Below are 144,179 nucleotides of genomic sequence, written 5' to 3' on the forward strand. Positions count from 1 at the left end.
AAAAACACATCATTCAGTAAAAACAAGGCCCCACTGATCATCTACTCTCTGAGACGATTCCAGGGATGTCTGGCTTGAGTTTCGACCACCAGGGAAAGTGGACAAAAGTGCCCGAGATCAGCCTCTTAATTTACCCAGGGCTTAGTGCTTGGCTTTGGGCATGACAATTCAGGAAACTCCCCTGAGTATTTTATTAAATATCTGAACTTTGGAGAGGAGTTGGGGGACACACGACACATCAAATCACATCTACAGATCAAGACGAAGCTAGTGGAAGTACTCCTAGCGTGTGAAAATGTTTGTGAAAAACGTGTGCAAAGTCTCCGAAAACGGAGCAGTGGCTGTGAAGCTAGCTTTGCGGTTAGTTGTTATTGTTTGAAGTTGTTGCTATGGAAACAACATGACGGAGAAAAAAATAATATCTTCTACATATAATAACGGACAAAGTAAAGAATGGGAGTGTAGGCTATGCCTGTTTGAAGTTGTTGCTAAGGAAACAACATGACGGAGAAAAAGTATAATCTTCTACATATAATAACGTACAAAGTAAAGAATGAAGTGTCGGCTTTGTTTAAATGTTCGGAATTTGACCGTGATGGCCCTCTTGAGTTGCCGTAAAATATGACGAATATGACGGAAATACACCTGAACATATCTGGTAGCCCGAACATATCTGGTACTGACACCCATAGATATATATATAAACACTAGATGACTCACCCGCGCTGCTGGCCAATGGAGACCGACGTTGCCACTTGGCCGCCATCTTGCTACAGGCAGTTCTCTCATTCATAACATTATGGTTTACTATTTAAATAACCATAGCTTGCTCAATTTTCAACCAATTTTCAAACGGTTTGGTTTTTTATAAACATCAAAGATGTAGTTATGATACTGTATACTTATAGTCATGGACTTTCTTATGAAAATAACATTAAGCAGATAAAGCAATAGCTATACACACACACAAGGTATTTTCTATTAAATATTTGCCGGTGTATATATTTCCATTATTTTTATTATATTGTTAATATTTAAAATAAATTATAAAATAAAAATATATTTATATTTTATATATAAACATCGGTCTCATGTTACCACTCTGTAAGCCAAGAGTTATTAATTTAGCAATGCCTTAGCTTTAAGAATAGGGACACAACTAATGACAATAGCATATGGTGGTATATTATTTAGATATTCACACCTTTATCAGAAGAACCAAACCAACATAAAATGAGCTCACAGACAGGCCAGTTATGTCTCATTTATCACAATTATACGAATATATAAATAATAGTAATATGGAAATTAATAAGTTACTTTTTAACAATTCAATGTTCACTTATCAATACTGTGAGCCTGATTTTTCTTACATTCTCCAACAGAAAACACAACTCAGCGTACTTTTAAGAAATTGATCTTAATAGGCTTTTCCCCTTATAAGGCAAAAATATGTTTTGAGGCTCTGGACAAAAATGGCTATTTTGATTGTAAAGGTTGCCAATCCCTGGGTGTAGTTTCAATGTTGCACATGTTTATTCAAGTGTATGAGTGACAGAGCAAGTGAGATGGCCAGTGGTTCTCAAACCTTTTACACAGAGTACCACCTCAAATTATATTGGGCTCTCCTAGTAACACCATCATAGACCTTCCTGGGTACCACCGAGATAAAGGATTTAATATGACAAGCCATATGATGCTCTCATTTGTTAGTGACATTCCACATGCAAATAAAACAAGATAAGATGGTACTTTATTGATCCCAATTTGGGAAAACATTTTAGTTACAGCAGCCTAAGGGACAAAGCATTTTACAATGAATTAGAAATATGCAAGAAAAATAAAGAAAAGAAAGAAAGAGGAAAATATACATGTTGAGTTTGGCAGGATATTATATATATAATATACATAAATATAAGGCATATGGAATATTAATGTTAAATATTAAATAGATTATATATGTGTAAAATGTACAACGTGGTTATATTCAAGAGAAACTATGGAGCAGAGAGTTATCTTCCAGCCAGAGGTGATTTGTTGAGTTATGGCACTGCGGAGCTGCAGCAGTCTGTTGGAGAAGGAGCTCCGTTGACTGTCCAGCTGCAGGTGGAGAGGATGGGTGGGGTTATCCATGATGGACAACAGCGTGTTCAGTGTCCTCCTCTCCACCACAGCTTCAAAGGGGTCCAGCTTGATGCCGATGACAGACCCAGCTTTCCTAATTAGTTTATTGATCCTGCTGGTGTCACCGGCTCTGATGCTGCCCCCCCAGCAGACCGGAGCAAAGAAGAGTGCACTGGCCACAACAGACCGGTAGAAGATCTCCAGCATCTTACTGCACACGTGGAAGTATCTCAGCTTCCTCAGAAAATAGAGTCTGCTCATCCCCTTCTTGTGCACAGCATCAGTGTTGATCCTCCAGTTCAGTCCGTTGTCTAAGTGCACTCCCAGGTATTTGTAGTCCTCCACAACAGCCACATCCTCTCCCAGAATGCACAGGGGTAGAAGAGACGTCCTCACCCTCCTGAAATCAATGACCATCTCTCTGGTCTTGGCCACATTCAGAATACTCACAACATTAGGCTGAGGTTCATCTTCCGCTCTTCTTGAAGTGGTTGTGCTTCTTGTTGCTTCCGGCTAAAATAAACATAATTAAAGACATTTTGAGTGTTTAAAATGTGCTGTAATACACAACACATTATTTATTCCTAAACTTGCAGAAAGAAAAACTAAAGTGTGACATTTAATCACATATTTATCAATCAATCTTATACACCTTGAATTCTTGTTGGCCAATGATACACATACCCTTTGAAGATGAGCTGGGAAATTGAATACTGTTGGCACAACACCATCTTTAAGCCGGACAGTCTGCCCCGTCCTGTCAAAGTCCTCACTCCTGAAGTACTCACTGCAGAGCAGCGTCCTGCCAGAGGAAACAAAACCGTCCCTTCTTAGGGCGAGTTCCCACTGCCTCCTCCTCTCTCCGCTTTTGGGAAACCTTAAAGGGATAGTGGAAATGGAACCTCAAATAGTTTCGTTTTAACTTATATACAAGCATAATTACGTACCAAAACAATCACACCTGATTAAAAAAATATAATAATTGCCTTACGCATGTTAGAAGCACTTTATTGCAGCTTCCCCGAAGTTTTTTAGAAACGAAATGTTTCTCAGCCTAACCGGAAGTGACGAAAACTCAGGAAGACGATACGATAACAAACCATGGCGTCTATGCAGAATGAACGTGGAAGGGCAAATATACGAGACAAAGAAGAAGGATTGTACGAGGTATCCAGTGATGATAGCGAGTCAGAAACATCCTCTCGGCTTTCCTACGAAAATGTCGTTTTAGGAACTGAATCTGAATCCGGTTCAGTAAGCGACGATGGTGACAATATTGAGCCAGACGATGGACCATTACGTCCTTATTTGTTCGAGCCCGAGCCCGAGGTGATGGTTCACTGCATGGGCAATGGCGAGGATGACCAGGACCAGGCGCCAGATGATGCACCCCTACGCACAAATAATCTTGACTGGTAGGTCCCTAAGCATAGCTCACGCATCTTAAGATCACCTGTAGCCTTTACAAATATTAATCATTGTTAACCAGTTAAGGCCGAAGGTCCCCCCAGTGGACCCCTCCCACCGTTTTTTTTCTCTCACATGTCTCAGGGCTTCTTAACATTTATGAAACTATTAATGTTTCATACCCTTTTAAAAAGGTAAGAAACTCCGCTAACTGACAATAAGAACAATTGTTAGCTAGAAAAAACACAAGAGTAATACCAAGCCTTTGAATTAGCATTGAGCGAAACAATGCTAACTAATGCTAACGCTTTTTTACACACAACACACGGTGGAAATGCCCTTATTACTATCTTAACTGCACAAACAAGATATACGATTTAAAGCTGAGACTCCACAGGTGTAATGTCATCACTGTAAGACCTCGAATTCCTGGAGCTATCAGCCAGAAAAGAGAAAGTAAACAACATCCGGTTCCAAAAATATTACAATAATTACGATTACCTTTTTTGATTTGTGATCAAAAGTTGTGTTCAACGGAATAAAAACGCATCTCAAGGTTAATTCAATGTCGTTGTGTCACGTAGAATTTTTCTGTCGCACTACAGCCATACAAAACACATATATTCACCATAATAAAGGTCGGCTATTCACATGCAAATGCTATTGAATGTCCGCCATTGTTTGTGCCCGTCTTCCTGAGCTCTCGTCATCACCCGAAGATTCCCGACGATTCCCGAAGTATTTAGTTTCATTGAGAGGGCGCAGTAAAATTGAAAATAAAATGAAACTAGGCCATGAAATTAAAAAAAATTGTTTAATATGCTTCTTTTTAATAAAAATACATAAGTTAAACCCAAAATTCGCGGATTTCCACTATCCCTTTAAAAACATGAGAAAGGTAGCCAGATATATAAATTATTGTCAACATTGTCCGCCCTTCTTTCCTTTAACATTAAGGGTAAGGACAAAAATACACACCGAAATTATCATATTTTTGGGGTAATTGTATGTATGTATGTATGTAATGTATGTATGTATACTTTAAGAATAAGACAACCACACTAAGAGTAATAAAAAAGGTGTCCAAAAGAAACATTACATAATTGTGTAAAGAAATGGTAGCAACATATTCTAAAGAGGCTGGGTCAACATCAATCTTGCAATACTATTATCTCACATAGCCCCACTGATCCTGTGTAGCAGGACTTGTAATGTACATACATCCACTAAGTAATTAACGATTATCCTAATTATAGTCATAATATTGTCATATCTTAAACGTGAAAGGTGATTCCACGGGTTCATGTTTGCAGACTGCGGCGATTAGAGCAGCCGTAGGCTGCACAAAAGTCAGGCATAGTCAGGTACTTCTGTAAACACAAAGCCAGCAATTTCCTGTATCATAATGTATCTAAAAATGTAAGATGTTTTTAACAAGCCAAACCACTTGGAAGAAATCATGTGTAACTTAAGTTATGTTAAAAAGAAAGAGCAGTTCTGCCTCTCCCACTGGTGTAAAGTTGCTGGGTGAACTTCTTAATACTAGGTCTCACTCACAGCCTCTTGTTATTAGCCAGCTAATAAATACAACCACATACACAAAGAAAAGCTGCAATTTCAACATGTCCAAGCATCCTGTATCATAGCCATGCTAATAACGTTTATAATAAACAAAACCGTTTGTAAATCAGTCAAGATTTCAGCGATTTAAGAGTATTTGTGTGCAGATCACTCACCTTACAACAGCTACCATAGCGCGTACCAGAGTAACTGTTGACTGTAGCAAGATGGCGGCCGGTGAGCTACGCTGGAAAATCTCCCATGAGCCATCTAGTGTTTATATATATCTATGCTGACACCGGCCTCCCCTCTCTCCGCAGGAAACGGAAACGGACGTCATGGTGTCCAACTCACATCTCCATCTGTCGGCTGCATTGACCTGCGTTGCTATCCGTCGCCTGTTAGCGGGTGCAATGGCAAGATCCAACAGAAGGCGCAGAAGGTTGAGGCGCATTTTAGCGATGTGCCAGTGGCAGGTAAACATTTCAATATTGCTAATACAACAATTATCTTCACTTTATTTCTTATATAGTAGCCTATGAACTTTGTATGTGTAATACAAATAGATATTTAGATATATTGTGATATACATTCATTTATTCTTTCCTTATAAGCTATACGTGTATATCTGTATAGTGCAGCGACGTGCAGCGACGTGCAGTCAGGGGAGGCAGAGCCTCACCTGTCATACTCCAATGTAACGGAAAAACAACTAAAGAAAAACTAAATAGTAATAATAATAAAATGTCTCCACTGATCTGTGTTGTAAGTGTGATTTCTGTATGATTCCAATCGCTTTTTATAGTCAAAATCAGCAAATTTGCCGAGCTCCGCTACAACTACGGGTAGCGATGAGAAGTGAGGCAGGGACGAGCTCAGCCTCTCGTAAGCCCACAGTAACTGGCTGGAGCGCGGGCACTAATTTAGCGCGGGCACTTATTTTGTGAGCGCGCTCAAGCCAGTTACTGTGTGGTAAGGTGAGGCACAGATGAGATCTGCCTCACCTCAGAATGCGTCACCCCACAGAAACTGGCTGGAAAGCGGGCCCTAAGCGCATGCCTGTTACCATCTCACTGTATGTCACCAATGTAATGTTTGTAGATCCCTTTATTACATTTATCCTCGCCATCCATAGTCTCTAAATAACTTATTTCACGTATATATGATATTTAGGCTCGCTGGTCTCATCATACAACGGCAATGAAAAAAGCACCAGGGGAGGCAGCCATAGCCTCTGCCGCACTGAAGGGGGCGCAAGTGAGCCCACAGGTTCTTGTTGCTACTGTTATTCTACGCAGGGACGGTAGACCAGATGCGAACAACAAACTAGACTTTTTAAACTACAGGAAGATAAGGAGAACTTTTACAAAAAAGTAATAGAGATTGTTGTCCAGAAGGAAAGCATGGACTTCATCTTCAAGTCAAGGTAAGACCACAATTGTAATGAACATGGGATCTTACTAAGAAAGAACAATCCAATATTTAAATTGTGGGTAGGCCTATCCTTTTGTTGAACGGTCTGTTTAAAATGAATTGAAGCATCAGACTAAAAAAGCTTTTGAAAATAACCGAATATTTCGATTAAGGTCAAAATATAATATTTGCCTCACCAGCCATGAACCTCACCGCACGTCACTGGTATAGTGTATGTAGAATTCCAACACAGAGAAATGTAGTCAGTAGTTTATAGAATAAAAAAGGAAAGGTTAATTTGACTTGGTCTCAGAATTGTTTACAGAGCTGTGTGTGTGTGTGTGTGTGTGTGTGTGTGTGTGTGTGTGTGTGTGTGTGTGTGTGTGTGTGTGGTGTGTGTGTGTGTGTGTGTGGTGTGTGTGTGTGTGTGTGTGTGTGTGTGTGTGTGTGTGTGTGTGTGTGTTCAAAGCGCTGGAGGTCAGTCCAAGCTTTGCCCCTGACATCATTGCATGTTGTGCATTTCTGCACAATCTGTGCATAGACATGAACGATGTCCTTGAGGATGCTGAAGCCTTCCCCCTGAAGATGGGGACCAGAGTCCTCCCCCTGCCGCAGCATGTGGACAGGAAAGTCCTGGACACCACCTAAGGAACAGGATTGCTGCACAACTCTCTGCTCCTGTCCAAATGGCACCACACCTGAGAGAGCACGATTATATCGAATGAACTTTGTTTTTTTTTGGAAAAACGTGGTTGTCTGTTAACTTGTGTTTTTGAAATGATGTGCACACATACCTGATTAATTTTGTTTTAGTGAGCTCCACTTCTCACTTTAGAGAAAAGAGGTGAAATAAAATAAACCTGTGCACCGTTGATTTCAAACTTGGTTTTCCTGAATTGTCTTTCTGCATAATCCCAAATTGGAGACAAATGTCCTTACCTCTTGGATCATTCAATCACGAGCACAGAGCAAAGGTTCAGAAAATGAACACAGGTCTTCTAATACAATCACTTTTGTTTTTGAGTGAAACTCTGCAAATTGTTTGACATGAGCAATTAAGACCTTAAATGTCATGTATATTTTAATGCCTTATACCTATGAAGCGCACAGACATATCTTTATTTAAAATGCTGATATTCAGGGTTAATCTTCAGACTTTGGAAAAAACACTTTAGTTCCGTGCAAAACTTTTCTTTCTACATTATGAAACCCACACAGAACAATGTAGCCATCTAACAATCAAGCAAACGCAATGTCACCTTCATCACCCGTCTACCTGTATTTACTATAGAATATTGAAGACATGAAGGACAGTACGTTAAATTAGGTTTATTGTCTTCCAAATAAATAATACAAGCGAACAAAAACAAGTCTTTTAAGTAACATCAATAATCAAACATAGAAATGGCCAATGGTGGGGGGGGAAAAAATAAATCACATTTTGTCGACCATTTTTTCAAACAGGGTTAGAAATGTCTCAGTGCTGCATTATTTGTCTGTGGCGTTCGTCCTCTTTTTCTGCCTCGCGTTCTAGGCACTCCAGCACTCCCATAGAACCTTTTCTTTTTTGGGGGGGGGGCTGCTGGGTGGTTCCAGCCTCAGACAGTGATGAGGGTGGTGAGGGGTCTGGATCATCAGCCACATTTGGGGGGGGGGAAGGAAGAGGAGCAGGAAGCAGCCTCCGGATCGAAGAGGATTGTGGGGTTTGCCAAGGCTGAGGCAACAAGGACAGGAGGACTAATTGAAGGCCTTGCACCTATGGCCTCATCCATGGCCATGAAGAAGGGCCATGTTGCAGGGGTTTCTTCCCCCTGATCAGTCCCTGTTCCAGTCCTTGGCCTTTTAAGTTCCTATTGCAAACAAATGCATGTTAGAAATCTTTGTTCAGCTTTTTCAAAAACAAACGTGTTTTACAATAACAATACACCATTTACCTTGTATTTCTTTTTTAGGTTCTCCCATTTCTTGGAGGCCTGTTTGTGAGACACATGTTGCCCAAGGTCCAGTTCCTTAATGATTGACCTGTTATCATAGAATATTTAAACAATATATATTGGTGTTAAGGCAATGACCCACAGTGCACATTCATTACTTTCATTGCACAAAATATGAATTGAGTGCATAACTCACTCCCATGCTTCTTTGGCAGCATTGCGTTTTTTGCAAAACAGGTCGTCCTTGTCCATCCTTAATGCAATAAGTGCCTTGGTTTTTACCACAGTCCCTGAAATTACAAATCACACTTAAGTTTAAACCGATTTCGTAAGTGAATGGATACATGAATTGACACGTGTGTTAGTTTGATTCCGATTTAGATTTGTACATCTTCAAAATAAAAATCTAATGTAATCTTGGCAAATCAAATTAACACGTGTAGATTTATAAATACATGTTCACAAAGGCATGTTTTAGTTAAGGCAACGTATTATTTATCGTTTAAAAAAATAACCACATGGAACTCACATTTGTATGACGTTGTTTCCTCCATGCCCGAAAAACGGTTGCACACCTGTGGAGTGAGATTATCAAGCCTGCATCCATGCACTTGCTGTCGGAGGCTTTTATAACCCACTACGCCTCCGCCCTGATTGCTTTGGACCAGCCCTCAATATGGCGGACCCTTCGCGTGAACGCGCAAACGGAGGGGTAGGGGTAGGGTGTAGGGGGCGGTTTGGGAATGGGCCACAGAGTTGATACCTGTTAAGTTGTGCCTTCATAGTGGGGAGGGGCTAACTCACGTGTTTTGGGTGACGTCACACATCCGAGGGTAATGTGCGTCAGTAGTTGCAGGAAAGTTATGCCGTCTTAAGCTTCGTATTGTGTGCGTAAATGAACGAAAGACCACAGACACACACAGACAAATATCTGTATGTCTGCCTAAATAAGTAAATAAGTCAAACCTCATCGTAGCTCCTCATTTCCTCTATTCTGGACCTTTGGCCTTAAAGGTGGGGTAGGTAAGTTTCAGAAACCGGCTCGAGATACACTTTTTGTTATATTCCATGGAATGCTCTTAACATCCCGATAGCAATGAATATCTTAAGTGCTTTGACAAAAAATCCATAAAAAAATGTCATCTGTGGAAGCCGTAATACTGTAAAAAGTACAACCAATCCGTTTAGCCGGCCCGGCTAAACGGATTGGATTGCCGCCCTGTCTGTCAGCCTTCCATCTCGTGCACGCACAAATGTATCTCGTGCCCTCATTGGGCGTGCCGTCATTGGGCGTGCATTGCAGCAGTACTTCAATGACTCGCCAGCAATAGGCGGCCACTTTCACCAGTCTGCTGACGTCATGTGCGCGTTCATGTGTGTTGGAGGAGGTGCTCTGTAAGGAAGTCTGAAGGAAGGGGCGGATTCTTTTCGGCTGTGGACTTTCAAATTGTAGTGCACTCGAGCCGGTTTCTGAAACTTACCTACCCCACCTTTAAGTGGTGTTCTGGCCGACACACCTGGGTGAACCTAGTGATAGACACAAAACTAGTGCCAACACTGAGTTATCTCTAACTCTCCACTACATTGATGGTCCTTCGAGCCGGAATCACAAGGTTTACGTCAGAGATGGAACCATCACCAGGGTATGAGGCCTATGGTGCACGATATGCAGACTATGATGTGGATCATCTAGGATACATTAGTCAGAGATACCGACAGGAAGAAGAGACTTCTCATCTGGAGGGTAAGGCCAAGATGACCCCCCTCACCTCCCCCAATGACTCTCCCCCACCAAGGCACCTCAACAGGCGTGATGCTAATTTCCAGGAGATGGACTTTAGCTATGGGGCTGGCAGCCAGCAGCTGTTTCCAGAGAGAGAGAGCCGAGGGATCGGTTTCGAGAATACTATACTCACCTGCCTACATCACTGCACTACAGACCTCCGCGTGAGGATGACAGAGTAGAGCTGGAGAATATTCGTCAAGAAAGGTTTCTACTTCAGCAGACACAGCGACGTATGTCATCAGATATAGATGAGCTCAAAGCACTGCGAGCAGACATGAGACAGTTGGTGGATACTGTCCGTAACCTTCAGACCCCATCACTACATGGCAACAAGCCAGAGTTAACGGTGATGCAGCCACCGGCACCGTTTGTAGGCGAACCCAATAGTGAGGATGAGGATGATTGGCCTGCACCACCACCATGGCCTGACCCAGTAAGTGGAGAGTTACTGCCTGGCGACTATATAACGCCTCATTACCCCAACGGGAGACCAGATGAGCTTCCACCGAAGGAAGAAGTAGTTCCAGCTCCAGTGACTCAGCCGTCTGTGGGTCAGCAACATGTACAGCACTCAGCACATGGTGCCCTTCCTGCTACCTGGTCATGGGAGAACTACGCTGAGTATTCAACTCCCTGGTACCAGCCTGCTAAGCTGTCACCGCGACCACCCAGTTTGGCTCCAAATGAGCCCAAGTACCAAGTTTATGGTGGTCACAGGAGTGAGCATAGCAGTAACCCAGTTCCCCCACCGCAGCCTCATCCACATAGGTCATGGACACAGCCACTGCCCTCCAGACCTGCCCTCATATCAGAGCCAGGTTACCATGGACCACGCCCAACAATCCGCAACTTCTCAAGTCGAGACCCAAGTGAGTTTGCACGGCACAAGATCTCCTTGGAGAACCTCCTACCACCCTGTGCAACAGAGCTGTTCAAGTATCAGGTGTTGGTGAAACTAGAAGAAGCCAGGTTAATAGCAGATGCTTACCTCAACTCTCCAACGCCCTTCTCAGACACTATGGCTGCCCTGAACGATAAGTTTGGCCAACCACATCAGATAGCGCTGAAGCGTATTGCTGCTGTGATGGACTCACCGGACATTAAGCGGGGAGACGTTGCTGCCTTCGAGAAGTTTGCTCTTCAGATCCAGTCATTAGTGGGAACAGAGGTTGCGCTAGACTTTTTCGCTGCCCGTCATTTTGACGGACAGGATCGTAAAACTTCTGTCAAAATCCAGAATTACCCGTCGGCCTTTACACAACTCTGACGGGGGGGGGGGGAAGCATGCTCGTGAACTGTCAACGGGGGGGACAGTTCACATGCGCCAATATAGGCATGGCTGCTGCACCTCGCGGGAGCGTGCACAGCGTAAAGCCAAAACAGACATATCAATGATTTGTACGGCACAGTTAGGTTTGGAAACGGTATGATTTCCTTTTTGGAGGGCATGCATAACACGGCATAACACCGGAACCTCGCTGCGGGTAAACTTAGGCGCTGTTCTGAGTTTGTTCTAATCTGTCAAAATGACGGACTGCTTTCAGATTTGTCCGTCATTGTTAAAAAAAATCCGTCATAGACGGAAAATATTCGGTTAACGCGACCTCTGAGTGGGAATGCTGAGAACCATAGGGTCTGAGGGAGAAGTGGAGCTACAGTGTGGTTCACATGTTGCTCGTCTGCTGAGTAAGCTGCCGCCTGAACAGAGAGCAGATTTCCGCCGCTGCATGTTCCGTCAGGGCTCAAGAACTCACAACCTTATAGATCTCGCAGAGTGGCTGAAATATGAGTCCTGGTGCCAGGACTCCGAAGGACAGTTAGCTGTGAAGGGATCGTGGGAGTCATCATCCAGACCTGAGGGACGGCAGGGCAAGCACCACACCACTGTGCTCCATGGTGCCAAGGACACTTGGAAGAAACCAGACTCTCAAGTTCCAGGTAACTCCTTCAAAGGGAACAAGAGTAAGCCATACTGTCCGTACTGTAATAATGAGGACCACTACCTCAGTCAGTGTACAGCAGTAACCAAGCTGAACAAAGAACAGCTGACAGCATGGATAAGAACCAATAAGAGGTGTTGGCGCTGTGCACGGCCGCACCAGGCAGCGCAGTGCAACTTAAAGAAGACATGTGGCCTCTGCCAAGGGAAATATCTGGTGCTGCATGATGTGAACTTGAGGCCACCTAAGGAGACAGACTCAGCACCAACGTCGCAGAACCATGGCATGAGGGCCACGACTGAGGTACTGTACCTGGACAGACCCGCTGAAGGCAGTCAAGTCCTTCTGAAAGTCGTCAAAGTCCGCATCCATTATAAGGATCGATTCATCAACACCTATGCCATACTGGATGACGGTTCAGAGAGAACTATGCTGCTGCCAGAGGCTGTAGAGAAGTTAGGTGTGCAAGGGACCCCAGAGGACTTGCCACTACGCACAATCAGACAGGATGTGCAGACCCTTCGTGGTGCATCAGTCTCCTTCTCCATTTCCTCTCCTGCTAAGCCGAAGACCAGGTTCAAGATTGTAGGTGCTTTCACCACTGCTCACATTGGACTAGCAGATCATAACTACCCTATGGAGCTACTCCGGGATAGGTATAAGCACCTCATTGGCCTCCCCACCGGACCCTCACAAATGTGAAGCCTCTGCTTCTCATTGGAAGTGACCACCCACATCTCGTCACCCCCATTGAACGAGTCAGGTTAGGCCCAAAAGGGGGACCGGCTGCCATTCACACAAGGCTATGCTGGACACTGCAAGGCCCAGCCAGTGTTGTCTATCATCTCGCACAACCACAGCAGTGTTTTTTCACATCAGTATCACCACAAGTGAGTGAGCTGACGAAGCATGTCGAGATGTTGTGGCAGGTCGACACTCTTCCTTTCAGAAGCGAGAAACTAGTCACACGTTCGAGGGGGGACCAAGAGGCCATCGGTACCCTGGAGACCAAAACCATCAGAGTACAGGTTAACGACATACTCCGTTATGCAACCCCGCTGTTACGCCGGAAAGACATGCCACTCCTTCAAGCTACTAAAGAAGACGTCATGCACAGTCTACGGAATATAGAAAGGAGATTGGCCAAGAACCCTATGCAGGCTGAAGCCTACAAAGTGGAGATGGAAAAGCAGATCAAGGCAGGCTCTGTCATCAAGTGTGACCCTGAAGTACCAGTAGAGGAAGGTCGTGAGTCGTGGTACATTCCTCACCACATGGTAAGCCATAATGGCAAGAACAGACTGGTGTTCAACTGCTCATTTCAGTATCGAGGGCAAAATCTCAATGACTATCTGTTGCCTGGGCCGACCTTAGGAGCATCTCTCCTGGGAGTCCTGCTACGCTTCCGAGAGCATGCAGTAGCAATCAGTGGAGATATCAAGGGCATGTTCCACCAGGTTCGACTCCTACCAGGAGATCGAGACCTGCTCAGATTTGTTTGGCGAGACAGCAGTCAAGATCCTCCTGCGGTGTACGAGTGGCAAGTGTTACCTTTTGGAACGACGTGTAGCCCCTGCTGTGCTACGTTTGCCCTTCAGCGCCACGTCATCGACCATAGTCAGCCAGATGAAGAGGTGAGGAGCTCAGTCGAGAAGTGCTTTTATGTAGACAACTGCCTACAGAGCGTCCCCACCATTGCTGAGGCGAGGCACCTGGTCGACAAGTTACGAGCCATCCTAGCATCTGCAGGCTTCGAGCTGCGTCAATGGGCCAGCAATCAACCAGAGGTCATCAGTCACCTACCAGAAGAGAGTCGCTCTACCAGTGTTGAGCTAAATACTCGGCAGGCACCTATGGGATAAACATTGTGGATGGGATGACCCGCTGCTACCTCAAGAGCTGCATGGGGCGGCCAAATCCAACGACCCCTCTACTGCTGAAGACGTCCGTCAAGCTGAGTGGTTGATCCTCCAGAGGGTTCAGAGGGATAGCTTCCCACAAGAGTGCAGCCTACTGAAAGCTGGTAAGCCAGTTCTTCGAAGCAGTCGACTCCTCACTCTGTTTCCGGAGTTAGATGAGAGTGGAGAACTCATCCATGTTGGAGGAAGACCACGTCGGGCAGAAGACCTGGAACTGACAGCTCTTCACCCTATCATCCTAGACCCAGGTCATTGGATGACTAAGCTTCTGATCCTCAACAGTAAGCCCTTGGGTTATGTGTCTTCAGATGCCAGCGACCCAGATCCAGTGACTCCTAATGTTCTTCTGATGGGGCGGCCAGATGGTTCACTACCCCAGGTAGTCTATCCGGAGAGCGAGCTCATAAGTCGCCGCCGTTGGAAACACTCCCAAGTTCTTGCTGACCACTTCTGGGCTCAATTCATGAGGCTCTACTTGCCGAGTCTTCAAGCTTGTCAGAAGTGGCAAGCTACACCTGCCGACATCAAAGAGGACGCCGTGGTGATGATCGCTGATCCACATCTTCCAAGAGCCCTATGGCCCATAGGGACAGTTGTCAAGACGCATCCAAGCAGCGACGGACATATAAGGTCTGCCGACATGAAGGTCAAGGAGAGAGTCTACACCCGACCAGTTGCCAGACTGGTGATCCTCCCTGCACTTCCATCTGGAGAAGATGTAGGACAGTTCTACTCCTGCCATCACATCCAAGCCTCAGGACTTTGTTGCCTTTATTGATGAGCAAATGTATTATATACATTTGGGGGCGGCTGTAGAAAAGGCCCCAAAGTTGTGGTTATTGATATATATATATTATTTTGTTATACAGAGTTGATACCTGTTAAGTTGTGCCTTCATAGTGGGGAGGGGCTAACCCACATGTTTTGGGTGACGTCACACATCAGAGGGTAATGTGTGTCAGTAGTTATGCCGTCTTAAGCTTCGTATTGTGTGCGTAAATGAATGAAAGACCACACACACAGACAAATATCTGTATGTCTGCCTAAATAAGTAAAGAAGTCAAACCTCATCGTAGCTCCTCATTTCCTTTATTCTGGACATTTGGCCTTAAGTGGTGTTCTGGCCGACACACCTGGGTGAACCTAGTGATAGACACAAAACTAGTGCCAACACTGAGTTATCTCTAACTCTCCACTACAGCTACTGTTGTTTTGTCATAATTATTAGAAAGGGCGGCGGGTTCGTGCCCGTGATTTCATTTATGTTTTATTGCCTAAGTTTGTTATATAATTTGTTTAGTTGCTGTTTTCTTAAGCTAATTTTTTTTTCTAGTTAAAAGTGCTTTCTAACTATGTTTGAAACATGTTAGTGCAAAACATTAGAAAAATGAGTGTTATATAATGCACTTTCGGTAATCAATTCACGGTGCTAAGAAATTCCACACTTAATCACCTTCTGGTAAGAAAGGAACAAATCTACAAGTTTAAACCAAAGTTGTGTTATTTAAGAAAGAGTTAAAGCATTTAACAGAATCAATCTATTTCCAGCTGGAAGGACAGCAATGTAGATCAAGATCTGACCCAGTTCAAACTAAATAGCAAGAACAAAATATGAAAAATATAAAGGAAGCAGAGGGGAACAGTCAATCAAAAGTAATATTACATCCATTGAAAAATGGCCAGACGAGAGGGATTCAACTAGGAATAATTTACATTTGTTACGGTGTGTGAATCAGGCAGGACCCAAATGCAGATATAAACTGAAAAACTCCTTTATTTCAAGGCTAGGCGCAGATAAACAAAGACAAAACAGAACACTCACCGAAGAACTAGTCATGACACAAGACGAACCGACAAAGACAGACAGAAAAACCCAGAACTCAAATACACACAAGACTAATCACACAAACAAGACACAGGTGAGGAGGGAGGAGAAAACACAGGGACACCAGGTGAACACAATCGGGTAAATTAGACACACCAGGGAAACTAACGACAGGGAACCACAGACCAATTTAAACAAGACACAACACAGACAGAAACAGGCAAGACAGGAGGTGAAGACCTTTAAAAATAAAACATGAAACGAAAGACAGAAAAAGACAAGACAAAAATACAATACAGACAGATCGTGACAACATTGCAGTCTTAAGAAGGTGTGGCAGACCGAAGGGGAAGTATAGCATGGGAATTACAAACCTAAAAATCAAAATTATAATTTCCCACAATGGTTAAGGCAACACCATTCTGTCTGAGAACATTTAGTAGCTAGACGTGAATTTAAAACGAAAAGTAAAAATAACAGATACAGTTTGTATCAACTCAGTATTTTGCCTTTAGGGACCAACACTTTATTGAAGCCAGTTCATGTGGGAGGATACTAAGCAAAAAAGGACTAGGAGGAGCCTCTTGTTTTGATCGAGCAGTAAGATAACAGTCACTCACATGTTAAATGTTGGACATATGAGTCTTATACAAATACACTGACAGCAGCACTCGGTCTAGCCTTGAAGACTCGCTCTTTGTTGAGCATGGGCTTAACAGCAGAGAGCCACTCTGTTCCTCTGAGTGATGGAAACAGCATACCTTTGATAGGACTGGGAACTTATGGGGATCCCCGCACGGTAAGACACATTATTTAGGTTGCTTGTAGGACATATATTCATATTTTGCCTGCAAGTCATAAACACAAATTCATCTGTCACTTCTTCAAAAGTATTATTTACTCAAGAGTTTTCATTTGTTTTATAGACCCCTAAAGGAACTGGATATGAATCAGTCAAACTGGCTATTGAAACAGGGTACAGACACCTTGATGGAGCTTTAGTCTATTTCAATGAACATGAGGTGGGACAAGCTATAAGGGAGAAAATTGCAGATGGAACTGTGAAGAGAGAGGACATCTTCTACTGTGGAAAGGTTTGAAAACTTTTACCCAAAACAACCTTCATTACCACTGATACATTATCACAACATTTATTAACTGTTAATCTGTACTGATTATTAAGCTGTGGAACACATTCCATTCCCCGAATTTGGTTCGACCCGCTTTGGAGAAAACTTTGAAGACATTACAGCTGGATTATGTCGACCTCTATATTGTAGAAATGCCCACAGCCTTCAAGGTATTCATGCATCTAATAAAACATTTGTTGAGATTGTTAAAGACTGCATTAAAAAAAAAAAATGGTATTATAATATTTATTTATTTTGCAGCCAGGAGATACATTTTACCCCAAAGATGAGAACGGAAAGTGCATTTATCACGAGACAGATCTCTGTGCTACATGGGAGGTGAGAATGGTTTGTGAATCATTTATGGTAAACACGGACTTTACTTTAGCTGTGCATACTTAAAAATGTCGCCTCCAACCTTATCTGCTCAAGGACAGCAAACTTTTATGACGCTCATATCTTGTGCTGTGTGCGTCTAAAGGATTTCTGCTCAGTCTAATTGGTTTCCCATTATTTATTTTGAAAGGCTTTGGAGGCTTGCAAAGATGCAGGGCTGGTAAAATCTCTTGGAGTCTCCAATTTCAACAAGAGACAACTGGAGTTGATCCTCAACAAACCTGGGCTAAAACACAAGCCTGTGTCCAACCAGGTACAGACAGGATAATAACGCATATTTGTTCTGGGGAAAAGGCAAATCCAATAAAAAGAACATTAAACTATGGACTATCTGACAAAGCCAAGAAAATGCCCTTATGTCAGTGACCTATATGCAAAACACATAGACTACCAACATTGGGACATAAATACAGGACTAATACTCAAAGTAATTCTGTATTTTTTTTAGGTTGAATGTCATCCCTATTTTACTCAGCCCAAGTTGCTTGAGTTTTGCCGGCAGCAAAATATCGTTATTGTTGGATACAGTCCATTGGGGACATCTAGAGATGCATCATGGTATGGGACATATTTTTTTCTTTTAGTATTATGTGAATGATATTGTATGTTGCATTGCTCAAGGAGCTTGAGACTCAGTATATTCAACCAATAAAGCCTTTTTAAATCTAAGAGAAAATCAAAATAATCACATTTATTATCAAATGTTACTTTGTTCTAAGCTTTAATGCACAACTATGACCTTTGAACTATACATTTGTATTTAACCTTAAACATAACATGTGCTGTGTCATAGTATTATATAATTTATTTCAACAGGGTGAACCTAAAATGTCCACCTTTGTTGGAGGATCAACTCCTGGCATCGATTGCTAAAAAGTATAACAACACAACAGCCCAGGTGGCCTTGAGGTTCAACGTGCAGAGAGGAGTGGTGGTCATCCCCAAGAGCTTTGACCCTGTCCGCATTAAAACAAATTTTCAGGTTTGTTTCATGGCACATTCATGCGGAAAATAACCTCTGAAAATTCATCCTATCATGTTGCCATTGATCTGTTTTCTAACTCCTCCAGATATTCGACTTCTCTCTTTCCGAGGCTGAGATGAAGGCAATTGAAGGATTGAACAAGAATATTCGATTTGTAGAGCTTCTCATGTGAGTATAGAGCATACTTAACAATGCATACTGATGTTTGGTTAGTGTTATAAATAAATAATTACGGTTTTTTTTACTCAACAGGTGGTCAGATCACCCAGAGTATCCATTCCATGATGACTACTAGATGCAACAGATGTCAAGACTTCTATTAAATGTGATAAAAGTAAATTGGCTTATTAACTTGATTGCTTTTTCCAACGTGTTGTGCTTTATTTTGAACATGATTTTGATAGTAGGACTCTTATTGTACATGTTATGAAACATTTCTTTTATACAACTTCATTGATTAAAGCAACTTCAGAGAACAGATTTTCATTATTTCATGATACAGCTTCTCGTCTGAGAGAGAACGAGAGAGAAGTAGAGGAAACAATGTATGATGTAAATGTAAAACTGAAATGTTTTGCTCTAGAACAATTGCCAATTTGAATTGTATTGTTGTAACAATGTATTCATGAACAGGGCACTATGAAAGCAAATAATAAATCAAATAAATAATGCTACCTTAACGTGCCGTAGGAAATATTAGAGTCGTGCCGATAGAAAGTAACGCAACAACACATTAACGTTTGGTTGCAATTTTTTCTCCTAATTAAGGTCCTTATTGTCATTGTTTCCCTTGTGTTTTTCTGATTCAAGGCTTACCAGCAGCCATTTGCCGTTGTTAGTTGTGCGAGTGGGTGCATGTTGCCGTTTATACAACCAGCGAACTCGGAAGTAGTAAAAAGGTTTCCGAGTGTTACTGAAGGCACCATAACAGCTATTCCAGCCTGGCTAGTTTTTGCTAGCACGACGGCTAATGCGGATACACTACGTACAGACGACGGTAAATTATACGGAAAAGGACACCCAGTAAAACAAAGCAAAAGTACTAAAGCGTGTTTTCTGATTCCTGTTCAGTCGACTATCTCGGCTAACGTCAATGCTAGCTGCGCAATGAGCAGCAGTGGCTAAGTTGCTTTTAGCAAATTAGCTGTATGCTAGTTTTCATTGCTTTAATGAATGGGGGCACACCAGTCAACAATGTACGCTTGGTACTAGCCTCCTCCTTGTTGTGGTTCAGCTTGTCTGGTACATTAGCTATCAGGTTCTCAGAGACGTGGACGTAGTTTATTTAAGGAAGGAGCGTAGTTACGTTAGCGAATGAACCGAGCTATCGTCGGGACTAAGACAACAGTGGATAACTTTGTTTGAAATGAAGCATCACGAAGAAATCATGCATTATCCAGGTACATAAACGGAGCAATAGCAATGTTAGCTTGCGTGACATAATATCGCAGCCTACATTGTGACGTTAACTATCAAGACGGGTGCTTTTGTTTACAAACTTATTTTCAAATTCAGTGATCCTCCCTGGCCCTGCATAGAGGATGTATGTGGGAAGAAATGATGGTGTTTTGGAGTGACCAGGTAGGGGAGTGGTGGAGCTGAAGACTCCCCGGCTTGGCCCGGCCCGCTGTTGACGGAAGATGGGAAACATTGATCATTAGCAGCTCGGTTGTTGTATTTTTTTTTTGGCTTTCACTTTTAACCGGAATATGATCAGTGATCGGGATGCCCTGTCATTGCATTGATTCGTTTTTTGGGGAGATTTGAAGGATCATGATGGAGGAACTTCCCAAAGACGGATATTATTGGAACTTAATCATGGACTGTTGAGCTCAACCATTTTTTAATTACCCATTATTTTTAAAGACTGTTTCACTTGTACCACACCAACATGTCTGCATTTGCAGAGTTCGTCCCCCCTCCGGAATGCCCCGTTTTTGAGCCGAGTTGGGAGGATTTCTCTGATCCTTTAGGATTTATCAACAAGATCCGACCCATTGCAGAGAAAACGGGAATCTGCAAGATCCGACCCCCCGAGGTAAACTCACATATCATTTTAAAAAGAGATTGTATTCCATTATGCATGGATGTGCCTCATATGCTCCTTAGTAAGGAGTGGTGGTTTGCTTGGGCCTTAAGCAACGACGTTACTAGTTACCATTAATCTAATAGAGGTCATATAAGGCTTTATTTATTTGCACTCACCGGAACACATTTTATACTAAAGTGACAATGGGTTCCTTTATTGTCCATGAAAGTTGGCCAAAGACGAAGTAAACTCAACAGTTCCGGTTACAATGTCTTTGTTTGTTTTCCTCATGGCTAGCTAAGTTAACAGCAGAGTGATTATTACATTAGCTTTGAGGATGCGACATTGGGCCACAGACAGGCCTGTCGCTGCTGTCACACCATTAAAACCCATATGTATACCTTATTAAATACTGTGGTTACACTAGCAGACTTTTCACTGTTAGGTTGTGTGACTGTAGACAGCAATACTGCACACATGAGCAATTGCTGTTAGTAGATTAAGATGACAGGACATCTAATTCTAGCAAATCAGATGGTAGAATATCACTTTCCCCTAACATTCATCCATTATAACACTCTTAACTTCATAGAAAGGTCATCTATTTACAGATGAAAGCTGCATGGTTTGCTGCTATTATAAAAAGTGCAATATGTGTAACAAATATAGGGTTCCCTTGCTTTTTAGTTTAACAAAAACATTTATCAAAAGTTTTGAGCGTATCCCAGAAACAAATAAACACTGTCGTTTTGTAGTTTCTTCCATCCTCCTAACTAAAATCTACCATAACCGCATATATACATATATCTGTGCCTCGTTCACATTTAAAACCAAATTGACTGTCAGCAGCTGAAATATATTTGGAATCATATCGAGGAAAAGTTGTTATTCTCAAAGTATCCTAGCCAGGGCAATTGTTCTGTAGTATTTTACACATAACCTTTTACTCAAAAATGTCTTTGGCTACTGGCCATCATTCATAAATAGAGTCAGTTATTGCAAGCATTAACAAACCAGAAGAACACATAGCAGCAAGTCATGAGCATAATTCAGATGTTATAGAGGTATTTGGTCACATGCTTTGTTCACTGAAAATGTCTCATAACAACAACACCATCATTGTCAAAAACCTTACCAACATGAACACACTTCTTTAAAAAAAATTTTTTGAAAGTGCAGTATTTGTGCACAGGTCCCGTAGAAAAAGACTTGACTGCACTTTTCTGACAGTATGACGATGGGTAATATTAGTCACTAATTAGATAAGTCCTGCTCTATCAAGTGCTCTCATTTACTCATTGTTAAGGATTATTTTTTCTTGTCTATCAGGATTGGCAGCCTCCGTTTGCCTGCGATGTACGCAACTTCCGCTTCACTCCGCGAGTGCAGAGACTGAATGAACTTGAGGTGAGTCTGCCAAGAAGATGCCAGCAACCCTTCATTAAAGGCATGTCTTAGGAACTTTCAGAATGTGTTTTTACATATTTAGATATGATTTACTGACTTGTGCCGTTTTCCTTTTGAGATATGTAATTTTCGTAGTCTATTTCCCACTAACACTGATGCATATGAAGGTCATAATACAGGATTAGACAATAAAGACTCAATAAATATAGCCCAAACGGAGAAAATATGCCTTAAGAAACAATTAAGTGCACTGACAAGTGTCCTCTCTCCTCTAATTCTCCAGGCCCTCACTCGGGTTAAACTCAACTTCCTGGATCAAATCGCAAAGTTCTGGGAGCTGCAGGGATCCAAGACCAGATTCCCTCATGTGGAGAGAAAAGTGTTGGACCTCTATCAACTCAGCAAGGTGAAATACAGCAACTTTTTTTGAATGCTCCATTGTTTTTTTGTCTGATCATATGACAGTGCCAGTTTCCTTAATCTTTGCTGATTTGAACTCCTTCCCTGATGCTCGTCAAAACAGCCCTTTTGGTGTTTCAGAATCAGAAATCCTTTATAAGTGTTAGAGCAAAATGTGGCGTTAGTAGGCTCACATATTAAACAAAGAGGCGGCACACGTTAATAAAATACAATCAACTATAAATGAATGGTAAGAAATTGTAAGTGGCAGCATTTTTAAGAACGTAAGTGATCATATAAAACTGTTAAAGTAATAATAACATGAACACATTGCAGAGAAAGGGTATATTGCACCGAAGTAATTGTCTCTTTAACTAAGGTATAACAGAGGAAGTGACAGGCAGCCAGTAACAACAATTGTAAAATAGTACATGTGGCTCATAAGAAGTGTTATTTGTTTCAGACTGTGTCCTCAGAGGGCGGCTTTGAGGCGGTGTGCAAAGAGAAGAGGTGGTCCAAGGTGGCCGGCAGGATGGGCTTCCCGGCGGGGAAAGGCACCGGCTCCCTGCTGCGCTCCCACTACGAGAGGATCCTCTATCCATACGAACTCTTCCAGTCGGGGGCCACGCTCACTGTGAGTGCTGCTCGATTAACAAGCTAACACTAACTCAGTATAGGAGCTCTGACACACATTCATACGTAAAACACAGCGGTTACAATGTGGTTGATTACCTGAGGACGTTGGGGACAAACTTGGTAATGGGATTAATATGGGCTGATTTATTTGACATGTAAAGGGTTCCAGATTCATTGCAAGTGCGTTAACGTTGACAACCTTACACAAAACAAACATTTTTGAAAGTTGTTTTGTGAGTGTGTGTTGTCATCTGGTTAATAGACTTTTTGTTAACCATTGAGCTCATTTCGATTTGGCTGTTCTCAGTGTCCTTCTCAAATGTAAGTCTTGGCCTCACTTCAAACAGCTCTAGGCAAGATATCCCAACAATAAAGTACCCTGTTCTTCAAAACCCACAATAGAGACATTTGTAAATGTTTCCAGAACCCTCATTTGGTTTCACTCTTTCTCCAATTAGGGCATCCAGCGGCTATATGAGGAATGTGATGATGGGGAAGATGTGGACGAGGGAGTCGGCGAGGAGTCGGTGGAAGAAGAGGAGCTGGATGAGGAGGATGAGAAAGATGGAGACGGGGATGCGATGCAGGCCAAAGAGAGGCTCCTGCCTGAGAGACGCTCCAGGCGCCTTAAATCTGAGGTAGAGATTTTACATTTTTAAAACATAAATAAATGCATCCTTCTTGTGCTCTGTATTCTGTATGCTCTGTAGTCTTTCTTTTTGTCATACAGCCTGTGCTGCAGAGCCCAGTCTTCTCTGATTGGTTAGCTGTTTCTCACTCTGCTGCTGTTGTTTTCTTCCAGAGGGAAAACAAGGAGCCTAAAGGCCTAAAGATCTTCAGCACAAGTCCCAAGATGGTCAACTTGGGAATTCTATCAGCTGGTAAGGCTCGCTTTTCTGTTGACCTGTATTTAGCACAAACAAAGAGCAGGAAAACAACAATACTATGAACATTCCTATCCGCTAACCGGCACTTTCCTTATTTTTAGATGACGGATTCAGCAGGAAGCAGCGTCACCTCAAAGCCCAGGCCTTCGCTATTAAAATGCGACCCCGCAAGGAGACCCTGGAGGTCAACTTTGTGAGTGTGTTTGGCATTTTTCCTGACAGTTCATGTTTTTTTTATTATATATCTTTATTGTAAAATGTTACAATTCATTTCAACTAACGGCTCAAATTACAGTAAAATTAATGTTGGCAAGACTGGTTGCCAAAAATAAATGTTCTCGCGCTTTGAGGGAAAAGTGTGAAAATCTGCGCAGGTTTTAAGATCAGATGGAAGCATATTCCAATGTTTGATGGCGGTAAAAGAGAAAACAGATTGTGCAAAGGCAGTGCGTTCATTCTATCCACATGCGTGACCATCTCTTGTTTGTTTCGGGGTGCTGATCCCCCAGATCGACCTGTACCTCTGCCTGGTGTGTGGGCGGGGCGATGAGGAGGACCGCCTCCTGCTGTGTGACGGCTGTGACGACAGCTACCACACCTTCTGTCTGATCCCGCCCCTGCAGGACGTGCCCAAGGGGGACTGGCGCTGCCCTAAGTGTGTTGCTGAGGTAAAGCTTGAGGGGGCAATCCAAATTATTAAAGAAGGATTAAACATGTTTATTGATCATCCATCCATCCATTATGTATTAATATCTTATCAATTCTAATCCGCCACAGTATATATTGTAATATACATGTTTTATATTGTAGTACAATGTGCACATTTTTACTTTAACTAGTTATCATTTTAGATACACTTTTTTGATCTTGATTTGGGAAGTAAGCAGCATGTATACAAGGTATTGCACATTAATTTAAATAAAAAATAAATAGAAAATTAAATAAACAGTAACTATATACATTAAAAAAAAAAATGTGTGTATAAATATTTTATCCAGTTTTATTTTATATTTTATTTGACATTTTACCTAAATGTCAAATCTTTCAATAAATATTTGTATATTTTTTTCCTTCCAAAATAGAGCAACTGTCACAAAACCCAATTTCCCTTGGGATAAATAAGGTGTTGTCGTTCTGCTGCATGCATCATCCACACTGTTTAGTTTCCTACTGTAATGAGTGTTGTCCATCTCCCCTGACAGGAGTGCAGTAAGCCCAGGGAGGCCTTTGGCTTTGAGCAGGCGGGGAGGGAGTACTCTCTGCAGAGCTTCGGAGAAATGGCTGACCAATTCAAGTCGGACTACTTCAACATGCCTGTTCATGTATGTCAAATCCACACAGAACATGTTTGCTTCAATCATCTGGCTGTCGCACAATTGGAGGTTTCTCTCGTTTACAGGAGGAAAGATATTCTTATCATTTCTGCTTTGTCCCTCCAGATGGTCCCCACGGAGTTGGTGGAGAAAGAGTTCTGGCGCCTCGTCAGCAGCATCGAGGAGGACGTCATCGTGGAGTACGGCGCTGACATCAGCTCGAAAGACGTGGGCAGTGGGTTTCCGGTCAGGGACGGGAAGAGGAGGCTACTGGGAGATGAAGAGGTGAGAAGATTAGTATTATATATTCCCGTAAACTCCTAAAGTCTTGACTTAGTTTGTATTTTTTCACATGACTCAGAATCCAAACGGTTATTTTCGAGGGTAAATGGTAGAATCTAAGGATGCTCCAATTGGTCTGGGAAAATCTGAGCTTATTTATAATAGAAATAATCAATTCATAGTTTATATATTTGACAATAGATGGCTAAAATGTGTGAGGTATACAACTTTACTATCTTCCCTCCAGTTAGATAGACATCTAAGGTACTTATTCATTATTCATTATGTATCTGTTTGCTGTTATCCACACCCTGTAAATAATGTTTCATTAGTGTTTGTTTATCTCTCTTTAACTGCCTGTGTATCACCCTTGATAATAATAGGGGCATCTCTATTGCATATCACATTGAGCTTAAATAAAAGCCAATTTCATTACTTTATTGATTTTTTTAAATAGTTATATATCTGGTTCTTTTGGTGGGGATTCCCCTGTGTCCAAAATGCATTACCTGGGACTTGTTACTGATCAGACCCCCATAAAGATTCACCAAAAGCTTTTTCCATTAGGTAAAAACGTGACTTTTGCCCCAAAGCTAAAGAAAGCCCTCTGTTTCCTCTCCTGTTAGGATTATGCCAATTCGGGCTGGAACCTGAACAACATGCCGGTGCTGGAGCAGTCGGTGCTCACACACATCAATGTGGACATCTCGGGTATGAAGGTGCCCTGGCTCTACGTGGGCATGTGCTTCTCCTCTTTCTGCTGGCACATCGAGGACCACTGGAGTTACTCCATCAACTTCCTGCACTGGTAAGATTACAATAAGGACATACGAAAATAGACTGCAATTAAAAAAATACAGTGATATACTCTGAGAGACTCTTGTTCTTTCGTTTTTTTTTTTTACATTTGAATGATCCATTCTAACCTTATTCACAAGTGTATATCTTTCGTTTTTCCCTTTCTCCTCCAGGGGTGAGCCGAAGACTTGGTACGGCGTGCCGGCCTCTGCAGCGGAGAAGCTGGAGGCTGTAATGAAAAAGTTGGCTCCGGAGCTTTTTGACTCCCAGCCTGACCTTCTCCATCAACTGGTCACCATCATGAATCCCAACGTCCTCATGGAGCACGGTGTCCCTGTGAGTAGTCTGTTTGGTGGGGTTGATATAGAGTGGTGCAGGGATGATGTATTTTTGTAGGCTGGTCCGCAAGTTAATGTACAAAAAAAAAAAACACAATTTTAAGATACTTACACACTTTGTTCTGCACACTCTATCATATCTAATTAGATATTGGCTCCATGATGATTGTGTGCATATTCCCCCCTTCAGGTGTACAGGACCAATCAGTGTGCAGGGGAGTTTGTGGTGACCTTCCCCAGGGCCTATCACAGCGGCTTCAACCAGGGCTACAACTTCGCAGAGGCCGTCAACTTCTGCACCGCTGACTGGGTGAGAGCAAAGCAAATACTGGCCCCATTTAACTAAAAATACTTGAGAGAAGTTTTTTTTTTAAATGTTTAACTTTGCCCTTCCCTAGTTACCCATGGGTCGTCAGTGTGTATCCCATTACCGACGCCTCCACCGCTACTGCGTCTTCTCCCACGAGGAGCTGCTCTGCAAGATGGCTGCTGATCCAGAGAGTCTGGACGTGGAGCTGGCTGCCGCTGTCTGCAAGGAAATAGGAGACATGATGGAGGAGGAGACTAAACTCAGACAGGCTGTTCAGGAAATGGTAATTGTCTTTTCTTTGTTTATGCTTGATTTATGCATGTTTAAGGTGTGGCTGAATGGCTGTTATCTCACTTTGAATCTTAAATCAGGGGGAAGTAAACCTGATCGGGACATCCTTACTTTATATCATCCCAGTGATGGCATAATCTGTTCTCTTTCTACAGGGGATTTTGTCTTCGGAGCAGGAGGTGTTTGAACTTCTCCCAGACGATGAACGCCAGTGCTACAAGTGCAAGACGACGTGTTTCCTGTCTGCTCTGACCTGCCCCTGCAGCCCCGACAGACTGGTCTGTCTCACGCACGCAGCAGATCTCTGTGACTGTGCCCTCGGCAACAAGTGTCTACGGTAAGTGTTGGTTTGCTACAATGCTGCACAGTGTCTAATAAGTGAGGGAGAAGAACCCCGACAATGAGAGCAGGATCCTGAATCAACTTAAACGTTTTCTTTACTCATTAATGAAAGGCTCGCTGCACATTATCCCGGATTAACATGAGTGTCCTCACTGCTATAGAGAAATAGCAGACTGCTGAATGTTCAAATTGACCAATAAGAAACTAGTATTTAACCAAGCCGTGTAATAACACTAAATATGTTCAGCAGATAGTCAGGAAATGTTTGTTGTGGCCACCACATAAACCATATTTTGATGTTGACATGTGCTCGATGTGTTTCAGGTATCGCTATGATCTGGAGGAGTTTCCTGCCATGCTGTATGGGGTCAAGACCCGGGCTCAGTCTTACGACACCTGGGCAAAGAGGGTCAGCGATGGCTTGGCTGCCGACCAGAAAAACAAGAAAGGTTTTACACTTAAATCGCACTACAGGATATGTACATGTTGCATATTTCTATTCTGCCATTGCATGGTTGTTTTGTGTGTCTCCTAGATCTTATTGAGCTCAAGGTCTTGCTGGAGGATGCAGAGGACAGGAAGTACCCCGAGAAAGCTTTGTTCCGTCGCCTGAGGGAGATGGTCAAAGAGGCGGAGACGTGCTCCTCAGTCGCTCAGCTGCTGCTCAGCCGCAAGCAAAGGCACAGGTCAGTGGATGTTCATACACGGACCCTTAATGTAATCCAACAGAAAAGCAATTTAATGATAACCTAGAATGCACTAATACTTAGAATAATGTATTAAAGGCTAACCTATATGTCTCTTCCCATGTGTGTCTGCAGCAGCCGCCTGCGTTCTGAGAGCAGTCGTAATCGTACAAAACTGACGGTGGATGAGCTCAAGGCCTTTGTGGATCAGCTCTACAGGCTGCCCTGCATCATCAGCCAGGCCCGACAAGTCAAAGTGAGTCCCCCTTGATACCATAGAAGCTTACCCAGGCCTCATCCCCATTCTTTCACCGTCAAAACTATTGAATAACTGCTGAACCCTCCACGTCGTTTTTCCTCCAGGAGTTACTGGAGAACGTGGAGGACTTCCACGAGCGAGCCCAGGTGGCGCTGTCAGACGAGATGCCCGATTCCTCCAAGCTGCAGGCCCTGCTGGATCTAGGCAGCGGTCTGGATGTGGAGCTGCCGGAGCTGCCCCGACTCAAACAGGAGCTGCAACAGGCCCGCTGGCTGGATGAGGTGAGAGCACAAACGGCTTGTGTGCATTTACTCATAGTTGTTGTAGTTGCAGCCTCGTGTAAAACGTGTTGTCCTCCTATTTAGCTCCTATAAGGCCTAATTTCACCATCAACCTTTTTTAAACTGTGAAACTCAGCGTTTTTTATCTTAAAATTCTAATACACCACTGTATATATTGTAGGACATAATGCACATTTTCACTTTGAACTTGTCACCCTTTTTTATTTGATCTTTTATCAATTAAACTTTATCTCCATATGTTGAATATCTTTAGTTTATTTAATATGTTCCTAATGTTTATATAAAGATGTATGTTAAAAAAATTATTTGTATTTTAATTTGTTATTCTAAAATGTAGCACCTGTCACAATCGCCCGGGATAAATCAAATATTCTAATTCTGGTTCTGATTCCCAGGTGCGCATCACCCTGGCAGAGCCTCACCGCGTCACCCTGGAGCTGATGAAGAGGCTGATAGACTCGGGGGTCGGCCTGGCCCCCCACCACGCTGTGGAGAAGGCCATGGCCGAGCTGCAGGAGATCCTCACTGTCTCCGAGAGATGGGAGGACAAGGCCCGCGGCTGCCTTCAGGCCAGGTGAGCGTGCATGTGTAACACATCCGCAAAATACTTCATGGGAATGTTGGCACTTTCTCCATTTCCGTTCATCATTTAATAAAACATATTAGAGACGAATGTATATATTTTAAATTAAAACATATTTTATATATCTTTTATTAGACATTTTACTCTTACTTCTTATGTTTGGATACATCTTTATTTTTTAAATTGTATCTTTTATGGGACATTTAACTTTTCATGTTCATACCAATAAACACAAACTTCTTGTGTTCAATTCAATATATTTATGCTACATTTTTATTTATTTATCACCATTTTCTTTTATTCTTTTATGAATGGGATACATTGAAGTATTCTTATTGTAATTGGTGCTAGTTACAAAAAATAGTTAACTATACATTTACTGTAGTCATACTTGATAATCATGGCTGTCTGTCTCTAATAACCCCCCTCCCCCCCCAGGCCTCGACACAGCTTGGTGACCTTGGAGAGCATTGTGCTGGAAGCTAGGAACATCCCAGCGTACCTCCCTAACATATTGGCCCTCCGCGAGGCCCTACAGAAGGCCAAGGAGTGGACTTCTAAAGTGGATGCCATTCAGGTACAAGAACCTGTTCAATCTAAAGTCACGTGTCCTCTTGAGGGACTGGTATTTGACCTTATAGCTCTTAAAAATCTCCAATGTCTCTAACAACTCTTCTCTCCCTCTGACAGAGCGGCAGCAGCTTCGCCTACCTGGAGCAGCTGGAGAGCCTGCTGGCCCGGGGTCGCTCCATCCCCGTCCGGCTCGACCCTCTGGGCCAGGTGGAGTCTCAGGTGGCCTCAGCTCGAGCCTGGAGGGAGAGGACGGCGCGCACCTTCCTCAAGAAGAACTCCACGTACACACTGCTCCAGGTGGGCCACCGTGAAACCATGTATTTGATGCATGTCTATCAGATGTATGAATCTTACATGTTGCTAATCCGGTACGCCTTTCTTTTTCTGACAGGTCCTCAGTCCTCGCATTGACATCGGCATCTACGGCAACAGCAAGAGCAAGAGGAAACGCGTGAAGGAGCTGATGGAGAAGGAGAGAGGAGGCTTCGACCCCGATGCCCTGAGCGACCTCGAGGAGAGCCTGGAGGAGGCGCGAGAGCCTTCCACCGTCGTAGCAGCCTTCAAATCAAAGGAACATAAAGAGGTGGAGTCCATCCACTCGCTCCGCGCCGCTAACTTAGCCAAAATGGCCATGGCCGACCGCATCGAGGAGGTGAAGTTCTGCCTGTGCCGGAAGACGGCCAGTGGCTTCATGCTGCAGTGCGAGCTCTGTAAGGACTGGTTCCACGGAGCCTGCGTGCCTCTGCCCAAAACGGGAACGCAGAAGAAGACGGGTGTGGGTTGGCAGAGCAACACCAAGGACTCCAAGTTCCTGTGTCCGCTGTGTCAGAGGTCGAGGAGGCCGAGGCTAGAGACCATCCTGTCGCTACTTGTGTCGCTGCAGAAGCTGCCGGTGCGTCTTCCAGAAGGAGAAGCCCTGCAGTGTTTGACAGAGAGGGCGATGAGCTGGCAGGTATGCATGGAGTTAGAGCTTCTCAGGTTACAACATTCACATGCTTTTATTTTGAACCGTAGCCATCCTAACTCTGGTCTGACTGTCCCACCAGGACCGAGCGCGTCAATCTCTGGCCACGGACGAGCTGTCCTCAGCGCTGGCGAAGCTGTCTGTGCTGAGCCAGCGCATGGTGGAGCAGGCTGCCCGGGAGAAAACGGAGAAGATCATCAACGCAGAGCTGCAGAAAGCTGCTGCCAACCCGGATTTGCAGGTACTTTATTGGATTTCACACTGTAATGCTGCATTAGAACAGAAAATACAAGAGTCTAGGAATCCTGTATGGAATGCACCACAAGGGGGCACTAATGGGTAAACATGAAATAGACCACAAGAGGCGAAGTCCCTCCATGGGACCTTATTTTGGAAAAATTATGTATTGAAGTCAATGGAGAGAGAAAATGTATCTTTCGATCCCGTTTGAATTGTGCCACGAATTCACACATGATGTTTGTCAATCTTAAATAATAATTTCCATGTCAAAAAAAGTCACAGTTTGTCATAAAACTCTTGAAATATAAGACTATGAAAAATACGCAACTAGAAAGACTACAAATCCCAGTCCTGCATGCTGGCTCTTACGGAACCGACTAACTCCCCTTGTGTGTATGTACAGCTCTCAACGTGCCCAGACTTGGAGTGATTTTCACCTCGTTTAATACTTTCCGCCTCATTCTGAAAGAAAGAAGTGAAATGTGCAACGTGACGGCCGTCTTTGTGTGTGGTGCGAGACGGGAGATGTAGTTCATTGAGTGGTTTCACACAAAAAAAAGTGTTACTTCACATTTTTACGACACATTTTAATTTATCTTTTAAATTGACAAACATCATATGTGTAATTCGTGGCACAATTCAAACGGGATCGAAAGATAATCTTTCTCTCGCCATTGACTTCAATACATACTTTTTCCGAAATAAGGTCCCATGGAGCTCCCCCGGAAAGGGAGGGACTTCGACTCTCTATTGCCAGTGTTACATTTGAAAAATAAGAATAACCTTTATTTTTGTTGTTACACATTTTTGAATTACAACTTTGGAATGTTTCAAGCATAAGGATATTTTGTATGGTGTTTAGGATATAAAAAGATGAGGCATGTATGCTTTTTGTTCTACATGTGGCTGGAAAAATCTGATTTATTTTGTATAATTTAAAAACATTACTTTTTTATTTTAAAAGAAATATATATACATTTGCATTTGAACACATTTTACAATTGATCCCATGTTCACTACTATTATATTTATATTTTAGTGTACATATTTTTACAAATGTCTTATTTTTACTTGAAATAAAATATATATATTGTAGTTTAGCCCACAAACCTTTACATACAGATTTCTGATTTAAATGTTTCTTATAATTTCTATTATGCTTATTTTGTATTTTAATATCGGAGCAACTGTAACGTATCTAATCAAATCAGAGACATTAAATATGTGTTTCTGTCCTTCCTCAGGGCCACATCCAGACTTTTCAGCAGTCAGGCTTCAGTCGAGCCGCTTCACCTCGCCAGTCGGTGGACTACGATGATGAGGAGACGGACTCAGACGAGGACATCAGGGAGACGTACGGTTACGACATGAAGGTATGTACGGCAAGCGATGTTGCTCAAATCACCTATAAGCAAGATATTCTACTTCTAATTCTTCCCTTTGTGGTGTCTGCATCGTTCCAGGACCCCGGCGAGGTGAAGCCCTACCTGTTCTGCGATGAGGAGATTCCCGTGAAATCTGAAGAGGTGGTCAGTCACATGTGGCCGGCCGTCACGCCGTCATTCTGCGCCGAACACGCCTACTCTTCCGCCTCAAAGTCCTGTGTACAAAGTGAGGCCACATTTTAGAGCATCTCTGTTTCCCTGGATCCCTAAACACATCATCTCCTGTTGTCTTTGTGCACAAATAACCTAGAGAAAGCTACATTTTGAGCACTTTTATGATAAATGTTCAACTCTGAGAGGTTCCATTTTTGTTGATTTGCTCTGAAATAAATGCCTTCATCATTTCACACTCAAAATATTGACGTTTCAGACATGACGCCCAGGAAGCAGCCCAGGAAGACCCCCCTGGTCCCTCGCAGCCTGGAGCCGCCAGTGCTGGAGCTGTCCTCGCAGGCGAAGGCCCAGCTGGAGGAGCTCATGATGCTGGGAGACCTGCTGGAGGTGTCCCTGGATGAGACCCAGCACATCTGGAGGATCCTGCAGGCCACACACCCCCCGTCTGAGGAGAGATTCCTGCAGGTCATGGAGGTAGGCGACGTCACGCATTATGCAACCTGATTGCGCAGCTGGACCCCAGGGAAATGCTGAGTCGTGTTTGGCTTGGGGTTTAAATCTATCGGTTCTGCTTAAAGGTCACCTATTATGCAAAATGCACTTTTACATCAACATGTGTAAAGAGATTCTGAAAGTTTCAGGAAAAAAGATTCTCTCTCTTTTTGTCCTGATCCATCTGAAAATAAGCTGATCAGATTTTGGCCACTTTATGATGTCATAACGATTTTTTGGCTTGTGTAACCATTAAGGCACGGACACACCGGGCCGATTATCGGAGTCGGTGGGCGTCAGGCCGACGGGCAGTCGGCCAAAGGCAGTCGGCAAAAGAAATCACTCTGATTGGCTGTTCAGCTTAGCGAATCAGTGCATGAGAAGCGAAATGGAAGTGAGGGACCCAAACAAACTATTAAGAAGGCAAATCTGAGATTTCATTTAACTCCAGCTCTCGACTCAGGTTCGGGAAAGCCCCATGAGCTTCTCGTTGTAAAGTGAAAATGGAACGCACGCTATTTGTTGTTTGTTTATATCATGCAGTCTGTCTTCCGGTTGTTGCCTCTTTTTGAATGACGAATGCACACTACCGCCCCCTGCTGGTAAGGAGAGTTATTGCCACTCACGCATGCGCAGTTCGTACGTGCTTCTTGGCCGTCGCGACGCAACAGTCGGGGTCCGTCTGTGTCAGTTCTTTGTTGTCAGATAGGCGTGTCCGGGCCTTTAGCCAATCACCAACCAAGGTAACCCCCCCACACACCTTATCACCTGAATCTCCTCCTAGAGCACCATTGTGTTCTTTTTAACCAGATATCTCTCAGAGGGGCGTGGGGAGGGGCTCCTTGTTTTCATCTAAAGTAACAGACAGAGAATCAGCACTTTTGAAACAGGGCTGAAACAGAGGGGATTATGGGATGCTGCAATTATCTGTTTGGTGTTTGGAGCCAAACACTTCAGAGACATGTTTTGTATATATCTGAGACCTGTGATGTATTGATGAAAAACAGTATAATAGGGGACCTTTAAGGGTTTTTCTGAATAGATGCATATGGCTCAAATGAAAGAAAATCATGCAACATTTGAAATGAAAACAGTTATCTAATGTCTTCCCTTCCCACAGCCTGACGACTCTCTGATGGATAAGCCTCTGAAGCTCAAGCTGAAAGAGTCGGAGAAGAAGAGGAAGCGGAAGTTGGAGCGGGCCGAGCACCACCACATGCTGATGGCTGCCGCCGCTGCCGCAGGTGGAGGTTCAGTGATGGGCGAGATGCGGCCAGGCAAGAACAAAGAGCTGAAACGGGTGGGTCTGGAACTGGGACTTGGGATTAAACCCAAGAAAAAGAAGCTCAAGCTCAACATGGACAAGAACCGGGAGATGAAGCAGATCGCCAAGCGCTTAGTCAAGGAGGAGAAGGAGAGAAAGAGGAAGGAGAAGTTGGTGGCCAAGGCGGAGGCCATGAGGGACGTGCTGGAAAAGAGGAAGGAGAAGAAGATCCTCGACATTCCCTCCAAGTACGACTGGTCCGGGGCGGAGGACTCCAACGACGAGAACGCTGTGTGCGCCGCCAAGAACTGCCAGAGACCCTGCAAAGATAAGGTAAGGACTCCTTCAGGGACACATATTTCCCCTCATTCTGGTTCTGAGAAAGCGGCTTTTCTCACAGTCTCAGCACTAAGCATTGGGAGTGTGTTGCAGTCGAAGAGGCACAAAGGGGGAGTCGTAGATGAATGATTAACACAGTGACAGTTTGGTAATTAACAGAGGTCATAGGCCGCAATGTGACTAAGCACTTTTTTTTTAAAAAGTTCTGTATATTTTTTTATCTATTTTTCCTTGAATATTCATTTAAAGACATGTATTTACTAGGACTAGTAAATAATAATTATCTCAGGATTATCAATACAGGCACATTTTTTCTACATTATTCGGTATGACAATTTGCCGAGTCATTTCACATTTAGTCCAAAAATGCTGCAATTTATAATTTTTTACATTACACGTCACTTGTTAGACGCTTTTATCCAAAGCAACTTACATACATTCAATACTGCGGGCAATCCCCACAGGAACAATTGGGGTGAAGTGTCTTGTCCATGGACACAGCGGAATGTTTGACTGCAGCGGGATTCGAACCAGTGGCCCTGTGATCCGAAGATCAGCGCACTACCCACTGAGCCACAACCTCCCTTACATGTCTGCATAGTCTTGCACTTATTTTAATTTGGGCTATAGATTGCCGAATGCAGTTTTCCAAAGCCTAAGGTGATGTCTCCGAATTGCCTTTAAGTCTTACCAACCGTCTAAAACTCAAAGACATTTGGTTTGCAGTGCTGTAATATAGAGAGAAATGTCAAATCCTTACCCTAAAGTAGCAAAAGGGGCCAATCTTCTTTTCTTTCTAACAACTAATCACTCAATTTAGACATCTTGTTAGCTCTTATCTAAACATTTTTAGCAATTTGTATCGTCAATTTAGAATTAAGTTAACATACTCATTTCTAGTCATTCACGTTTAGACAACCACAGATTGACTTTAGAGAAACTTGTTATAACACAATGAAGGAGGCTGGGCTTTAACATTGACTTTTCACACATCCCCTTTTAATTAAAAAGCTCACTCTATATTCAAAGGTGTAATAATACTCCCTGATGCAGTGATTTTTTTACCATAATAGTATCCTTTAAGTTGCTCCCACTAGCAGTCTCTTTAATATGCATTTAATCTGCATTATGTAACCCCACCAGGTGCAGACTGACTGTCATAATGCCATATTAAAATGTGACCCTTGTAGTTACATCCCCGACTAACAAGGGAGAAAGGCAGAAAATTCTGGTTTCATCGCGTGACGTTTGCTGTAAACACCTGGAGGTGGATGACACTGGTTCCGTTTGTTTGCTGAGTTAATAACAAACACTTTTCCAAATGAACTTCATGGAACGTTATTGAATATCAACAGCTGATAACCGCACTGGAACACCTTAGAGGGAGTTACATATCACCTATTAACAGGACACACTGATGCGGACAGCACTGAGACCCTGAGACAGCACTGAGACCCTGAGACAGCACTGCTCTCCGACACAGTGTTAACCAGTGGCCAGGCTCCGTCCAATCAAAGTGGAGGAACTGGTAGGCTTGCACCTCAGTGGGTGGGGTGGAGATGGTGAAATAAGGAAGGAGGCGCTCCTAACTGGAACTGACAACACCTGATGATTAACAGTCGTGCGGTATTATTGACATGCAGAGTATTAACTCTGCGGTTTCCTTTTCACATTCCAACGTATGTGATATTTAGTCATTTTAAAGGTGCACTTTAGTTCAGTTAGTTTTGTTATTCTACACAGGTTAGTGGTGTATAACACACAAGATCATCTACATTGCATCAGTGTTTGGCCAGTTTACTCCAGTACATTAGATCAATCAAATAATGACTGACTTGCAGCTTTAACGTGTGCTGGTAAAAAATTACCCACACGTTTTCCTGAATTTTGTGCCACATGCTTTTTTTGAATAATTGTCATAATGTTTCCTTTGAGTGGGGATGAAAAAAATCATTATTAACCCTTATAGATTACATCCATGGTCATATTTTACAACAAAAAATCCTCTTTTTTGTATTTTTTTATCCCAACAATTGTTTTCCTCTCCTGTAAAACAATGCATGACATGCGATTATGTAAGCTAGTACCAACACACTTCAACCAAAACATTTGTGATATCTGTCCATCGATGAATCTGCAGCTATAAGGACGTGTGTGTGGAGCAACCAATATTTTAAGCCCGCCCACTTTTAGGCAGTCCAATCAGATGCAATGGATTTGATTTAAATCGCTCTTTTAACTATACCCCTCAAATATTCAGCGTCTCTGGAAAATAAAGTGGTGCAGGAATATGTCCATAACCCTGATATGAGTTAGCATTTTAGCTCTTTCAGGTTTACCTAGTCTCGTAGTAAGCTTTTTTTTAAATTAATTTAAGGATAGAAGCCTGAAATAAGGTCTATGGTTAACTCAAGTTTAGGAGATTTTCACGTGTTTTACGACAAAGATATGTCAGTACCCCACTGGTGAATGTCTGAAGCTTCTATGTGTCTTCTAAACGGTTACTAACAAGTGGCTAAATGAGACTACTCCCCGAACATTAGCCACCTTTACCTTATCAGTGGTGACTTGAAGACATTTGACAGTGTAGTTCTTTTATAGTCTACATGTAAGGTTAATAAACATGTTTGCCACAGAGCTTATTTTCTGTAATATTCCAAAATCCTATTAAATGACCCCATTGCCTTTTTGTAGTTCACATGTGATGCTAACTTCTGGGTCGGCCTACAAGTATACATCATCACTGCACCACTCTATATGTCACAGTATAGACGCTCCTGCTCCTGTCTCACTGGGGCTTTAATGTACTCACATGTGTTCCTGTGTGTATCCAGGTGGACTGGGTGCAGTGCGACGGCGGCTGCGACGAGTGGTTCCACCAGGTGTGCGTTGGCGTTACGTGCGAAATGGCCGAAAACGAGGACTACGTCTGCATGGACTGCATCGGCAAGGCCGGCGGGGGGGACTTAGGGGTCACGGTGGAGGAGGTGGCGGAGGAGAGCGTCGTAGTGCTGTCCACATCCATGTGCAGTGTGCAACGCCTGCCATCAGTGGTGGCCTCGTGGTCGCACACACCCACTCTACTACACCCAGCAGCCTCACATCAGCCAGAGCCTCAGCAGGGCAGTTAGCATTTACAGAACATACTAAGACTGAGATTGAATACTGTACCTCACACAATGTACGACATCTTAGGGTGTATGGAAGACTGTAACTGTCCGGATTATAGAGCACAAGAAAGAAGATGCATCTTAAAGACGGAGATAAGAACAGTGTCCCTGTGTGGCTTCAGCTAACACACAAGATGTAGTCGTCCTGCAACATTTCTAGGTGTAGAAACGCCCACCAGCTACTTCCTGATCCTCAGTGCACCTTCTTACAGTCAAACACTTCCTCCAGCTGTTGTATTCAGTGCAAATAAACAATCGTGTCCCCCCAGTCTTTGTTTTACTGGACATCCTGATCTGCCTCCCCCCCCCCACCTGGCCTGGCCCCTCAGTAACATCTCAATACGTAGGACTCCAGACTAGCCAAAACAAATGGTTGTAATGTAGTGGAATTATTTATAATGTACATACTTTTACGCGATTAAAAAAAATGGATTGTGGCTTTTTTTCTTCTTTTTTTCTCACCTTTTAATAAACTATTCCTAGTCAAATGAAAAACAATTGTGATGCTTTTTTAAATGTTGTATTGGTTTGAATTAGTCTGTTTTAGTTTTGCCCTGTTTTTTTATATTTAGGAAAAATGTAAAGAATGACCTGTTTTTGTCTTAAAGAGAAAATGAAGAGAGGATAGAATGAAACAAAGTATTGCAAATACTGCATTTTTGTTTTTCTTGATTCTGCTGAAGCGTCAGAATGATTGTTGGGTCACATTCCTAGGCCTCAAACGTGACTTGTGGCCTCTTATGTCACAGAGAGGTAAGTTGTGAGTTAATCTTCACATTTCCTGTGTTGCTCATTAAGCTCAATTAGGTGAGACATGTGTTGGCATGTTGTGGAGCTCCGGTAGGAAAAATTGCATGTTGAATATGTTTTTTCCCTTCATTATATGCGGTTAAAACATGCATTTTGTGCAAAACAATTAATTTACACATCATATTGATTTTTATCTACCCTTTTTTCAGATACTATTACTTAGATTCTTGTTGTTTCAACATGGTTCCTTCATGTTTCTAGGTGGGGGAAAAGCGCCAATTTTCTAGGATTGACACATGAATATATAAACAGTAAAAAGGAAGGAGGTGAGAAGGGTTTGTCTCTTCTAACTCTAACCAAGTGAAATCCGGTGCGAACGGACCGGAGCTACTTTTGCCTCCGTCAGGTCCCTCACCTGTCACTGTGCTGAGTTAGAAGCATGTAATCACGAGGGGCCGCAACACATCAACCGTAATGGGACATAATTGATTGCGTAACTTCATCGCCCACTGTTTGTTGTGTAGACCCCCCTGCCTGAGAGAGGAATGTACGACCGTTGGCTCTCCTAATGAGCACAAAGGCGTTAATAACCATCTCTTTATAGCATTATATGGTTGGTTTGCTTCTGTGATTTGTTTTCTGCTCACGTCTTTCTCCCCAAGCAAGATTGGTAGACATACTGCTGTGTGAAATCAGAAACGTGTGCTGTTAATTCTTTGTACCCTTCTTCCAGTGATGGAAAAATCATTCAGATTCTTTGCTTGAGTAAAAGTACTAATACTACACTGTAAAAATACTACATTTCAAGTGAAAGTACTGCATTCACAATGGTAGAGTATGATTAGGATAATACACTTAAAGTATGAGGAGTAAAAGTACTCATGGGAGAGAAAACTCAAATAATATCTAAATATTTTTGAATAAACTTCACATCTAAGAAGCTGGAACTGTGGAAACATAACACAATTGCTGCCAATTACATTTCTGTTAACCCACTCATATTGTTTAATCTATACCAACCAATCGTATTTAATTACATTAAAACATTTAATTTAAATAGCTATTAAATAAATCGGTAAATTAATTGTAGAGGAGTAAAAAGCTCAAAAATAGCTTCCAAAATGTAGTATAGTTGAGGTATAAAGTATAGAATGAAAATACTCTGGTAAAGTGCCTAAGATGTGTACTTAAGTACTATTATTGAGTAAAGGTATACTTTGCACCACTGGTTTCTTCCATCAATGCATCAAAATGCCCGAGTTGACTTTTAAAATGTTTTAATTTCAGCAGCGAAAAACTTTGACCTCTGGCAGGAAATTGAGAAGAACTATATTTCAGAAAGGCGAGAAATCCCAAATCCAAGCCTTATTATTAAGATACATTTACATTAGTTAATTGGAATACAGTGGAGGTGGTCGATTGCAGCTGTAATTCACGCAATATCATCTAATTTAATCCAATTGGGATCCTATTTTGCACTTTATTTTAAGAATGGATTCTTGACAGGAGATGTACTTTGCTCGGAAAGGGTTAGACGAAAGGCAAAGGAAAGAAAGAGGCCGGCCCTAGTTTAGCATTACAGACCACCCCCCCACCCACCCCTCACTCCACTCATTTAAATCCTAAAACTTGAGCATTTAGAGATAAACCTCCAGAGACTGCTGCAGAGATACAGAGAAGACCCGGTGACACTGCAATGAAAGGTACGTTATTTATGTCATTTTTGCAAATTGATTTTCTGGTGATTTTAACTGCACATTTTTTTATTTAAGACCATGCACATTTCCGAGCAGGTCCCTTTGATAAGCTTTATTCCTATTTTCTTTAATTAATATATAAGGACACATTGTTGATTGCATTGCAGATTACCACAGTTATCATTAAATGTTAAAAAATAAATGTTTCATGGATTGCAATTTAAAACAGAAAATTGTTTATAAAAAAGCTCATAATGTGTCACATTTGTGTGTGTTTTCAGTTAAATATCACATTTGCAAGATTAATATAATACTTTTTTTTAACCATCATTATGTTTTTCCGGCAACAGAAATTACACAAATGTATAGAATAGAAAAAAAAACTATAAATACAAAAAAAAGTACAATAAAAACTGAAAGAATTGAAAATATAAACGGAAATATACAAACATTATTAGTAAACCATAAGAAAAAGTGAGCATTTAAAACAACATCGTGAAATTGTCTAAACTTTTGACAGGGATTTACAAAGCTGGTTAACTAGAAGCTACACTATCCAATCATATCGTGCTTACTAATAGACAAGGTTTTAAGTGAAAAGGACTCCACGTGCATGCTTATACCATCCTTCTTATCGATGTTCAATAAAAACGACATTATTCTAATGTAGCCCACCCTGCAGTTGGAACTGTTTGCTGTCCTTAGTGCCTTGCTTCATGGCATATTGACTGTTGAAAACAACCCGACGTGCCTTTAAAGCTGCTGCATCCTCTTCTCTTTGTCCGGTTTGTAGGAGACGCTGCCAAAGCGGGCATCCCCAATGGCACCATGGCCAAAGTCCAGAAGGCCCCATCGGAGGAAAAGATGGAGGAGCGGGGCCAGTGGGACAACAAGATGGAGTTTATTCTGTCGGTCGCCGGCTCCATCATCGGCCTGGGCAACATGTGGCGCTTCCCTTACCTCTGCTACAAGAATGGAGGAGGTTAGTGTGAAAGGAGTGGGTGAAAGCAAGTCTGTTTCATCTGGACTTCATAAATGATTGTCAGCAATGGCAGGAGGTATGAATTAAAGACATACAGTAAATTTGCATGTAAGATTCACTGTGCGGCAAGCATGCAGTATTTTTACATGCACTTAATAAGTACATTTATGACAGCTAACATGAACTTGAAACATGTGAGAACATGTACATGCTTTGCATATTTGGGGCCCCCATGGTTCAATCTCCAACAGGTATGTTTACGTCAACCTGTACATTTTTATGCAGTTGGATGTGTATGACTGAAAGGTTACACACACATACAAACATATGCTCCATGTATTACAAAGGCAAAAAACACAACAATTCAAAAACAGGAAAGGACACAATGGGTGAAAATGGGTCAATGAATGCATTTATTTTAATTGTAATGTAAATGTCAGTGTTTGAGTATCGTGTGGTCCATTAAGTGTCCTGTTTTACGAGTGCCATGGATCAGGCTTATCTACCAATCAGAGAGTCATTGTTTTCATCCCAGCAGTCAACATGTCCAATTGCCCTTGGTGATGATACTTAACCCCAATTTCGTCAATAGTCCTGTCCACTGGTATGTGATCCTTTTTTGTAGTGTAATATATATACACTCTTCGGTTAGAACATGCACAAGCCAACATACAGCATCATCTCACCTTGAGCTCAGATGAAGGAAGTCACATATATCCAACTATCAGATTTTGGGCATGCTTGTGTAGGTGTTAAATCGGTCGACCCTCTTTCTCCCTCCATGGGGCGGGGGGGGGGGTCAGAGGTCAGAGCCGAGTGAGGTCAGGCAGCTGGTGTTGCTCCTTGCTCTCAGCAGCTGTCCCTGCAGAGAGGCGAAAATCTGAGCACGACAAATATCCCCGGACACCCAACGGGGCATCAACACAAAATGCTTGAAAGAGAGTGCAGTGTGTCAGGTCTACATGTAAATAAAATAGCATTTAAGAGGTTTTTATTTTTATTTTGTAAGTCCCCCAGTACATCTTGCATATTCTCATTGAGAATTAGAACTTCAGATACATTCAGGCATGTATTCTTTCATGTAGTAAAACATCATCTACACTAGACGTCGATCAAGACATTTCCACAGTGATCCAGTGTCAACAATAGCGGGATTTTAAGTTATAGACAGGAAAATAAACAAGCTTTTTATAGGTTTTATGTATCAGTAATAGGTAAAGGAAGAGAGGGGTGGAGGCAGAGTCTTTCTCCATGAATCATTATCATGTATCTTGTAACCAGTGGCGGTTCTAGACCAATTTGACTGGGGGGGCCAGTTATTTTCTGAGGGGGGCACAATAAATGCAGGACGAAAAAGACAGTATGAAGTAATTGCGCATAAGAAAACAATGCAATACAGTTATTGGTATTAGTTTCATTACACATTATGATATGCTTACCTTTAACCTTTGTGTGCTGTTTGGGTCTGTGGGACCCGTTTTCAGTGTTTAATAAAATAAATTGTATGCAATTAAATTATTTGAACCTGCTTTATTTGGGGGTGGACCTCACATCCTCTAGGGGGGAAGATTCTTTTTTAAATGTTGAAATTAAATGCATCAATCTGGTGCACTTTGAGCACATAATGAATTTGTGGATACAGCTCTCAACACTCATATGAAAGGGAGCTGTATACTTTTTACTAATCCAAACATCTTTAGAATATGATCACAACCAATAACAAATCATTTAAACTTGTTTATTCTTATCTTATGTTACCTAATTAGTAGGGGTGTAACGGTTCACAGAAGTCACGGTTCGGTTCGTACCTCGGTTTGGAGGTCACGGTTCGGTACGGTTCGGTACAACAAGAAAAAGCAAAAAAAAGTCCCAAATGCATAATTCCAGGTTTGTTGTTATTTATGTTTGAACAGTAGTGCAAGTTTCAGTTTAAAAATAAAGAACTCTGACATTTTGAATAATTAACTGTATTAAACAGTTAAAAACAAACCATACACAGTACACTCAGATGGCCAGATTATCTATAATGGCTGATGTCAAACAAAAAGGTTTCATCAAGCTGTAGAACTAAGAAGAATGTCTTGAAAATATGACATCATAAATAATAAGAAAGTGTTTCAAGAGCGCAAAGTCGTTGAAAAACATATGCCAAAAGCTTCCGTTATTTATTTTGGTCTCTCGGCTCTCATGTTTATTGGCTTCTTAAAAACAGCGGGGATCAGCTGTTGAACTGCTGTTGTCTTTTGCCAGGCTCCGGTGATTGGCAAATCTGGGTGATGCCTTCTGATATGATTTAGCATGTTTGGCGTGTGTTACCATTAGCATACCGCACCACTGTAGAACAACGCCGACACACCGTCCTCGTCCGATCCACCACTCGTCCGATCCACCACTCGCACACTTCATCGTTATTGTAGTCCACAGGGAACCCGAAATGTTCCCACACAGCTGATTTAAAAGAAGCAGGTGGGTTCTAGCTCCTGTGTTATCTGAAATCGCCATACTAACTTTTCTTCTTCTTGTATTTTGTTCGTTTGTTGTTGTGTTTCTTCTTGTTCTTCATTTGTTGTTTAAGGGCGGCTGGCAAACAGCTTTTAGGCGCAATACCGCCCCCTGGATTATATATAGTGTAGTGGATACTGCCCTGAATGACAGACTTTTTTCCCACTCGTAAAAAAAAAGGCGTATTCGTCGTGTGACTGCGTGTGCCGAACCGTGACGTCTGAACCGTGACGGTACGGGACGAATACGGATACCGTTACACCCCTACTAATTAGCATTATTTCTTTTTATTTATGCATATTTTCAGTGGCGTTTTTATATGTACAAAAGTGGTGGGGCACAAAAAACTTAGATGTCTATATATAAGCTTCTGAGGTTCATGGCTGGTGAGGCTCTGACTCTTCAGGTTTACAAATATTATATTTTGACCTAAATCAAAATATCATATTATTTTCAAAAGCTTTTTTTGTCTGATGCTTCAATTAATTTTAAACAGACAGTTCAACAAAAGGATACCCAAAAAATGTAATTGTATCATTTAAATATTGAATTGTTCTCTCTTAGTAAGATCCCATTTTCAATCAAATTGCAGTCTTACCTTGACATGAAGATGAAGTCCATTTGCCTATCCTTCTGGACAAAAATCTCTATTACTTTTTTGTAAAAGTCCCCCTTATGTTCTTGTAGTTTCAAAAGTCTATCATAAATCTGATCTAATCAATAGATTTATGATTCGAAAATTATAAAAGTAGGGTAGACATGTGGATATTATCCGGCTGAACAAAACGTGCATTTATCTAACAGGTTTGTTTCCCACAGATCTTATTTTGAGCTATTTTCTAAAATCCTATGGAGAAATATCATTGCTTTTTTGTGGAGGGAAGCCATGCGCAGTTTATTTCCGGGTTTTAGGACGCCTCACTGCAGCTCTCTCTCCTCCTCTTCACACACCACACTTTTCGCGGCACACGTACTTACAGCCAATCAGCTCTGAATTATGTGAGATGACGTATGGTGGGGATGGCAGCACTATGCCCCTATGGTCATTATTTTTTTGCCACACACATTAAATAGGACAATACTCTGAGCATGCGCAGTGTAGTTTTTACAGTCACCATTGACTTAAACAGGGAGAGGGAGGGGCAGGATCGGGTTTTGTCCCACATGGCTTAAAACAGCTCAATAGGCACACACTGTAGACACTAATTAGAAGAACACAGACTAAAACAGCAATGTACAGACGAATCAGATGAATAAACATGATCTTAAAATATATTTTATATATTTTTTAATTTATTTTTTGCATTTTTTTGTAATCATTACTTTTAATACTTTCTGCTGACACTAGGTGGGGCTGTGCCCTGCCCCTAATGACCAGTCGCCACTGCATATTTTACTAATCACTCCCCTTTTAAACTGTTTTTTTTTTTACTGTTCTATAGTACACATTGGAATGATTTCTTACTTCATTTTTTACAACTATATTAAATAGATAAAGGTGTGCTCGCTCACAGAGGTTGTGTGCTCCTCCGTGGCAATGACGGCGTGCGTTAAAAAAAAAAAAATAAACATATTTGTAAAGTGGGGGCTATTGAGGGCTTGCGAGCAACCGGTAGCTCGCGATCGACGTGTTGGAGACCCCTGCTCTAATGGGTCCGACTAGAATGACAAATATCGTTGGTTCCGCCTATTCCGTCAGCCAAGAAATCGTTTAATCATAAACTTTTTTTTTTTTTCATTTTCAGGGGGGCCACATGGGGGTCCAAAGTCAGTGTTAGGGGGGCACTGGTCCCGCCTGGTCCCCCCTAGAACCGCCCCTGCTTGTAACGTTTCCTTAAGATTTGCATATTTCCAAAGGATACTCCACATGCAGGGGACTTACGGAGACGCTTCCCATTCACTTTGAATGGGGTGACGTCACGCTTTGCCGAACTGTATTGTAGTTCCGTCGCGTCACTTTGTTCCGTTGCTCGCTTCGAAAGTTGAGAAAAGTTCTGTCCACATGGCAGCGTGACCTCGCTCGGCTCTGACCTCTGACCCCCCCGCCCCCATGGAGGGAGAAAGAGGGTCGACCGATTTAACACCTAGAGAGTGACTCTAACTTTTGGATCTGCTTTCATATTTGGATCCACATTTGTGCTGCTAAAAGAAGGCTCTGGGTTGTATTAAGATTGTAACTCTGCACACGTGTCCTCTGGATCAATGGTCGCAAAGCTTCATGAGGCCTTGTTGATTTTAAGGATGTTAAACTTATCTACACCTTTATTTTAGGATTGAATTCCTGCAAACAATTATTCAATTAAAGGTTGTTTCATTAAGTTTTGATATTTACATGAGATATAAACTTAAGAAAAAGTCTCAGCGGATATAAGGACCCCCAGCTAAACAACTTCAAGCTGCATTATAAAAGCACCACGTAAGAAAACTGAGAAGAAAAAATCATAAAAGAAGAAGCTTATTGAGTTTCAAGGATTGTTGAAGATTTGGCGGTGATGTTTTGGTCAGGATAATTGTAATAATTAATTGACAAAAAAAAGTGTCTGTTTTTGTAATTTTAACCACAAGAAGCAACATCAAGTTCTAAATGGGATTAAATCATTATTTGTATCCTGTTAAGCTTTAATTTAATTTACTTTAACACAAAGAACATAAATTGTTGTGTGTTAGTCAGAAAATAGGAAGGCTTTTAGTATTTTTCGTACGAGGTAGTGATGCATTTCAGCCTCTTGTGGCCTAAGCCAGTATTACAACAATTCTTATGTCACAAACACGTGACATGAGTTTTTTTTTTCTTCTCATTTAACTACAATAGATAAAAGTCATGGTGTTTGCCTGCCTTATTATCACCCAATGCACGAATGGAAAGATTACAGCCCCTCCTGGAAAGGCACAAGAGATAGATGTTACTCCACATAGTACCAACAATTAGATATGTTAATATGGACTACAAAGCATTTTTCCTATATGGCCTCGAAAGCATTCACCAACAGAACAGGCTCAAAGCCAGAATCCTTTCTTCTCTCTTCACTCAGGTGCATTCCTCATCCCTTACATGATCTTCCTGTTCACCTGTGGCGTTCCCGTTTTTTTCCTGGAAACGGCTCTTGGCCAGTACACCAGCCAGGGAGGCATCACCTGCTGGAGGAAAATCAGCCCGCTGTTTGAAGGTGGGTAGGAAAGTTTTATAACCTTTGGCCAAAGGAGGAAAAACAAGAAATGATGTCAATAAATGCTTACTGATCAGTACATGCATGCGGTTTGGTCAGTTCTCAATGAGTAAGCTATAGGGGATTTTTTTCAGCAAAGGACCACACACACACACACACACACACACACACACACACACACACACACACACACACACACACACACACACACACACACACACACACACACACACACACACACACACACACACACACACACACACACACATTATTCTTTACTTACATTGCATTCTATGTTTTCTTATTGTGCAAACAACCATAAAGCTTTCCCCTCTGTTAGTTCATTCATCTCATGCCAGCATTTAAAAAAAATACATTATAACATTTAAGTAATGAGGTCAAAATCAGTCATTTAAGAAATTGGTTTCCCCATTGTAAATTAATCCTACTGTATGGCAAAAGGGCTTCAAGACCTGTCAAAGACGGTCGTGAAACCATAACATAATAACCTGATGGCTCAATAAGGCAATAAAGATGGCATTTTGTAGTAAGGAACGAACATTTGCTATATTATTTCTTCCTCAATATCTTCTGATATACAAAGAAATCCTAGAACTAGTGTTAATGATTATTTCTTTGGGTGATTCTGCAGGTATTGGCTATGGCACTCAGGTGATAGTGGCTCTTTTGAACTTCTACTACATCATTGTTCTGGCCTGGGGATTTTCTACCTGTCTTTCTCTTTCTCCTGGGACCTGGCCTGGTCGTCGTGCAACAACACGTGGAACACAGGTACCCTAAGAACCGCAGAAACCATGAGAAGCTCCACTAATGTTGTCAATACATTCAAGAAAATGTCACTCTTTTCCCGCAGAAAACTGCGTGGAGTTTACGAGAAGGAACACCTCAATCCACGAAGTTATCGACCCTAACGCCACCTCTCCTGTCCTGGAGTTCTGGGAGTGAGTTTAGATTTGACCTCTTGGCGATTCGCTCCTACTGTGAAATTACAGCCATGCATCATCTCTGTGTTTCCGTCCTCGTCCCTGCAGGAGGAGAGCGCTGAGGATTTCCCCAGGCATTGATCAGATGGGCTCTCTGAACTGGGACCTGGCCCTGTGTCTTTTCATCGCCTGGGTCATGTGCTACTTCTGCATCTGGAAGGGGGTGAAATCCACGGGAAAGGTCGGTGACCTTTTTTTATTTAGTTTGACCAAAGACATTTCTAGGGTACTTGAAAGATGACATCTGATATTTGTTTGCATTGTTGTATGTGTGTGTCTATATAGGTGGTCTACTTCACTGCGACCTTCCCCTATTTGATGCTGATCGTGCTGTTGATCAGAGGGCTCACCCTGCCTGGTGCCTCGATCGGAATCCAGTTCTACCTTTATCCGGACCTGGGACGACTAGCAGACCCGCAGGTACCAAGAAACCACACCATTTTAGATCTATCACCATAGCACAGAATTACAAATTCCCTTTGAGGGCCTTTAGAAGATGCCTGTGTGTGCGATGGCGCAGCAGATGCAGATCTCCCATGGTTCTCTGCTGGGGAGCCCAGTGTCTGCTGGGTCCATCTGCTCTCCATGAAAGAGGCAGGCACTGCAGGGACTCAATGGAAGGTCAGGACATCACTGGGACTGTAAACACAAGCTTTTACTGACTCTGCTCAAGCTAACTCATTCAGAAGAGACCCTGGCTTTACTCAAAACTCTTCATCTGTTTTGTTGTTATCTCTGCCTAAGCCACGGGGGATCATGTCTTCGGTTATATGTGGTTATCTGTCTTTATGTCAACATGATAGCTTTTAATCCATTCGTAGCCAAATACAGTGTGCGTGTCATTTATTTATTTGTATTCAGTGATAGTACCACAATTAAAAAACAAAACAATATGATGAGTAGAAATAAATAAAAAATAATAAAAGTACAGGCAAAATAATTATTGACACCAATAATACACTACATAAAATATATGTTTAAACATAAATCAGCACATTATATCTCAATATAAATCGAATTTCTCCCTTTTTTAGATGGCCTCATTTTCGATCAGATCTTGTGCAGAAAAAATCCATGGCATATGTGTTATGATTTGCTAAAGTAAGGTTCGACACAAGGTTAATAAACCCCTTTTTTAGATGTTTTCCTTTTGTGCAATCTCATCCGGTTTTGTCTATTGTAAACAAATCTGATTATTGCTGGTTGTCCTCTCTATATGTATGGAATCTTAGTTTGTTAATTAATGATTAAACAAATAACCGACTTATATGCAACTACCCTAGTGAATGATTATGAATTTGCATGTGAATTCCTACAAGGCACCTTTGTGCATACATCATCCTAAGTACTGTGGCTAAATATATGTATACGTTTAGCAGCACTTCAGTTTCAGGGTTTTTAAATTTGAAATTGTGTCTTTTGTGTAAGGTGTGGATGGATGCTGGCACTCAGATCTTCTTCTCCTACGCCATCTGTCTGGGGTCGCTGACTGCTCTGGGAAGCTACAACAAATACAACAATAACTGTTACAAGTATGTCAACAATATCTACACATTCTTTATTATATACTCAGAAAACAGGAGTTCCTTTACACTGTCAAAACATGATCAAATATGGAAACAGGTCTACATATTCACTCTTGAAATAACCCATATACTTGTTTCATCATTATACATTATCATCAAATGTATGTATTTAAAGCTTAATAATAATGGAAAACAATGGTAAAATTAATATTCTAGGGTACATTTTAATATCATTCATGTGCTCTTTGTTGCAGGGATTGCCTGATGCTGTGTCTTCTGAACAGTGGCACCAGTTTTTTGGCGGGCTTTGCGATCTTCTCCATCCTGGGTTTCATGTCCTATGAACAGAACGTTCCCATCTCAGAGGTGGCAGAATCTGGTGAGGCTTATCCTCCGCTGCATTCAAGGCATTTACAGTAAAATAATCTGTCTATATATCCTCCTGCTCACATCTTCTCCTGTGTGTAGGTCCTGGGCTGGCCTTCATAGCGTACCCCCGTGCTGTGAGCATGATGCCCTTCTCTCCTCTGTGGGCCGCCCTCTTCTTCATCATGATCGTGTTTCTGGGGCTTGACAGCCAGGTAGGTCATCAAATACAGTCACTGAATGCAGTCAATAATAAATAATGGTAAATAATAATCAAAGCATAGTTAAAGTACCAAAAGTAAAAGCATTTGTTACGCGTAATGGCCCGTTTTAGAATCATACCAAATGACTGTATTGTATTTATTGATGCCTTTTATGTGACCTGGTAAAGGTTGATCTCATTGTCATTACTTTATATACTGCTGCTGGATATCTTTACCTATAATTATATTTGACCTTAGACTTATACTATTTACACCCAGGTGTATGTAGCTAACAATGCTATTTGCACCCGGGAAGCGATAGGTCAATGTGGTGTTTAATAATGGGGTGTATTTTATTAGTCTTGGTTTTGAATGTATGTAAGGCACATCTTATCTTCAGCACTGTAGTTATCTGACGTGAACATCAAAACACAAAATGTACTACCTGTGCTATAGTGTGAACGTTTATTAGTTGATTTATATTTTGTACTGGGTAATAATCTGAAACCGTAAAGTATCTAAAGCTTAATAAAAAAGTATAATATTGGCTTCTAAAGTATAATAAAATTAAGTTACAGTACAAGTATCACAAAATTGTTCTTGAGTACAGTTTGTTACTATCATTATTACATTCCATAATTGCATCATATAAGTACTTGAACAAACTGGGTCTTTCCGTCATTCCAGCTGAAAAACAGATTTAATAATCTCCCCCCCCCACCCCCCTCTTCTCCTCCCACCTCTGCCTTCCTCCCTTCAGTTTGTTTGTGTCGAGAGCCTCGTGACGGCCGTTGTGGACATGTACCCCGCTGTGTTCAGGCGCAAAAACCGCAGGGAGCTCTTCCTGCTCTGCGTGTCCTTCGTCTCCTTCTTCATGGGCCTCATTATGCTGATGGAGGTATGGGGGTCACACACTGGGACCACACACACACACACACACGCACGCACGCGTGCACACACACACACACACACACACACACACACATCTGCATCATAAATATATTTGTAATGATATCTATCTAAGATAGGATAAGATATACTTTGTGGATGCCAATTTATGATTTGTTTCCCCTCATAGCAGCATGGAATAATGTTAAAATGACAGATATAAACATAAAATCTAAACATCTCAAAATAGAAAATAAAAAAAGTATATACATATTGAAAGTGTCAAATATACACTATGAAGGGCAAAGAGCATTCCTAGTTGTTATAGTAAAGGTATAAATACAATGGTTGCTTGGGGATAATCCAGGAAAGGATGCCTTGTTCTGCTGTAAAAAGTGACAGATTACAACCTGGTTGACATGGTTTCACCTCTGCACAGCTGGAAACATGAATGCTCTGCAGAGGTGTCAACAAGTCATCATTTTGTAAGTACGAGCAAGTCAAAGGTTTTGTGCGACACATCTCAGGTAAGATTTAAGGCTTCAGCTTCTCAAATCTCACTCACAAACGTACAGTATACATCTCTATTCACAGTACATAGATATATCTTTATACTTTATTATGTACTCCATCCATAGTTTACATCGCCAGGTTTGGCAATCTATTAATAAAGACAACTGAAATGTTCCAGTTTTCCCTGCAATGTAGTAAACTTAATAAGCTTTTGAAGTACAAAAAAACACCTTCAAGTCGAGTTAAAACCACAACATTTTTATTTAATATCATAATTTTTGTAAAATTGTCAAAAAAACTAATTAATCTGAATTTATTTCCTCAGTAAAAAAAATTTCTTCTGTTCTAGTAATGATTTATAAGTTGTTTTGTCTTAAAAAATGAATTATGGCATGCAAGTTTTCTTATATAATGGTGACTTTATATCTCTTTTTTTCTGTAGGGAGGCATGTATGTGTTCCAGCTCTTTGATTACTATGCGGCCAGTGGCATGTGTCTTCTCTTCATGGCTATCTTCGAGACCGTCTGCATCGCATGGGTCTATGGTAAGCTGCTCCAACATGCTTTATTTCCTTATTAAAACATTGAGAGACTGGAACCGATTTTATACTTATTGACATATTGTGGAGTTTCAGCTCTGAGTTAAAAGGCGAAACACGGATAGAAATGTCTTTATTTGGTTTTTCCAGGTGCAGACCGCTTTTATGATAACATTGAAGACATGATTGGCTACCGACCAGGACCTTACATCAAGTACTGTTGGCTGTTCCTCACCCCAGCCACATGCATTGTGAGTATCAACAAACAAATGACAGCAAATGAGGCCTCTTCTCTTTTCCTCCACTTTTTTCTAACAAAAAAATCTCTGACCTCGACAATGAAGTATATTGTATATAGATTAAGTATGTATTAATATAATGGAGTAACTAAAGGTTTCTTTATTGCTGCAAGTAAGACAATTTGAGTCATATTTAGCTAAGTGGATATACTTAAAGTGGACCTATTATGCTATATTGGAAAAATATATTGTAGGGCCATACCTATACAAAATACGAAGCCCCCTAGGGGACATGGAGAAGAAAAAAGAAATTATTTAAAAAAAATTTAAAAAAATGTTTTGCGATATCTCGCAAAACCCCGTTGCTGTTTGTAGACGGTCCCTAAGCACTCCTCTCCCTCCTCAAGCTGCAGATTGTGACCAATTCTTGATGTTTAGCTCGGATGACGGGCGTATCGAACTGTTCTGATAAAAACTACTCTGTAGCTCGTTGTCTATCTTGCTATGATTGTAAAGTCATGTTGTTTGTATTTTTACAACGTTATGTTCATGAGTTATTGATCCGCGAAATTCGAATCTGTCAATAACTCAGCTCAGAGGGACGTGCATGTCCCCTCGCTCTGAGTGTTCTCTTGAGGTGTCTTCACTTATGTGAAACCCTTTATATATACAGTCTATGTGTGAAACCCGTGCCTATTGCCAAGCACTGATGTTATATCTTTATATTTAAGGCCAAGCTCAAAGTAAAATCGATGAACCGCTCCATTGTTGTGGTTTCTGTGTTGCCGTAGCAGCCGAACTGACCAGGAAGTACATTGAGCTAAATGAAAAGTATTGCGAGATCTCGCAAAAGTATTGCGAGATCTCGCAAAGGGGTTTTGCGATATCTCGCAAAACATTATTATTATATATTTTTTCAAATAATTTTTTTTCTTCTTCTCCATGTCCCCTAGGGGCCTCCGTACAAACATGTCTGTGAAGTTTTTTGCTTAAAATACCAAACAGATCACCCATTGTAGCCATGCCTCATACCCTTCTTTTGCAGCCCTGTTCCAAACAGGCTGATTCTGCTTTAAATTGAACGTCTGCTGCTAGCCACGCCCCTTTGTAGCGTCACGCAGCTTTCCTCTGCTAGAGAGAGATTTCTACCGGGAGATCTCAGCTAAACGCTGCGGTGATTAAATGCCATGTTATGCTCCTAACCACTTCAAGCTTTATTTCTGAAACAGTATGGAGCTCAAACCTTTCTCTCTCGCAGGGTTTACCACAAGGACATTACGTTACACATATTCTCTCCAGTCGCCTACAGCGTTAGCTCCATGGTTAGCATGCTTGCTAATGTAAACACACAGCATATTACTCCCAAAACACACTGCGCATTGTTTCTGATACAGCACATAGCTTGACGTGTTTACTGCTAGAACAGTGTATATGTATTATATATATAACAACTTTACTCTAAGTCTCCAGCAGACATCCTGCTGAATATACAGACACACAGCTGCGACTGTATACAGAGACGATAGGTTGGCACGTGTCACGTTGGCCGGATGTCGCCAATGACGTAATAGGAGTGACAATTCTGGATCTGCTTGTTAGCACCCCCCCCTTTTTTTAGATGTGGGTACGGAGGAAAAGAGAGAGGGTTTTGTTTTCTGACACTTTGTGAGTTCCCTGACACACTGGGGACACATATTTATATGATAATCACTTTCTCCTGATGCGCCGAAATTCTTTATAGGAGATTTTAATAACTGTCCCCTGCGTACCTACTACCAGTATGTTGACTGCCACACTAGGAAGGAGAAGACTCTGGATATGTGCTTTGGAACTGTTAAGGGCGCTTACACTGCATCCCCGCTTCCACCACTTGGGACATCTGACCACAGTGTAGTCCACCTACGCCCTGTCTATCGGAGGCTACTTGAGAGGGAGAAACCTCAAGTTAAGACTGTCAAAATGTGGAATAATGACAGCATTATGGCCCTGCAGGGATGCTTTGACTGCACACAGTGGGAAACATTCGATACTCCCGATATTAATGAACGGGTTGGGACAGTGTCTAGTTATATTGATTTTTGTGTCGATTCTGTGATACCCACTAAGTCTTTCAAAATATATTCGAATGACAAGCCCTGGGTGTCTCACAGTTTAAAGAAGCTGATTATTCTGAAGAAAAAAGCTTATAAAAACCAGGATGAGTTTGCTAGGAGAAACATACAGAGAGATATTAAAAGACAAATACAGTTAGACAAGTATAGCTATAAGGAGAAGCTGGAGGCAGCTCTGGCCTCTGGTAATCCCAGAGAAGCATGGCAGGGAATTAAAAACATGACGAATGCTCCACATAAGGGCAGGGGAAAACAGTCTCCTGTCTTGATCAGTGATGAGGGAAGGGAGACGGCAAATCATTTGAACACCTTCTTCTGCCGGTTCGAGAGTAGCAACAGTATAGAGGCTGACACTGCCATTCCCCTCCATCCTCCCCCCTCCCCTCTAGTATGACTATTGAGGAGTTAGAAGTCATCCATCTCTTCAGGAAGTGTAATATACGAAAAAGCCCCGGCCCCGATAATATTGAAGGAGCTGTTTTAAAACACTGTGCAGAACAACTTGCACCTGTATTTACAGAAATGTTTAGGTCCTCCCTTAATCTGCAAAAAGTCCCTTCTCTTTGGAAAACATCCACAATTATTCCAGTGCCTAAAATCCCCAGGGCCAGTGAGCCCAATGACTTTCGGCCTATAGCAATGAAATGTTTTGAGCGTTTAGTTAAGAGGCATTTAATCTCACAAACGCAGCACCTCTTAGATCCCATGCAGTTTGCATATCAGGCCTCTAGAGGGGTGGAAGATGCTATCGCAACCCTTTTGCATCTTCTGCACACTCACCTCGAAACGCCAAAAGCCCATGTAAAGATTCTATTGCCGACTTCTCATCAGCTTTTAACACCATTAAGCCAAGTATTTTAGCAAATATTTTAACTGAAGAATTCTCACTTGAATCTGGTCTGATCTTTCTTTATTAACTGGTGTGAGAAGTCAAACCTGCTCCTAAACACCTCAAAAACAAAGGAGATGGACATTGATTTTAGAATAGCACAATCGCCCAACCCTACTCTTTTATTAAATAGCGAGCCCATTCAAAGTGTCACTGAGTACAAGTATCTTGGTGTCGTGCTTGACCACAAGCTCAGATGGGATGTTTGGTCTGACAAAATAAATGCTAAGTCTCAACAAAGAATGTTTTTTTTTACGTAAATTATTGTCTTTTAATGTCGGCAACAGAATGGTGAAGATGTTTTATCATGCTTTTATCGAAAGTGTGCTCTCCTTCGGCATTATATGCTGGTTCGGCAACGCAACTGAGGCACAGAAAAAGTCAGTCAGGAGGGCCATAACATTGTCCAGTAAATTGACAGGAATCTCATTTGCTAATATAGAATGCTTATATAAGGACAGAGTTTTAAAATTGGCACACAATATTGTGAGTGACCTGAGGCACCCTCTTGCCTCTTACTTTGAACTGTTGCCATCCGGGCGGAGATATCGTGCCCCTTATTTAAAAAAGAACAGATCTAGGCTGTCTTTCGTCCCACTAGCCATCAAACTCCTGAATGAATGATGACTAGGACGCACTGTTTACCCAGCTGGTCTGGCCCTGTCCCCCCTATTTCGCAAATGAGGGCCTATAGGCCCCTTGTCATGTCTGCCGATATCTGGTTTTCTTATGTCTGTTTGTTTTTATCTGTGTCTATGTTGTTGTCAGTGATGTATTGTCTTAACTTTTTAAATGCCTCTGTGATGTGCTGCAACCCATTTTCCCCTCGGGGACTAATAAACGAATACTATACTAAAAGACATCAAAAAGTGAATTTTGCATAATAGGTCCCCTTTAAGTGATAATGAACCTTTAATTATTATGATTATTACATTTGTTAATGTTTTTTTTATGGTGTCTTAGCTGTTTTTAGCTAGTAATTGCTATTTTATTTATTTTTAATTTGTAATTATTTTTGTTGTGATGGTTTCTTATCTGTTTTAGCTATTTATTTAATATTTTTTATAAATTGCATTTATTTGATCATTTATTTATAAAAAATACCCTCCTGATTGTACGTTTTTAAAATTTGTTTTCCTTCACAGTTTGTGCATATATATATATTTGTAAAAATATATCAGAGATGAGCAAGGTCCATGATGAAAAAATGATGTTTCTCTTTTGCACCAATAGTAATGCTGGTCTGTTTGTCTCTTCAGGGTACCTTTGCCTTCTCGCTCATTAAATACACCCCTCTGAAGTACAACAACGTGTATGTGTACCCGTGGTGGGGCTATGCCATCGGCTGGCTGCTCGCTCTCGCCTCCATGGTCTGCATCCCGCTCTGGATGGTGTACAAGATCTGCACCACCCAAGGGACATTCAGAGAGGTACTGTATGTTTGGATAGAGATAGTAATGTAGGAGCTTTCGTCTAATTTACATTACATTTTAACTTAGAGTCTGTCTCTGTTGTGACAATGTTTACATGCTCTAATGTTCAAAAAGCTCTTTATTTTTATCATACTGCCTGTACTACCTCTTTTCATCCTCTGTTTGAAACCAGAGCCCAGTCTGCTCTGATTGGCTAGCTGGCCAGCTCTGTTGTGATTGGTCACAGGTTAGAGATGTCCCGCCCCATCACGTACAATGCGTTGGAGCGCTACCCAATAGAGGCACACGTGTTTCATAATGATGTTATAGAAGGGAAGGAAAGGGAAAACCCCCAAAAGCACAATAGGGCCCCTTTAAGAGAGATTTTGAATGCAGGACTCTTACTTTGAACAAGGTATTTTTACAATTTAGTATTGCAAATTTTACTCAAGTAAAAATATCTAAGGTCTTTTTCCATCTTTGGACTTCCTGTCCCAAATCTCTACAAAACTGGACTTGACATAAACCCATTTCTGATGTTATTGATAAGTGAAAAAAGGTCAAGACTGGAGCCTGTTTACAATGTTTTATCTCTCTGCAGCGCATCAAGTTACTCATCACACCATCTGACGACTTACCCAAAACCAAGAGGGAGCAGGAGAACTTACTGGTCATCTTTGCCCCTGAGGGAGAATCCACAACAACCCGAAACGGCTACTGCCCAGTCTCAGAGATGGACTCCAACTTATGAGCCCCCCCACAGTGATGATGTGTGTCAGACCTCATGTACTTTAATACAAAACAGATATGGAGGACTCAGGACATAATAGGCCTACAGTGTGTCAGGGATGGCAGTTAAGGTATAAAATACAAATCATTGGATCACTTAGACATTTAAGATGGGACAAGGGCGTTTTTTCAGGGACAGAATATAATTTACTCTACATTAATAAATTACCATACATTGTTCTGCTCTGCTATTCACAGATAAATACATAAATGGATTAAAGGGCAGCCTTATTGAAAATGTAACACTGTTATTATAAAGGCATTTGAATCAATAAGAGGTGGTAAATCAACACAACGACACACAGGTTCAACGAACAGTTTAAAATGTTTTTTGACATCTGTAATGAAACAGGTTAAGCATTTATTGCCTTTTGATGTCCTTGTGTATCTGACATAACTTCATGGCTACTTTGCCATATTTGTATCATATGTTTTATTATCATATAAAATGAAGTGTTGGGTTTCACATGAAGAGACTGTGTAATGAAAGGATTTAATGTTAGTGAAAATTAGCGCTGCATATCTGTAGGACTAACATGACATATACAAAGTAGTTTCATATTTTGTACTGTAACATAATATGACTGTACAAAGAAATGTGAATCTTGTAAGGATGTTTTTAAATAAACATGCACAATTATTGTCTGTACTCATTTTATGGATGTCTGAGTAAATCATTAAATGTAGGCAGGGAAGGTCCCATGAAAAGAGGTATTAAACGATGAAGCATATTCATAATTTTACGGAATAAAAGTCTGGATATCTGAGCCTCTGCTGTTTACATTTCTACCATTGTTTTTTAAATGTATCTTTCCTCAACTTTATGAAAGTGCAGTAGTAAATGGCTGGAGTCTCTTTAACCTACTGATAATGGCATTGTGTGTCCATAATGATGTGTTCTCAACACATTCATTAGTGGTAGTGATGGAGCACAGCAGGTGTTGACCTTGCTTGGTGAGCATAATGTGCCTACGTACTATTCTGTCTTTCCCGCAGGAAACAAAATGCAGAAAATATGCATTTTACTGATTCACATATGAACAAATATAACATGTCTGATCAGGAATAGCATGTTAGATAATTGAACAGTTTAAAAAGAAACAAAACCCTTATTCAGAGAATTTATTTATTTTAATGAGATAAGACTGTCTTATCTCAAAATAGAAAGTAAAACAGAACTACAAATTAAAATATGCACAAGTTGACTGTGAAAGATCAAACACTATGAAGCACTATGAAGCACAGCTAACACAATTTAAAAGTAGGATATTATTTACATTAAGTGCACAAGCAAATAGATAGATCATAGACGGATATACTTTATTGATCCTAAATTGGGAAATTATTTTGTTACAGCAGCAGTGTGTTCAGGCATTACAATATTTAAAAGTCGGAATAAAGTATAAACATAATAAAATAAATACAATTCAAAAATAAACAGCAAATATAAACATATCCACAGTTGTGACTAATATCACAAATATACAAATTATAACATTTCTAGATTAATTAAAATGTTCTATGAATATGTATATATATCTGCAGCAACATAAATACAGGAAAAGAGACATGCTGTATACAAAGGATAATGTATAAATTAGCCTAAATATCAAATGATAAAATACCAAAGGCTGGATAAAGATGTGTTGTGTGTGTAGTTTGTTTTTTGGAGGCGTAGAGCCTCTTAGACATCAAGAATCCGCAATGATGGAGCAGTTTTGAAGCATTTTTCTAGAATAATGTAACCACTGGGTGTCATGCTTTTGCTGTACTGTCAGCCGGCAGATGATTGGCTGAGACGGCCGCGTCACTCACAACGTGCCTCGGTGACGCCCCGCTCTTTCCCACCATGCAGCGGGTGATGTCTGAGGAAAGATGGCGGAAGGAGGAGCGGCTGATCTGGATACCCAGAGAGGAGAGGTCGCGGCACTGTTGAAAACACAGCTAAAAAAGGGAGACACTTGGTAAGACTTGAGCTGAAATCTTTTCAAGGATACCGCGTTGTCTTCGGCTGGCTCTGCCGATGCTGACAACGTCAAAAAGGATAAAAAACGGGCCGTGTTGACAGTTAGCTTCAAACTAGCTAACGGGATCCTTTCATTTTCATGTGTGTCAGCTAGCTTCAGCTAACACTAGCTAATAGACTGTCAATGGAGAACGATGGATATCTTTACACTTGAACTTATTCATTTTGGTGGTTATATTCGCTACTTTCTAATGTCAATGTCGCTATTCACACGGGGACACCAGCTCAATGTGGCTGCATTTCATTTAAGTGATTTAGTTAGCAGGCTAATGGCTAATTGGCTAGCCGACCGAAGCACTAAGTGGTTCGCCTGCCACCGGGTTCATCCGACGACTTCAGCAGCAGGGCGGAGTCGGAAAAGAAGCACCTGTCAAAATCACAGAGCCAGCTGGCGAGACATGCAGCAAGCTGAAGTCACTACGTTACTGTTACACCTATCAATCTGTTAGCCTCTCACAGTCAGATTTGCTGCTGAGAGCACTGACAGCAAGGAAGCCTTTACCTGCTGAAGCTGATCTATTATCATCATTGTAGATAAGAAACTCAAAGTCCTAGTTTAGCTTCTTTTATGAGCATTAAATAAACGATACTGAATAGAGCGTCCCATCTTGCTTCAACAGAATTGAAATGATAATATCGCTTTCCTTCTCTTCAGGTACCTGGTGGACAGTCACTGGTTCAAACAGTGGAAGAAATATGTGGGATTTGACAGTTGGGACAAATACCAGCTGGGTGACCAGAATGTCTACCCAGGACCAGTTGATAACTCCGGTCTTCTTAGAGGTAAGATATACTGCTTTACCTTCCTAGACTTTCGTTTTCAATAAGGGATATATTGTAAACACTGTGTGGCACACTATAGAGCCCTGGTCAGTATAGCTTTATTATTCTGGAAGTAGTAACAAAGAATTCAGAGGAAAAGGGGAAACAACACCATTATTATCAGACTCTATAGAGGAGCCTTTTTTCAGGAAAGCTCTCCAGCGTACCTTTGTGTCGTGGGAGACAGTCAGTGCAGGGTCACTGTTGTGAGTGAATGAGTGGAATCCCCTTTCTCTGTCTGCCTGCTTGTTTCTCAACTTTTCTCCGATCCCCTCCTTACTTCTAGATGGGGATGTGCTGGCCATCAAGGAGCACCTCATCGACGAGCTCGACTACATCCTGGTCCCCACAGAGGGCTGGAATAAGCTTGTCAGCTGGTATGGATTGACAGATAATCAGGAGCCAATTGCACGCAAGGTAAGGCTTTGGTATTTATGAATGGATTTTGTGGTTAAGTAATGTTCTTCTCACTGTGTTTAGAATACATCCAAATGGGCCATATAGCACTAGCTATGGTGGATTTTTGTGTTGTGGTTTAACGGTTGTGTTTCGTAGTATTGCCTGTGTTGAGTTGAAGTAGAAAAACATGAATTATTATGGCCATTTGATCAGGATATGAAGAGTCTAGCATAATTGTAATGGTTTGTATTGACATGGCTCTCCTGCTGCTCATTATTCATTTTCAACAAAAAGAATGTCCAAAGACAGTCTGGAACATTTCTTTGGGAATACTTTACCGTAGGCTTTTGTGTAACCATAAGAACTGCTCTAGTAGTTATTTATTGGTAATACGAATATGCTAAAGGAATGGACATTAACCTTTAATGAAAATGAAGAAACAAAGATGTTGTTTTCCATACATTTTCTTTCTTTCTGTCATGAACTATTTATTTAAGTACTTTCCATTTTGTAGAGTGAAACACACGCTGAATGGCTCCATGAGTGGTCACAGTTTATTAGTACTCCATGATGGCAGCTACAACCTGACAGCACCTACGGTATTAATTCCCCGCTTCAAATCTCACTAGTCATCATGGCATCATGGCTGCTAGAAGAGGTTCCTCTCCCCCTTCATCTCTACCGTTCTCTCTCTCTCTCTCGTTCTTTCTCCCCCCCTTACATTGACCCTCCCATTTTGCCATGTATGTCTTGGGACGTATCGGGTGGCTGCCGGGTTTCTATTTTCAGGCAACAAGCTGGATGACAGAAAAGCTACATGGAGCGATCCGCGAGACACAACATGCAGGAGGTTCATTATCAGTTTTCCTCTTCTTTTCCACTCTTTGTCTCTTTTTCGGGGGGTGTCATCGTGAGAGGCGCGGAAACACAAGCGTTTAAAGAGGATTTTTAGGAGGATTGTAGTCACAGGTTCTGCGCGTTTCCTTCCGTTGTCGTACTCCGGTGTGATATGCCAACACCGGCGAAGTGTTCCTGCGTGTCCTTGTTTTTTGAAGTGGAGGAATGCTGGTTGAGGTCACTCTGAGAGGAGCAGCATGAGAGCTTCTGAGAGGACGCAATACCACACTGGGAGTAATGGAGTGGGTGGGGTGAATGGGTTTTGGCTCAGCTCTGATTTGTGAGAAATTCTGCCGTAACTTGGGCTTTTGCGTCGGGTTTACTAACACATGGGTGTTGCGCTAAGGGGTAGGATGGGCCCACTGGGGGGATCTTGGCATGGGAAGGGGGGGGGGGGAGAGAATCTGAGCTGCGTGTGTGCATGACTATTGCGGTTCTCATTTGTGAAGTTGTGTGTGTGTGTTGAAGGGGGGTCATAAATAGGCTGGGACCCCTCAGCTGTTTCCACTAGGTGCTGCTAATTTAAGCACTCTGACTCTGCTCCTATCAGATGAGTGGCAGCAAGACCACCAAAGTGTGCTTTGTGAATCGTGAGAAACAGAAACTAGTACAACTTCAGATTCACCTGACACTTTAAATTGTTTAAGTCAGCATTTAAATGATTTCAAAGCAGTGTGTGTACATGGGATGGGAAGCATACTAATTCATGTTGAAAGAATAACCAGCAAATGGCTGGTCAGCCATATTTAGTTGACTCATGTTGGTGTGAAATAGTTTTGTATCATAAGCATATAAAACACGATGCGGCTGTTTATCCATCTGATAGAGCAGTGCTTCTCAAAGTGTGGTCCGCGGACCACTGGTGGTCCGTGAGTATATTGGTAAAATTTCACATTTGAAATACATTTATTTATTTAAGTTTTCCGCACTCTCGCGGCAATATCTCTGCAATGGAGCGAGCTTAAGTTTCACTTTCGATTTCATGATATAGTCCAAATAAACACCTTCATCACACATGTTGCCACTTGTTTGTACCATTTTCAGACGATTTGTAAAAAACGATGTGTTTTTGGATATTTGTGGAGTTAGGTGGTCCGCGAGTGTTTTGTTATTGGTTAAGTGGTCCTTGGTATGAAAAAGTTTGAGAAACACTGTGATAGAGGGACAGCAGTGATTCATCTTGTGTTTCTGCTTGACATTATGTCTAAGATTACTTGCGAACATCTTTTAATGTGGTTCATATATGACACGCAGTTAAGATTAAAACAGAAGCTGGAAAATGTTTGGAATAAACCTGAGGATTCCTGGTATATGACGTTTATTTTTATTTTTTTTAATAGAGAAATGTTTTCCTTGTAAGAATGTAATGTGTTTAACATTTCCGCCAATACTATAAATATGTGTAGTATTGGATATTGGGTTCTGCTATATACAACTTATTTGACTCCTCATGCTTTGATCATCATCTAAGATTGTGTGGATGGTTAACCATTTCACTGTGCTCCTTCTCCAGGTGGTGGAACAGGGTATGTTTGTGAAGCACTGCAAGGTGGAGGTGTACCTGACGGAGTTGAAGCTGTGTGAAGACGGCAACATGGACAATGTGATCACCAGACGCTTCAGTAAAGCCGACACAATAGGTAGGCCTGAGTCAATCGGGAGCAACTGTCTCTGTCATTCTTCAGTGTCCTCCATGAGTTCATTACATTACATGTTATTAGGCTGAGGCTTTTATCCAAATGGACTTGCATACACTTCAATACATTCCTACGGGAGCAATTTGGGGCTGGGTATGAGGACATGGACATGTTGACTGCAGGGATCAAACCACTGACCCTCTGATTGGTAGATCGCACTTCCAAGATGACTTCCTTTACGTCAGAGTTCATATACCTTTTCTTCCTACCAAATTATCTCCTTTATGCTGGTTTATTAAACATAGAAAAATACTTAAAATAGTCACATTTCACTAGCCATTAGACAAGTATGTCTTGTTGTTTTTTTCCTGGTGTTTAACGTTCAACATCAATGGCTTACGTCCCCTGTCGGCACCTGAAGCAGACATTTGTTTATGCCTCTACTAGTTATGCTAAACTTAACCTAAACCTAAACTTTTCATTTTATTCATTATATATTCACGTCAGGGGCGGATCTAGACAAATATTCATGGGGTGGCAAGAGGGTGGCAGGAGATTTTGAGGAGTGGCATCCCCTGACAGAAGTATATGCTGATTGAAATCGCAATCATATCAATCAATTAGGGGTGTAACGGTACACGTACCCGTACTGAAATTATTCGGTACGGGCCCTTCGGTAACGAATATAGCGTTAAACGTAAAAAATTGAGAACAACTTTCTGGAAGTAATCTCAGGTATATATCAGAGAGCGACCAAGTCATTTCATTGGACGAGAGGCATAATATGAGAGCTGGTCACAGGGATGCGTTCAAATGTAGTGAGTAATTTGAGGAACTGTCAAAATGGCGAACGCAGATAAAGTTGAGCTGAAAATCCTCCAGCATCATTGAAGTCTCCGGTTTGGGAACATTTTGGTTTCGCAGTTACGTACAAGGATGACGGACAAAGACAGGTGGACCGAACCAAAGCTGTTTGTCGGCATTGTTCAACTAACATTGGTTACGCGGCTGGCAATACATCACACTCATTTGAAAAGGCATCACTGAACGTGAATATCACCGGTACCAAAAGAAAAAAGACTGAAGTGCAAACCCAACTTTAAGCCTCCACCACTCGCAGAAAGTTCAGACCGAGCCAAAGCTATTACAAACGCCAAGTATCCTTGGCTGTGCTACCTCTGTCCCTAGAGAGGGTGTTCTCCACAGCAGGAGACATTGTTAGTGCCAGCAGATCTGCCATTTCAGCAAGCAATGTGGACAAGTTCATCTTTCTTTAAACAACATGAAAATACAATGACAAGCAAGTCCTAATGTCAAACTGGCTGCTTAGGTGCAGTACAGTTCAAATACAGATTATTTCAGTTCATCGAAATGCTGCACCTTAATGTTTATTTTACTATATTTTGTATTTATTTGAATACATTAGTCACAGTTTAATAATAATTTAAATTTTTTTTTTTAATGTTTTGTGATAATTTTTTTCTGCTGTACCGAAAACGTACCGAACCGAATCGTGACCTAAAAACGAGGTACGTACCGAACCGAAATGTTTGTGAACCGTTACACCCCTACAATCAATGTTAACTTGGAAAGCCACAATATTCATATTTTAACTCAATCACATAGGTGATATTATTGTGGCACATCAGTAAAGCCTTACATATAAATATATAAGGTGGCAAACGTAATTTAATGAATTTTAACTGAACAATAACTGAATGAGTTTGTCTCACTCTTAGACCAGCAGGGGAACCAAATCTATGCAGACTGCTGCAATAAGTACATTAATTAACTGTCTCATCGATGTTTGTCTGAATGAATATGATACTATTAACAATCATATTATTCCTATCAGCTGTCAATCACTGTTAATAAATAATAATAATAGATTTAATTTGTTAACGTTTTTACAGGTGCTCAAAGACGCTTTACAGATATAGTGAAGAACTGTTATGATTCACAGATTCATTTATTATTGAATAAACTATATTTTTTGGAGGAGTTAATGATGAATGTTCATCAAGATGCTTGCTCACCCTCCTTCAAATTTGAAAAACAAGTAATTATATCATTATTGATATACAGTTACAACCTTGACTTTACATCAGAAAGAACAAACATTAAAGAAGTGACTAACTGCCTCAGTTAGGCTTAAACGTGTATTCAGCTAAAACATAAACATCGCTGCAGTTATGATCCAGTGGAAGGTCCTTACCTACTGGCCTAGTTCAATCAAAGTGGTTACTTTCTGTTGGCTGGGCAGTGTAGTTTTACACACCGTCTTATTTTACTTTCTCAGGACGTAAAACTGTTTTTTGGGGGCAGACCCCCTCAAAGAAAAAAATATATACACGCATACAAGGTCATCATCTTAACAGTTTGTTATTCTCATCGAGTCATCCGTAAGCAGAGCATCAAGTTGACATGTCTATTACAGCTGAATGCGGCGATTACTATGTTGTTCAGCAAAACGCCTCACAAACGTATTAAGATCAACAGCTTTAGTGCGTTTTGATTCAATGCTGAGTACAGTCACACTGACAGTCTCTTCTCTGTCATTGGAGACCGCAAATACCTCATTCCTTCAGTGCTTGGGTCCGAAAGGCTTCTCGTTTTGCGCCGTCCCGTTCAAATGAATTCGCCACCAATCATATTTCCACTCTCGCGCCAGGACCGGGGGAGGGGTTACATGACGTGCATCTTGTGCTGCATTCACTTGCACTCGGACATTAGAGACTTTCTCTCATAAATGTCCGATGAGCCACAACTTTTCTTTCAAAACAAAGATGCCAACTGGGGTGGCAGCTGGGGTGGCAAGGCTATTGTTTAGGGTGGCAGTTGCCACCCCATGCCACCCCGGTAGATCCGCCCCTGATTCACGTCATCGTGTGGTGAAAAGCATTGTGTCTAAAAAAAGAGTGAACACCCGTGCAGGGTGGGATTTTCACGGCGGCCATGGCCGTCGTAGCCCCTCAGTCTGGCCGTTATGCCCCACAAATAATTGTACGTCCTATGGCCACCGTGGCCTTTGGGCCCCTCGCACTGTTAAAAGTTGCTTTAAAAGCGCTGGAGTTTCACCGCGGCTGTCAGCTGTGTTTACTCCTGTCATTCAAACGGGACGCGCTGGAGAGGGGGCGGGGCTTATATCCATGTAAATACTGTGTTGGAAACCAACTACGACCAAATTAACTATTTTATCGTGATTTCATTTTAATACACGTTTCAAAATGATGCCGAAGTAACTAAATACTGATAACGGTTAGTAAAAACCATGCTTTAATGCTTTGACAAGTGTGCAGACAAGACGGAATGCGAAAAACCTTTTTAAAATGCGTGTTTTGTGAATGGAGATTGGATCGATGAGGCTAAACTAACGTTGTAGCTGCTCCGTCCAAACTCACAACAACGTCCTAAAGACAGAATTAAAGCAGCGACTGTATTCGTCATGACAGAGACAGTCTGTGGTTTGTACATCTTTTACTTTTGTCCAGTTTCTGAACAGATATGAGGAGCTGTGAGGAGTTGATTAAAGAGACACACACACACACACACACGCACACACACACACACACACACACACACACACACACACACACACACACACACACACACTTTCGCTTGTTCATACAGTTGGATGTTGGAGCTTCACTGCTGAATGATGTATGTGCAGAGTTTGACCTTCGAAAGCTGTTTCTTCTGCTCTGAAATGGAATATATTACATATTAATAGAATTTTGATTTTTAGATTTCATTTCGGATTTGTGAATGGGAGTAGTAGTAGATGGAAAACATACCAAACACTAATTATTCAAAGTAAAGTATTTCATTTTATATACGGTAATACTAGGAGGCATAGGCCTATATGATGATACGATTATTGATATTAAAAAAGTGATTTGTTTTTTGTCATTAGAAAGTGAAGTTATTTATTTGTAAGCTCCAAATCCAAATTGTTCCCTCAATGGCCTTTGTGCCCTGACATGTGGCCTTTCCGCCCTGAAAAAATGTGTGACACCAAAGGCCAAATGGCTTTGCCCCTAAAATGACGAAAATCCAAGCCTGCACCCGTGTCCACTCGGATGTCATGTTTGCATCACTGTTGATCGGAGTTGTAGAAATTAAATATCTGTGAATCCTACGGAGTAATTTGTTTCAAGGTTTAAATGTAGATTTGAAGCTTTCCCACAGTCCCTGAAGACAAAAGCCTTATGTGGTGTTTGTAGCTTTTTGTCCAGTGGTAAAGACTCTTTATTGTAAACTTGTTATCCAACTGCTTGCATTTAATCTTTTGTCTGATTTGGGCAACCATTAAAATACGAATCAACAATTTTCATGATTTAACAACACATGATCATGTCTATGGAGTAAAGCGGATTTGTAGACAATACTTGAATAATTGTGTAATGTCTGTTGATGAAAAAAAAGAAGAACTTACACACCATTACTTGTTATTTTACTCTTCACCACTAATAACCATCGCTAATTACATTTATTTTTAATTTGTATTATTACTCTTTTCCTGCAGACATGATCGAGAAGGAGATGAGGAAGCTGTTCAGCATCACTGATGAGAAGGAGACCAGGATGTGGAACCGCTACATGAGCAACACCTTTGAGCCTCTCAACAAACCCGACAGCACCATTCAAGACGCCGGACTGTACCAAGGACAGGTAGGGACTTCTGGTTGTTTTATCAGAAACTGTCGCTGGGAGCACTTTAACGCTTTCTTTTCAAGACATAAAGAAAAAAGACATGGTGGACAAAATGTCCTCAAAGCAGGTCAAATATGGCTCACTATGTAGACGGTTGTTTTTCCTTAAAGGTGGGGTAGGTCATTCACTTCAGAAACACTTTTTGTTATATTCCATGGAATGCTCTTAACATCCCGATAGCAATGAATACATGAAATGCTTTGACAATAAATACATAAAAAATGTCATCTGTGGAAGCCGTGGCGCTGTAAAAAGCATGACTAATCATTTGAGCCGGCCCGGCTAAGGTAACTGGATGGCCTACCTGCCTGTCAGCCTTCCATCTGTGCACAAACTTATCTCGTGCCCTCATTGGTCATGTGCGCGTTCGTGTGTGTTGGAGGAGGGGCTCTGTGAGGAAGTCTGAAGGAAGGGGCCGATTTCTTTCGGCTGCATACTTTCAAATTCTAGTGCACTCGAGCTGCTTTCTCCATTCTTACCTACCCTACCTTTAACTAAGTGGATATAAAGCGCTTTGAGTATTCGGAAAAGTGCTCTAATAAATGTAATGAATTATTATTATGAAGTGAAATATGCTCTAGTTACAATCTCCCTTTGTGGAACGCTTTCCCCTTATTTGTACCCTTCAAAATCACAGGAAAGTGGAGCTTCAGGAAAACCATTATTTCTCTGATTTGTTTAAATCTGTATCCAACAGGTTGTCATGACCTGCAGAGGGCAGTCTAACTAATCTCCATGCAAAGTCTTCAATAACTATTCTCTATACTCTATACGCCAGACTCAAACTATGACAAGTGTAGTCTTTGGAGTGTGAGTCTCTTTAGGTGGTGCTTTTGTCTTTTTTGTATCATCACTGCTTCGATTATCCACCCAGTTTCTCTCATGGGTGAACACCTAACCTAAGCAAGTATTGTAGGTACTTAAAAGTCTGAATATGGAAGTTGTTAATGCAAATCTATGGTGACAGAGAACAGCAAAGCTGACACCTAGCAAATTATAAACATAACAATTAAAAAGTTAAAACATGCTTCAATACGGAACAGGTGTTTTACAATTGTTAGATATCGAGGTAATTGAGATATTTCACTTTGTCCATATTGCCCTGCCCCAACCATTCCTCCAACTCAAAATCAATCCAACTATTTAGCTTTCATTCCTCTGATCGCACACAACCACTTCTGTTCACTAGACAGCAGTAAAGGAAGCAAATACTTGAAGTACATTTGACTTAAAAGTTTGGAAGCAGATGGAGCCCTACTTTCTCTTTTCTGTCTCCCACAGGTTCTCGTAATAGAGCAGAAGGCTGTGGACGGCTCTTGGCCCCGAGGCTCCAAGGCACCCAAGTGAGTGAACGCCACCTCCTTCTTTGTTGACTAAAAGACAATGTAGCCACAGAAATAAAAAACGCTATTTCCACACTGTTACCAATGCTGATTCGCCTTTGGGGAGCTTTCTGAAAACACTTTTAAATGTACTCCTCATCCTTAATTGCAAAATGTAATCATGTACATTTTAAAATCTAGTTTCCTGCTCTGCCACTAGAGCACCTCATCATCTTCAAAGATGTCCTCTCTATGACTTTCAGTCTTTTGCTTGACCTTGAGTTGCTCACATATCCCCTCCCACTCGTTTCTGAATCATCTCAGCTTTTATTTTGTGGACACTTTTTGTTGGGCACACCTTTCTGGAACGACTCCTTATTTTTCCACTACTCTAACTCATGATCTATTCTTTATCTTTTGAAGGTCATCTGGTGCTTCCAATCTCTGTGCTTTGCCAAAGATCTCGCCTTCATCTCTCACAAACAATCATAACAGCAGCTTCAACAGCAGGAAGTAAGGCTTAGTTGTGGGTGAATTAGCCGAGCGGGGGAGGCGGGGTTTGGATGCCAACAGCCAGAGATAGTGTGTAGTATTACTCAGCAAAAACCTTCACATTAACTGGCATTCTTTATTTTAATTCCTGCAGAAATCCCTTTAAAAAGAGGGAACTTCCTTTCAATTTGCACTCATTCCTAATTCACTTCGCTAACAGAAACCAGTATGAAGTTTGAAGAACTTCCTCATACAGGTCTATCTCTGCCTTTGGTTGGTCTAAATGCTTTTTTGTGATGAAGCAGATTCAGCTTTAAAAGCATCAATCAGGGAGGGGATTGCTTGCTAAGTGGGGGGGGGGGGGGGCTTACGAAAGATTGATTCTTTGAACTTTCTCCAACGACAGCAGTGCTCTCTATAAGTGGCCGGCCGGTGCCTTACTCAGCATTTCATTATGCTAGTTGATAGTTTGCATCTGATATTCTACCTCAATGATTGATAGCTCTGGCTCGGGCTGCATGGTTACGGCTAATGGGATAATTATTTTACCCATTACTGAGAGCTAATAGGTCTTGCTTACACCCTTCTGTCTAATACAACACCTAGTTGTAAATCATTTTCAAATAATTAACTTTTAGGTTATTTTTTTGGTGCACAACGACAAGCCTGAGAACCGCTTGGTTTGTTATCTAATTAAACTTCGAGCAATATCCAGACAACAGTATGTACTTTAATGGACTGATTATTTTTCATATTCCAATTTAGGATGATTTTCTTTAATCTGATCCATGATTTTTGCTAAACCTGTGAGTTTTCTTGGAAAAAGAAATGCAGGATCCTCTGGAAATATGCCTGATGTGGTTACACACTACCCTCCTCCATAGTGCTTTTTTAGCCAATCAAAAATGTGCAAAGGAATATTCCTGGTATCAAAAAAGGTTCAAGGAAAGGCCTATTTCTACTGTTTACCTCACAACCAATGAAAGATCAAATAAAAGTTGGCATAATAATTATTCGAAGTTGCAAATATCCTGATATGTGGATCTTTGTTGGTGTTTGATAAGCCTTTAAACTCATAGACATGTCACTCAAACTGGATTAAATCAGTCCTGGATCCTGGGTAAGGAAATTCAAAGTATAGATTTGTGTTACTGTCCTTCACGATGTTAACACAAGAGACAGGTGAAGCAAGTCAATCATTCGGATAGATCTCCTGCTGTGCCAAAATGAATTACAGCTCATTTCTTTCCTCTGTTCACTTTCGGGTAAATGTCAGTGCAGCCTTCATTAAGGTTTGTTGTTAAATCACGGGGACCTCGGGGCTCCGTCAGCCCTGATAGAGAGCACTGCTCCACTGTGGGTGGAGCTCTCCCTTCTGCTGTCGAGTACACCCCTTCCACCTTTATGCGTGTGATTTACTGCATGCTGCTGGAGAGTGCCCCTGCGTGTGGATAAAGACACTGCTGCGTTGTATTTCCCTTTGATACCGTTGGAAGGCAGAAATAATAGCCACAAGCTCAGCCACCCTGAAAAATCCATATTGATCAAGAAGGAGAGCCGGCCGAGCTGCTTCTTCCTGATATCTTGGTGTACGGTTACACGCGATCATCTCACAGCTCTGCTTCATGCTGTTTGATAGCAGTGGCATCTTCTCCTGGGTGACTTGGGGCAATTGGGTCTTTACTCCCAGCAGCTCTCCTCCTTGTCCCTGATTCACTGTAGTGCCAGAGCTGTCGTTTCCTCTGAATTATGCATGGGGGCTTTTTTTCTCTTTTTCCCCCCTTCATATGAAGTGTTCCCGCATTACATAACACTTGTCTTTTGCGGTTTTTGGCCTGGTAGCAATACAGTACGTTTTACGAGGCTGTGTCACATAATTCCCCCCCCCCCCCTACCTCCTCCCCCCCCCCCCCCCCCCCCCCAGCTCATTGCGATGCACACATTCTGCAGTGTAAGTGACCTTCAGAATACATTTCATTTGCTCCCCTTCACACCCCTCTGATGAAACCCTTTTTTCTTCAGTTAGATCGTAGTTTATTTATGTAGCCCCTGCCCCCTTTAAAAAAAAAAAAACAGACAGCCGTGGCATATTAAAAAGATAAAAGAGGGACTGTCAAAGTGTGTGGCTAACACGGAGAGGAGAACAAGTGTGTGTGTAGAGGAGCGCAGTGTAATGTGTGAAAGAGGGGGCTGAATGAGCATGTGTTAATGTGTGTGTGTGTGTGTGTGTGTGTTAAAGAGGTAGAGAGACACTAACAGGCCCATGCATACTGCAGCCTCAGCTGGATGCAGTGGATCAGCTGCTCCCTCCATCCCCATCTCATGTAGCTTCTGTTCCCCCCCCACTGTCTGCCCCACCCCCCTATTCTCTCTGCCTCTCCTCCCTCTCTCTGTGCACCTCTAGCTTTCGATAGCGGTAGTCTTGAGCATCCTTTGCTGCTGCTGCTGCTGATGCTGCTATAAATATCTGCCGGTATCCGTAGAGCGGCAGAGAGCAGCAGGCAGGCCAGAGGGAGGAGCGGAGACCAGTGGACGGGACAGAGGGAAGGGATCTGAGGCAGAGAGGATAACAAGATAACAGGCGGAAAATGAAGCAGGGAGAGAGGAGAGCAGGGGAGAGAGGAGAGCAGGGGAGCTGCTTCGATAGCTGTCAGATAGAGGAGGAGTGTGTGTTTACTGCGTTCTGTGGATTGATTATCGGCTGGACTTGGAAGTCATATTTAGTTGGTTTTCGGACTACATCCAAACAGCTACTGGGTTCAGCTGAGGAGACACCAGGACTCAACCTTGGAGACCAAAGGTGGACTTTTATTCCCGGGCCTATAAGATCCAGACTTTGCGTGCACCGGGGCCCAAACTGAACCCTACCGGTGCTTCAGTTTCCAGCTGACATGTGGGCCGGGGCGGGGCTGAGATGTCATGCTCCTGTGTTGCTGGTGGTGCCTGAGGCCTGAGGCGGTGGAGCTGGAGAGCCGGAGGGTGGACCACCGTGTGCTGAACTGCGAGGCCAGCGCCTCCACCGCCATCACTGCTGTGTCCCTAGACCAGTGGGAGCCAGAAACCACCAACAAGCCCCCCCAGAGGTCTGCTGGTTGGAGAAGCTTTAACTTTCCTGTGATTACCCAGGAAGCCAGAGAGCTATTTTGGGGGCGGGGTTTAGGTTTTGGTTGTAGTTTGGTGCTCTATTGAAGTGGAAATGGTGCAAACTGAATGGGATGTTCCTTTTATTTTCTCGTAGCAATTTGACAAATCTTATCCAACTGTATATAATGTGCTTTTGTATGTTTATTGCACAGTGTGAAGAATTCAAGCTATAGTCTACCATCCTACCACCCATACAGCAACAGCTATGACTACACAGACCAGAGCCGGCAGAGTGAGCGCTCAGGCCTCTGTGGACTCTCCAACTTGGGCAACACCTGCTTCATGAACTCTGCTGTGCAGGTAAGGGAACCTTTTAATTTGAAACAATCTGTATATGCAAATATAATGACAAGTATTTCAAACAAGGAAAGGATGTGATGGCATCTGCTGATTATTGTCCTCTCTTTGCTTTTTGCAGTGTTTAAGCAATATCCCTCCACTGACGGAGTACTTCCTTAAGGACAAGTTCACAGAGGAGCTGAACGAGGGCAACCCACTGGGCATGAAGGGAGAGATTGCCAAAGCCTACGCCGAGCTTATCAAGCAGCTGTGGTCGGGTAAATTCAGCTACGTCACCCCGAGGCCTTTCAAGGTGACTTCCTGGAAAAACTGAGAATTGCAAAATGTTGGGTTCAATGTTTTTGTTTACACATTTTTGGAAAGGAAGTGCTGTAAAAGCAGTATCATTGTGTCAGACCGGAGTAAGGCAGTTGGAGCAGGAAGCAAAAGTATGTCTTTGGAGAATAAACAACACTATCATTGAAAGATATACACTCACAAGTAGAAAAGGAGCAGACTAAGAAATGCATCAGTCTAGAATACTGGTCAGTGAAGGGTCTTAAAGTGCAACTATCTTCAGGTTGAATCTTAAAATAAAACATGTAACGTGTGAAATCAGTAATTTGGCTGCACAGAACTGTGGGGGTTAACTCACAAAGGGTCTGGTGATAAAGTCTTACAAGAAATGTTAGCTTTTTCTAAAATAGGGTGTAAAATATCCTAGGTTTTTCTACTTTCATTCTGTTTAAACGCTTCCTCCATTTTCCCTCTGCAGACCCAGGTGGGCCACTTCGCCCCGCAGTTCTCGGGCTACCAACAGCAGGACTCTCACGAGCTTCTGGCCTTCCTGCTGGACGGCCTCCACGAAGACTTGAACCGCATCAGGAAGAAGCCCTACATCCAGCTAAAGGACGCTAATGGCAGGTCTGATAAGGTGACAAGGAAACAAACTGGATGCAAAAGTGTTAATTTGTTGGTATAAGTTGCTAAAAACAATGGTAAAAAGTTTAAAACAATACATTATAACAATATCATGTTTGTTTTTTTCTGTTTATCTCAGGTGGTGGCGGAGGAGGCATGGGAGAACCACATCAAGAGAAACAACTCCATCATTGTGGACATCTTCCACGGCCTCTTCAAATCCACCCTGGTGTGTCCTGTGTGCTCCAAGGTCTCTGTGACCTTTGACCCTTTCTGCTACTTGACGCTGCCTCTGCCCATGAGGAAGGAGCGGACACTGGAGGTCTATCTGGTCAGACTGGACCCTCTGGCCAAACCCACACAGGTAAGATGGGAAACCCCCTGAACGGCACTACTTCTGGCTCCCTGACGATCTGATCTCATGTGATGTGTTTCTGTTTTTAGTACAAGCTGACTGTACCGAAGGTGGGCTCCATCTCTGACCTGTGCATCTCGCTTTCAAACCTGACGGAGGTGCCTGCTGAGAAGGTATAAACATCATCTGCAGACAAAATAGTTGTTAAACTCTCCCTGCCTACCTATCTTTATCAGCTAATGGAATAGACTGTTGTATCTTTGTCCAACATCTTAATTCTGCGTACCAACAAGAATCACCAATTAGCTGACATGCCTACATTTCCAAGAGTCTTCTGACTACTTTTCTCCTCACCCCAGATGATTGTAACTGACATCTACAACCACCGTTTCCATCGGATCTTTGCCACCAACGAGAACCTCAGCAGCATCATGGAAAGAGACGATATCTATGTGTGAGTGTCAACCTTGCTTAATCTGTCATCTAAAGTTTGAAACGGCATAACACCCCATAAAATAAGATGTAATGCGTGGTGTAAATGATCTGGCTGTTTTATCATTGGTTTGAACACTTCACAGATAAATTCAATTTAGTGTTTTGACCTTATTACTGATGTTTTTTTGTGAGATTTAAGGCATTGAATCATTGGCTGTCCACCAATTCAAATAGCTTTATTTGCCAAAGACATAAAAAAATGCAGGAGTTAGAATTTTCCTTTTTACTCTTGCTGCAAAAAGGAAACATTTTGTGTTTATTTCTAAGCCTATGTAGCTTAGAAATAAAGGTGTTTGTGCATGTAAATAGTCTGCAAAGGCTAAAATCCCAAGAAGGTGAAAAGAGGTGCTGCAGCACAGGCAGTATGAGAGAAATACAACACTTTTTGAACATAACATGTCACAGTAGAGGCACTAAATACAAATATGATCCAGAACATTTGCATAATAGGGCCACTTTATTTTCTAAGAGACAGGCAGCTAAAGGGGAATTCACATCCCTTCATCTAATGTCACTAATCTGCCCTGCTAATGCATGTTTAAAGTCACCCATTTTGAATATTACCAGGTGATTAATTCTGCACCACAATGCTGACCCCTCCCCTGTTTGCAGATTCGAGTTGGCTGTGAACCGGGTGGAGGACACGGACCACGTGGTGATCCCTGTTCACCTGAGGGAGAAGTTCAAACAGTCGGGCTACAACCACACCAGCACGCCGCTGTTCGGACAGCCCTTCCTGCTCGCCGTCCCCAGGACCCTCAGTGAGGACAAACTGTACAACATGCTGCTGCTGCGCCTCTGGTACGTCCCTTTATTCTCATCTTGATCGTAAGGTCATTGTGTAAAATTGACACTTATTGCGTAATGCTGGTGTCTTGTACAGTTGGGGGATTATTTATATTTTGATAGTTAAACAATTTCAATAGAAATAAGAGTATTATTTTAAATACTAATGTTAGGTAAATATCACTCGACACCAGGTTGAGAATCAATAATCAGGTTCTAATTTATTCTTGCAAGAAGGAGCAGAGTTAATTCACATACAAAGGACATGGGTTAACTCACACACACGGGGTATGTTGCTCACCGGAGCAGCAAAAAACATCAGGCTTATATAGTCCAAAACACGGAGATAGAAAACAACAAAGTCGTAAATCGAGGTGGCGCTAATATCATCCGCGGGTGTCGGAAAGGTGGTGTCGGGGTCATCTGCGACGTCTTCTGGAAAGAGTCACGTTCTTCCTTCACGCCTCCATAGAAATTAGATATTTAGGAGACAACAAGTATGTGTCTTCTCATAAATATCAACAACCTGAAATGCCCTGCCTCCTCCTATCATTAGAAGAGGCAGCTGCAAGGTCGTACACAGTGCAGAGTCACACATAGTATCAGTGCATTCAAACAACTCATAAAGAGGAGACAACTTGTATTTTCTCCATCAACTAATAAAACAGTTTTTATCCTAGAAATGGCTCCCTTTTAAAATCTGTTAGCTTCCGTTAAACATGAGGCCACTATCTTATGTTATATCAGTGTTTCCCATACATTGATTTAATGTTAATATTAGAGGTCTATTTTACAACCCCATAAATCACAATTATATAACCACAATAACACAAAATCATATTTCCCCCTTTTTTTTGGGGTGATGTCATAAAATATGATGACAGACGCTTCATTTAAGAACCTCAAGAAAAAAGTATATTAATGACATTCAATACAGCTTTATCTTGTTATATCTCAATCCAAATCATATCCATCATGTTAACTACTCTATTGGAGCAAAGAGCAACGTTTTGGTGAGCAGCAATCATCCATCATGCCATTAATCGTTGATTCCATAGCCAATTGGCACAAGCTCACCGTCTACAATCCACTGGCAGGCAATCAGGAAGCAAATAGAAGAACTCTACAGGGTGTCCTCAGGGTCTTAAAAAGTATTAAAAGTTGATCAATCAATTCAGCGAAAATGAAGGCTATTAAAAGGCATTTTCCAAGGTATTACATTTTGTAGCTTGTTTTCAATAAGTATATAAATTGTCCAAAGAGGTTGTATTCTACAGTTTGCCTGAATGTAACCGGTTACAACTCGAAGTGGCGATGAGGTCTTAAAATGTATGGAAAGGGTCTTAAAAAAGGTCTTAAAAGGTATTACATTTGACTTCAGGATTCCTGCATATACCCTGCTCTAGAAGAAGTTGTAAAAAAAAAAAGTAAAACGTACTTTTTCAAAATGAAAGCTTGCTGTAAAATAAAATAGTTTTTGTGGTGGTTGACCAAGGCCCCTGGTAGACCACCACATAATACAGGCTGTGCAATAACCATGCAGTGGGCAATATAGACACTTTTTGTGCAAAACATACATTTTTATAAATGTCCTAACATTTTGATAATGTCTCAACACCTAATATGTGACCCGCTCCATAAAATCAGTCGAAAGTCGCAACGGCTCATTTCAAAAATACGACGGAGTATTAGGGCCACACTTAGAGAAAAAAAACCAGAGAGATTTCGAGAATAAAGTCGTAATAATGCGAGAATAAAGTAATAGTTACGAGAATAAAGTCGTAACATTACGAGAATAAAGTCGTAACATTACGAGAATAAAGTCGTAACATTACGAGAATAAAGTCGTAATGTTACGAGAATAAAGTCATAATTACGAGATTAAAGTGGTAGTTTCATAAGTGACTTGAGAAGCGGACTTGGAGGAGATTGTCTCCTTTCTGCAGGAGGAAATGGCTGGTTCTGGCCGACTACATTACATTGCATTTAGCTGACGTTTTTATCCAAAGCGACTTACAATAAGTGCGTTCGACCAACAAGATACAAACTTGAAGAAAACAGAATCATATAAGTACATCAGGTTTCATAGAGCTAAAACATTTCAAGTGCTACTCAACTGGCTTTAGATAAGCCAGTCCTTTATTAGTATACAAGTGCTTTGTTAGTAATTCTTTGTTAGTAATTCTATCGCTCGAAGTGGAGTCCAAAGAGATGAGTTTTCAGTCTGCGCCGGAAGATGTGTAAGCTTTCTGCTGTCCTGATTTCAATGGGGAGCTCATTCCGATTCCACTACAAGGCTATCGTTCGACTCCTTCTGGATCCAAAGCCTTGATTACAAGTCTCATTGTTTCTAGTGAAACAACAAATCCCCTTTGAACAGCTCGTAGATGTGTAACCAACGCCTTGTAGTCGGCCAGAACCAGCCATTTCCTCCTGCAGAAAGGAGACAATCTCCTCCAAGTCCGTTAATAATAGACATAGTTTCTTGCACAACCTTTTCAAAGTTCTAATACTTATGATAATCTGATGCTGATGTGCCAAAAGATTAAGTATTTAGTTATTTGAGAAACCTAAACTAAAGTACTGCTTCACAAGATGCTCCACATTACTCATTTTATTGCAGGACGCTGCTGTTGTCTCCTTCTCAAGTCACTTATGAAACTACGACTTTAATCTCGTAATTATGACTTTATTCTCGTAACATTACGACTTTATTCTCGTAACTGACTTTATTCTCGTACAGTAATATTACGACTTTATTCTCGTAACTATGACTTTATTCTCGTACAGTAATATTACGACTTTATTCTCGTAACTTTGACTTTATTCTCGTACAGTAATATTACGACTTTATTCTCGTAACTATGACTTTATTCTCGTACAGTAATATTACGACTTTATTCTCGTAACTATGACTTTATTCTCGTATTATTACGACTTTATTCTCGAATTCTCTGTTTTTTTTCCTAAGTGTGTTTGTTCTAATACTCCGTCGTACAAAATAAACGTGGATTTGCGTAACAACAGCCGGTGTTTCTCGTGAGTGTTTTCCCCGGGAAACAAACACAATACGCACAAACGCAAAAATACACAAACACACATGTACACGCACACGCACACACACACACACACACACACACACACACACACACACACACACACACACACACACACACACACACGCACACACAGTCATTATATAATGTGACATATTTTGCTTAATATTTGGAGTACAAAAACAATCCTGATATCATTAGAAAGCTATGAATCTCCTCTTTCCAACAGTGTATACAACTCAAAATGTGTCTTCGGGTCAATGCGACTGATTTCGATGGAGCAGGTCACATATGCCACATTTTTAGCCATCGCTCTATACCTATTTGTCGTTATTTAAATTGTATTATTACTCGTGTGCTTTTCTTCTCTATATTTAATAAGTTGGCTTATTCTTTTTTATTGTATGCCTTTTTTTTTACCTGCTAAACCACTTTTTGCTGTAACGCTGTACATTTCCCTGCTTTGGGACTAATAAAGGAATTCTGATTCTTATTTTGTGCTTGCAGCCGATTTGTGCGATCTTCAGTAGAGGAGGAAGAGGAGGATTGTGAGGAGACGCAGCCGTCAAAACAACACGCTGTCAACGGCAATACCACTAACGGAGTTCTGGAGGAGGGGTCGCCCAGTGAGTACCCTCATTTGAAGCCAGAATACTTTAAAAACAACCAATTGATGTGTTAATCACTTCAGTGTTGCACTTGGCAAATCTGGGGTTTATGTGGTTTACATTTGATCATAATGGTTAGATTAACCTATACAAATATCTAATATTTTATATGTTGATTTACATTTTGTATTAATAATCTAAACCAGGGGTATTCAACTAAAATTCAACGAGGTCCAGTTAGAGAAAAATCTCCCCATGCAAAGGTCTCTGGTCCAAGTTGCTTTATGAATTAGTGTGATATTATTGAAGTGACCTGTAGCTTTATCAACGTCTGCATGTAATCAACAACTGACTGCCAATCAAATAAAGAAAGTACAATTCATAAACAACAATATTTATTGTCAATGAACATTGAATACAGATATACAGTGAATACTGTGGATATGTGTAATGTTCCTCTCCGGCTGCATTTAAAAATAAAATAGAGAAAATAAATAAAATAGCTTTTGAAAATGTGTGCATCTTAAAAGTGCTTAATTTTAGATAAATAAAATAAAGTGTAGCAGCAGCAGCTTGAGTTTCCCTTTTTATTTGTTAACCGTTTCACATCATGACTTAACAGTTTCAGACGATTAGAACAATATCAGTCTTTACATCATAACAATTGAACAGTTTTAAAGTTTCTCTTTCTTTCCCTCCTATATTGCAGTCCCTCACTCACTTTGTTTAAATTCAGTGCGAGAATTGAGCTGGAGCTTGTCCTCCCAGGAGTTTGTAAATCTGGGTTGACATGGAGTCAGGGCCATTCTCATACACATGCAGGTGCTCATTGGTTAGCCTCCTCGGTTAGCCTGCGCTGGAACGATATTTATCCTGGTGGACTGATCATATTGGGCTCTGAGAGTGCTTGTATTTTGTGACCTCAGTTTTGACTTGAGAGGGAATGTTTGGTCAAACACTTTGCATTTTGTCTCATAGTGGCATTTTGCCACTTTTAATGAGCGCCACGGTCTCTGAACAAATGAGCCACACTGGCTCTGTGCTCCCAGTGGGCAGGATGAACATGAATGAGTCCGTCCACTCAGGGTTAAAAGCTCTGTTCTCACTGTCCACTTTCCTCTTCTTGGAGAGCGCCATGTGTAATTATTTGTCTCTCCCTGTCTGCCGCTAACACGCCTGTTCACTCTTCTCTCCCTGTATCGCTAATTATTCTCTTCACTCACTTTCCTCTCTGCCGCTCTCTCGTCTCTTCTTCTGTGTTTCTCTCCCTGTATCGCTCACTCGTCTCTTTCGCCCCCTGTCGGCAGCGGTTAAAATAGAATCGCCCCGTCAAAATTGAAATCCCCTATTAATGTATTGATTATAGGTCCGGGTCCGTATAGGTCGGCGTCTGGGTCCGGATCCGGACCGCGGTCCGCCTGTTGCCGACCCCTAAACCCTCAAGTATTTAGTTAACACATCTGTAAAATAAATGAAATGCAGTAAAACATTTGCCTATAACATGTAGTGGAGGAAAAGTATAGAATAGTAGCATAATGTGAAAAAAAAATGTACTTGAGTAAATGTACTTTGTTACATTCCACCACTGGAAACATCCTCGGTGCTTTACAACGACCTCCGTCCTCCCTCAGGCGAGATGGAGACCGACGAGCAGGACGACGAGTCGAGTCAGGATCAGGAGCTGCCCTCCGAGAACGACAACAGCCAATCAGAGGACTCGGTGGACAACGAGCTGGAGAACGGCGTGGTCGCTCCGCCAAACTCCACCAAGGCCCAGCAGACGGCGGGGAACAACAGGAAGAGACTATTCACATTCCAGTTCAACAACATGGGAAAAACAGACTTCTCCCTCATCAAGGAGGACACCCGGCAGATCCGCTTCGACGAGGGACACCTCCGACTCAGCGGTAGGGGGGTGCAGGGGATAAAGAACTCATATTGGGAGGACAATTAACCCTATACTTCCAATCTGTTATTTATCTAGGGTTACTGTGACAACAATAGATATTTAACAACGCATGGATATTTGCAGCACATCCATTAATCATTATCACCAGAGAAAATGACCCTGTAGATGCAGGGGTGAAACAACATCCTGAAAGATGATGATTTTCCTCGTCTTACTTGTGTATTCTGTCCACTTTCATTCTTCACAGACCGCTCTTATCTCTCCTTGGACTGGGATCCAGAGATGAGGAAGAAGTACTTTGACGAGAGCGTCGTCGAGGTAAAGCCAATATCGGAAGACGTTCTCCGATCCAGATATCGAACTTTACCGTGTTAATGCAGCAGAGCGTGCAGTGTAGAAGAAGTTCAGTCTGCCTCGTCTTTAATGATATGGCAGGTTTTCTAACAGCTGTATGTGTGTTTACAGGACTTTGAAAAGCACGAGAGCATGGAGTACAAACCTCAGAAGAAGGCTTACTTCAAGCTGAAGGACTGCATCGAACTTTTCACCACCAAGGAGAAACTGGGAGCAGAGGACCCATGGTGAGGAACGCCACACATTTAAAACATTCTTACAATCAGTACACAGCCAAACAAATTAAGTCCACTGCATCTGCTCACATCCAATGCCCTCCTGTCCCGTAGGTACTGTCCGGACTGTAAAGAGCACCAGCAGGCCACCAAGAAGCTGGACCTGTGGAGTCTGCCCCCGGTGCTGGTGGTCCATCTGAAGCGCTTCTCCTACAGCCGCTACATGAGGGACAAGCTGGACTCCTTGGTGGATTTTCCACTCAAGTACGCACACAACAGGCAATAAAACAACGTTCATCCGATCCTACACTAATGCATCAATAGGAATGAGTCTTAGCCCGGAAGTGAGTTAGCATTTGAGCACTAACTGGATCATTCGTCATTGTTTTTTGACATGAGTTTTTGGTAAGATATAAGGAAGAAATAAGGTCTGTGGTAAACACAAGCCGAAGAGATTTTCACATTTAGTTCTACGATATAAAATAAGTCAGTAAATACCCCACTGCAAAATGTTCCGGTTGGCCTATAAAATTCATCATCCCTGCACCACTATACTCCCCTGCACCCTAAGAGCGTAATTAGAAACACGTCCCACGATCTGATTCAGTAAAATAAGCTTCATTCAAAGGGGTTCTGCCCCCACAGCGTATATTTAGTCATTGCATGTCACATGACCACTGACAGTACACTGTGATGTGTTTCCTGCAGAGACCTGGACATGTCAGAGTTCCTGATCAACCCCAACTCTGGGCCCTGTCTCTACGACCTCATCGCTGTGTCCAACCACTACGGAGGGATGGGGGGAGGGCACTGTAAGATCCAGCACACAGCATCACTGCCTAATGGTTCACTTTTATTAGTGTGTACCTTCACATGCTCTGCAAATATAGCATGTATCATATGCCTGACACATTAGTGACTGAAGCAACCTGTAACCTAACTGGAGATTGCTGCACTTTAAAGTTATTTTTTAACTACATTAGATTAGATTTCTGTCGAGTCTAAAATGATATGTTATTGTAATTATAGCCAACAAATGCTTGCGTTACGGTAGAGTGAAACATTGTACTTTAATAACTGTAATCTATTACTTTTTTAAGTGTTCAAATGGCACATTTAGACTTTGTATGTGTTTGTTTACTCACAACAAGGCCCTTTTTTTAAATGGCTCACTAGCATCTCTGTTTGGGTGTTCCTAAAACAAAATGCCAAAAAAGGTATCAAGAAACAGAAACCATATTGCACTGAATTGAATCTTTGAATTAGAAATGCAGGTCTAAGTGGTGTGTAAGTACAGAATGGTACACATGTTAAAGGCAAACTAATGTCTATTCCTGTCTTCTCCTCTCGCTCAGACACGGCTTACGGCAAGAACAAAGACGACGAGAAGTGGTACAACTTCGACGACAGCAGCGTGTCTCCTGCCAGCGAAGATCAAATAGTGGTGAGTGTCCTCGTTGGCAGCGGTCCTTGTGTGAATTCATCTGTGGCAGTTCAGCTGGACACAAACTAGAATTTAATCAAAGTAATGCACTTCTGAGGTTGTCACTAATTGGGATTAATGATTACATTGCTGATTTATCCAAGACATCCAACTGTGTGGAAACAGCACTAACAAGGAGCTGTGCGGGTCTGTAGCGGTTCCTGCTCCTGGACAGCTCTTGATACACAGTAATTGGCACATGGGAACAACACTGAAGTCTCATTAGGATGTGTTGGTAGAGGCTTTTCCACCTCACCACACACTGGTGATTCCACTACATCTGCTGCATTTCCACTGCATGGTGCAGCATTACTCCAACACACAAGTTGTGGATATTACTATCCTTACCTGCCCTGTGTTTTTGGTCACACACAGCACATTCCAGGTGATACCTGTAAATGATGTGTATGTATCAATCACCTTTTTGGAAAATAATGACAATGCGTCTATAAACACAATTTCACATAATTGTTGAATTGTGTACGACAGGAATCATTGTAAATAATGTTTATTAAATATTTGGTACTTGAATCATTTTCTGAAAGACAGTAGATAGTGGCAAAAAGTGTGATTGTGCTACTTTTACATTAAATATGAGGTGTCTGTTTTCTGGACACGACTGATAATGCAGGTTTTTATCAAGTAAAGAGACACGAAGAAATAATAACAATACCTTTTATTTATAGACTCCCCTTTCATGTAGTGTTTTACATTGATCAGGCGATACATGTTACTCGGGAGGAGGACATAGTTCTTCTTCAGTGGTGAAAATAACACACATTTGGTGCTTTAGTGAGTATTTGCCGACAGTAGGTTCATCCACAAACATTTAGGCAGGCTCTCATTAATGCAGCATCGTCCAGTTGACTCATCAGGATAAAATAATGCACAGTCTAGCTGGTAGAAGTTGAAATGAGTTATTTGTGCAGATAGCTAAGTGTATTTATCTGGTGTTTTCTTTCAGTCCAAAGCAGGCTATGTGCTGTTCTACCAGCGGCAGGACACGGTGAAGGGCACCGGCTACTTCTCTCTTGACCGCGAGGCAGACGAGGAGGAGGAGGAGGAGGGGGAGGAGGAGGAGGTAAACAAGGAAGAGGAGGAGGTAAACAAGGAAGAGGAGGAGGAGGAGGAGGAAGGAGAAGATGAGGAGGAGAAGGAAGGCGAGGAGAGAAAGGCCACCTCTTCCTCTCAGGTTGCCTCGTCCTCTCAGGTTGCCTTGTCCTCTGCATCTGCATCTGCCTCTGCATCTGCCTCTGCATCTGCCTCTGCATCTGCCTCTGCATCTGCCTCTGCATCTGCCTCTGCTACTGCCCCTCAGAGCGAGGAGGAGGACCTGAACGAGAACCGCCGCAGGAAGAACGATAACGAGCAGGGAAATGGTGAGGAGGAGGAGGAGAAGAAGTCGGCACCAAATCGAGACGTCACCATGAAAACCAACTGAGGCAAACGAGGGACAAAAATAAACGGAGAGAGAGACTAGGATCTTTCCATCCAAAGCCATATGGACACAGCATGGCAGCGGGCGCCACCAGCGGCTCAGACTCCGCCCCCTCCACAGACGGGGGGTGGGGCAGCTGTTCGGTCAGGGAGCTGCCGGGTTACGCAACTCTTAAGAAATCAGGGCCCTCCTCTGTGGTCAGATCACTGTGTGTGTGTGTGTGTGTGTAAAGTGTGTGTGAGTGTGACGCCACGTCCATTCGTTTAAGGGTTAGCAGAATAAGAGTCACTGAGCGACATGAGGGACGGACTCTTAATCTGCTTTTTGTGTTATTTTTATATCATTTTTTTGAGAGCAATGCATTGTTGGCATATCATTTTATTATCATTTAGATCATGTAAATATTTTAAACACTGAATTATATCGGGGTTTTTCACGATGCGCTGACACGTTTTGAACTTGCACAATCACCAACCATCCACGTTCCTTTTCTTTTTACACATGTTATCGCCAGACACTGCAGCTGTTTAACAACAACGCTGACTCTCAGAGGGTTTTCTCACAGGATCATCTGCCTTCAGTGAGCCGGAGGTGAGCCGCGTGGACAGCGTAGACTTTAGCAACATCGTTGTTTTTTTAAACGTGTCGAACAGCCAAACTTTGTGCTGCTACTGCTGTGCATTTTAACACAGGTTACTTCTGCGTCGGCATGAACTTAAGCCAATTAAGGTCCTGCTTTTGTCTCCTTTATATAATAATGACAAGTTATCCAAGACAGATTCAGATGTTTGCACATTTTACCTGCGAATATGAATCAGTAACATACTGTCTCACTCTGTCTTAATCACACCAAGTCTCCGCTTCTATTCTCCCGCTTGAATTCATCCCCAGGTGTTGCTTTGAAGCTTCACCACGCCTCTGCTCTCTTCATCTCGGAGGCGCTGTGAGATTAGGAAACATCAGATGGATCATCTCTTGTTGGGATCACCTCGGCCTTAACTCTTAATCTCAGCCTTTTCCTTTGCACATCACCATCCCCTCACACACCAACACTCGAATGTCCGCTCCATAACGTCATCTCACGCTGCTTCTTGACACCCACAAGAGGGCCAGAATGTATGCTGAATGAAATAATGAAATGACCCGATGTAATGCATTTGATGCCTTTTTGAGTATCTACAGGGCCAGATTTGTCATTTTTCTCCCTCTCTTGGTTTGGTTGAATGTGATCGCCTTTGATATTAGCTGTATGAAATCATGGGCTCTGCTGAATGCGTCCCTTTGCAGAGGGGGACACAATGCTTCTCTGTGGTCCTGAGCTTTGAGGGAGAAAGGGAGGGGGACAAATCTGAAATCTGTGGGGTGAGTCTGCCTAAAAGGCCTCTGAGCTTCCGTGATCGGTAAAGGCGGGATATTCCTCCATCGATGTGATAAACTATTCTCCATGGTGGAGTGTTTTCTTTTTGTCGCTCCAGTGTAAACGCCTGCTGTCGCCGCAGAATATCAGACGGGTAGGCTACCAGGCCTTTCTGAGCATCTCCGTGCTTTTTGGACGACTCACCCCCCCAATCCCATCCTGACTGTGAGATTTGATCGCTATTATACAATACTGTACATAAGAGTTCACTCTGTGAGTGCACATTTGATAAAGTTTATTTATTTATATGTAAGCATTTAATAATAAACAGACAATATATCTAAAGCCTCGGAAAGACCTGAACTGTCGTTGGGGAACCGTGGCTCGTGTGTGTCCTCGCATACACACCAGTTTGCAAAGTCTAGCCTGTGCTCTCGTCAGGGAGGGGATATTTTTAAGAAAAAGGATGGTTCTGTTATGGGACTGTTTTTTTGTATGAAAAAGTATCCAGACATCTTTGCATGACGACATAATGGGGTTTCCAGGTTTGGCTGCACTTGAGTTCACTTGGGTTTACATTTGAAATGTGCATGTGTATTTATACACAATCTTCAATAAAGTTGTGTAAAGCTTCATGTGGGTCCTTTGGTTTTCTTCACTCTGCACTGCAGTGCCTGTATGAGGTGTGAGTGTGTGTCGTTTTCCTTCTAGGCTCCCATCACTGTCTCTGAAGTATTTTCATAAATAATCAAACGTTCAGTTCTCAACTGGTGAAAGAAAAGGTTGCCGCTAACGGTAACAAAGTTTAAAGGTAAAATATGTGTTTTTCATCATGATCAAAAGCAGGTAGAAGTCTTGTTCACAGCAGTAAGAATTCTTGCACTTGCTTACATCATTTCCCTTTTGAGATTTTAGCTTCTTTCAGCCCTCTGGATCATGTCTCAGTTGTTGATTGTCATGTTAGTAATTACAGAGTAAGCCCTCCACCCTCTTCCCCAGTGTGTGCAGCAGCTGCAGGCGGATCTGTGCGGAGGAACACTGTGTTCTCTCAGGGTTCTGGTTCTGACGGGTTCTCTGCCCGCTCTCAGCTGGGAGGTTCCCCCGAGCAGGGGCGCTTCCTCCGGACCAATAGGAGGGCGGAGAGGGGAGCGCGTGTGTGCAGGACAGAGGTTCACTCCCGACTACAAAACGGTAACCAAGTACAGTGAAAGATTTCATTAACCAAAACCCAAATGCTATTTTATATTATATGAATGTATTACATAAAGATCTATTACGTAATAAATGCATATAGTAAATGTATTACATTATTACATATAATTTAGGTAGAAAACGGCATTTAATATATTAAAGTAATGTTTTAGAGAAAATAAATGAATACATTTTTAAAATATATATTATATGAATATATATATTAAAAATGAACAAAATACACAAATATATATTTTAAAACACATTTTTGCAAGAAATATTTCCCCTCAGTCATTGACACGTCCACAGATAAATATAAAATATTTTAAGAATATATTAATGTTTTTAGAAAAAATAAAACATAAATATATAAAATAAATTGAAAGACACCATTTATTAAAAAAACCTAATACATATATTTTTGTTGCAAGATCTTTTAAGTGAAATTGCAAATATATGTTAAAACTGCTCAGAATTACCAATACCTTTTAGATTGTTCTGATTTTAATTAGACATGTTACAGTACACTGACTCTTTCTCATCTTGCCCTTTGTTACAAACACAGCACACAGTAAGGACTGTAGGAAAGCACAGGTGTTACTGTTTACCGGCTCTGTTGGAGTCCTCCAGTGAGTGACAGTGAGCATCGTTAGTTCAATTATTCACACCTGTGCTTACCGTGTCAAGGCACAATGTTCAGTGCAAGGACCTATTGTGCGAAAAAAGGCAGAAAAAGAAGGTAGGGTCCCACACATGTAACTTACCTTTTCATCATTTGTGTGAATCTTCTGCTTAATAATGAGAGTTGTCATGATATGGAATGGAAATGGTGCCTAATGCTGCAAAATGTCTTAAGAGTTAGGGCACTAGTTCATAACAAGCTCCCACTGGACAGGGTTTGGAGGTTACTTTAGAAACATATATTCTGTTACAATTACTAATCATTGAAACATTTAATCAGTAACCTAAACTAGGTAGGCTAGCATATTACAAAAATAATGTTATCTGTATTATATAAGAAACCTGAATGTCAGGCCAAAACAAATATATGTTCCTTTACTTTAAAATGTATTGTAACATTGTTATCCAATTTGTTTGTATCCGGACCTTTAAAAAACGTACCAGTAATCTGATTACAATTTTTTTTGTATGCAACTGTAAGAGATTACAGTCACCTTTTTGTATAATCATAAAACATTTTATTTATCAAGTGCTCTATCAGGTACTCAAAGACGCTTTACAGGGCAGGGGTAGTCTAATTAAAATCTAGCAATAAAACCATATTTATCACAAGGACACGGCATAAACCACACATTGAAAGCACATCTAAAAAGGTGAGTGTTGGTCAGTGTTTTGAATATGGGTTAAAGTCAGTATCCTGATTACTTACTCCCTTAACCTGCCTGTCAAGAAACCTAGTTGCTGTTTTGAATGCAACCAGACTATGGTGCACTTTGACCGTCTCTCCCGTCTGCTGGTGTTTGAAAAATCCGTCAGAGTGAGACCTCTTCGTTTCCTCTGAGCTCCGCTCGTGCCCACACGCATCCTGACGTTCCCCGCGAATTTTATCCACGCTGCTCCGCCAAATCCACTCATTTTCCACACCTACCTGACATGCGGCATTTACGGGGAGAAAATACTTTTAAAAAATCGTGTTTCTCTACCATGTGGATTCGTACATTTGTTGGTCTTTTGAACCGAGCTGGTTTGACACCGGGACAACTTCCCTCTAAGGACGCAGAGACGGAAACAGACAACAATAGATTATAAAACAGTCTGCTGCAGTTCAGCTGCAAGGCGAGGGGCTGGAGACGAGGTGGAGGTTTTTTTAATTTCTCGATTTAACACATTCCCGGTAATATTTATACAGAATGCAGTTTTATTAGTGACTTATTGGTAATCTACTTCTTATATCGTGTCTTAATTCTGCCGACAATGCTATACAAATCATGTTTGCGTTCTGATTCTGATTTGTTTATGGTGCACGTGTAATATAATATATGAATGTCTGCAATGCTGATTGTTTCCTACCGATCGTGCATTTTAGTCATTGTTTGGCTCAGTTACAATATGCGGACGTATGTTAATGTCCACATTTAAACATTGATAACGTCACAATCTTTTTGTGGTGTTTTAAGCTGTGCATGTGGCATGTGCCGCCCAGGAAATCCACGGAGAGCCCCGCCATATGTCATTTTCATGGAGGTCATCTCAGGAGAGCAGCGGGTGGAGGAAATGAGGGAAAGGTACAGAAGGTGTTTTTTGTCTTTCCTTGGGTGGGGTTTTTGTCTCGGTTTATTGCGGCCACGTTTCTGCGCGCACGCCATTTTTTCCCCCGTGCGCTTTTACGCACAGTGACACTGACTGAAAGTGGAGCGAAGAGGACAAAAGAGGAGGCAGAGAGCACCGGGGGCCATGCGCTGGTTGAGGTAGTAGTTTGTGCTGTTGGTCGGGTTGTTATATTACCCCTTGTGGAGATGACTGCGCAATCTACTGCCTTGCTGGCGCTGGTGACTAACGACAGAGAACCGATCAACGCGAATCACTTGGACCAATGTGTTTTGTAAACAGAATAAACTGAAGAGAGACTTGTATGCCTTCTTAATAATCACGTCTCATATGAAACTGTGCCACAGAACGTGTGAACTTGGATAATGAAAGCTATGCTTAAATATGTGTGTATTGACATGCATGTTAAAATGTTCAAATAAAGTGATTTTTATGGTATGCATCACGTGGGTTTGATCTTTTTGTCCAACTTAAAAAAAGAGAAGAAGAATATATTCAACTCAATTCAGTGTTTCCAAAAGTCAAAGGAAGTGGTATTAGTTTTTTTTTCTATCCAGTCTTCTTTTGGAATGTGTCATCAATCTGATTACTTAATTAGCCCTTGGGGAAATTACGTTTTTCACAGTTGCATAAGAATACATTAAATATAACTCGAGTAATAATGTGCAAGAAAATATGCTTTTAAACTCTTCTATTTTCGATTTGGTCGCCAAGGCAAGTTTATTTATATAACACCTTTCAACATAAGGCAATTCAAAGTGCTTTACAAGAATGGAAGCCATTAAGAAAATGGCATTTAAAAAATAGTCACTAGTATAACAATTTATGGAATCCAAGCACTGAATGAAAATGATTAGACTGTTTTAAATATGTTAAAGGGAAGAGTACAGGAAGTTAGGACCTGACCCAACATCCTTTGCACAGCAGACTTATGAGCAAGAGGGTCAGAGTTCAAGTGGCCATGTTAGAATGAAGTAGTATGTCACAATAGTATGCATACTTCATGCCATAGTGGAAGCTGCACCTACTAAAATAAATGATGCTATTTGAAAGTCACAAGTTATCCAACAATTTCGAAGACTTACAGATAAAAGAAAGATATTTTGCCAATTATGCAATTTGGTTTTAACTTTGTATATATTATCAATATTGTCCCGTCACTTTTATAAGCTTAACTAATTTGTAGAGGCACATGGCTTTGGATGAAGGAACTTATCACAGGTTATAGCAAATAAAATAAATCATTTGAATTGTACCAGTTATTACTAGTACCATGCAACCCAACGGAGACATTCATGTTTCTCTTTGTTTTTCTTCCGGGATCAATTTAGATGCGATCCAGGAAATCCATTTGGGATAATGGCTTTATCCGGGTTGACCTCATCATTAAAGATTGCGTCAATATTATTGTGTGCATTTAGAGAGTCTGCATTATCGACCATGTTCTGTCAGTGAGCACTCTAGTTCCATTAATGAATCCATGTGCCAGTCAATCACAAAGTCTACCCAGTCTTTTGAAGGCCCATTGACCCCATTTGTTATTGTTTTCCACAATGAGAACCCATTGAATAGAAACGGCAACAATATTGATTAGCTCTTCTGCACTTATCTTTGTTTCTCACTCTTTCAGATTGATGTGGTCTTCTGAACTTCAGGACTTCAATTGACATCAGGACAGCAGAAAGCTTACACACCTTCCGGCGCAGACTGAAAACTCATCTCTTTCAACTCCACCTCGAACGATAGAATTATTAACAAAGCACTTATATACTAATAAAGGACTGGCTTATCTATAGCCAGTTGAGTAGCACTTTAAATGTTTGGCTCTATGAAACCTGATGTACTTATATGATTCTGTTTTCTTCAAGGTTGTGTCTTCCCGGTCGAATGTACTTATTGTAAGTCGCTTTGGATAAAAGCGTCAGCTAAATGTAATGTAATAAACTAATTTGGACAGCAAACAAAAAAAAACTTGAATCAACGACACAAACTACACTTCATACATTTTTCTTTAACATTTATTTCTTATTTGGAAAAGAAACATTGAAGGTAAACATTGTTTTTGCCCAAAGGAAACATTAAAAATATTTCTTTTTGACTTCATAAGTAATCTTTTTGTTACAAAATGTACATTTCACATTCACAAACGAGGTTGAGGGTAGCACAACGTTCACTTAAAATGATCCCTTACTGGCCTTCAAACATCGTCTTTGCTACAGATTAAACCTTCCAGCCCTGCAAAGTTTCCTTTTACAAATCTTTTTATAGTCTAATGAAGAAAGAAACAACAGCAGTGACTATTTTACACGGTACAGCAACTTCAAAGCAGGAAACCTTCAATAGGGCTGAACAAAGTAATAAGGACTAACTCATCAATGGATTCACAAATGTAGTGGCACCAATAATACGCCCTGGTGGACTCCCCATCTTTAGAATGTCCCTCTGTACGTCCTTTCCACTTATACTACGCATGATAATTGAACCTGAGTTGATGTGCAGCAGTTGGGTGGCACAGCAGGATGACACAAATAAAATTATTTGACATTCATCTAAGAGAAAAAGGCTTAATGACCGCTATATGGATAAACATTCAACACATATTTTGATGCCACATTAAGACATTATCGTAACATGTTTTCAGTTCAAAACATTCAATCTGGTTGTTTGAAACCGCATCTGTTGAACTGGGACACGTGCTAAAACAATAAGGTGGCAGCATCAAAGATTTAACGAAAGTAAGAAGAAACACATTCAATAAATTAGAGGTCAAGATTTCTTTTAAACTATGTATCGCTTCATGTTATTACAGATGCAACAGAAAATCATGATGTATTACGAACAGCTTTTTTAAAATAAAATATTTCTTTCATGGAATGTACAGGAGGAAAAATGCTCCATATCACTTAAAAAGCAAATACAAATGACAGCTGCTTAGAGGAATGTCGATAACTATCAACTAAAAAAGTCCAAGCTAAGATGATAAGAAGCCCATGCTACACATTGGCACATATCATGTGAAGTAGAATTTCATTTTACATTCTTGGAAAAAACAAGGAAGTGTAAGGGCCCTATCTTACAGCAAATTAGCATATAGCTAAGTGCTACTGTGAGTACAACCCAGTTGTCTTTTCACGCACAGGGCCAATTATCGAAGTTGCAAATGTACTTGTGCCCATCTGTTTGCCAATGGCCACCTAAGGTGCAGTCAGACGCATTGCCATTTTGAAGCGATGGCACGAACATCAAGTTGGTCTTAGGTTAATGGCACAATATTCACCTCTATTTAAAGGGCATAGGAGATTGGTCTTATTCATGTTTAGGCCAAAACACACCTTTTTGATTGAATAAGAAACTAAAACACCCAATTAGCTCCTTGCTTCATACTTTGCACTGAGATTATGCGCTGTTTAACGGGCACAACGAGTTTGACACGCTCTAAATGCACTTGTGCTTTCGATTGTTTAAATAGGGCCCAATATCCCAAATATTAAATTCCTCATTCTTTCAACTTCCAAATTAACTTTTTTGGATTCAGTCAATCGCTCGTATGCCCCGTTTTATGAAAAAAAGACATATTCTCACTTTACTGTCAAGACTAAAGTAAACCAGTGCTACTCCAAAACTCTAAATATCCTCTATTGAGGGGAAATAAATCATAAAATTCATGATTTTGTCTGTCAAGGACTTAAAAACATGCGGTTTGTTTTAATATTATGCAGTCGATTGTTCCCAGACTGGAATGAAACTTTTCAGAAATGATGACCACTTTATATCGATCCTCTGAAGTTTCTTCTTCCCCCAGACTACTTCTCCTAAACTACATCTCAACCCAGAGAGGCTGGAAGAGGAGTGTAGCTCGTATGAACGCAGAATAATAATGTAGGGAAGGAAAACATACACATGCACATCAGTTTTTGAGGACGTGGCACTGTTTCCAGACAGCTGAACTCTTCATGGTCCTCTTTTTTTTTTCCTCAAGTCTAATCAACAAGAGGCTATTTGCATTTTAGTTTCCTTTAATTCCCTTCCTTCCCATTGACTTATACCCTAAGCTCTTATGCTACATGTCTCCGACGTCAAAAACTTGAAAGAAACAACATCCTTTAAATATATGCATGGTCTTTGCACATTTACAAACCAAAAACATTATCACTAACATAACAGAAATACAAATTCAGTCGGTATAAAAACAAACATCAGTGTAAACCATTGCACCGTCGCTCATATTCCCAGGCCTATAATATGTCACTGCATGCACTGTCACAGTAAATCCCTACATCCAATCTTGCGTCACCCCCCCCCCCCCCCATGTCCCTCTGAAGACTAATGGGATCTGTATCAAGCATCTAAAGCTTTATAAACATGCAACATGTCAAAGCAAAAGATAACTTGTGTGTTTGATATCAATTATGAATGAATTAAATCCTCCCTGTTGCAGGGAATATTTCACGGCTGCTTGGTTAATGATGTGGGTCAGCCTAAAGTGCAATCATACTGATGTACAAGTCCTTATCTAATGTCACTTTCACACAAAACAATGTCACAAAACAACCTTGATTTCCATCAATTCCAAATGTGTCAGTGTACAGTAGGGCTGGGCGATATGGCCAAATTGCGATAATAATATAAATATCACAACATTGCATGTTTCGTAATGACAAAATAATAAAGCCTGTTTTTCTTAGACTGCTTTGCCAATGAAATACTGACAAATAAAGTATTAAGTCAACAATTAAAATAAGTTCTAAATTGAATTAAAGAAAAAAAAGATACGCCTACCCTATTGAAACGAGGTATACAAATATATATACATGAGACATCTTTATGTAAGGGATAATTAATGAAAAAATAAAAATGCCCAACCGGGTGATCATGAAGGCCGACGTGAAGTGGAACCTCTGAAATGACCTATCAGAATCGAGTATTCTACTAAGCAATGTGATAAATGGTCATATTGCCCATCCCTAGTGTAAAGTGTATAAAATGTTTACGGAGTTATGGAATGGGTTGACATTCTGGAAAGTAACTTATTCGCTTTCTTGCCAAGTTAGATGAGATCACTGATACCGGTACAGTATCACTGATCTCATCTTACACTCAGCAAGTTAGTATTTTCTTAAGAGTTGATGTATGGATATTTCATGAACTGACATGGTTTTTAGTAACTGTCACATTTTCAAAACTAACCTTAAAATGACTTGTGTCAAACTTGGCTTTCACATCTCTGCAGAAGGTCAGTCACGAGGTTTCCTGCATTACTTTTGTCAACTCAAATCAATTAGAATGTGTCTAAATGCACTTGTATTTTAGACTTTTGAGCGAACCTGAGCAGCCAAGTTGTGTGCCCGACCAATGATCTTCTACAGAGATATGAAACACCAACACACATAAATATCCTGATTTTAGGATATCCTTCCTCCAAAGAATAAAATAAGTGTTCAAACGGCACTGAGGAAACAACAGGGCAGTTAAAATCACCCTGTTGCTTTAAGAGCCCCTCGGCGAGGCTCCTCAGGGCTGATGGTTGCCGTACATCAGCGGGATGATGAAGGCCGAAATGTCGTCTCCGGAGCCGAGGCGCTCGTTGGTGATCCTCCAGCCTCGGTCCCTCAGCACCCCCCGCGCTCGCATCACCAGGTCCTGTGCTGCCATTGTATACCTGGAGAGAAAATAACAAAAGGATCTAATCCACAGCATAAACGGTAGGGCCCTAACACTGAATTGTGATTTAAACAATTATTTATACGTTACACAGACTAGCAAATATAACACGACGCAAATAGTTGACAACTGATGAAGGTTTACATAATGAAATCAACAACGCCTGTCACGAAAGAGAGGTAAAAAAATAAGAAGATTTTTATTAAAAGGCAAACTGAGACCTGTGGAGGTCATCGGGGTCATAGTTGGCGAGGAATGTGGTGACGGATTCGGCTACTTCCTGGTTGGAGAGGACGTCCCAGAGGCCGTCGGTTGCCATCACCAGAACATCATCGGCCCCGTGTTCACACTGCGCCAGGTCGTACACCTTAACCTGCACGCACACAGAACATTGAGTTATGGTAAAACCCTCATAAACTGAAGTAGCGAGTGAGTGAGAGACTCACTCAGCTAAAGTAGCTCAAGTCTCTCAGCCATACTGAAATCTATACTGCCCGATCCATATTCCCTATCATAATAAATTCAACGCAGTCTTCATTATCTGAGAGCATCTGGAGAAGTTTCTTAAGAGACTCTGGTGAGGGGTGAGAGTCGTGTTTGGAAGAGAGAATAAAAGAGACACAGACATAGTGCTGGGAGTTCAGACTTCTGAGTGAACCTGGTATGAACTCAGGTTTTTAATGAATTAAAGATCAAGCGTAGAGCTCTGGAAGGGGAAATGCAAAACACTATAAGACCAAGTACACTAGGAGATGAAAGAGTTTTGAAAGCGGCGGCAGACAGGCAGACAGGTGAGCTGAAGTTCTGCTGCAGCAGAGGACCTTTTGGTGCAGATATCAGACGCAGTGTGGGTCATGGGACCGACTTAGTCTTTAATTTAGGCCATAAATTAGACAAAACAAGGTCAGGAAGGGGCTGGCAGGGTGAGTGGAGGTAAGAGAAACATTTACAACTAATTAGAGGCGTTCAGAAGTTGGATGATTAAGACTGTAACACTGTAACAGTATACCCGCTACAGGAAACAACCACAGTCTGAGTGAAATGAGTTAGAAAAGTTTTGTGAATAGTAAAGGAAATACTATTCCCCGAATTAGTTAATCCTTCATGACAGCTGGCTGCAGAGGTGTGTACAGAAGGTGTGTGATTAGACGCGTTCACACCGGAGTACTTTTCCCCGTACTTTTCCCCGTACTTTTCCCGTTAAGTTCCGTTAAGTTCCGTTAAGTTCCGTTAAGTTCCGTTAAGTTCCGTTAAGTTCCGTTAGTACCCCTTATGTCGCGTTCACACCAAAAAGAGTACTTAGTGCTGGGAACTTTTACCCCCATTTTTAGTGCCTGCTGAGAGGTGGTACCAAAAAAGTACCAAAAGAGTACCAATTTCTATTGGCTGTGCGAATTGCAAACCACGCCCCGTAAAACTCAGATTTTTTTTTTAAAGCCGCCATTGTATTTGCTGGCATTAGCATTATTAGCATTAGCCCCGCGCACCAACGGAGAGAGAATAACTTATGGCAACACAAAAAAAAACATGGGAGCGGTGGAGTGATGAGAAGGTGTCGGCGTTCTGGCGATTTACTCGGAAGGCTTCAGTAGAAGCCAGTCCCCAACTCCGGGGACTTCGGGTGGCAGTAAACGCCGTGAAGTTGTTTGCGGCCTGCCAGTAAACCCAAAGCAGAAGAAGATGAAGTGACGTCAGCGGCTCATTTGCATAATCTTCCCTCAGGGAAAAGTACTTCGGTGTGAACGCGATTGGTACTAAGTGCCGGGGCACTAAGTACGGCAAAGTACTTGGTGTGAAAGCGGCTGGGTCATTCCAGAATTGGAGGACAATTTAGACACTAACATTTTTGAAAAATGAACCTTTTATTTTATAATTTTTATAATGTATTTAGGAAAAACAGATAATAAACCATCAAAAACAGTGATTTGCCCAGCTAGGCATCAAATTAATATTTTCCAATGAAGAATTACCCCTGTTACTCTAATTATAGTAACAGGGTTGAAAGTAACAGGGTTGAAAATCAATGCTAATTTGAGCTTTAACCTCAGGAATTATTGCTAGATGTAGCATGTAATGCTACTTTCAAGGCAAGGACAAACTTGGATATCTAATGCAAGAAAGATAACTTTGAAATTAATATGCTTTATTCTGATAATATCAGTAACAGGGTTGAGTGGGTCAGAGTGCCACACTCTTTTAAGACTGAAAATATTGTAAAAATAAAAGAGAGGACTTAGTTTTGGGACTAGCACATGGCTTGCTGATGTCACTTCCACTGTGTCATCTGATTTACAGTTTGTTCACTTCCTGTGCCAATCTAAAAAGGTTTGGGTAACAGGGTTGAACGCATGTTGAGGGACACACCTTCTGTGCAAAATTACTGTTATCTAAAATATGTTTATGATTTAACAAATTGATTTTACCATTACAAGAGACATATATCAATAGAATAATACCAAAAAAAGTAAATAAAATGCCTATTTTAAATGTTATATTTGACATGCAAGTTAGTCACCAAGAAGCGGGGACAAGAAAAAAATGCCATTTTAGGGGATGTTCGAGAGCTATTTGATCATTTAAATAATATTTTGAAACCACTTTTTCTACAACTTTATATACATTTTGTCTCAATACAAGTATGTTTAACACAACAAGTGCATGTTTTAGCTTTTTGGGCATGGATTATTAGATTTTTTTATATGGGGGACATGAAATGTCCTCCAATTCTGGAATGACCCGGCTATTGACAGCTGGCAGGCTGCTATAGGGAATAAGTAAACAAACTGGTCCTGTAGCTACAGTCCATGTGTTGTTGTTGTTGTTGGTAGTGAAAAATAAGGACCACACTAGAATCTAACTGGACGTAAAGTGACATTCTCAGAGCACTTTTGACTGGCGTCTCTTACCTCAGGACAACAGGACAGGAAGGGTTTGATGTAGATGTTGGAGTCATGAACCTTGAGGTCATGGTCCCCGAGCCCGCGGGTCACACCGATGGTAGCCAGCACTCGAGCCTGTAAGACATAAAGTGGTTAACTTCAGGTTTCTAATAAACGTTTCTGCTTTTCATCCTGTCAGAATGCGGTTGTCAGGGAGTCATTAATGAACATATGGATGTTCCCATATTGAGTGACAGTGACAGCATGGCAGTGTTACTCTGTTTGCTCCCAGTCAGAATATTCACCATATGTTGGTGAAGGAGCTGGGGATTGCTCACAGGAGCGCATGTTGCAATCAGAATCAGAAAAACTGCTCCATAAATGGTGGTGTAACTGAAACTCAAAGACATTTGACTATTCTTTGTTAATTACCACATTTATTTCCCAGTCTTCCAATCTTTTAGTTCGCTGTTTAAACTTGTTAAGTCCGTTCTTTAAATTCATCAGCTTTCCTTCAGAAAACATGGCGCTGTGAGGTTGTTGGATGCCGTTTGCCTTTCTGATGAACACACATGCTACGTCTCTTTGATGAAACGAAATTGATCAAAAATATGATACAAACTACAAAAAATGCGCGTTTCGTAGTGTTCTCTTTTTCGTCTTCTTCTTATCTCATCCCAGTGGGGATTAACTGACTGTCGTCTCCCCAGTGGTGTGTGTCCATACGAATGTCTGTGTGTCTGTGTGTGAGATGTAGCAACTGGAGTGGAACAGATGGACTGTCTCCTCTCTCTTTTTGTGAGAGTGCACGTTGACACAGACTCAGTGTGGTACTCGCACATCAGAGACCGAGTGTTCAACCACTCTCTGGGAGGCTGGCAGGCATTGTGTGTGTGTGTGTGTGTGTGTGTGTGTGTGTGTGTGTGTGTGTGTGTGTGTGTGTGTGTGTGTGTGTGTGTGTGTGTGTGTGTGTGTGTGTGTAATTAACAATGTTGGAGCATGTGATTTCATTTCTGCAGTTCTAAAATTGGAGAGCAGATGTACAGAACTTGTAGACGGACAGACTCTTACCTTTTTCCCTTCCCCATAAATCAGTGGGAACTTGAGATCTTCCTCCTCTATGGTCTTGTATGCCCTGTGTTTGAGAAAAGACAATTATATCACATTATGTTCTTTGTCTTGCTGTCAGTACAAGATTGGCGCTAATTTAATTAAAGATTGATTCAAATATTTTTTAAATTATGTTCAAATTTGACAAGCTCCCAAAGATCGAAAAATTCCCTCTAGAGGTAACTTTGGGATTTTAGACTTTTGCTGACCAGAAAAAGCAAAATGGGCACCCTTTCAATGCTCACATTTTAAGAAATCTTTAAGACTTTGGTTTTCTCCAAATCAAACTGAGAACCATGACGACATCACTATGTTTTTTCCTATTTGTTACATTCATATCCGACTGATTAAACAGTTTGCACAGGTTGAGTGCAGCTAAGATAATTTAAAGGACCTAGATGTGAAAATATGGTGGAATACCCCTTTAATGCTCTAAACCTTTTTAACATTTTTAAGGTTTCATGTTCCGTTTAGCACGAAACAAACATTAATTTCCTTTTTTCCCACCATTTGTGCTTGCTCTCGCTCAGCCCCTGTTAGTAAACACACTGTAGGCCGGAAACATCTGCCCTCCTTCTGCTAGCCTTTGATTCAGTCTCATTGCTGCCTCTCCAGAGGGCGATAACAATAAGTGTTTTCGCTGCTAAACATTCAGCAAGAGAAAGTGAGGGGGAGGGGATCTTAGCAAACAAACAAGCAAACAACACCAAAAATAACATATTTAATACATCTTCATAGGTGATGATGTATTAAACAGGATGCTTTAGATTTAGCGTCAGTCAGTGGAGAACATCGGAAACTTCAAACGGCTTCACGTCTGACCATCTGTTAGTGCGCATCACTTGTCTTCCTCAAAAAAATTAGATTAGATTAGATTTATGCAGCTCCCCGATTATTCCCTGGTCTCGGCTCCTTAAATGGGAGGATTTAAGACTAACTTTTCAATAAGCATCCACCAAAAAGCACATTTTAAGGGCAACAAATGTCAGATTCTAGCAAGGGGATTGATTTCTGGTTTCTTGACCCTTCTATGACAGAACAATAAATACATATTTAAGTATTGGATAAACAATGCATTTAAGGGATGCTCAGCACAAATTACATTAAGAGTAAAAACAAAAAGATCTGCATTTTTAACTATTAATTATTTGCATAAGTATAATTTAGAATGTTTTAAAAGCTTGAAGTTTTTTTTTTTTAGATTAATGAATTAAATTCAACCTTATGAGAATGTTTAAGGATCAACGGGAAACCTTATCTAAACATCTTTGTGCTTTACTGTTTGTTGGACACCAGAGTCTTTTGAATTTTAGTTTGGCTCTAAACATCATTGGCACTGAGCTCCTTCTGAATACTGCCTTGAAGCTTTGAGGCACATTAGAAGAAGCTTGTACTGTAAACAAAGAACAGCAGCCATAGCAGAGTCTTTTCATTTGGCGTTCTCAAATTGATTCTTCAGCTGCCTTAATTTGAGACCCAGACAAATTGAAAAAGATCAAGGTATACCCAGACCTTCTGAGATGTGGGAAAGAAAACACAGCATTGGTCGGCACACTCTGGCTGCACACTGTGCTCCTGAGTGTGTTCTTACAGTGAAATATACATCAGGATACACACAGTGCTGTACGTGGCCCAGTGAGTGAGAGCAGCACATCATTACTGGCTTCCACTGAAGCCTCAGCCACACAGCAGGGTGCCACGCTGCCCACAGAACACACACACACACACACACACACACACACACACACACACACACACACACACACACACACACACACACACACACACACACACACACACACACACACACACACACACACACACACACACACACACACACACACACACACACACACACACACACACACACACACACACACACACACACACACACACACACACACACACACACACACCACACACACACACACACACACACACACACACACACACACACACACACACACACACACACACACACACACACCACACACACACACCACACACACACACACACACACACACACACACACACACACACACCACACACACACACACACACCACACACACACACACACACACACACACACACACACACACACACACACACACACACACACACATTATTTATTTATTTTATATATTTACATCTTATATACTTCATCACCATCAACTCACAAAATCTTTTTCAGATTGTTTTGATCGAGAGGGCTCTTTCCGATCCCATTTTTCATTTTGGGCTTTGGGAAGATCAGACAAAGACTGAGTTTTTTGTCACCGATTGCTTTGCCACTCGTACAATTGTAGGACCTTCTTTAAAGTAGTTGATACAAACAAAACATCTAAATGACTAAGTTATAGGGCTGCCTATTTTATAACAATTTGATTCAAATTGCAATATGGACGAGTGCAATATCCAATTCGCAGTGTGTTATATTTGGTACAAAATATTGAATGAAGTATTGTGAAGTGCCGTAGAGGAGTTTTGTCCTAACGGTATTATAGTGTGAATTACATAGTCCTTGTTTGGTTCAAATCCTTAGTTCACAATCATTTTCAACGATAATGTTGCATTCCCTCCAATATCACACATGGTATCGCAGTTGCAATATCATTAATATAATCGCAATTCGATTTTTTTTCTTCAAAATCTTGTAGCCCTAGTTAGTTATCCTTGCGTTAAGTCTGTGGTTTGGGACAAGCTTCAACAAACACACACTTCCCGTAGAGCAACTTGATATTATCCCTTGTTGTTAGACCTTCCCTCTGGTGAATGCCCACATCTCAAGACATATTAGACATTATGGTGCAAACAGTCGGATACAAGCGGCCGAGATGGGTTTTCTCCGCAGGGTGGCTGGTGTCTCCCTTAGGGATAAGGTGAGAAGTTCGGTCATCCGGGAGGGACTCGGAGTTGAACCGCTCCTCCTTCGCGTCGAAAGGAGCCAGTTGAGGTGGTTCGGGCACCTAGTTAGGATGCCACCTGGGCGCCTCACTATGGAGGTGTTCCAGGCACGTCCAGCTGGGAAGAAACCAAGGGGTAGACCTAGGACCAGGTGGAGGGATTATATCTCTTCGCTGGCCTGGGAGCGCCTTGGGATCCCCCAGTCAGAGCTGGTTGATGTCGCCAGGGAAAGGAAGTTTGGGGCTCTCTGCTGGAACTGCTACCCCCGCGACCCGACCACGGATAAGCGGGAGAAGATGGATGGATGGATGGATGGATGGATGGTGCAAACAGTTTGCACAGGGTGAGTGTGACAATCCTTCATAATTAAAATGATGTTGATATGGAAATATGATGGAATACCCCTTTTTTAATATTATAAACCTTTTTTATTTTTTAATGCCACATGTTTTTAGCATGTCATTTAATGAGGGTGGAGAGAGAATTTTTCCATCCCATAACATTAGCAGTTTTCCTTCTACACTATAATTTGACAGGCGTGACACACAGGTCATTTACACACATATTTAATGCTGGTGTCTGCCATCTGTCTGCTTAATTAAAGAAGTGGTAATATGAAAATGTGGAGTAAGACTCACCATCCGTTCATGGTGAAGTCTCTGTAGAGCATCCTCTTGCCCACCTCCTTCCTCTGGACTCTCCGGGGGAATTCCAGGTGTGTGAACTCGTTTCCTAACAGGTGAGGCTGCATGAAGCCCTGGAGGACACAGTAAGGGTCTTTAAAGCAGCTTCATGAGTGATCTAATGAGAGTCACTTCCCATTATACCTACCACTTCCCTCTCAAACCTGACTTTGGCTGAAAACATGTAAGCCGAGGCTGTGGTGACTGACATTAGATTGGGCTGATAATAGAGGACTTATATAACCTAGAATTGTTCCTTAACTTGTTTTTTAATGAGTTAAACTGAGCAGGAGAGTTGTAATTGCTTGGGATGGTGGCCAAACAATCTAAAGGAGACATGGTTTGTAAATTACCCATGATTCCCTCTGGCATTTCTGTGCTGCAGTTTCTTGCAGACCTGCATGCTGATAGGTCGGTGATAGTTTCAACCAGGCTGATGTATTAGCCAGGCTCCACTGAATTTGTCCTAATAATGTATTTCAGATTAATTCATGAAATCAAAAGGAGACATTAGTGCCCCTGCTTATTGCCACTGACTATAAAACGGTCTTCTGACAGGAGTCTTTGTATTCTATTTTAAAATCAAATGCAAATGAGTGTTTTTTTTACCAGGAACTGGAGTCGCTGTCGTTCTGACTCTGGTGTGAACTCTGTGGACATGGGGATGATCTCATTGCTCCTGATAATGATCGCCCTGCAGACACACAAAAGGTTGGAGAAGTAATGTAGATGCAGGAGATTTAATTTAACATACAATCATTATAATCTTCAGCCAGGGGCTCTCCATCAAGAAAATAACAGAATACTTTGTCATATTTAATGTTTTTTAACTTGCAGCCAAATAGTGGTGCACGAATGAGACCTAAAACCTGTTAATTAGCATTAGCACTTCTGGTTCCCTCGTCTTGAAGTCAGCGATTTATTTTGAACATGTTTTGGTTAGTGGCCCGAAACAAGGTCTGTGTTTAACAAAAACTAACAATATCTTCACGTTTTGTTCTACCACATAAAATACATCAGTAAATACTCTACTTTAGGAAAAGCGCTTTATAAATGTAATGTATTATTATTATTACTTGTGAATGTCAGAAACCTCTACGTGTCCTAAGAAATTGCAGTTTCTAACAAGTGGCTATCTTCGGGATGCCCTCCAAAAAACGTCATCACTGAATACATACTGACTTAATAATGCAGTTTCACGTTAAAAATTAATGTGTCTGAGTTTGTTTTATCAAACTAAAGTTAATACCAATGGGGTGTGTTATTAAACAATGTTATCCTTGGAGGGCAGATGGAGCAGATTTTATAGCATGGAAGGCTGCTGACGGCCCTCCTGTGTCAGCCAATCTCCTGCTGAGGTTGGACAGGACAGTGGATGGAGTCACGATATACTGACATCATACGGCCATGGGTCCCTGGGTTGTACTGCGCCAGCTATACAGACTCAGTGTGGTCAGAAGATCAGCATACACACCTGCTGTCACCTGCATTCCCAACGTATAGTTTTCCCAGCAGGTAAACCACAGTGAGAGCCGTGCAGCCTCCGGTGATGTGGAACACCTGCTTCTCGCGCTCAATCTGGGCATCCTGTGAAACGGAGCGACAGTGATCCATCTTTAATGAAGCAACACTTAAGATAATAGGGGAAAAAATACCATACAGGCAAAGGGAAGCTGTACGTGTGCTCTCCATTCGTTCACATTCATACATTTGACTATAGGCCAAAAGAGATCGATGGAGATAATTATTTAGACACGGAAAGTGAGCCAGACTGAGAAAATCTGATCAACTATTTGGAAACAAAGATGTGGAGGCATTGTTGCAGACTATTGATCGTTTAAACTGAACCCCTGTGACCGTGTGAATAATGAATAATGTATACAGCGATATGTGAAAGGCTTTGTTTATTGCCTAAGGATGTCAGGCTTTGTACTGACAAAACATGCACAAGAGCTTTCTCCCCGTCCCATTTCATTATTATTACGTAATTCTTACCTTAAATTCAGCTTTTATTATCTAACTGGGATATAATCAAATGAATTATTTGGGGTTCCAACCACAGCTTTTACTGTTGTAGTTATAATCTCCTGCAGAAAATGTCCAATCAATTGTTAGAGAGCTTATTTTCCCCCTCAGATAAAGGGTGGCGTGGTTGTTCTGAGAGGAATCTGAGTACTGCAGGATCCAGCTTGGACATTGTGGGCTGTTTGCCATTGCCATCTAGTGGTAATACTGCAGTATATCTCATAACAAAGCAATTTGAATGAAACCGTGAAGGAAGAAACTAGGAAAAACTGGCCAGTATAAAAATATGTTCCCTTATGCACTGCTGATACCCGAATGAATATAAATGTTTTGGATATATTTCGTAATTGAAAAATGGCATGTGGCTGTTTCTCCAGTAATAAAACATTTCAGCTAAATGTGTTAAATTTAAAAAGCAAATAACTTAAGAGAGATTTATTTAGATGCTGCCTTTGGATGTGAGCATCAGAGATTCTAATGTGTGTGTGTGGTTGAGAGGCGAGTAGCCGGGAGCCATCATTTCATAAGCCAGCTCTCTGAGGCTAGATTTCCAGATAGATTGTAAATACAGAGGCCACACTTGACGATATCTTGATCTCTATTGAAATTAATGCTGGTTGACACAGTATGACGAGATGTCTCTTGACAAGTACATTTATCCAGCTAACCACCAAAAAACACAAAGGGCATCTTAAGTAGATATCACCATACTCAATCAACTATCAATTTACCTTGAGTTACAGAGAAACACATTTCTGCTCATTTAATTCATCAGTTAACTGTCCATGATCCTTATAATCAGGGCTGCACATAACTGGTGCGCAGGTGCGCATGCGCACCCCCCGCCAAAAAAGAGCACCAGATCAATTGAAAAAAGGCGCATTTGCGCACCAACATTGAGAGAGTGAGAGAAGAGAGAGGGAGAGGGAGAGAGAGAGAGAAGAGAGAGAGAAGAGAGAGAGAGAAAAGAGAGAAGAGAGAGAGAGATATTTGCGAGTTGCATAAGAACTGGTAAAATAGTAGGGTTTCCCACACATAGACTTTACTTGGGCGGGCCGCCCAGGTATATTAACGGCCGCCAAAGTATAATTCGCGAGCTATTTAGGTTTAATTAATTTAATCCGTCCACGAGCACGACGGCATCTGCAATCCCTCGCTCTACCCCTCGCTATCGCGTGAAGGGTCTGCTTTATGCGCTCCGCACAGTAACCCTGCTGCGTGCTCACTAGCGCACCTCCCCCCCCTCAAAAGGTCCGGTTCATTTCATTTTAAGGATGCGCACCAAGCAACATCTCCAGGTGCTCCTTTGAGAACCAGGGCAAAAAAGTACACCCCTGCTTATAATACTTGCTTAAACCTAACCTAACCACATGTTCTTCCTTCACCCTAAAACTTGCCTCTTTAATAAATCACATAACTAAATCCTCAAAAAGATTGTCTTCATATTATCCAGCCCCAAATGTGATTTGACAAGTATCTGAGAAGTGAGGCAACTGATCCCTGACAGAAGAAAATCTGCATTCTAACCGTGCATTTCTTGAAATTTCGATGACAAAAGTCCTAAAATGTTACGTAAAGATGCATGACAGAGTGAACCGCTCAGGATGAAACTCCTGCTCCTTCCTCTCACCATCTCTTTGAAGGCGTTCTCTATGGCTCCTATCACCAGGCTCTCATGCTGGATCTTCTTCTCTGTGTAGAAGCGTGGTGGAGGAGGGGTGTTGCAGGGGGAATCGGGAGCACCTGAGGCCCCGCGCAGTGAAGCGGCCCGAGTCAGGGACCGGTGAGGGCCTGGGGGGTTTCCCTGGAGGTAGGGGTTGGTGTCGGGCTCCTCACCGAGGACAGTTGGGGGCAGGGAAGAGAGGTTGCGAAGGATCTCGATGACGGCCTGGAGCTGGCAAGCGATGTGGTGCTGCATCAGGCGGGAGGCGACCACCGCTGCCCCCCAGCCCGCGTGACCATCGAACAACGCCCAGTAGTGGAACACCAGGCCTTCACTGTCCTGCAAATGGCAACAGCATACAGTCACAAAGCAAACCAAGAGATGACCTAAATGTCTATAATTGGAAAAAATAACTGTTACTAAAAGTCGGAATAGTGTTTTCAGTGGAAAATCAGTATAATTCAGGCGGGACCAGAACAAGAGCGACATTTCTCCCACGGTGTTGACTCAAACAGCCTGGCTGACCTTAGCACGATTTACGATGTTCCAAAGAAAAGCTGGGAGTATATGGGAAACACAGCTTGGTCAAAGTTGACCTCCTTAGAAAAATAAGTGACTAAACGTTTTTAAAAAAAATCAAAACAAGATCGATTTCCGGTTCATATTTGTAATTTATGTGTCTAAGCTTTTGCTTCAATGTTCAGAAAGTGCTTGAGGTTTAGGTTAGCTGGCCGGCTCTGTTGTGATTGTTCATCTGCTTAGAAATGTCCCACCCCTTAGCCTATCACGTACAATGTAAAAGAAGCGCAAGTGTTATGTAGTGATGTCACTATGTAACTAAAGGAGTTGACAAACGTTGACAGCTCTAGTTCTTACCTCTCCTAGCTTGCTGTGGTCCAAGCGGAGCCCCAAGCCCTCTCCGTTGGGCAGGGAGTTGCGTCTCTTGGCTGTGGGGGTCTTGCTGGGCGTGGACGGGGGGCAGTAGCTCATCGGCCTCCTTCTCGCTATGACCAGCTCGCAGCAGGCCTGGTCCTCATTCAGTGCACTCTTACCTGCGTTAATCACCCTGAAACAAGGGTCAAAGTAAAACATAATTTTCAGTTTTTGTCAGACATTCAGAGGTCCTGTAAGAATCATATTTGGCAGCAAACGTTTGGCAATCCAGATAAAATATTAGCTACAAGCAACTCATTTCTGTGAGTCTGGCAACTGTGGGCTGGAACAAGCGGGTTGAATGAAAGCCAACATTAGAAGCTTTTTGTTGGATGAAACGGTGCTGCAGTCTTTCAGGGGTTATTGTGGCTCACAGGTTCACAACAATTATTCAAAGCTTTCGATCTGAACACCCAACGAGGCAGCTGGCATGGTCTGCTTCGCTTTCCTGATAAAGATCAAACAGGAGAGCTTGTTTGTGGTTGTTTTGTGTGTGTGACTATACATACATGCCCAAAGCTGTGTCTGTGTTTCATCTTTACAGTCCCAGTATTCAACCAGGCAGACTGCAGAGAGAGATGTTACCAAGGAGAGATGAAACCCAGTGTGTGGTTTGCATAGAATTGATGCCTTATTTCAATTGTCTGTTTTTGTCATACACAGTCAAAGAATCTACTGATGATTCATATGAGCAGGATGTAAAATAGCTATTTGAATAAGATCACTGGTATTATTCCCCCAAACCAACACTTCATAGTATGACTCAAATAACACTTCAAAGCGTTTTTCATTAGAGCAAAAGCGATTGGGCTAGCAAAAAATAGTGAATAATAAAGACTGTGGAGGCGGCTCTGTGAGACTGGCGAGTCGACAGACGTCTCTGGAGGGTGTTGTGAATGTGTATGAGTTGAAACATTGGCATGCCTATTTTTAGACACAGACTGTGGATGTTTTCTGCAAGGCAACATCAATGTCTGGTTTTCAAATGCTTGAGATAAGATAGAAAGATAGTGACACGTTTTTGCTTGAAATGATAGGATGTGAATGAGTATCTCATAAATATGTAAGTAAAAAGCATTTATGCATTTTATACTTTCCAATATTTCATCATAACATAGTATTAAGTTGTGCTTTATACTTGCTTTTGTAACAAAGGCAAAAATACATTCACTCTTAAGCTTTTTTTGTCTGAGAGAAAGAAAGTGAGAGAGATGGATGTATTATCTTGAAAGCATCGTAGAGCTGTCCATTTCCGCTGCAGATTATGCAGTGGTTAGATGGGAGGGCTAATCAATAATAGCCTTTGTATTTGAACCTGGTTTAAATGTGTTTGCTTTAGTGGACTCCATTGAAAATCCAATAACTACACGCCCTTTATAGTATGAGCATCAATATTGTCGGACCTGTTCAACAAAGCAATTGTGTATTTCAATCTGCTAACAATGGCACAGGTTCCCATACTGAGTCATGCTGCTATAGCTACGATATGTCATTCACCATTGATAGTATAAAAGCCATCATATCCATAAGGCTGGTATTCACTAAGATTATGCCACTCTGGTTTCAATCATCATATTTTATCATCAAATCTGCTGTTTCAAAAACATTACATTACATTACATTACATTGCATTTAGCTGACGCTTTTGTCCAAAGCGACTTACAATAAGTACATTCGACCAGGAAGACACAACCTTGAAGAAAACAGAATCATATAAGTATATCAAGTTTCATAGAGCCAAACATTTCAAGTGCTACTCAACTGGCTTTAGATAAGCCAGTCCTTTATTAGTATAAAAGTGCTTCGTTAATCGTTCTAACGCTCGAAGTGGAGTCGAAAGAGATGAGTTTTCAGTTTGCGCCGGAAGATGTGCAAGCTATCTGCCGTCCTGATGTCAATGGGGAGCTCATTCCACCATCTTGGAGCCAGGACAGCAAACCCACGTGTTTTCGCCGATGGGAACTTGGGTCCCCCTCGCAGCGAGGGCGCAACGAGTCGTTTGGCTGATGCAGAGCGTAGTGCACGCGCTGGGGTGTACGGTTTAACCATGTCCTGGATGTAGGAAGGGCCAGATCCATTCGCAGCACGGTAAGCAAGTACCAGTGTCTTGAAGTGGATTCTAGCAGTTACCGGAAGCCAGTGAAGGGAGCGGAGGAGCGAAGTGGTGTGGGAGAATTTAGGAAGGTTGAAAACCAGACGAGCCGCTGCATTCTGGATGAGCTGCAGAGGTCGGATGGTACATGCAGGTAGACCAGCCAGGAGGGAGTTGCAGTAGTCTAGGCGTGAGATGACGAGAGCCTGGACCAGAACCTGAGTCGCTTTCTGAGTCAGCTGGGGACGTATCTTCCTGATGTTGTAAAGCGTGTATCTGCAGCAGCGGGTTGTAGCAGCGATGTTTGCAGTGAAGGACAGGTTGTTATCTAGGGTCACACCCAGATTCCTTGCAGTCTGAGTCGGGGAAACAACTGAGGTGCCGATGTTGATTGTCAGGTCAAGAGTTGGACAATCTTTTCCCGGGAGGAAGAGCAGCTCAGTCTTGTCAAGGTTGAGCTTGAGGTGGTGAGCAGACATCCACTGAGAGATGTCAGCTAGACAAGCAGAGATGCGTGCGACGACCTGGGTCTCTGAGCGGGGAAAGGACAGAATTAATTGGGTGTCGTCAGCGTAGCAGTGGTAAGAAAAACCATGCGGGCTAATGACTGATCCGAGCGAGTTTGTGTACAAGGAGAAGAGGAGGGGACCAAGAACAGAGCCCTGAGGGACCCCCGTAGTTAATTGACAAGGGTCGGACTCAGACCCTCTCCAAGTCACCCTGTAGGTGCGGTCTTTCAGGTATGAGGTGAGGAGGGAAAGTGCAGAGCCTGAAACTCCAAGTTTTTGGAGAGTGCGAAGGAGGATCTGATGATTCACCGTGTCGAATGCAGCAGACAGGTCCAACAGGATGATGACAGAGGAGAGGGATGCAGTTTTGGCAGTGTGCAGTTCCTCCGTGACAGCAATGAGAGCAGTTTCTGTGGAGTGACCTGCCTTGAAACCAGACTGGTGCGGATCCAGAAGGTTGTTCTGATTGAGATAACAGGAGAGTTGTTTAAAGACAGCGCGTTCAAGTGATTTAGACAGGAACGGGAGGAGAGAGACAGGCCTGTAGTTTATAACATCAGACGGGTTGAGAGTGGGTTTCTTTAGGAGAGGGTTTACTCTTGCCTCCTTGAGACTGTTTGGAAAGTGACCAGAAGTTAGAGAAGTGTTGATGAAATGGGTGAGAAACGGTAGAATATCAGGAGCGATAGTCTGAAGGAGGTTTGAAGGGATAGGGTCCAGAGGACAGGTGGTAGGGCGGGCAGAGGTAATGAGGGTAAGAACCTCACTTGGAGAGAGAGGGGAAAAGGAGGTAAGTGTGTTGGTGGAAGGAGGGTCTGATGACCCAGCGGTGAGTAAAGGTGAGTCAGAAAAAGAAGAGCGAATATCATTAACCTTTTTTTCAAAGTGGGTAACAAAGTCGCTTGACAGAAGTGAGGAGGGGGGAGGAGCTTTTGGAGGGTCCAAGAGGGTGGAGAAGATGGAAAATAGTTTTTTAGGATTGGAATAGGAAGATTGGATCTTATCTTGAAAGAAAGTGCTTTTTGCCTGAGAGATCGAAGCAGAGAAAGAGGAGAGGAGAGCTTGATAGGTTAGGAGGTCGTCACGGTGTTTGGATTTCCACCATTTCCGCTCTGCTGCCCTAAGGACGGTTCTATTAGCACGCAGTGCATCATTTAGCCAGGGAGCCGGAGGGGACTGACGAGCCTGCCGAGATGTCAGAGGACAGAGCGAGTCCAGAGTGGATGAGAGAGTAGAGAGGAGAGTTTCTGCAGCAGAGTTTGGAGGCAGTAGTTGGAACGAATCAGAGGAAGGGAGGGCTGAGAGCACCGACGAGGCAAAGGTAGAGGGAGAGAGGGAGCGAAGGTTACGGCGGACAAGTGTAGGATGGGAAGAGATTAGTTTGTTATGTTTGGAAAGGGATAGAGAGAATGAAATGAAGAAGTGATCGGATGTGTGGAGCGGGTTTACAGAGAGGTTAGAAGTAGCGCAGTTCCTTGAGAATATGAGATCAAGGACATTGCCAGCTTTATGAGTCGGTGGGGACGGAGAGAGTGAGAAAGCAAAGGCGGTTAACAGAGATGTTAGTTCGTCTATCTTCCCCATCTGGAGGTTGAAGTCTCCGAGAAGTACAGCGGGAGGGCCAGTTTCAGGGATGTGTGAGAGGAGATGATCTAATTCCTCCAAGAAGTCCCCCAAGGCGCCTGGTGGACGGTAGAGAACAACAATGGTTAACTGTATAGGATGGGTTACTGTGACGGCATGGAACTCAAAGGTGGAAGGAGTAAAGTTAGGTAGCTTGAAGAGGGAAAAGCTCCATTTGGGAGAGAGCAGGAGACCAGTGCCACCTCCTCTGCCAGTGGGTCTGGGTGTATGGGAGAAGGAATATGCAGTGGAGAGAGCTGCTGGGGTGGATGTGTTGGATGGAGTAATCCAGGTCTCAGTGAGAGCAAGGAAATCCAGAGACTGCAGGGAGGTGTAGCCAGAGATGAAGTCAGCCTTAGGAACAGCTGACTGGCAGTTCCACAGGCCACCTGAAACTAGATGTTGGATCTCAGTGGAGCACGTGGGATAGACGAGAGCAGGCCGGTTATATCGATTACGAGATACACGGGGCCAGTGATAATTGCGAGAAGACACATGAACAGGAATGGAGAAAATACACATGATTATAGCATGGCTAAACAACAAAATTAAAAATTAAAAACACCAACGATACTTAGCTCAATCAAAGTAGGATTTGCCTCCTCTTTGCCTCCCTCGTGACTCCTGTAGGACTCTAATGTCTTTGTCAGTCTTACTCCTGTAGGACTCTAATGTCTTTGTCAGTCTTAGCCTGTCTGCCGCTGAAGCTGCCGCTCCAGGAAAGAGCTACTCGAAATGGACGCCTGATTGCTCAGTTCTTACAGCTGAAGTTAATTAGTTAACTAAAAAACAAACAGCAATGTAATGACTCGTGTCTATGTATATGTGTGTGACCATGTCCTGCTGGTTTAACCTTATTATTTATGGAAACACATGTTTCTAGAAAGCTTTTGTACCCTATTACTATTTGCAAAAACAATCCTCATCCTCCGAGACTACAATGCATTTAATTTAATTTAATTTAATTTCAAACCTTTATTTACCCAGTGTATCCCATTGAGATCATTGATCTCTTTTTCAAGGGAGACCTGCTCAAGTAGGTTCCACATGAAACATAAAAACATAAACAGAACAACAAAAAGGACATCTTACAGCATCATTACAGGGATTACAATTTACAATTACTATCCACATGAGCAGGTACCAACAGCTTCCGATTGAGTAGCATCCAACCGAGCTTTAAAAACATTTAGTGGCACCAGATTGTTCAGTTTCCATTTCAATTGCAGACTATTCCAAGACAGAGGAGCTGCGCATCTAAAAGCTGTCTTCCCTAAGACAGTCCTAGCAGTTGGCACATTTAATAAAACCACAGCATGCGATCTCAGGCAGTAGCCACTTACAATTTTCCGTGAGATCAGGGAGCAGATGTAGGATGGAAGTTTCCCTAACATGGCTTTATATATAAAAATGTACCAGTGACTGAGCCTCCGTACAGTTAGTGAAAGCAAACCAGCCCTTGCATACAGGGTACAGTGATGGGTTAATGCTTTACAGTTTGTCACAAATCTCAGTGCACTGTGATACGCAGCATCTAACTTGACCAGGCAATTGGCAGGTGCATTCACAGGTAAAAAGGTCACAGTGACTAGCCTTTTCCTCGCCTCAAGCGAGAAACAGGACTTGTTCCTGTAGAAGAAACCCTAGCCTAACCCTCAGTTTTTTAAGCAGGTTGGTTATTGACATGACGTTTAAAAGTGAGACAATCATCAAGCCAGATACCAAGGTATTTGTAACAGGTAACCACTTCAATTTTTATTCCTTGCGTAGTTACAATATCTAAAACAGGCTCTGGTGTCTTTTTAGCTTTTGAAAAGAGCATTACCTTGGTTTTATGAACATTTAAAAGAAGCTTTAGTTCAGAGAGCTGAGTCTGAATAATGTTAAAAACTGCTTGCAATTTAACAACAGCCTCCTTAATGGAGGGACCTGCACAGTACATCACGGTATCGTCCGCATAAAAATGTAAGGTTGCTCCATCGACATTTTCACCTAAACTGTTGATATATATGGAGAATAAAAGTGGACCTAAAACAGAACCTTGAGGAACACCATTAGTAATGTTTAACCACTCAGAAGACAGCCCATCAAAGTGAACACATTGGGACCTTTCAGAGAGGTAGTTCACAAACCAACCCACTGCATGGCTGGATATGCTGATACTGAGTAGCCTCTGCTTTAAGATGCGATGATCGACGGTATCAAACGCTTTGGACAGGTCAATAAATAGAGCTGCACAACTTTGCTTATTATCTAAATAACTCGCCACATCATTCACCACTTTCATTGTGGCAGTGATGGTGCTGTGTTGCTTTCTGAAGCCTGACTGATGTTTAGACAGGATGTCATTTGTACATAAAAACACCTTTACCTGTTCACTCACTAGGCGTTCAAGAACCTTAGCCAGAACTGATCATTTAGAGATGGGCCTATAATTATTTAATAAAGTGGCCTCCCCACCTTTTAGTAGAGGCAGGACATACGCTGACTTCCACAATTTTGGAATTGTGTTTGAGCTGACGGAGAGGTTAAAAAGAGTAGTGAGAGGTGGAGCAATAAAATCTGCAGCTATCTTTAAAAAGAAAGGTTCTACGTTGTCCGGGCCAGCCGGTTTCTTAGGATCTAACTTGGTTAAAGCTTCACGAACAACATCAACAGTAAAATGGGACCAATCAATAATGGATTGTTCTATGTAACTCTATTTCATGTTTGGTGCAGCTGGTGCCATTGTGTGTGTGCGTTTGTGTAATTTGAAAATGCTCTTACATCTAATTTGTCCTCTTTTCACAATTTGCAAGAAGAATGACAGTCAGTTCATTTCCCTGCCAGTTTTATTCAGAACAATTAGCCTTCCTCCCATTAGGAACAAAACATAATTTCCCCATCTTTTGTCAGACGTCTAATGCCCTTTTTGTTTCTCTACCCCCGGCAACAGATTCTGGGCCAGACATTGGCTCCAAGGATGAGATAATTATTTGGCAAAGCACAATGGCTCGTAGCTTAGCCTTAGTTTAACTTGTAACATCAAAGGAACAATAGCAGCAAAAGAGCTTCATGTTAAATACTAAAACAGTCTTTAAACAAGTCAAAATGTTGTACTTTGTCTTGAGGGTTTTGTTCAGGATTGCACTAATGTTACCACCTGAACATAGGAGATAAGAAAATACAAAGAAAAATAGGGAGAATTTGAATGTAACATATGAATGGATGGTTTTCATCTTCAATTTGTAGTTCTCACAAGACTGAGAGGAACACCACTAATGTGCAGTTTACTGATAATGCTGAATCATTTCCTGGTCCAAATACTGTGTCAGTATTTGTATACAGAGGTGGAAAACCACATACTAATTTCAAGCCCACAAATGTTACATTTGCTGACTGAAATAGCAGTCAATGCTACAATATACAGCTGTAGCTATTAAGCTAACGTTTTCTTCGTGAGTTAGCTGAAAACTCACTCTCTAACTGACTTGATCATGGCTCTACTTCACTCATTAGACAATAACCATGTTTGGGGTACAGTAAATAGCCATTTGATCGCTACACACATCATATTGTGCTCAACAAGTCCCAGGCAGAAAGTCAGAATCCCCATCAGTTTCAGGTCAATGATAAAGAGAATCAGAATACCTTTATTAGTCCCACAGAGGGGAAATGTACGTTGTTACAGCAGAAAAAGAGCCACAAGTTAAAAGTGGATGCGCTATTGAATTGAATTGGGCTTTTAAGACTACTCATTGGTCTTTAAAGGCAATGCTAAATTACTATTAGCTAAGCTAGTCAGCTTAACATCATGACATTTTTAGTCAACATTTTTACACTTGTGCTCTTTTGTTTATGAAAAAAAACTAAAAAAACACCACCATCCAAACTCTTTATGTCTGTATCGTTTTGTAACAAATGGACATTGGGGAAGTCTAAAACTTGACATGCTAGCTACCGTGGCTAAGCTATGATAAGATAATCGCTGAAAAGGAAAGTGTTTAGAGAACAGTAAATTATGAGCACTGCAACAACGTTTTTGTCTAAACAACTTTGACAGTGTGATTCATTGATTCCAGATGTTTCTTTGGCTGTTCATTCTTGAACACAGTAGAGAGTACAATGATGAGGAAAAGTGGGAGTAGGATAGCTATGAGACAAAATGTCAGCTGTAATGACAACACAGGAGGCTTTAATCACAGATGAATGTCGGTACGAGCTGAACTCATTAACGACACCGGTCCCAAAGAGACTACTCATGCCTGTATCTGTGTGGGTGTGTGTTAACGATGGAAAAAGAAAGACAAAGAGGGAGGATGTAAGAAAAGACCCAATTAACAAACATTTTCAGTAATATTCCGTTAAAATAGTTTGAAAGGTTGGAAGTAGGGTTGTATGACAAACTTATACAGTCAGTTTACTTCCTAGATGGGAAGTATATGGTAGATTGGAAGTTTCTTTTAGACAGAAAGAAACCTGCAGGTCATGGAATTCGTCGGTCAACTGCTATAAGGGTTAGTTTGAATTCAACAAAGTAACACTGTAACACTAACTATAGCCAAGTGTGGCAGCAAAACTCTTTAAGCAAACAGAGGTTCCTATCAACATCCAAGCTCATATAAAACATTGAGTCAATTTGTAATACACCCATGTCCTCTACTTGAGTGTTGTTGCACCATTGTTCCAATAACAAAATTAAGAGTACGATGCATTTTCTAATAGAATAATACACTGGGTTTCTCTACCCTTTTTATATCAGATATGTGAAGGATTCCCTATGCAAAAAGTGCAGTGTATAATGTGACATGATTAGAAGAGTGATTCCCTGCTATAGTATGCAGATGCTGACTAAGGCCATTTAAGTGCATTAAGACAAGTGAGCATTCTGGAGTAAATATCGAATATTTTTTTGAGTAACTTAAGAGCCCAATAACATGCACTCACAAGAATTGTAGGCTTATAACCAGATGCTGGTGGGACAATAGAGGGTGTGTCATCCAAAGAAGATGGGGATGTCTTAATACTTTCATCCACTTCTAATTCATGCATTTCCAATATGATACAAACAAGAGCAAAAGGATGCTGTGTGGAACCACAACCACGTTAGTAATATGGATGTCAGTCACAGCAGCTGCACCCACTCAGTGCTTTTCATTAGTCTGAGTGTATAGGAGCAAATCAATGGTACCAACTGTTGTGGTTTGACACCTGCACGCACCTGGGCCTCCACATGAGCTTTACATTGTCATGATACAATACAACAGGAGGTCAGCTGTTGTCAGGTTACTTACTCAGCGTATCCGGTGGCCCACGGTAATCTCCTCGTTTCCCTAAGGATGACGATGGGCCGAGTTGTGTGGTCCGCGGAGCACTCGATCTCATCAGGGGACAGTCCGAGGAACTCGGGTCTCATATAGGGAAATTTCATCGGCAGCTCGGAGCCAGGGTTGCACCCTCCCCCGGAGCTGCCCCCGGCCATGATGCCACCCATGAACCCGGCCACCGCGCACTTGACCCGGCCGAGCATGTTGCCTCCTCGTCGCGGCGGGGGGTCTGTGGCCCGGTGCGCGCCCCCGCGGCTCCCTTTACCCGAATTCCCCCCCAGCTCGACGGCAGGCTCGATGGAGAAGAGAGGCGGAGGAAGAGGAGGAGGACCTCAGATGGTTAACGCTTCATTCATTCAGGACACAGGAGACAACAGCTGCAGCCGGGGGAGAAGAAGATGAACACCGCTATGATGCATTAGGTACAACTCTGCACTCCCATCATTGATAACAGCTCGGCCGTCGTGAACGCGGAAATACGCTGAAGATTAACAGGTCATGTGACGCAACCGTGGATGCACACTGCAAAAAATGTTAATTCCATGCTTGGTCTCGTAACACTTATATTATAAAGAATACCTATATTTTTGATTTTATAAAAAGCATAAAGTAATGTAGAAAGCTCAGTGTCGTGAGAATAACCATTAATTTCATTTTTTTCTTTTATTATTTATTATTTAAATTATTTTTCCATGGATGGACTGCAATAGGAAAAGCGATAAGTCATTATTTTATAAATGGCTGTGCTTTATAAACTGTACGCGGTTTCACTGAACACGAATGGATTAATTTGTTTAAACTAGTATTACATTTTAAAAAGATATTTCAACGCCCACTAGGCTAAACTTCTTTGCCAGACTGATGTTTTTTGCAGTGCAGGATGACCATATATTGATCATTCTCAGAGTGCAGGATGAGCTGTTTACAGCGGCTGACAGCAAGTTAAAGGAAAAGACCTACGGTTATCATACAGGCTATAGAAAACCTGCCTTGTGCATGATCCTAAACCAAAGTCAATATATAACAATAAAGCCCTTATATATTAGAGGACGCTTAAATCTCGGTTTTCAATTATTTGATGATTTACATCTTCCATGTAATTTGACCTAAGGTCTCTAAATGAATGCAGAATTTGTTTTGTATTGCTACACTTATAGTCCACCTGAATATTTAAATCAAGATTCTGCATTTTTTGTTATAAATTATTTTCTTTTCAATAGCTTCCAAGTCTTATGATGACCCATTGACTCCCAATCCATACCAGATTTAACACTGGATACAATGGACAAATAATATTTTATTTTTTTGTATTTGAGAGTTTCTTCAATTTAATTTGATTATTGACCTTATGTTTCCAACTAAATTGAAAACAAATTGCTATACAAGTAGGACACTCCTCGTTTTATTTTAGTTCTTCTTTTTCTAAAAAAGAAGCGGTTCTTTAATTGAAAACTCTTTTGATTTTAGCTTCCATATATTCCAAGACCCCTCCTTTGTTCCATATGACTACTTACATTTCGGGAAAAAGTGCTACAGAGCATACATCTATTTATAAATAACCCATTGTGATTTACAGCCACTAACATTATGACTTATTTCAGCGGAGGAATCACTCAACAGGGACTTACCATAGAAACCGCAGACTTGATGAGTAGGCACCGGCGGGTTATAAAAACAGAACTCCTTGATTATTTATTAACAAGTTACCAAACGCCAAGACTACCCACTTGGTGACGCATTATCAATGGAAACCCATGACTCATTATTAACAGCATATAAGATTTATAACTTTATTATCACCCAAACCCATGAGAAGTGTAATGACGGGTGTTGTAATACACACAGAATCCAGTAGATAGAGCTATTACGCAAAAGTAGGACAGGTCTGAGCTTTCAGTGTTACTTCAGATTGTGCTTTAAAACATGCCTATATATTAGCCTATTGTTTGCTTCTGTATAAGGAATTGCCATCTCACTTTTGTAAGTAACACATATAAGGTATCGCGTTTTTTAAGCTAATGCAGGGTTAGGGTTAGGGTTGCACTTACAATGTTTCAGCTTATTGAAAGCTAATTTCTAACTATTGTGAGATTGTATTGTCATGGTTGATTGCACTTATTCTGATTCCCTTTGGATAAAAGCGTCAACTAAATTGAATGTAATTTCTTTGTCATTGATTTGATTAAAACCAGGCATATGTTAGGTGTTTCACTACTCCATGTCCTATTATCTGGATACTAGTATAAGGCACACGAATAACTGAGTTACAACAAGTCTTTGTGTTGTGTCTTTTCCCCCCGTATTTCGTCACTTGAAATTAAATTAAACGGAAAACGATAAGATCTAATTTTAAGGCCGTGAACTGGGACTATCCCATCAGTTTCTTTTTTGTTATACACAATGACTGTTATCCGGCCCCATTGAACAACTCTTTTATGGTCTTGCTATGATGTTATTTCACAACACAGCATTTAAAAGAAATGCATGACTGACAGTAAAAGTAAAGCAATATCTCTTCCAACTGCTGGGTCTCTGTTGACACATGCCACACAGACTTCGGGATTAACTTGGTAGTGCTGGAAGGCTACCATTTCTTCACAGTGTCATTCTCAGCATCAGAGTAGTAGGAAGTTCGCACATTGCCTCTAAGACTTTCCTTTATCTTCTGTTTTGGCAACTCTTCTGCAAACCAGCAGGCTTCCCCTGGCATTAGAAGTATTATTTATGAATGAAAACAAAAGAACATGACGAACATATCATGCATGACGTGTGTATCGAAAGAAAATACTACCACACGAAGAATGTAAAAGCAAAAGGGGGACGATATAATAAGATAAAAAACCCATTAACCATGTAAGTTTATATAAGGGTTCAGATTTACTGAATGATTCATTTTAAGCCCTAAAAAAGATTTGACATCCAGGACATGGTTAAACTGTACACCCCAGCGCGTGCACTACGCTCTGCATCAGCCAAACGACTCGCTGCACCCTCGCTGCGAGGGGGACCCAAGTTCCCATCAGCAAAAACACGTGGGTTTGCTATCCTGGCTCCAAAATGGTGGAATGAGCTCCCCATTGACATCAGGACAGCAGAAAGCTTACACACCTTCGGGCGCAGACTGAAAACTCATCTCTTTGGACTCCACTTCGAGCGATAGAATTACTAACAAAGAACTGCGAACAGAGCACTTATATACTAACAAAGGACTGGCTTATCTATAGCCAGTTGAGTAGCACTTGAAATGTTTGGCTCTATGAAACCTGATGTACTTATATGATTCTGTTTTCTTCAAGGTTGTGTCTTCCTGGTCGAATGTACTTATTGTAAGTCGCTTTGGATAAAAGCATCAGCTAAATGTAATGTAATGTAATTTTCTTTAACGGTTAACAGGGTCATTGTTATGGTTTTGAGGTCCCAAATGTAGCTTTTTTTGTTCACTTTTTCTGCGATCATATTGTTGTTTTTACTCAAAATTAGATACCATTTCAGATGGAAAATGCTCTAAACCCCAACAATACAATACTTGACCTACCAGCTATTCATAAATGCTAATGTATATGTTGCATGTGTCAATAAGTAACTATGTGTGAACAAGCTTGTCATATTGAATAAAAAGGTGATACATACACAGCTTGCTCCCAAGGAGACAGACAACCAGTAATCGCAAAATATGGGGGAGATATGAAAGACTCCCCCAGTCTGACCGTGATTCAGCTGAAATGTGCCCATGTTAGGGCATGGGTAGCATAAGGCCAAGAGGAAGTCTCTTTTGTGGGGGAGTTAAATGTCAGGGGCAACTGTTATGGTTGACTTTTCCTTGAGTGAAAGCTTTTGTTCTAGGGACACATGATCCACTCAGACCCTGCTTGTATTAGGTTTCAGCTACTGTTCCTTAATCCTCACCCTATTGACTTTACCCAGATTTAACAGTGAGTGTTTTTATTTACTGCAAATCTAAAAGTTGCACCAGGTAAGTTTCTAAAAATGGGATTTTTCCAGATGAATTTCAGCAATAATGAAAACAAAAAGTTGTGAAATGTTATCTCATTCCAGGAAACCCTGATTCAGACTTCAAAAAAGTGTGTCATGATGAGTGCAAATTATAAACATTAAATGGGGATGTGCTTGGAAGAGAGAAAGCGTTTGCTGGGTTTGCTTCTTAACAGCAGATGCCACGCCTCCACTGAGGAATATTTAAATCTGCACCTCTCACTCTGTGTGCTTAACTCTGCTCTAGTATATAACTCACCACTGGATATCATCACCAAGTCAACAGGAGAGCCTCTTTATCACCTGGCAAACCAAACCAAACTTATTCTTACCTGCAAAAGGAGAAAAGAAGAAAAGTATAAAGGGCAAGAAACAGGACCAGGAGAAGCAGAGCATTAGAAGAAGAAGTGTCTTGGTGCTGGATGGGGAACATGTTCCTGTGGGTCGCCTTGCTGATGTCTCAGTGTTTCTGGGGTCTGAGTGGAGCTGCAGCAGAACAAAGCTCAGAACTGGAGAGGATAGAGAAATGTGGCACCCGGTGTTCTCAGGTAAAACTCAACTTTATCAACAATTAAGATAACACATAATAATACAAACAAATAACAATACAAACAAATAACAATACAAACTATTTTTGATACTGTATGACTATGGTTTTTGCTATTAACATTACACTGATTTTAATTTTGTATTCTTCCAGACTGTTTCAGTTGTTCCATTGTTTGCATTTATAAACTTTATATCCACATTACTAATGAACATTTTTAGAAAATATCACTGTGGAAAAATGTTACGATTTTTCCACAGTGATATTTTCAATTTTTTTTAATGTGATATAAAATAAATGCTGTTCAAGCCGTCTACTATTTGCTTTTTGTCTACTTTATATCCACATTACTGATGAATACATCATTGTGTAAAAGTGTTATGATTTGTATACAATGATATAAAACAAACGTTTATCTATTTATTCTATTATTTGCCTTTTTGTCAATTCTGTTCTCAAATGATATACAATATCAGTGAATATCAGTGTACCTCTTATAGAGGTATTAGAAAAAAAATACAAAACAATGTTAATATAGTTTTTTCTCAAGCCCTTACGTGTACTATTAGAACCTCCTATTTCTGCTGCTGCTGCTAAAACTCAATATATTATACAGTAATCCTGCTGCTGTTTTTCCACCCATGTCTATCTGAATTTCTGTGCTACTACATCAACTACCTGTCAAAATACTACTATAAATAATCCACGGTTTCAGGCTTTGAAATGAACCCTGATGTCCTCTCTAAATATGACATACAGTTTACTGTGTGAGTCACTTATTCTGTCGCTGAAACCTTTATTTAACGACACATAATGCTTAAGCACACATGTTGTGCTGTCTGCAAGCGTGCACGTTAAAGGGGCTGGTTTCTACTTCTTAAAGGCTACAGTATTTTTATTTGCATACTGTATTACTCACCTTATTATTTCTAGCCTAAGGAGGAGTCGAAAACAGCTGCATATCATGTTAGATGGAGATAGATAACACCTTTCCTCCCTAGTATGCTCTCTGTGACCCTACTTGTTTTCTTAATATTTTCTTTAGTTTCTATAAATAACCCTTTAGCACAGTTTCGGGCTTTTACCTTGAGTACAGATTTTCACGAGGCTCATGTTGCAAGTGCACAAACACATATTTCTCTTTTGCAAATGTGTACAGGTATATGTGCTCAATTTTTTTTATTCTTCCTCAATTATGAGTCATGTTTCTTTCAAAACATCTTGACCCATGAGCTCATGTGAATTAACTTGTACTTTGAAGTGAAAATTGATACTTACAATCGAGCATTTTTACCACATTTCGTAATACCAGAAATATTCAGTAAAAAAAGGCACGTCATACACGTCTGCCATTACTGGTGTCAGTGTCAGAAATAGTTTCCTGGCTCAGGTGTAAACAAGGATGTATTTTTGAAACATTTGAGTCGTGCCTAGGCAACTTGCACTTATTGACCTTGGTGTACAACGTTGCATGTTTTGCATCACAGTGTGAATTCCTGCATTGACATGTTTTCCGTAAATGCATTGCAGACTGCAAATTGAAGCACAAGAACACAAGTGCAGTAATTTATTAATATGTTTATGCTTTGCATGTGGACGCGTTGCAACCGCAGCTAAAACACAAACTGGTTGTGTATGAACTAAAATAGCAATGAGGATGTAAAAAGATCATTACGTCTGGGAATTCCCTCCTCTGGAAGGGTGCTACCTTTGTTCTCTTTGTTAAGAATTACTTTATTACAAAGCTTGTGCCATGCGAAGTAACAGAACATATTAACAGGGCGTTTAACTCTATCTTTTCCTCATCACCTTGCAGGGCCTTCACTGCAGGACCAAGCCAGGCGGTGAGTATAGACCAATAGCTTCTTTATGCACGCACACATGCAAAGAGGACATGATTCCGCAGAACATGAAAATCATTATGCATTCAGAAGTGCATCGAAGCATCTTAAGAGATTTCACTTTACACTAAAACATATTGTGCACACATCACCTTTGAAGATATCATCTGATGGAGGAAATGTTTGTGTGTTAAGTTCTTCTTAATGAAGATCAAGGAAGAATAAACAGATCTCTACGCTTGGCACATTTGGACTGCACACTCATGTCCCTTTGTTGGCAGTGTGACAGCAGGAACACCTGACATTTTGTTAATTTATGTCGATCTGTACTGAAAGATTACATATTTCTTTCTCTGTTCTCCCTTTCCTTGTGTAGCTTGGTTTCCTCCTCCGTGTCAGGACCCTGCTCAAGGTCTCAACTCCTCCTCCGTGTTCGCCAACATCAGCATCTCCACAGTCATGAGCTGCGAGGGCAGACAGAAGTGTTCGCTACACCTTCAAATCAAAACCGCAGTGCACCTAACTGGTATGTCAGTGCAGCCGCTTGAATGATGTCATTAAAATACAAAGGTGTCTATCTAGACCTTTAAGCTATAGTAAACATTTTGAACTTTGGACATCCACGACAGTTTTAGTAGATGAGACATTCTTAAGAGACTAATTTAGTTCAGCATTTCAAGAAAACATACATTCTGTCTCATAGCTCAACATATTCATATTCGTCATCATAAGGTAGTTTAACTTTTGGGTGTAGTCTAACCAATGTTGGAATAATAATGGTAGTTATCACTGATGACGCAAGTATTTGTGGGAAGTGCAAATGAACCAGGAAGGAAATGTAATTTATAAACTACGTTCCGTTATCCAACTTCTGCATTTTCTTTTGTGTGCGTCAATGCACGGTTTTTGTTACCGGTTAACACGTACACTTTAGGCTTAGGGTTAAAACATCTGAACCAACTTATAACAATCTTTGTAGATTTGCTCACTGTCCGGGTTGGAGCAGGGAACTCCCTCTGATCTTGATAGTGCCTTCAGTTCATACCCTTCCTCCTGTATGAAAACTAAAGAAATGCCGACTCACAATGACATGCATGAATCGTTTTTAATGGCTAACTAGCTGGTTAACAGTTACTGTTTAACAAATGCATCATCAATATTTGTGTCAACAGAGTCAATCCATGGTGTTTCCATCTGCACTGTCACTGCTGGTATGATGTCAAACTGCCAAGTGTTCACCTTCACGAAAGCTTCGAGGGGACGAATGTCCGGACGGAAGGTACTGTAAACAGCACCATGCGATTTACAATCTTGGGACATTTTTGTATACGAGTAACATTTCGTTGAGAGTATGTTTTGGTTTTCATGTCTTGCAAGTGATGTAAGAAAATATGAAATAAGAAGGCATGAAAGTACATCGCCAAAATGGCAGATTCATGAAGATATATTTGTGTATCATCTGGATATTTAGTTACCTTTATTTTCCCATTTACAGACAGGAAAACACTTTGATACACTGTGAATTTTTTTAAATCTAATATTTAAGGTCAACAGAAACAGTTGTTTGTTTGACATTGAACGTTCAAGTATCACATAATACATTTTTCGGAAGCATGTTACAGCCTGTGTTTCTTTTTTGTTACCCTTTTTCCAAAAGGTGGAAGTTGAGAATAATTGCTTTGACATTTCACCAAGCCAACACGTGCAAGTTACAGTGAAAACTGTGCCGAGCTACTGCGGAGTAACATGGACAAGCACCTATGAAGCTCCAGGTGAGAACACTTGCATGTATGTCATAGGAGCATTAAGATATACATATTGGTGTTTGTGTAAGCTTTCTCTGTAATTGATAGGAATAGGTAACATTAAGAACACTGCTCCACACTTGTGTAAAAATAATGGTAAATGATTAATAAAGGAGGAAACAGTAGTAGTTTGATATTATGCAAATGTTGAACATGCACGGGTTATGTCACATTTGTCTTGCTGTAATCTTTATCCCCATGGTATTTTGTAAGTTAAACATTGTTGCATTTCTCCACAGGTTGCATCAATAAAGATTTGCGACAACACGTCCCAGAGTGCATCAGTGAGTACATGTTTTTTCTTAAACCACTAGACCCATGAGCATTTTTTATTAGTTTCGCTGCCCCTCAGGGTATCAATAAACATTTGTACTTGGATGAAAACCTCACACTGTCTCATTCAGCCGGGAAGCTATCATATGACGTAAAGCCGGAGAGGAAAGAGCTGAGTGTCAGGGTGACAGACATGCTGGAGGATTATGACTACTTCCTGCGTCTGTGCCGTAACAATTTCATCTGCAAAGGCACAGGGGCCGAAACAAAGGTGAGACCCTCTATGTTTTAGACACTGTGCATAAAATATGAACTTAAAGGGACGGTTCCCCACATAATCCTATGAAAGTGCTCATTACAAGGTGTGTGTAATCCGAGTTTCATGTAGTTCTAAAATTGTTCAGGCAGATGTCTCTACTCCTGATATTTCCCACACTTGGCAATTCATAAATGGCATGACAATAATCTTTGCTTAAAATAGGCAGCTGATAATAAATCGTGCTTTATAAACACTGTTATCATCCAGACAAATGACTGTTGAATGTCAGAGCGTCACTTCTAACCTTTCTCCCACTGAGTCAGCAGGTCATTCACTTTGTATTTATAAGGGTGTGTCTACCCACTCACTGACTGACTTTTCTAGAGGGAAAAGGTGAATGCAACTTATGCAATGCTGTCCTCTGGTGCACAAATAATATTAACCCGTTTTACACTCTCAGTAGGGATGCTCATTTGAAACCTCTTGGAAACTCCCACAGCTTACTTATCCAACACGAAAAAAATGGGGCTAATAATCCATCATTTGACTCTGGACTAACCAAGATGTCAAAACCAAAGCCTTGTTCACAAGTAAACATGCCAAAGACTCATGACAAATGTTTACAAAGCTTTGTTTACCTTCCAGATAAATAAAGGAGATCCCGTAATGAGCGCAACCCTCCCGTACTCACGACCTTTGCCCTGCCTTTGCATCGAGGTAAAGTTTCAGCAAATACTCCGAGCATTTATGATATTTTCCTTTTAGTAATGACTAGGAAAACGGTATTGAACTGTCCTTATAAATTCCTCATAGGGTTGGTCATTGCTGACGGATGCCCCCAGGGTCCAGGTCTGCCCCTTCAAAGACCGTGAGTCACGTTATTGCTTTTAGTCAGGAAAAAATCTGTAGTAAACTAATCCTGTTCCGTGGATAAGAGATACCATTTGTAAAGATTGTGACATCCCCCTGTCTGCAGGTCTGGAGGAGCTGTGGTTTGGAATGAACTTTGACCTCCTGGAGGAGACGCTATCATGGGAACCCGAGTGCCAAGTGTCTGCTGTGGTTGCGTTGTGTCAGAAAAGAGAGGACGGCGTCTGTTTGGATCTGCCTCACGCCTCACAGAAAGTCAGCAGAGAAAGGGTACAAGTTGCTGACATGAAACCACAGTAGTGTTTACCCCTCTGGCTGCCTGTTATTAACACAAAACACTTGATACTTTATACGTAGGAAGATCAGTTACGACAGCAGTTTTGTTTTGCCAGTAATACTCTGCGCCATCATATGACGTTAAAGCAAAGTGTTTCCATGAAGTATAAAAGCCAGGCAACTATTTAATTTCTTTCCAAATGATTCAAAGTGAGAATACTTTTGCTTGAGCTAAAAAAAAGTTGAGTATCCAATTCATGGATGTATAAAGAGAACTGGATACAGTGTTGGAGGCAGGACCCCTTTCATTCCTATGAAAGTTGCTCAGTGGCGCATGAAGCCAAAAGTACCCGTATCTGGGCCCATAGAAGATGTACAATTTTTCAGTTTCAAAAGAAAGGGAGAGCCTTCATCCCTTTGATGCTTAAGACATAGATGGTATCTTGATATCAGATTGAACCTCAGGCCCTTTCACTTGAGAAGGGAATTCTCTGTCAGGTTGAAAATAACAAGTGACGTAAAGAGCCTCCCGTCTGTAAACTGAGTCCAGCTGAAAAAAAAAAAAAAAGTCTGAACAAAAACGAATCATAAGAAGCATTTAGTCGTACTGCTTTAAAGGAAATACTGTATTTCAAAAATTAATACTGTATTTCAAAAATAACTTTCATAATGTTTGCTTTTCAGATAACATTTGCCAAAGTGGATCCACACCCTCAGCTATGCATGAAGGTAAAGAATGTTACTCTGGAGAAACGGGCTCATATAATGTTGTTGTTGTTGTTGTAGTAGTTGTACAGTACCAGACTCTTTTACAATGCTGTTCTCTTGTCTAAATACTAAGTGGTGTTTCCACTAGTTTTGGCAATTGTGCAACATTCTAATGTATAACAGAGCTCGTAATTTCAGTTTAAACTAGAGACCATTACCATCTCAAGTTAGTAGAAGCTCCCTCCAGCAGTTAGCTACGTTTAATAGTTAGCCGGTACTCGTTAGCCAGTAAGCTAATGGTAAGCTGTGGATTAACAGAGCTGCAAAATAAAATACAAACTGGATTTAAACAATTAAATAACAGTTTTCGAATAAAGCTAGTAGCATTTCCTTTGCTATGGCAGTTCATTCTATAGAAGGACACCCAATTATGTATTATTGCCCTTTTACTGTACTAAAATAAGTGAAAAAAGGGAAATGCTATGTTCAAACCCACATACTTTCTAAAATAGTTCAGCAGTTAACTGGTAACCGAACCATAAAGCAGAAGTATCGCGAGCATTGTTACTGATTTACAAATAAAACAGGGTGAGGTTTGATGTGTTAATCTAATGGAAATCCTAAAAGCACTTCAAAACATAATTGTACAATGTTCTTCAGTTCACTGCAGGCCCTCAGTCCTGGGTTAAGTGTCCCTTTGCCGATGCAACATTCAAAGGTAACTTTACTTAATCACATCATCTGATTACTGCTTGGCTACATACTGCAATAAATCCATCCGATTGTGGCTTCAGAAAAACATTTTAATGTATAAAGTAGATATTGACGGACATTTAGTAATGTAGTATTCATTTCCAGCATGGGAGGTGGTTGTGACGAGACAACAAGGTCAGGAAGACGTGAAGATGTTGTCCCGCATCACTGCAACGTTTTCTGTGGGGCAGTGTGTGAAGTCTGAAGGGTCGACTGGGTGCCAGATCACTGACACGCACACCATGCATGTGGTAGGTATCACATAAAACATCACATTTTCATACTGACCATACCATACAATGACCACTTGTGCGCTTGTGCGGAAGCATCTGCATTAGTTATATGGAGGGGCTTTCACATCCTGTTTGCATTGATTGCATGGTATCTTATTACTGTTTGTTTTAAAAGTATTTCCTTGTTACTGCTCGTAGGCAACATGCTGTTCCCTAAGGCGGTGTACAATAGCTTTGAATCAATATTTGTAATCAAACAAGCAATTAAAGCTAATTTTGCGTTATTATAAAATGGTATCTTCCAACATTTGCTAGATAAAATATGGCAGGCAGCGATCCACACGTGTTTGTCTTGGATGGGTGATAGCACCAAAAGGAACAATGAAAGCAAAACAGAAACCATGGTAGCTTCCATAACAAAAGTGAAGCTTCAAGGCGTTTTTTTTTCTTTGACAGGAGAAGAATAAACCTGTTGACTTCAAACTGGAAGGGGAAATGTGCAACTCTTGTCTTGTGGTATGTTTGTATCATTCAATTATTCTGCACATATACTGCATTTTTCCTCACATTCAGACAGACGATGACTTTACTTTACTTTAAATACATGTTCATTTGGATAGGTGAAGAGGCTGGATGTGAAGTTTGCTGCAACAGTTATTCACTGTCTTGAGCAATGCCGTAAGTATAGTTTTCATCCTCCTTGCAAAATAAATATGAGTAAATCTTGTTCTTCTATTTTTTGTGTCTGTTTCGGTCTGCACATTTTCATAACCTGAGGTTTCACATCAGTTGGATGTGCAACTGGATACCACTACTTTTCTTTTTACGTGGTTTGGACTGGTAATAGACTATATATTTACTGTCAAGCTATCTTTCATCGGCTAATCACAAATGTGCGTGCCTCCTGAAGTGGTTTCTAGGCATCTGTTTTTGAAAATAAAAGGATTCCAAGTAAATGTCATCATTGACTACTCTTTGATTTAGTGTGCATGATGGATGAAACCATTATGTATGTGAGAAACTGCCGAGAGCAGAAAGCATGCTGGTTGTATCATCTTTCAAATTCAGATAAACACAGATTATTGTTTTGATAACCTCAAGAGATATAGTTCTATTTTGTTTGCATAACAGATGAAACCTAAGGGCAGAACATTATGAAAACCGTCTTTGATGCATTTAAGGTCTTATTTATTTATGCATAATAGAGTCAACACATTGATAACTGTAGGGATCAGAAGTCTCATAAACACGGGTTATTGTTTGGTTATCCTCAAGAGACATTGGGAAATACACTTTTTATATTGCTTCAGGAGTTAGGTGAATAAATCAATGCCAGCTAACAGGAAAGGAAACAGCTAGCCTCGCTCTAGCCAAAGGTTAAAAAACAACACAGCTAACAGCACCTTTTTTAAATGACACAAATGTACTCGTACAGTATATCAGATTTCACAATGCAAGGTTAAGCTAACTTTGGCTTCAGCTTGATATTTTTGGAAGTATATTGACGACAAAAGTTTTGAAGTCTCATAATAGTTTTGTGCTGTTTTTGTTGGCATACAAGAGGGGGAATCTTTCAATCATTTCTTTCTTGGAAGGAAAGGACAGCCCAAACTATTCCTTGAAAAGCAATGTATTAAATACCATTGCCATGCATCTAATAATCTACAAACTGTATATTTTCCCCTCACAGAATCATCATTGCCCCCCAGTGCTGCCTTCTCCAGACGAGCCTCTCTGGACTGGACTTGGGTCGTTGTTCCTGCTAGCGTTTGCCTCTCTGGCATCATTATCATCACTCTGTTGCTCAACTTACTGCTAACCGGTAGGTTGAAATGATGTTAGCTCAGGCCTGCAGTATTATCTTCTCTGTTGACATACTTTTATGTAAGCTCTTGTATCAAAATGGATTTAGGCACAGTTCCAGTGTCCACCCACACCTAGACTTCCTGTCTTCAGTTAGGAAGTAAATGCTGCAGACTTAACTTTACAAACAATATCCTTGTCTGCCTTCTTTGAACACATGTTTGCAAAGTATGTAAGATTAGGTGCTCGACTGATTAGTGCATCATTCAATGTGCTTGATATGGACCTTAAGCTGGACTTCCTCAGTGAATGCAAGATTTACAGTAACCTAATCTTCTTGCAATTTGGTTTACTGTCATTTGAATAAAAAAACAAGCCACTGAATTCGCCATGTGTCGGTCTATTTCCTCATCTGATTTCCCCTGTATTGTAATTTAGTGTACCAGAGGAGGAAACAGAACATGAATGGAGGCTGTATCTCTGAGAAGCAAATAGGTAAAATAATCTCATTTTTGATTGACTTCATTGCATACTGTACATTTCCAAATACCTCAAACCTGAACATCTCATGTGTTTTGACAGATCCTGCTTTTGACTGTGTTGTCCCTGTATTACCAACTAAATCTGCTCTCCATGGAGGGGTCCTCGTACCTGATTCACCCCAGTGTGGGAACAATGAGAAGGCCAACTTAATATCTGACTGACCAAAGAACAGTGCTACCATTAAAAGCATTTCTTGTAAGGTGCGGTAAAAACTGTAAAGTTGTTACACGACCAAATGAGTTCTCTCTTGAATGCAGCGTATGATATGTAATATATAGATATTTGTAATGTTATGTATGTTACTGGATATTTGCTGGTTATTATGCTTGATAGTGGCTATGTATGTTTTCTAATTTATGTCTGTTGTGGTGAAAGTTAAATTTGTATATTGTCGTTTTTTTACACCTAATATATTCATTCAGCTTGCAGCTAAACAGTCATTTCATAACTATATTTATATTTTCAATAAAGAAATACAAAACATGAAAGAAAACCTGCACATTTCTTTAACATAAAGCAACCACCTTACATTCAACAGGTTTTAGTAACTACTGATACTGTACTGTGGTTCAAGGGATTTTCATTTCTTAATAGCCCCATTTGTACATACAGACAATACAACACCTGTAATTCAACACGCTAACCAACTTTTTTGTAGTAAATTTGGACTATTGATTCTGGGTGCATTACATAAAACCCATATACAAATCTATTTAAATTACAGGTCTCAGGGGTTGAATACTTTTGCAAGGCGCAGTAACCATTTCCAAGAACTTAGTTTTTACTGTGGCGCCAACACTTTGTTTGGACACTTGTTCAGACACGCCAGTAATGTGGTGAATCCTTTTTTTAGCACAGCTCTACTTCCTTAATCCTTTGCATATATTTCAGAATTCGGCTGGGATAAGCATATGAGTTCCTATGAACCAAAAGGAATATAATGAAAGCATTTTTATACGGAAGCTCATTAAGCATCACAAGTTGGGTTAATCAATATTTACCGGAAGAAAAATGTAATTATTAACCTAACCTGATTATCACAATGTCAAGTAATGTCACCTGATTACTTTCCGATACATCTGGATTATCCCAATATCAAACTCTTCTAAACGTCAGTTAAAAACAAAACATTTTGATAACCTTTTAACCAGCAACACCCCACTTTAATTGGTCTTTGAATCATTTTTATTCCACTTGTTTTTTTTACATTGTTTTATTTATTTTATCATTAGCCATAATCCTGTTACATGTGATCCGTTACTCCCCAAGCCTTAACAAAGGAAATGCTTATCTCTTATATATCATCCCTACGGTCATAGTCTCTCTCGCTATCAATTTCCTGTGCAACATCCTGCCGCATACGGGAATGATTTCCTCTTGTTTTTCATAGTCAAATGAAGTTGCTTAAAACAGAACAGGACATAGTACCAGAACAGAGGCTTCTCTGTGCACACACACACTGTACCCAGAGGGCCTGCAGGTGAGCAGTAGTACACAATCCAACCATGTGATAGGGATTTAACACATGAGGAACTTGTTTTCTGTAAAACTCTGAATGGATCAATGTGTTTTGGTCCGGGATGTGCTGGTAAACATTTCCTTGTTAGATTTGCTTTCAAATGCCCAGCAAGCGAGCGCCTAAAACCAGGTGAGTCATCAAAACAAGAGAATAATGTTCTGTCTGCTTCCTTATAACGTTCCCGCATGAATCATAAAACATATCCACATGGGAAAAATACGAGTGACCTTAACCTAGTATTATATCAGTGTGTAATTATTAATGCTAACAATTTTCGCTGTGTGCTGTGATAAATAAAGCGTTAAATACATTTAATTAGAATCCTCCCTTTCTGTATGTGAATTCATGATTAAATCAATTATGATAAATGTGCTGGTATTTAGATTGTATGTATATATATATTCTCTGATCTGTTTGCATAATTCTTAGTGTGTTTCTGGATGTGTTATTTATTACCTGCCCAGGGACTGCTGATGGAAATGAGCGTATAGCTAAATCTGGCAAAAATCCTCTCATCTTTCTTCTTTTCTTGTCAATGTCCTGTAGCAAACAATACAATAATGAAATAAAAAGCAAAAGGAAGAAAATAAAACAAGAGAAATAAAGCAATACAAGAATGAGAGAAAGCAATACAAGAATGAAACAAAAAGTGAAACAAAGAAAGCAGCAAAAAGGCCCCTTGGGATTTCTGGCACTATTCACCCTACCAGCCAAACTGATCATGCAGGAGCTTTGTAGGAAGAAACTTGGATGGGATGAAAACATACCACAAGCTTTAGTTCAGCAATGGTCAGGATGGCTAGCAGACATCAATAAGATGGCAGAGTTTCAAGTGGACCGGTGCATGAAGCCAACAAGCTTTGGTCATGTCAGACATGCACAACTGCACCACTTTTCTGATGCTAGTGAAAGCGGCTACGGTACTGTTTCATATCTAAGACTGGAGAATGATAACAAAGAAGTGCATGTTTCATTCATAACAGGAAAATCCAGAGTGTCACCATTGAAACAAGTTACAATTCCCAGAATGGAACTTACAGCAGCAGTCCTGGCTGTCAAAATCGACACAATGCTGAAGAACGAATTACAGCTGCAACTGAACCAATCCGTGCTAAAATACATAAAAAACGAAAACAAACGCTTTCAAACATTTGTAGCAAACAGGATCTCTCTTATAAGAGAGAAGAAAATCCTGCAGATGAAGCCTCTAGAGGACTAAAGGCAGACCAATTCTTAAACTGTAGGAGATAGATCAAGGGACCTGAGTTTCTCTCCAAGCCAGACAGAGAATGGCCAAACTCTCATGTGGATTCAGATATCCCTGGCAATGATCCAGAAATCAAGCAGGACATCACAATGAACGTCATTGTCAAAGATTCATTGAGCCCCACAAACTCTCTGATAAACCACTTCTCATCATGGAGAAAACTGAAGACTGCTGTAGCCTGGCTTCTTAAAGTAAAAACGACACTCTTGAAGCTGAGACATAAAGAACAGCAAAGACCGATGACCCTTAAAATAAGGGAGAAGAAGAGAAGAAAAGAAACTACAAATTCTTTAAGAATTACATGCTAACACATACACACATGCACACAGCAAAAAGGAATGATAGGAAGTGATGCAGGAAAGACGGACCAAAAGGGAACTTTATTCTGATGAACAAATGACCTAACTAAAAGGAATATTATCAGGGATTCAAAAGCATCGTTGCAGGGAGTGAATTTGAAAGGCAATCATTGTGCATTGTCTGCAGTCTGACTCAGTGATGGGTGATTCTGCTTTGAATGGAAACCTCTATGCATATTTTATATTTTATTATCAGTTCTGAATAAAGACCAGTGAGGGGTGTTTCCAGCTAAAGAGACCTAAATGTGACCTGTAACCCGGGTATAACATCATGTGACCACAAAATAACTGTAACTTGTCTCACAATCTCCCTTAATCTGACGGCAGATGTGACATCATTGTTTATCAAACTGTAACAAAGGATTGGAAATTTGACCCAAAAAAAGCACTGTGTGGGGCCGTGAAAAGTTCATGTTTTGGGGCTAGGTCCCCATGCAGAGGACCTGGGTTCGAGCCTGTCCTGGGACTATTTGCCACGTGGCGTCCCCTCTCTATCCACCCTTCAATGCTGTCAGTTAAATAAGGCACTACTAGTGGCCCAAAAAATACAAAAAAGAAAAGAAAGAATAAGCACTGTGCAGCTGGTCGTATTTTGTGTTCAAGATAATGTTTTCTAGTCACATATAAGGAACATTTCCATATTTACTCAATTTTGATGATAAGTGTGTATTATATGTCCAAGTATGGACATGGTAGCACTTGCAACTCAATTGTTAGGCAATAATATATTATTTAAAATCAATGTTCAGTTAATGATTTCCCCAAAAACAATATCTAAGAATATAATTTGTATAACTCCAACAATTGTTATTAATTTACAGCAATTATAAATATTGTAAAAGCATTAAACAGTTTCTGTTAAACACATAGTAAACAGTGCCATCTTCAGGACAGGTTTTAAAGGACATTCTGGTCATGGCTTACAGTTAACCTAATATTGTTTTCAATCAATATATTATTAGGCAAATAACTGGACAATTAATAGGCCACCAACTGCAAAATATGGTGTTTATGTTGATTCATATTGGTAGCTTTATTGTATTTTTGTCATGCCCTTATGATAAATAGGGTAATACATGTATGTTTAATTGACACATGTGCAAATGCCAATGCTTGTCTGATGAAGATGATTGCTGTAGGATGAGGATTGTGCTTCGTTATGCCTTTCTTAGAATAACTACCTGCTACAGCTTTAATGACATCATTTATACTTTTATATAAATACTATTAATGCATTTGTGTACTGTTCACTTAATAATGTCCCCAGCCTGGATACCTTCAACACTGTGTTTGTAGGCTACATTTTAAACATGCTAATGTCTTCTTCTATTCCAAAGGCCTTTCTCACAGCAGCCATTTTGCCTAATCAAAGGAAGACCAGCACAGGTGTTCCTTATAATGCTAACGATGGCTCTGTGCTTTTCAAGTGTTCAAGTGAGTGTCAGAGATAAGGCATCCACCAAAAAAGCAAAGCTTCCAAAAATAATAAGTTCGTTTTAAAAGAAGGATATGAAAACAAAGCTAGAGCTGAATACGACAGCTGCTAAAGCTAGCAACAGCATGCTAACTGAAAATCACTGGAGATGGTGAAGCTGCAAAAGGAAGTTCTGGAGCCAGAGCTAATGGCTACAACTGTCAATGCATCTCGGCACGAGTTTCCCATGGACAAAGGACATCTTAAAGAGAAAATGGATGCCTAATATTGTGTCAAACTAAGTTACTTGTATTAAGTAGCAACTGTGTCACTGTAAGTTTAACAATTCCAGTGACTGTTACATCTGCCAAACAATCTTTTCCAAAGTAAGGCTAACTACATCTTACCTCAGGAGCTCAATGGGAGGGGCTATTATCTGGACCTGCCATCCATGGAAAAGGGCCACACCTGCTAGCTGGATTGGAAAGTGCCCCTATGATGCAGGTAGGACTCATTTATAATTGTTTGGACTAATAATTGAGTCACCAGTGTTGGGGTAGCTACTTTGAAAGCATTGCTCTGCAAGCTACCAAATGTAATTAGGTTGACATAGCTAAGCTACTCCAGGCAAACATATACAGTAGTTACTCAGTAGTTCAACCTACTTGAGGCAAAAAAATAAAAAATACGTATGGCACTTTTCGTCAGTTTGTCCTATGTTAGCAGCTAAAACAGTCTTTAGTTTGTACCTTTTAAGACCGAATGAACAGCTTAACCACTGGTCTAAAGAGTTTGACTTTATTTTCGCTTGTCAGAGCAGGACCAAAGAGGTTAAATTGCAGTGGAAAATCAATGTTAAAAACTACTTTTTTTAAAGAAGTCCTTTCCTCCGTATGCCCAAAATTGGTTGTAGTTTCAGTAGTTAACTACACAAGAGATTGCATAAAAGTAATGTATCTATTTGAATGCAAACATGAATGTAGTTAAACTATGGCAAGCTACTTCAAAATGTAATTATTATTACTATTATTATTATTGTTTTAGCTGTTTTAAATATATTTCACTTAGCCCCAACACTGACAATGACTGGACTTATGTTTTGATTTGTGCAACTTTATTGAGAATGTTTTTGTGTCATGGTGTACCGTCAACATTAAGTTTGACATCTATCAAGGTGGGCCATCACCCACACATTTCACCTCTGTCATGGTGCCCTGTCACAAAAGAATGACATCTGTGTAATGGTGCACTGTCACCAATAAATTACACATCTGTCAAGGTCGTTCATTGCTGATTGTTTTAAGGCTTTATGCTTTCACTTCTTTTGTTAGCTAATGACATTTTTTATTTTGTGTCTGTGAGGGTCAGCCCACTTTGAGACTCTTGCATTGGGCCCTGGCGCTTCCATGTTACGGCACTGTGTTGTATCACAGTTTAGTGTGTTTACAAATGATGTGTCTGTCAAGATAAATAGTAATACATTCATGGGCCAGTTGTTTGTTTTTAAAAAGAAAAAGAAGCAGCTACTATGATGTGTGTCAATCATCAGTGACTGTGCCAAGGCAACAGAAAAAAGGCAGGTAGCCTCAACAGGAATCTCAACACTTGACAATTGCTGGAGTCGTGTTACTATTAGGGCTGTCAGTCGATTAAAATATTTAATCGCGATTAATCACAAATCGCACATTTTTTATCTGTTCTAAATGTACCTTAGAGGAATATTTTTCAAGTTTTTAATACTCTTATCAACATATGAGTGGACAAATATGCTTTATGCTAATGTTTATTATCATTTAAACAATGACAAATATTCTCATGAATATTAAACACAACAACCTCTGAACATTAAAAATATTCGCCTCAATTCAACCTGGAACCTCTCTACAGTATGTGTGTGTGTGTGTGTGTGTGTGTGTGTGTGTGTGTGTGTGTGTGTGTGTGTGTGTGTGTGTGTGTGTGTGTGTGTGTGTGTGTGTGTGTGTGTGTGTGTGTGTGTGTGTGTGTGTGTGTGTGTGTGTGTGTGTGTGTGTGTGTTGTGTGTGTGTGTGTGTGTGTGTGTGTGTGTGTGTGTGTGTGTGTGTGTGTGTGTGTGTGTGTGTGTGTGTGTGTGTGTGTGTGTGTGTGTGTTGTGTGTGTGTGTGTGTGTGGTGTGTGTGTGTGTGTGTGTGTGTGTGTGTGTGTGTGTGTGTGTGTGTGTGTGTGTGTGTGGTGTGTGTGTGTGTGTGTGTGTGTGTGTGTGTGTGTGTGTGTGTGTGTGTGTGTGTGTGTGTTGGAGTTGGAGCAACTCAAGGCATATGCTCGAACGGGAGCTGCCTGGACGCTGCAATCATGTTGTGCACTATCCGTGCTGAGTGTGCTGACTTTTCGTACAATGTCCCACTGTCTGGCTTCCTGCATAAAGTCAAGTGCTCGGCGCAGTTGTCGGCGAAATGTCGCTCCTCTGTTTTCATTTAAACAGCTCCTTATATCCGTTAGCGCAGCTAGCTAGCACCAGATGCTAACAACAACAATACACGTAAGGTCTCTCTCTCGCTCTCTCGTGACACACATACACACACCCTCCCGGTCCTCCCGAGGGCCAGTCGGTGAGCGTGGAAGTGTGGTCTGCCACAAGCGGACAGCAGGAGCGGGGCTGTCAGCATCAGCTTGTAGATGGTATTTTAAACTCGATGCGCTCTGAAACTACGGGGCGGCCGAGGACAAAAAATACACATGCGTTAACGCGTTATTAACGCGTTAACTTGACAGCCCTAGTTACTATACTTCTTCTTTTTGGCATTGAACCAGAAAGAAAAAGTAGCACAAAAGATTTGTTTTGTTGCAGCAAAATATATTAAATTAGGACTTGTTTGCATGATGGGAGACTGAGATATACTATGTGGTAAATATGTGTCACTCCTCCTTTTTGCTCTTCAATTACCACAAGATGGCAGTGTTTACCAAGACTTGACTTGGATAGATAACAGTCACGTGTATGAGTCATGAGAAAGTTAAGACAGTTGAATGAACACAACTCATGTCTGATAGGAGGCTGCTAGACTTACTAAAGTAGAGCTATTACTGGAGATATACCCCTAAAGAAAAGCTGAGCAAGGCAATGAATCTCCGATGTCACCTAAAAACAACAAAGGAAGCTTAAATGGAGCTAAACAATGATGCTGGAGATAACAAACTCTCTGTGATTTATTTGATCCATTTTACTTTATCGTTCTTTGCCTGATTTGTCTTCAATTAGTCCTTTATTTTATCTCCCAGAATGCTTTGGATAACATCTAGGGTATTTAATACACCCAGCTGTCTAACATCCAAAAGGATAGAAAAACAGTATGCAGAGGAAAATAAGAAAATTCCCTTCTAAGAAGTGGAAATATCACTCCTTATTCATAATGCATAATGTCTTACACCTGATTTGCTGATTGCTCAAAACGCGTCTTTGTTTTGATCTGCTGGAATAATCTGAACATGATGTCATGCTGTCTAAGCGAGGCCGGTTATCCACAGGGATAATAATGCCAGGTATGGTGCCAGCTGCTGTGATTGGTGGACTTTTCACTCAAAACTATTCAAAACACAATCATAAAAAAAAGAAAATCCACTCTCATACCTGCAGGGTTAGTCCTAAGGCCTTCAGGTACACGACCATGCTTCCTTTTTGTTTCTAGCTGTCTGTCCATCTCTATCTCTAAGCCCATGCGGTGAAAGAATGACAAACACAGAGGCCAAAGACAACAGACAGGGATGAGCTAATCCTTGTTGTGAATAATTCCAGACATTCCGATGGGGTGTTGCTCACTTCTAATCGGTAAGCGCCGACGCAGCGCTTGTGCCCGCCCGGGCTTTGCGCAAAACAAACAAACACGGGCCTTTAGAGCCTCACTGAGTGGAAGGCTGATGTCAAACAGGCTAGTATGCACAAACAGAGGCACTCACACCCTCAGGTATGCATGGGAAAAAACGCATGTCCGGAAACACATGCATAGGAGGAGAGCTGGGTAACTGGGACAGAGGTGAAAGGTTCAAGGGGGGGGGATGGGATGATGAGGGGACATCATTGTCACTTTGGCATTTAAAACAATGGGAAGTGTGTCATTAAACCAATTGATCCTCTGAATGAGTAAACATTCACTTCTTAGAGGGGAGTTTTGACTTGGTTAGAACTGTACACCCATTCAAGTTGCAATTTTGAGTGACACATGAGGCGAAGAGTAGGGGATGATGGGTAAAACATTGAAGAGATAAATGGATGATCAGAGGAGGAAGGAGGTACTGAAGGTCTTAGTGGTGACAGATGACAAGGTAAAGAATCTCCTAAAGATGAAAGGCAGAGATTGTCAGACAGAGGATGAGCAGACAGGGAGCCCGGATAGAAGACGACAAGCTCGTCAAAGGATGAGAGACGGGAAGGCTTTCGAAGAAAAGGTACAGTGCGCGTAGGTCCTGTTGACAAGAATAGGAAAAGCTCTCTCGCACACAGAGGGCCCTCTTTGTTCCTTTGTGAGTCATTCTAGAAAGGGCACAGCTGTAAACAGTCGAGATCAGTCCATTAGGCCCCGAGGTGCCAGAGCTCCAGTGTTGACTGTGTATCCGGAAAGAAACGGCAAGCTTGAGTCATCAATAAACAGAACAGTCAGATGAGTGTATGTGTTGGGGGGGGGGGGGTGGGATTGTAATAGGAGGCAGAGAGGAGGAGTGCAGGGTTTAGGGGGATAATGGCGCAGAGTAGCACGGGGCAATGATCTCATGCCTGTCCCAGCTGGCAAACAAGGCCTTTTCCATGGTCTCCTATCTATCCGTCAGCCCTCTGCTGTCTCTCCAAATCCCTCCCTTTTTTCCCAATTGTGCAAGTTCTCCCACTTAAAAAGATGAGAGAGGCCTGTAATTTTCATCCTAGGTATACCTCAACTATGAGAGACAAAATGAGAGAGAAAAAATCCAGAAAATCACATTGTCTGATTTTTAAAGAATTTATTTGCAAATTATGGTGGAAAATAAGTATTTGGTCAATAACAAAAGTTCATCTCAATACTTTGTTATATACCCTTTGTTGGCAATGACAGAGGTCAAACGTTTTCTGTAAGTCTTCACAAGGTTTTCACACATTGTTGCTGGTATTTTGGCCCATTCCTCCATGCAGATCTCCTCTAGAGCAGTGATGTGTTGGGGCTGTCGCTGGGCAACACGGACTTTCAACTCCCTCCAAAGATTTTCTATGGGGTTGAGATCTGGAGACTAGGCCACTCCAGGACCTTGAAATGCTTCTTACGAAGCCACTCCTTCGTTGCCCGGGCGGTGTGTTTGGGATCATTGTCATGCTGAAAGACCCAGCCACGTTTCATCTTCAATGCCCTTGCTGATGGAAGGAGGTTGTCACTCAAAATCTCACGATACATGGCCCCATTCATTCTTTCCTTTACACGGATCAGTCGTCCTGGTCCCTTTGCAGAAAAATATCCCCAAAGCATGATGTTTCCACCCCCATGTCTCACAGTAGGTATGGTGTTCTTTGGATGCAACTCAGCATTCTTTCTCCTCCAAACACGTCTAGTTGAGTTTTTACCAAAAAGTTCTATTTTGGTTTCATCTGACCATATGACATTCTCCCAATCCTCTTCTGGATCATCTAAATGCTCTCTAGCAAACTTCAGATGGGCCTGGACATGTACTGGCTTAAGCAGGGGGACACGTCTGGCACTGCAGGATTTGAGTCCCTGGCGGCGTAGTGTATTACTGATGGTAGCCTTTGTTACTTTGGTCCCAGCTCTCTGCAGGTCATTGACTAGGTCCCCCCCGTGTGGTTCTGGGATTTTTGCTCACCGTTCTTGTGATCATTTTGACCCCACGGGGTGAGATCTTGCGTGGAACCCCAGATCGAGGGAGATTATCAGTGGTCTTGTATGTCTGCCATTTTCTAATAATTGCTCCCACAGTTGATTTCCTCACACCAAGCTGCTTACCTATTGCAGATTCAGTCTTCCCAGCCTGGTGCAGGTCTACAATTTTGTTTCTGGTGTCCTTTGACAGCTCTTTGGTCTCGGCCATAGTGGAGTTTGTAGGTGACCAAATACTTATTTTACTGAGGAATTGACCAATTAATTGATTAAAACTCCTACAATGTGATTTCCTGGATTCTTTCCCCCCATTCTGTCTCTCATAGTTGAAGTGTACCTAGGATGGAAATTACAGGCCTCTCATCTTTTTAAGTGGGAGAACTTGCACAATTGGTGGCTGACTAAATACTTTTTCCCACACACAATGAAATGTAACCTTTAGGTTTACTTCCTGCCTTTTTTAATTAGCAGTCACCGCGCTCCTTTTCAACAGGACTCGGTCAAATCATGAATGCCAGGTCTCTGGTAGCGTAGCAATAAAGGGACGTGAAAAGCCCAAAGAAACCCTGAGCTGCTGACCTCAGTGGATCCACTGCCTTTTTGTGCTATGTTGACCTCTGACCTGTCGTGACCCCGGCACACGCCAGCCTGCTCCCGACTCACGCCACATTAGAGCCATGTAAGGACACACCAACAATCAGTCATTTCTAACCCCTGACACACACACACACACACACACACACACACACACACACACACACACACACACACACACACACACACACACACACACACACACACACATACACACACATTCAAGTTCAAACTGTCCATCTGTTGGAAGGCAACCTGTGACCCTTGACATTTCAATAGTTTAGGTCAGGACACGTTTCTCTTGGACAGCTGTGGTAATACCACACTCTTGTGCTAGTGTGTGTTTGTGTGTGTGTTTGTGAGAGATTGGCAGTTGGGCAAGCATCGGGACACATGCAGGAAATGATATACAAGCTACATTCATTCTTCATTTTTTGTATAGATTAAACCAATGATATGATATGTTAGGCTAAGCTGAACTAAGCTAAACTCTGTTAGCTTAAAGTTGATATTTAGCATTTAGACATGATGATGGTATCAATCTTCTTATCTTACTCTTGCTATTGAGTTTTCTTGAATGTCATTTTTTTTTAAACACCATTCTTGGTTGTTTCATATCCTCTTGTTTTTGGTTTATGAATTATAAAACAAAGAAATATGATCGAACGTGATTGTAGCATGTTGTATGTCTTTCATAAGTCAGCCGTGAAACACTTTGATCCGGAGGAGATGTCTATTGTTAGAGTGAAAGCTCAGCTCCTGCCTTCACTGCGATAGCTGGGATTGGCTGAAAAAGAATAACACTGAAACACAATACACACGCTGCTTTTTTGGTGTGCAGAGGGTGGATGGAGTGTGTGTGTTTCTGATGACCCCCTGCTGTGTGCTAAGCAGAGAGGGTGGGGGTAAGGGGCCCGTGGGTGGATGAGTGCCAGGCCTTTTCCTGCAGTTCTATAAGCTTTGCTTGATGTGTGTGTGTGTGTGTGTGTGTGGCATCGGTGCTGGCATGGCTTCAAAGGGCTCTTCAACCCCCCATGCACAGTGACTTTTGTTGGTACAGGCCCACTGCAAAGCAAGATGAAAGTGTGTGTGAAAGGGATGAGGGAGGGGCATTGTTTTACACTGAGTAATTCACAAAGAAGGGTAAAAAAGGGAGAGAAAGAGATACATGTAACTGCAGAGGCAAAAATAAAGAGCGTAGGGAAATAGAAAAAAATAGTTTTGGAAGCAAATAGAAGCAAAATCAGTTTTGAGGGAAAGAGATTAGTAGAGAGACAAAAAAATGAAAAAGACACACTACACAGTACACACACTCACGCTGTTCCATGCTATCCCGACACTCACCACATTGCAACACATGGAGAATTCAGAGCTGGTATTCACATATGGCTCAGATGCTGTCTGGCTCTCTAACCACTGAGCACATCACCCTGATACTGCTACTCTTAAAACCAAGGCGATGCCAAAGATGCACTGAAACTCCATATGTAAAGTGTTTTCATGCATGTACACTAATGCTATAATTCCCATCAGCCTTGTTGTGGTTATTGCCTGTTCAGCTCATCACAGATCAGTTTCAGTATATTGCAGTGTATCCTTTACATCATTTTTACCACAAAAGAGCAGCCAGTTGTTTTTCAACTGCAACCTTACCCAATATCTATATTTATTGCATAGACATCAGAACTTGTTGATATGCGTACAGAATGATGCTTAAAGCTGACATATTATCTGATCTATTAAAACACACTGGCAACATATAGTACGTGCTTTTATGATCTTGAACTGGTATGAAACTGTTCTTGTAATTATTCTGCGATTTTTCATTTTGGATTGGATATTTGAAATACAAAAAAACGGATTTACCATGTTAAGAATAAGCTTTTACAGTATTTAAAAGTGTTTTACATTCAAGTCTTAATACAATACCAACTTGCATATATATTTACATTATTGGTCTTTGATTATAGGCATTTTTGTCTCCTCCAGCTTATATCCTTACACACTTCCTTCTTTTAAATGCATTTGCTTAGGAACCTTTTCATAGAGAGCAGCTGCAGTATTATGACCTTGTCTTAAGTGTATTAATGTTCCATCTTTGTCAGAACCTGGGACTTAAGATTAGTATTGCCAAAACTACACTGTAACCTTTGTACATTCGACAATATAGGCTTTGAATCTTGAAGTGACAAATACCTCCATGCAGTATCTGAGTTTAAAAAAAAATAGTGAACACGTCCCTAAAGGTTCACTAAAT

At 41.3% G+C, this 144,179-nt stretch overlaps 6 protein-coding genes and 1 long non-coding RNA gene across 16 annotated transcripts; 5 read left to right on the forward strand and 2 right to left on the reverse strand.

Annotated features, from left to right (window-relative positions):
• The first annotated feature begins 16,099 nt into the window (after positions 1 to 16,099).
• On the forward strand, positions 16,100 to 19,099 carry LOC117558283 (aldo-keto reductase family 1 member D1-like). Its single transcript, XM_034234348.1, has 9 exons — positions 16,100 to 16,707; positions 16,835 to 17,002; positions 17,092 to 17,208; positions 17,300 to 17,377; positions 17,565 to 17,687; positions 17,883 to 17,992; positions 18,251 to 18,416; positions 18,505 to 18,587; positions 18,672 to 19,099. The coding sequence occupies exons 1-9, from the start codon at positions 16,615 to 16,617 to the stop codon at positions 18,712 to 18,714; spliced, it is 981 nt and encodes a 326-aa protein (XP_034090239.1). The 5' UTR covers positions 16,100 to 16,614; the 3' UTR covers positions 18,715 to 19,099.
• A 211-nt stretch (positions 19,100 to 19,310) lies between these two features.
• On the forward strand, positions 19,311 to 38,377 carry kdm5a (lysine (K)-specific demethylase 5A). The gene is made up of 29 exons (XM_034234347.1): positions 19,311 to 20,457; positions 21,778 to 21,855; positions 22,139 to 22,261; positions 22,718 to 22,888; positions 23,349 to 23,528; positions 23,693 to 23,771; positions 23,879 to 23,970; positions 24,278 to 24,445; positions 24,980 to 25,099; positions 25,217 to 25,375; positions 25,999 to 26,180; positions 26,344 to 26,506; positions 26,699 to 26,818; positions 26,907 to 27,101; positions 27,265 to 27,446; positions 27,776 to 27,900; positions 27,987 to 28,137; positions 28,273 to 28,393; positions 28,501 to 28,677; positions 29,094 to 29,272; positions 29,720 to 29,858; positions 29,972 to 30,151; positions 30,246 to 30,806; positions 30,901 to 31,059; positions 32,303 to 32,431; positions 32,522 to 32,669; positions 32,874 to 33,091; positions 34,230 to 34,706; positions 37,547 to 38,377. The coding sequence occupies exons 1-29, from the start codon at positions 20,311 to 20,313 to the stop codon at positions 37,841 to 37,843; spliced, it is 5,220 nt and encodes a 1,739-aa protein (XP_034090238.1). The 5' UTR covers positions 19,311 to 20,310; the 3' UTR covers positions 37,844 to 38,377.
• A 1,877-nt stretch (positions 38,378 to 40,254) lies between these two features.
• On the forward strand, positions 40,255 to 58,115 carry LOC117558288 (sodium- and chloride-dependent GABA transporter 2-like). The gene is given in 16 exon segments (XM_034234362.1): positions 40,255 to 40,335; positions 41,123 to 41,311; positions 46,846 to 46,980; positions 47,633 to 47,701; positions 47,704 to 47,772; positions 47,855 to 47,942; positions 48,033 to 48,165; positions 48,270 to 48,404; positions 49,413 to 49,516; positions 49,765 to 49,889; positions 49,979 to 50,091; positions 50,840 to 50,977; positions 51,923 to 52,025; positions 52,170 to 52,270; positions 56,518 to 56,688; positions 57,272 to 58,115. Coding segments are annotated over 16 exon segments (1,830 nt in total). The 5' UTR covers positions 40,255 to 40,328; the 3' UTR covers positions 57,422 to 58,115.
• On the reverse strand, positions 40,543 to 43,694 carry LOC117558289. 2 transcript variants are annotated; one of them, XR_004570818.1, is made up of 3 exons: positions 43,639 to 43,694; positions 41,998 to 42,173; positions 40,543 to 41,294 (listed from the first exon to the last, which is right to left on the reverse strand). It is a non-coding gene; the product is annotated as an uncharacterized LOC117558289 (long non-coding RNA). The 2 variants fall into 2 exon arrangements; XR_004570817.1 differs by having other exon boundaries at positions 43,628 to 43,683.
• A 1,177-nt stretch (positions 58,116 to 59,292) lies between the features above and the next one.
• LOC117558286 (ubiquitin carboxyl-terminal hydrolase 15-like) lies at positions 59,293 to 86,802 on the forward strand. 9 transcript variants are annotated; one of them, XM_034234354.1, is made up of 23 exons: positions 59,293 to 59,423; positions 60,141 to 60,268; positions 60,594 to 60,724; positions 63,117 to 63,243; positions 67,766 to 67,911; positions 69,235 to 69,296; positions 69,699 to 69,788; positions 73,064 to 73,211; positions 73,330 to 73,503; positions 73,966 to 74,124; positions 74,251 to 74,475; positions 74,556 to 74,639; positions 74,826 to 74,920; positions 75,574 to 75,762; positions 79,311 to 79,429; positions 81,043 to 81,318; positions 81,568 to 81,638; positions 81,786 to 81,901; positions 82,004 to 82,168; positions 82,598 to 82,701; positions 83,245 to 83,333; positions 84,337 to 84,618; positions 84,649 to 86,802. In XM_034234354.1, exons 1-23 carry the CDS (start codon positions 59,335 to 59,337, stop codon positions 84,811 to 84,813), a joined length of 3,234 nt encoding a protein of 1,077 aa, XP_034090245.1. In that variant the 5' UTR covers positions 59,293 to 59,334; the 3' UTR covers positions 84,814 to 86,802. The 9 variants fall into 9 exon arrangements, with proteins under 9 accessions (XP_034090245.1, XP_034090242.1, XP_034090243.1 ...); XM_034234351.1 differs by having other exon boundaries at positions 84,337 to 86,802; XM_034234352.1 differs by having other exon boundaries at positions 82,004 to 82,153; positions 84,337 to 86,802.
• Positions 86,803 to 91,650: 4,848 nt separating this feature from the next.
• Positions 91,651 to 117,532, reverse strand: LOC117558290 (protein phosphatase 1H-like). Its single transcript, XM_034234364.1, has 10 exons — positions 117,005 to 117,532; positions 107,451 to 107,640; positions 106,542 to 106,913; positions 104,361 to 104,473; positions 103,496 to 103,580; positions 102,842 to 102,960; positions 99,259 to 99,322; positions 98,215 to 98,322; positions 95,530 to 95,681; positions 91,651 to 95,306 (listed from the first exon to the last, which is right to left on the reverse strand). Exons 1-10 carry the CDS (start codon positions 117,238 to 117,240, stop codon positions 95,159 to 95,161), a joined length of 1,587 nt encoding a protein of 528 aa, XP_034090255.1. The 5' UTR covers positions 117,241 to 117,532; the 3' UTR covers positions 91,651 to 95,158.
• A 3,534-nt stretch (positions 117,533 to 121,066) lies between these two features.
• il17rel (interleukin 17 receptor E-like) lies at positions 121,067 to 131,429 on the forward strand. Its single transcript, XM_034234365.1, has 18 exons — positions 121,067 to 121,578; positions 123,394 to 123,421; positions 123,795 to 123,944; positions 124,591 to 124,697; positions 125,076 to 125,190; positions 125,463 to 125,507; positions 125,628 to 125,767; positions 126,401 to 126,472; positions 126,569 to 126,623; positions 126,732 to 126,895; positions 127,586 to 127,630; positions 128,270 to 128,327; positions 128,468 to 128,613; positions 129,052 to 129,111; positions 129,216 to 129,273; positions 130,286 to 130,417; positions 130,837 to 130,893; positions 130,981 to 131,429. The coding sequence occupies exons 1-18, from the start codon at positions 121,453 to 121,455 to the stop codon at positions 131,100 to 131,102; spliced, it is 1,680 nt and encodes a 559-aa protein (XP_034090256.1). The 5' UTR covers positions 121,067 to 121,452; the 3' UTR covers positions 131,103 to 131,429.
• The last annotated feature ends 12,750 nt before the right edge of the window (positions 131,430 to 144,179 follow it).

This window comes from Gymnodraco acuticeps, unplaced genomic scaffold, assembly GCF_902827175.1.
Source record: "Gymnodraco acuticeps unplaced genomic scaffold, fGymAcu1.1, whole genome shotgun sequence".
Lineage (NCBI taxonomy): Eukaryota > Metazoa > Chordata > Actinopteri > Perciformes > Bathydraconidae > Gymnodraco > Gymnodraco acuticeps.

Excerpts from the sequence above, each read along its gene's own strand:
- LOC117558283 (XM_034234348.1), top strand. The coding sequence starts at position 16,615 with ATGGGCTTAACAGCAGAGAGCCACTCTGTTCCTCTGAGTGATGGAAAC. Across the intron at positions 17,209-17,299 it reads AAATGCCCACAGCCTTCAAG|CCAGGAGATACATTTTACCC; the intron begins GTATTCATGCAT and ends TTTATTTTGCAG. Across the intron at positions 17,688-17,882 it reads ACAAGCCTGTGTCCAACCAG|GTTGAATGTCATCCCTATTT; the intron begins GTACAGACAGGA and ends TATTTTTTTTAG.
- kdm5a (XM_034234347.1), top strand. The coding sequence starts at position 20,311 with ATGTCTGCATTTGCAGAGTTCGTCCCCCCTCCGGAATGCCCCGTTTTT. Across the intron at positions 26,507-26,698 it reads TCATGGAGCACGGTGTCCCT|GTGTACAGGACCAATCAGTG; the intron begins GTGAGTAGTCTG and ends TCCCCCCTTCAG. Across the intron at positions 34,707-37,546 it reads AGAGACCCTGCAAAGATAAG|GTGGACTGGGTGCAGTGCGA; the intron begins GTAAGGACTCCT and ends GTGTGTATCCAG.
- LOC117558286 (XM_034234351.1), top strand. The coding sequence starts at position 59,335 with ATGGCGGAAGGAGGAGCGGCTGATCTGGATACCCAGAGAGGAGAGGTC. Across the intron at positions 67,912-69,234 it reads CCGGACTGTACCAAGGACAG|GTTCTCGTAATAGAGCAGAA; the intron begins GTAGGGACTTCT and ends TGTCTCCCACAG. Across the intron at positions 69,789-73,063 it reads AGCAGCTTCAACAGCAGGAA|TGTGAAGAATTCAAGCTATA; the intron begins GTAAGGCTTAGT and ends TTTATTGCACAG.
- LOC117558290 (XM_034234364.1), bottom strand. The coding sequence starts at position 117,240 with ATGCTCGGCCGGGTCAAGTGCGCGGTGGCCGGGTTCATGGGTGGCATC. Across the intron at positions 104,474-106,541 it reads AGAACGCCTTCAAAGAGATG|GATGCCCAGATTGAGCGCGA; the intron begins GTGAGAGGAAGG and ends TCCGTTTCACAG. Across the intron at positions 99,323-102,841 it reads GACTTCACCATGAACGGATG|GGCATACAAGACCATAGAGG; the intron begins GTGAGTCTTACT and ends TCTCAAACACAG.
- il17rel (XM_034234365.1), top strand. The coding sequence starts at position 121,453 with ATGGGGAACATGTTCCTGTGGGTCGCCTTGCTGATGTCTCAGTGTTTC. Across the intron at positions 124,698-125,075 it reads GACGAATGTCCGGACGGAAG|GTGGAAGTTGAGAATAATTG; the intron begins GTACTGTAAACA and ends TTTTTCCAAAAG. Across the intron at positions 129,274-130,285 it reads TCACTGTCTTGAGCAATGCC|AATCATCATTGCCCCCCAGT; the intron begins GTAAGTATAGTT and ends TTCCCCTCACAG.